The 144179-nt window shown below is 37.7% G+C and overlaps 3 protein-coding genes across 4 annotated transcripts in view; all 3 read left to right on the top strand.

Moving 5' to 3' along the window:
* Positions 1-4357, top strand: part of LOC121299274 (ceramide synthase 2-like) — a 16894-nt gene extending 12537 nt beyond the window's left edge. Inside the window, exons 10-11 of the mRNA XM_041226944.1 lie at positions 1-136; positions 3814-4357. The exon at positions 1-136 is cut by the window's left edge and continues 18 nt beyond it. Coding sequence (XP_041082878.1) covers positions 1-136; positions 3814-3948 — 271 coding nt within the window. The 3' untranslated portion in view covers positions 3949-4357. The remainder of the gene's footprint in view (positions 137-3813) is intronic.
* An 11503-nt stretch (positions 4358-15860) lies between these two features.
* On the top strand, positions 15861-100019 carry LOC121299253 (A disintegrin and metalloproteinase with thrombospondin motifs 17-like). Of its 2 annotated transcripts, XM_041226916.1 has the most exons (24): positions 15861-16057; positions 16769-17148; positions 20916-21081; positions 26468-26637; positions 28170-28253; positions 29608-29765; positions 33697-33740; positions 43624-43729; positions 47739-47879; positions 48393-48543; positions 54174-54275; positions 56112-56257; positions 58188-58354; positions 60353-60480; positions 65028-65148; positions 66637-66711; positions 70904-70984; positions 75854-76011; positions 77115-77274; positions 82262-82397; positions 88299-88503; positions 89039-89191; positions 97447-97624; positions 97994-100019. In XM_041226916.1, exons 1-24 carry the CDS (start codon positions 15985-15987, stop codon positions 98143-98145), a joined length of 3435 nt encoding a protein of 1144 aa, XP_041082850.1. In that variant the 5' UTR covers positions 15861-15984; the 3' UTR covers positions 98146-100019. The 2 variants fall into 2 exon arrangements, with proteins under 2 accessions (XP_041082850.1, XP_041082851.1); XM_041226917.1 differs by lacking the exon at positions 66637-66711.
* A 31115-nt stretch (positions 100020-131134) lies between these two features.
* LOC121299287 (major intrinsically disordered Notch2-binding receptor 1-like) lies at positions 131135-143270 on the top strand. Its single transcript, XM_041226960.1, has 4 exons — positions 131135-131458; positions 132588-134865; positions 137946-138197; positions 141769-143270. Exons 2-4 carry the CDS (start codon positions 132634-132636, stop codon positions 141964-141966), a joined length of 2682 nt encoding a protein of 893 aa, XP_041082894.1. The 5' UTR covers positions 131135-131458; positions 132588-132633; the 3' UTR covers positions 141967-143270.
* The last annotated feature ends 909 nt before the right edge of the window (positions 143271-144179 follow it).

Below are 144179 nucleotides of genomic sequence, written 5' to 3' on the forward strand. Positions count from 1 at the left end.
GTTTTACCCAATACTTTTCTTCCCTCCTTTCTTTGGATATTATTTCTTCAATGCGATGCTCATAGTTCTGCAGATGCTACACATATTCTGGACGTGTCTGATACTACGCATGGTGAAAAAATTTATCTTTGGAAATGTAAGTAGCCTAATAGTCAGTGACCTTGTGAAATGACCGGAAAGCGGATGTAATGCTTTAATTGGACTCCACAATGTACTGATAGCGTTCAATTAGGTACTGTACTGTATTACCTGCTTATCAGAATATATATGTACGTGAGAAGCACAGGGCACATGGAATGTAAAGGAGAGAACAGACCTGAGCTGTCTCCAAGTACACTTGTTTTTTTTTTTTTTTCCAGTGTTGTAGGGAATGGTAAATAAGCAGTTCATACAGTTACACTTGTGGGTTGCTCGGTGGTTGTATTTAAAGAATACACAACAAACAGTTAAATACAAACGTGTGGTACAAAAAGGGATGGGGCAGGTTGGCAACTTTGCATCAGAAAAGGGGAAGTAATTAGAACTAAATACACCCATTATAGACCCCACCCCCCCCCCCCCCCCTTCTTTTGTACTTTCCATTCACAGCCCCTCTCATATCACATTCAGTTTTAACAAGGTATAACAGAAACCAGGAAAGGTGACTGACACCTGGAAAGATTGTTCTTGTATAAAGGCCTTGTTAAAACATAATTAGCACTGTAATAGGTTAAAATTACTGAAGGTGTAAAATAGAGATTTATTAAAGCAGTACCAGCCGCTTGTCTGAAGCTTGGCATGTTTTTCAGATTTCATAGACTACAGCTTGCCTAGTCCGCATCCGAGTGTGGTTTTAGGGGTCAGTGGTGCTTCGAATCCCTTTGAGTTTGGATGACTTCAGCTGGATTGCATGTGCTGCCTGTTTTCAATAACGGTGGTAGATTTGGCAGGAAAAACAGCTGGACTGCAAAACTGGAAAACTTTTTACAACAAAATACTCTGACAGGAAAACTTAACCTTTTTCAAAAGTGCTTTGAAACTACAATTTTGGTGAACAATTCACACTTGAAAAAGGATTTAGGTCCCTAGATCAATTACCCTTCGTTCCACCCAAGTGAATTATGAATAAAGCTATTTGTGTTGGAAGTGTTGAAGCTTGGTCAACGTGATATTCCTGATATCGTCTTACATTGATATTCCTGATATTTTCTTACATTATTCATTGAACCAAAGAAGAAAATCAAGAATATACTTTTTATGTAAGAGTTTTTGCCATCCTAAATGTTTATTTCATGATCACACCTCATGAACAAGACATGGATGACATTTGAAATAAACAATGATGGAAAGCAGGTTGGAAGGCCGTAGCCAGCAACACCAGTATCTTATAGATTGAAGATGTGTTTCTACTAAATTGGCAGGACAACAGACCGCCCATGATTATAAATGGTTTAGTCCACAGGTTGGTAACCATTGTTACCTGTGAACAACTTTATTTTGAACTGGAGTTCTTGAACAGGGTGCAGTGAAACCCATATGTTCCCCAGATGCCTTTTTCTTAGGTGGTTGTTTTTTTATTTTTATTTTTTTTACACCCTAGCTTGATTAAAACAAAACAATCCAGCAGTATTTTAGCAGACAAGCAGAATGAAACAATTGATACAGGGGGGTTTCTTTCCACCCTCTTTCCATTTGGGGGCCAAAATGAGCCGATTCGCACCACACCTTTATGCCCCTGTGACGGAAAGCAGATTATTTTTTTCCACTCTGTGGGGACCGAGCAGCGAGCTGCGTTTTCAGATGTCTGCAACATGTTTGTGATATATAGACTGGAAATCATCTAATGCTCACAATAACTGCAGTTGGCCTTGGAGAGATATCAGATTTGTCTTTTTGGTAAGCTAATCTTTCAAGCCCAATTACATATGCATCCCATTCAAATAGTTATAAACCTGGAATGCATTAGAACATTAGTCTTGGATCCTTAAAAAATACAAATACAAATAGAAAAATTTTCTTATAGCTGCAGATAATATAGAAACTTTTTTTTTAATGACTTCACTTACTAGATGAGAAAAAAATAGATTTGTACTTGTAAGGCTTTACATTACTTCCTTGGCATATTAATTAAGTCAGATTTAATGTAGTCTGTAGTGGATTTGAGAAAATATTATTGTGATTTTATTAACGCATGTTCAGTGATTAATCAAAATCAAATTTTGCCTTGTGTATTGCATACATTTGTATGTCTCCTAAAACCCTGTCTCAGCGTTCATGAGCTGGGTTTGAAACCGCAGGTGTGGAGGCTCACATTCGAACAATCTGTACCTGCTTCTGATGTACTCTACATGTCTCGTTTCTTTTTTCTAATTCTTGTTCAACAGCACCATGTAAATTAACATTTTCTAATTGCGCTGGAATTGCCAAGTTGCTTGTTTCTTTAAAAAAAAGTAATTGGAAAACTGCCAAATGCAATCACTGGGCTTTAGAAGTAAATTAACTCTCTAATGTATCTAGGTACTTAATCATTGACAACTTAATACCCAATGTTACATTTCAGAGATAAATTCATCTAGGCTTAAATTCCCACAGTGATAAATTATAATTCAGATGGGATGCTGATTTAAAGATTCAGACTTATAAACGCATCATATTTTCAGAACCTAAAACCTGGAAAAAAAAAAGTGTTTTTAATAATTTATCAAGAGAACCATCAAAACCACGGTTAACATGCACTGTATATTTCAGTAAATCTGGCTAAAGGCTGCTGTTTTCAAGAAATCTGGATACAAAAATATCTTGCATGTGTATATAATAGGGCTATTTGGGACAGCTTCCAGTTTCTAATGTAATGCTTAAACACACACGCACTTCAATTGCACAGAGCTGTCATTTCTGATATGTACCATAGGTGGTGCAGTGGATATGCTTTTGACTAGAAACCTGGCTTTGGGACTCGAGTGAGTCGACAAAGTAAATAAATGTTACTGGATTTGCCCACAGCAGTCATTGCATCTTGCATTTATGTAACTGGCATGCCATATGAAACAACATGTGTTGGTAATTATGATACTGTTTTACACACAGCACAATGGAAGTGGTAAAGGTAATTCAAATATACTGCATTGCAACACTTGAGACGTCAATCATTTGTTACCGTGGGAACAGTTAGTTGGGGGCCAGCACCCATCAAAAGGGAGCATTTTATTAATGGCAGTATGTAGTTCGTGGCTCCTGCCTCTGGATGCTTGCTGATAGTCAGAAAGAACGCCTTACAGACAATAGAAAAAGCTAACCTTTACTAAAACGAGGAAACCAAAAAATCCCCAGAACAGGCTTCTCTTGAAATCACACACTAGGATGGGAAACGGCTTCAATCATTGTGCAAAACTCCATTTAAGAAAGCAGTTGAATATGGATGCGTGTAGAGTGTGAATACCCAAATTGAATGCGCTTGTGCCAATGTGTCAGCCATTAGATTTGCACAATGCTTCTATACAGTGTGCAGGGTGGAGCGGAGGGGTTAGTGAGTATGCTCAACATCCTGGATCAAGTCGTTTTCGTGATTGGGGTTGTCACCCAGTGTGTATCCAAGACGTTAGAAAGGGCTTCGTTCTAACTTGTTGCTCTGGGACACGGGGGAAAGTGTGCTTCTTTCAGGCAATTCATTTGAGAATACTGGCAGGGCCTCTTTTGGAATGAAAAACAATTATGTTCCTATTAGCAGGTTTGAATTATATTACCGTCACTATGATGACTGTGAGCCCCCTGCAGATCTTCCATTTGCATTAAATTAACATTATTAATCACGGCAATGTTTTCTGCTCAATCTAGATGGTCGGTGATGAGAGGAGTGACCATGAAGAAGAAGAGGATGAAGAAACATCACAAGAGGAAGGAGATCAGAGAATGACAAATGGATCCGCAACAGGAAGACATCCAGGTCCAAAGAGACAACATGATCATTAACGCAGACGCACACACACACACGCACACCACCGCCTCCTGCAGCCCTGCACTGGCCGTGTCCTCAAGGGAACCCACACGGCACTCTGAAGATGTGTGCAGTCTGCTGCCAGCTGGAAGTATTGATGAAAACACAATGTGCACATCTGATTTATTGCTGCAGGTCCTGGAACAGAGCACAGTCAAAAATTAGCTTTATCCAACAGAACTTATTGACATTCTTACACACACACACACACACACACACACACACAAGCTTTAACATAACTCAAAAAGCTGTCATTAAACAGAGTACTGTGCCAATGAAGGTATAGTTGTGAGGGTATACAAATCATTTTGTCATCAGTATGTAGTTAAAAATGTTGTATTATTATAAGATATTTTTTTGTATTCTGTTATGTGTGTGTGTGTGTGTGTGTATATATCTATATCTATATCTATATCTATATCTATATCTATCTATCTATCTATCTATCTATCTATCTATCTATCTATCTATCTATATATATATATATATATATATATATATATATATATTAATATCTATATATATATATCGGTATATATGGCTACCTTATCTTATTTGTTACAACAAAGCCATGTTGGCTACCTTAGTCTAAAGAAAGAAACCTTAAATTGAACACATCATTTCAATTGAAGTTCTTGGTCAGTAATCCATTACAGTGTATTTTACTGAAAAAGGGGCAGTTGCTAAAAGTCCCACTTATATGTGGCATTAGGTTACTTTAAAAGAGTTAAAAAAAAGAAAGAACATAAGCCAAAATACAGTATTCCAACTAAAACCAAAAAATAAATTCTCTGGGGTGATGTGCCTCTCTTTACAAGGTTCTTGGTATGACAACACTACATGTTCAATTGCAAGCAGTCATTACAGATTGTTTTTCATAACTTGTCTAAACTTTTCATAACTTGTTCTATCTGGCAAACATCATAGTGAGTAGAAGGGGGGTTAGTATCTTTTTACAAAATCTATCAAACATATTGTCATTCTTGTGAGTTATGAGAGAGAGAATTCTTCAGCAACATTCCAAAACTGGTTGTTATGCATTCCTCCATGTTACTGTGTTAAAGCATTTGTTTTGGAAGGGTGGAGAGAGTCCTTCTTATTTCTTAAATTATAAACAGATTCACTGAAAAGAACATGGGTTCTAGTCAATTAATTGAAACTGTCAGGTCTTAATACCACCCTTGTTCCAATCACTAGAACAAGTCTCGTCCCTGGCTTTTTCAATATTTAAAGACATAAACACTAAAGAGACTCTCAAATGACCTGTTAGACGATTTATTTGCATAACCCAGGTAGCCAAAGACCCCTGTTCTGGATTTGCTGTTGTTTATATCAACTGAAGGGACAAAATGAAGCTGATTGGAGCATTTATATGGGTGATTTCTTTAAAACCAGGTGTTTATTTCTTTTCTTCTGATAAATAGTTTTTCTAAATTCAATAAATATTTTTTAAAGTGATTGAATGGCCTCTTTATTTGGTACAGTACTTTATATAGGGCCATGAAATTTGAATTGTTGTGAATGACACCTGTAAAGCTCCCAAGAAGTTATAGTTAATACTAATGCCCAAGGTTACAACTGTTGTCTAATGGGAAGGAGACATCATTTTAGGGGTTGCCTTGGTAACATTAACCTCAGATTGTTACTTTAGTATCTTGACCTTGTGTTTCATTTGTATGCTTTTAGTATTGAAGTGGATTAGTGACAATGCTGTAATGATTTCCAGCTACTGCAAGCATGTCATGTGATCCATTAATAGCTATACAGCTAGCAGTATCTATCTCGTTAAAATGCGAGCAATTTAAAACTGGAAATTGACAGGATTGTATAGGACATCTAGACCAGTCAATCCAGATGTCTGTTTTTTTTACTCAAACCAAACTGAATGCTGAAAGACTGCATAAATCCATCCTTGTCATATCATTGCATCTTACTGTACGTGGGGGCACTTGATGATATGTTTTCAGTATTACTGTGAAAGTACTGTGTACATTTTCCTTTTAAAAGACAATGGCTCTATTCAAGTGCATAAGGTGTGGACAACAAGGTTGACACATATTGAGTAATTTGCAGGGTTTTCCAGTTAAGTCTGTTTATCTGCCTGTATGTATTGATGGACATCTTTTCCAAGCTTTTTTCAGAGATTAGTGATCAGTAATGCAAGGGTGAAGTATTTAATTTGAAAATATATTAGGCTAAACTCTTTCTGTAAATGTTGTCAGTAGCTGAATGTGGTTTTTATTTGACTAACATGCTGTAAACAATACTACAGTTTTATGAATGGGTCCAATTATATTCTTAATCACCAACCCAGTAAGGTGTGCCAAGCGCCTTAAATATTCTTTAAATATAAAATACATGCTTTGCTTACAATTCCCAAATGATTGCTACCAAGAAGGCATCAGCGTTAGGTGAAAGTGTGTCTACTTGACCAATTCTGGATTTTCTTACCTAGGGAAACATTAGGTTGTCCAGGAGTGCTAATCAGGGTCTTTGAAACCAGTCGTCGTTATTTAAAGTCCTGGTTGACATGCTTACCAATGCAGTGAGACTGGAGGCTTTGTATTCAATGTTTCAATTAAGAACAACAGATATTATATTCTGTATAGTACACATGCACTAACTTTTGGTTACCACATGTATGTAGGACAGAGATCAAACATACATGTTCAGAAAAGGCTGTTCCAGTAAAAGACCAAACACGTGTATTGTTTTCTTGACAGACATCCCCCACAGACTTCAAGCAACCAGATTGATTTAACAGTAAATTCAATTGTTAATTGACAGGTCTGTACAGTATGTGTGGTGGCCTCTCCTGAACTAGCATTCAAAGGTCCAGCTACAGCCCTGAAGAGCCTCTTCTCACCTGCATATCCATTATTCTTGTTTATATTGCTTTATCCTCAATGAACATGCTGTGCCATTGGAGACCAGAGCACTTATTTGACTTTGAAAGGGGAAGATAATAGGTGCAAATTCAACCACAGTGACTGCATTGATTAATGTGTCCATCAAGTGTTTCTGTAAAGGCAAAGCACAACTTTGTTTGCAAACAGGTCCTGACAGATCGAACCTGCAGTCATGTGCAAAGCAACAGTTGTGATACAGTGGCCCAAATCATAGTAGACCTTAAACACTGCACTGGACACACCTACACACCTGCACATTGCACTGGACACATCTGCACAATACACTGGACACACCTGCACGCTGCACCGGACACAGGTCAGTATAGTGTTGTGTTATGTGATGTACTGTAACGGAAACTGTTGACCCCTGTTGATGAGATCAGGCAATACAAGCTCTAACGCTATTCAATAAAGTAGATCTGATCCCTTTGTACAGTGATTGAGATGCTTGTTTGGGGGACTGTGGGAAGTGCTAGAATGCACCCATTCTCCAATAATCAAACTGGACCCTGCCGGGATAACAAACTGTTTTGTTTTGCAGAGTGTTTGAGGCAACACGTGCCAGGCTTAACAACTGAACTACTGCCCTGTCTTTTCTGAAAAAGTCAAGGCTCATTGTTTCTTGCAGTCCCAGTTATAGATGCACACATTCTGCTGAGAAAGGAATATTCTCTCTGACTCAATTTCACACTCAGGGCTTTACACGCAGGATCTAAGTCAAATATCACATGCATGTTTGTTGCCATTGTTGTTATCATGCAGAACATTAAATTATATGTTTATATAGCTTGGGTGGGTAACAATGGTCCGGCACCCTTGCCCTTTGTTGAGGATCTTTTGGGGGGAAAGCACTGAAGCTACACTGTTGTAAGTCAAAAAACAAATAGCGGGCTTAGTACCTTTACATCCAAAATGTCAGGCATTTGTTAAAATAACCAGGACAATACTTGATTAAATCTTGTTTGGAGTGCATTTTCTGATGACAGAGACAGGATCAAATTTTGTATTTTATTTATTTTTATTTAAAGCTTAGCTATCCCTTCAGAGGGAGATTGCAATGAAAAGCACATCTAAAAGGTGACCCAAGTTTCATGCAAAACGATTATTTGGGACAAGCAGAAAAATGAATAGCTTAACCTTTGACCCCTTAAAGTGACATCACAACCCATAATGCTGACTTTTGTCAATCTATGAATCAACCAATGATTATAAATTCTGACACGGGACGCAAAGATGGATTCTGAAATTAATATTTTTGGTGTTTGGTGCATTTTCATCATCTGCTGTTTATAACAATGCAGGAAGCGCTGTAAAAATCTGAAAGGTAAACATCTACCTCAAGACCCAAAATAGTAATAGTGTTCAGAAAATGAATTCTTGACGCCTTCTTGCAATACATCATCTGACCACCAAAGGGCTCTGTGTAAATAAAACTAAAGTGATTTAAGCCTCTTCCTCTTCTTCACAAAAGGCTAAGTTATCTACTGGTTCACTGCGGTATTCATATTTTTACTGTACAGTAGAGCAGTTCAACCACTATATTCACATTGACTGTGGGAAAATCCTATAAACTCTAGAGCCACACAACAACAAACCAGTATGAATTGACAGCACCTTGACTTCTTAAGCCCTGAATAGGAAGTAAAGGTCAAAGCAAAGCTGTGCTGTAAAAAGAGGGGTTCCTACAGTGAGAAATCAAAATGCTAAATGCACTTTTAACCTTTTCTCTGACCCATACCACAGATCTGTATGCCGAACTGAGGGCTCGCTCAATCCTCCCGGCAGATTAAAAGGAATTATTCACTTGTTGTAAAAGGAAGCTTACTTCCATTCCAACGAGGATCACACATGGCGAGACCTACGTCTCTTACAATGCTGCATCATGCCCTGTACAACCAGCGTCAAATTCCCACATCGGCTAACTGTAACGCTTTTTGATCTCTCCGTTTCATGACTCAAGGAGGATGGCATTGAAAGGCTGCGGTTCACTCAGGTGGGACCTGCCCACAACAGAACTCTGAACCACAAGCAGGTAGTCTTTTATAAGAGCCCATTAGCACTTGAGAAGCAGAAATCAGAGGGTAAGTAACTGTGGGACTAGTTGACTGAAAAGGTTCAGGAAATTGACAGGCTTGGAATTCTGATGAAGCATTCCCATCTAGAAATGTTCAACTTGCAAAAGAACACCATTAATTGATAGGCAGTACATTTCCAACCAGATTAATATTAAGACTGCCTTTCTTGCAGCTTCCCTTTGAGACAGTATTAAGAGCTACAACAATAAGCATTAATTAATGTATACTGAAATTAGTTAATGATATGATGGTACTAATTGTAATTACTCCTTTTTTTGTATTCTTTTTTGTGTTTATGTTCTGTTATATAAAGCAGCTTCATTCTTTATTTGAAGAATTTACAGCAGCTTAACTCTGCTATGTGTTTAATCTCAAGAGTGTTGGTCTTTGGGTCAAAGGAAGCTGGGTAGGCTATGTGTATTTGAGAACCATGTCTAGTCGACAATTTATATTTATAGCACAAACAATCAAACACATATTTGACAAAAGTGGTTTTTGGAGTTGATTAATTACGATGATTGATTGATATGATATGATTAATTACCTTCATTACAAATCTGTCTAACGCAAGCAATTGGAGCAGTAAATTAATTGTTTTAATGACCGCTCTATTATAAATGTGTCAGTTATTTCATTTTCAAGTTTTAAGAAGTGTGCCTATTAAAACCAACATGGTTTGCCCTTTTAGAAATGGTTGCAGATTACAAGTGATGAATTAGGTCTTTGTTAATTGTTGACCAGGATTCTTGTCTTGTGATCTGAGTACGTCTTCAGTTCTATGTTGGAATAACAATGTTTGTCAACACTTGTCGCAAGCGTTCTTGAAATAGGAAGCTTGGAATCATTTGTCTACTCTGTTTGACAGGGAGTCAGGGATTAAACGTTCACCTGTATTAACCATTTGTGTGCACAATATACAGAGCACCAGGAGGTTAGTACTGCATGTGCCAGAACAACAGAGTCTGTGCTGCAAAATACTAAAAGCATTCACTTGTGCCTTGTTTTTTAAACAAGCTGCTGAAACACCATGGTCTAACAGTCACAATAAGGGTAAAATCTTTAGTAAAACAGTTTGTAAAACTTGATATTAAAGCAAGGGCAGATTTAACTTCAATATTCACTCAATCCTGAGCAACTTGTTACCTCAGTCCTGTCAAGTAACAATTGAAATATCACATTTACTGTGATATACCAGCGCAACAGCAAAATTCTGCCATGGATTTGTTTGCCACTTATGGTCCATTGGCACCTGAAGTGGACAACATGGCACAATTTACATCCTCAGACAGCATGCCAGCCACTCTAAAGGAGCTCAGTGCTTACAATAAAGAAGCAATTCGATTGAACCATGAATACAACTGATCTTTAATAGAGAGACAATGAAGTAAGAATAGTGAAGCTTTGACTCATTAAGTCATGCCAGCTGTCTTGTCCATTTGGATCTATACCACTACTTTGAATATAACAGCAAGTACATTTTATCAATGACAGAATCGCCTGGTTTAATGAACTGCACATGAAAATAGGGATCAGTCATTAATAAAAACAGCTCTATGCACCCTCTATCTAAGACCAAAATGTTTTCCGATAGCGAGAATGTGCATATGTTATCTTATGACATCAACAGCTAGATTATTTTTTTAGATAATAGATTTTTGTTTGCTGAGATATGTTGATATACCAAAACAAAACATACTACAAATTATAAGCAATGTCTGACAGCCTTTGCATACATGCCAACAGTCCCTATATGGTCGGAACATTCCTGATTTACTAGAAAATGTCCCGCGTCCCGATGCACAGGAAGAAGTCACGATATTTACACATAGGAAAAAATTCATTTATTCTGCTCAGTATAGTGAAAACGACATTCTGCGCTCTTCGTGCGGCTGACGCATCTGCTGATCTCTTCTACGAAGGCAAGAACGCTTCATTATGTCATTACTGTCATGATGGCCGTGTGGTGTTGAGTCGACGTCCAGGCTATAGGAGCGGAGCGCCTTTATTGGATACACCACTCAGGAGCCCCTTTTTTTCTTTTATTTAAAGAAATAGGACAACGCGGTTTTCAAGACATTTATTTAACCAGGAGAGTTACCGATTGAGACAGAGGCTTCATATACAAGGTCTCCTGGAAAACAATAAAAAAAAGACAATTCCCATGTATAAAAAACAATTACAATGTACCAACAACACAATACAAACGTGTGGTTCAGTCTCTATCAGTAGCATAGATCTACGAATAAAATCCATCTAAAATATCCATTTGTTAATGTGGACTGAAGGAGAAGCACTGGCTTCTCGAGGTTCTCGCTTGGTGACACTGTCCCATCACTAAAGATTTTTTTCTTCCTTTGTGATGGCACAAAATTTCTCATAAAACTAAACCCTTATCTCAAACCATGCAAAATGCACTGTGATATTACTGCTGACTTATTGTATGTTTAATCTTCAAGCAGGAATGGTCCACCGTATTTGTAGAGTAAATGACAGGTAGGTGAAATCACTACAAGTGGCACATATTTGTAAATAGAGATGAATGGAATACCATAACTGCCTGATTTGCCTACATACCATTCAGTGACAAATAGCGTACTTTATGCTTGTGAACCCTACAGACTTCCATTCACTTGCTAGTTTTGGAAAGGCGAGTGCTGTTTTAAATCATGCTGAAGGACAGGAAGTAAAACCCAGAGAGACAGAAATTATCACAAGAAAACCTCCATTAGTGCTTGCAAGGATGTGATTTGCATTGGAGAAATGTTAACGTTGCCCCCTCAAAAGACCATTTTGTTGCACATCAGGGATGGAGATGACGCTCTTATTGCACAGCAGTTTGATTCATTCCAGGTTTTACTACTGTACGATAAGCCACAGCGTATGTGTGTCTTATTAAACTCACAGCAAAACCAGGAATGGATCAAACTGCTATGCAATAAGATTTACCATCCCTGTAAATTTTATCAAGTAGCTGGAATACTGTAAAACTATGTATTTGGGCATAGCTGTTAACCTCTGGAGTCTACCAGGGAAATGATGGTCTCTGCTTTAACCATCTCTTGTCTATGTGACAAACCCTCATGTAATTCACAGCCTCTAAAGAGAAGTCAAACATTGAGTTGGCATGACGACTGGACTGCTCCCTCACCCCCTAAAAGAAAGAACGATTCCTCTAGTTCAATCGAGTACTGCATCACAAAAATAATAAAAGCAACAGATACCAAGTTTGTACCTAAATGTGCAACTGTATAAAAGTGTATCCATACTGGACCAAAGGTTCGACTCCCATCATAAGAACGTAAAAAGATCTTGAAACACAAGGGTTGTGTGGCTCCTTTTTAAAACTACATGCATTTTAAAGTATACAAATAATGCCTCTTTGTGAAAAGCTCTAATGAATAGTTTTTTTGTTTTTTGTTTTTTGTAAAGAAAACAATAATTGCATGTTGTTACTGACAATATCCACCAGGGGGCACGTGAGTAACATTTATGCTTCAGCATTATTTGCTGAAAATCTTACACTATGACTGGTTGCAATTGTTCCCATTATGCAAGCTAATTGTATCGAATTGTATTAGGTCTTGTTCATTCGCATTTTTTCATTTCTTAAAAAATCAGCAATATTAAAATAACCATATACGGCACAGTTGCATTCCATTGTAAGACAAACAACAGGAAGCAAGAACAAAAAGTAAACCTGGTTTGAATAATATGTTAATGTTCTGCCAAGCTACTGTAGCTGAGACACAATAAGTTCAGCTATTGTTTTTGAAATCTTCTGTTTGTTGAAAGTATCTCAACCCAGAAGCCACAACACCGTAGCTGCATTTTAAAACAGGATGGCACTCATAGCAGGACCATACCCCTTGTATTTGCATATGGCAAAAACAAATGTGCCTTTCAGCAGTTCAGGAAACGATCAGAAAAGACATTTGGTGGTAGGGTGAGCCTGGGCGGTGCAGTGAAAATGTCTAAAACACTGGTCAAATACATCAGCCTTGGTGTGGTTGAACTCCAGCCAAGGAGCTACCGTACACTGTGAACCAAGTGTTTAGGAATCAAGCATACACCTTGTGCAACCTACCGCTATGACCAAACGAATGACCATCAGGCCATCAGAATTGATATCTTTTATTTAACACCATGTAATCAAAGAAACTACAAACTGATATCGCAAACGTGTACCGAAAGCCATAATAGTACTACACAGTGTTTCATATAACTAAATGGGAAACTACAAAGGGGTACGTAATTCAATATGATAACGTAACATTATCCAGCAGGTTTCATTCGACTTTCTGAAGCTAAATTAGTTAATTCTATAGGGTGATGCAAAGCGTTTAGCCAATAGCTATAGACTGAGTGCGCAGTCAGTGCTCATAGGGGGTAGGTACGTATGACATTGATGAGCCATTTACTAACTGAAGGGTTTTGAGGCACTTTTGCTATATCATATTAAAGACGAAGTAATATTGATTCCAATTAAAGTTCTTATTTGTGCATTCAAATCGATCCTGTACTACCTACCACTTGTTGTAAACATCACTTAGTCTAATCATGCACACACATTTTCAATTAAATTTTAATTAAAAGTACATTTCCTGACCTTTTGTAGTCAAACATTTAACGAAGACATTTAATAGGCCATTAGCTGGCTAGTAATAATACTTGATAGTCTGTTAATTGAATGCTGTTGGAGACCGTTCATTTAAATTGTTGCCACATGATTGTTACTCGATTTTAATTTCAAAGTGGCCGCCTTGTTCGTTTTCAGTGGCATTGCAATGCCAAGAGTACTGTTTAACTGTACGGTAAGTCCCCCCGACATAGAAACACCCGTCTAGAAGCGTTTCTGAATAAAGTAAATGAAATGTAGGGTTTCTTTCAAATGTTAATTAAGTAATTTGACAAGATTATCCAAGTTCCCTATTAACACGAGTTCCTAACCAATAACAGATAATCAAAAATGCTAACAATGGGTTTATATTGGTTTATTTCCAGGTCACTATGCGTTTATCTGCATTTTGGCAGCTCCGTCAACGCAAGGTTTGAGACTAAAATCATTAAAACTGCTTTATTTATCTTGCACCCTGCAAAGATTCAATGCCAAGATGGTAGTTTTAATATGCAAGGACTCCTGCGTTAATTAAATCCTTTAATCATTAACCTACTAGAATCAACACGCAATAACCCAGTTCTCATCCAGGGGTTCTATTCAACTAACCAATTAAGGAAATGGTGGACTAATCATCTTGACTGGAGCGGTCTAACAATATGTTGTTGTTAAAGGATGCTAAAGCCTTATTAAAACAAACTTAGACTGGTTTAACAAGTTAAACTCCTATTTGGGGCGGAGACTGCACCTTTAATTAACACTTCTTCTTTAAGATAATAAACAGTCATTTCCAGTAAAGCTACACACAGTACAAGAGAAGGGCACAAATGAGCATACTGATCTGCATACCGCTGATTTAATTAGGCTGGAGTTGGCAGGTGGCTTGCTGGTGTGCATTTACACGGTTCCAGACATACATCCATTGCCACTAAAGAATAAAGGAGGCTGCAATTAGATTTAACATTGAAAACTTAAGTATTGTTTTGCCTTAAAAACGCACCACACCGAACATACTGCGCTTGCATTTCCTTAATCCTATTGTGCAGTTCTCAATGAAATACGAGCAGAAAAAGCGGAGGTTACGTGCACACAAGAACTTGGTATTTAAATTTGCCGGTAGCTAACATAATTAAGGAAATATTATCGTTTGATCAACTGTTCTAAGTCTTGTAAAAAGTGAAAAAGTTCAGGATTTAGTGAGCTAAAAACGGGTCTTTTCAGAAAACATGTATGTAGACTCACTGAAGGGGGGGGGGGGGGGGGGGGGGGGGGGGACTAATTTGTGATGCTAATCAATAGTTCAGAAATAGTTTTTCATAACTTGCTAAAGTTTACTGCACCTGTTGATAAGCGCTTACCTCTTACAACCATCCAGTTAATGGATTTCCTTGATCAGAGGACAAACGTTATCTGGCTTTTCACCCAAACTGTAGCAGTCTCTTCTGAATCACAGCATTGGTTTTTCAGCGCTGACAAAACAATCTGATTTTTAAGCATTGATTATCATTGATTATTAATTTAAGTCCAGTTTATTCCATAGTGTGTAGCTTTTTTTTTTTTTTTTTTTTTTTTTTTTTTACAGAAGAACTTATTGTTTTATTACAAGAAGACATTCTTAATAAAAACGAGGTTATTTTGTCACAAAGCACTTCACTCGCTGTTCTGTTTTTCATTAGTTAACATCAAAGTGAAAGACAGAGCTGTAACAATGCTGCTGCTTTGGATGCATGCCTTATGAATCATAGTGTAATGGAAATCATTAATGGAAGCAACAGCAGCCTACTGCTCTTGCTAACTGCGCTGCAATTGCAAACGCATTAGATTGCTAAAATAAAGGTTACATTAACAGCAATTAAAAAAAAAAAAAAAAAAAAAAAAAAAAAAGTTTTCACTGCCCTGTGACTTGTATGACTCGGCTTATTAGTCCGACAGTACTGCCAAACCTTTCCACAAACACATGCAATTTATTAGATGATAGTAAATGCCAATATACAGTGCATGCCATAAATTGTGTATATATCGTACTGAAAAGAAACTGCAAGCCAGCATCCGACCTCAATTATGCATGCACGCAACACACTGCCTCGTGGAACGCCACCTTGCACCGGTTTCTTTAAATGACTGAAACCACGTGTACGGTTACAGCCTGCTAGTGAGACTGATAGCCACATTGTCCAATACAAATGCGTGGACCTGCTCTCGCAACACTACAGATCCAATGATGATAAAGAAAGGCTTGTCCCGAGTAGAAATAGGCGGGTCTGTTGTTTCAAGTTCAGCTTGTCGGCTTCGCTGAATGATTTCACAAAAGTTTGAAGAATTTCATTCCAGCCTCAGCTGTTCTTCCTGACGAATTCAGCTTTTCATTCTCCCTGTCTGCATCTAGACTTTTAGCAATCAGCTGTGCCTACAATGTACTACAGCTCAGCCCTGCTGCCTTTTCTGTCAACTCTTCTGCTATGCATTGGACTGAACCCCATTTCAGGTGCTGTAATAATTTTAAATGTGTATGGTTTTATTTATTTATTTTTAAAGTAAGTTATTAGTTACAAAGTACATTAAATGTTGCACTTGGTTTGCGAACACTTGTTACAAATTTAAAACGTTTCTTTTGTTGCTCATCTTTTAAGAGTATACAGTACGCGACTTGGGTCAGGAGAGGCGCTTCTACAAAGTAAAGCTTCTGTACTGTCATTTTAAATTGTATTATTTAATGTTAATATCTGTTAAACTTTATTGCAATGCGTGACACGGTTCCAGTAATCAAGTGTTTTGTGTAGCCTGCTAATTTAACAACTATACAATTGTATACTGCTTGTAATGGAAAGGTGCATTAAAAAAAAAAAAAAAAAAGGTTTTGTAACTTTTTTCTGGCAATTGTTATTGCAGCCTGTTCATAGTTTCCATTCATTAGAACTTGGCCACCGAGTGTGAAACTTGAGGCTTGAAAGAATGAGAAATGCTTAAAGCTGCAAAATGTCATTATTAGAGGACGTTTTTAGTCAAATGCCCTGATGTTAAATACCATACTTTAACTGTTATCTGTATAATAATGTGTGATATACGTATGGTTTAACTGCAGTCACATTTGATTTGAGTGTAGTAAATGTTGCATCAAGGCATATATGCAGTGTTTAATCTATACGTTTGGTTCTTGAAAATAATAGGAAGTTATTTTTCTGTCGTCTTCAAATAGCGTACTCTGGTGCAGAGAAAGATCTGGTTGTACCTTCTCAGTTGCTTGAGGACGAGATTCACCTGTTGTGGGAGGGAGACTCGCGGAAGCGAAGACGCCGTGATCAGCGCTCTGTGCTCGAAGCTGACGCTCGCAGGTCTCAATCCCAGGGAGACCATGGTGAAAACGTGTTCATCCGATTGCCTGCCTTTGGGAGAGAGTTGTATTTGCATCTCGAGAGAGACGTCAGATTCCTGTCGGAGGACTTCATTATCGAGGAGAGGGGAGATAATGGCACCGAGAGGCTGCTCCATATTCCAGGCGGTCTGCTGTGCTTCTACACGGGACACGTTCTGAATTTCAACAGCTCATTTGCGTCTGTCAGCACCTGCAGTGGCCTGGTAAATCTGCTGTTCTCTGTATCTATATAATACTACTATGCAATCCGTTTGGTACTTTATACTTTTGTCATATCAAAATTTTAACGACTTATTAACAAGGACCATATGTAAAACTTTTGATGGGAGGGGGAGTGGTATGAGGGGGAAGGGGAGGGGGGAACTTGCTACGGGCCCAGACCTGGATGAAAAAAATTGATGCACAGGTGGATTGCTTCACAGCTGAGTCTCCTCTCATAGCTGGCACTCCCCTTGGCATGTGTAACTGGCAGGCCCAGCATAAGGAGCAGCCACACACGGCGAATGCAACTGGCTGCAGATTAAATGGACTAACCTTGTCAACTACATTTCTTGTAACAGAGTTCTTTAAACTTGGCATTCTAGTTGAGTTGAGTTTGGGATAGCCTTGCACTGAACTCCTTTAAGCTGTACCCACTGGTGCTTATAGTTTTAGAACCATCGTACATTTTTCCCACTTATTATTAGATATGTAATTTCTTTTTTTTTTTTTTTTTTGAGCAAGTCCATTCTGTTACAAAGAGGAAGGTAGTTGTTGAATGGCCAATGCTTCTTTTGCATCTCTTGCAAGTCACCTACTGTACTTCAGTAGCTGACCTATTCTGACCACCTTTTAAAGGTGTTTGATAAGTTGGTGCGAGATATTGATTAACTCACCTGTGCCCTTGGTACTTTGCCCTCACAAACTTAGCCCTTTGCAAACAAAGCTCAGAGAGAGAGAGGAACAGAAGTAGTGTTCTGTTTTTCTTTTGACAAGCTTTCAAAAGGAATAGATATCTGCAGCTATGGCTTACTCTGTTGAAATGAACAATCTAAAATTAGTGTTTGATAAACTAAATATAATAGAGCTATGTGCATGTGATGTATAAAAATATGGTTTGAATTGCTGGATACCTATTTAAATAGCTTTGGTGATCTGTCAGTAAACCAGATATAGTTTAATTTTATACACAACGTCAGCAGCAATCCTGATATGTCAGTGATGCCTATTCCTATTAAGTCATAACTTTTATATTGGCTCATGAATCAGCCAGGAAACTAGGGTGCCATGTAGTTCAGACTAGACCATTGTTCTCTTTGAATAGTAAAATGCTTTGAAGAAGGCTTTACCAATTCAACGTGTGTTGGTTCCTGCTCTCACTGAACCACAACAGAGATAAGAAGCCTAATGTTGACCTCTTTGTTCTGTTCTTCTGCTAATGAAAATGTAACTCTGTGAAAGTCAGAAAGGGGGAAAAAAGCACCTAGACCTCTGCAGCTCATACAGTGGCACTTTAAGACACTTCATTTTTGCAGTAAAATCTCTCAGCTGTTCTTGGCACGCGTTCAAGTCAAATGTAAACCTCAAATCTCCACCTGGTGGAGGCACTCCGGTCTCATTGTGTCAATGTCAGCTGACTCCTTCAGCTCAGATGGATTGGTTCGAATTGCAATTCAGAGATAGCTAATGGAATTATGCTTTTTCAAAGCTGTAGAATGTGATCTTTTACATAGGCACGAATTGTAATTCTGGAGCCTGGAACACCAACAGACAAGCCTGCAATGTTGTAGAGCTCTCCTTTTACAGACACAGAGGCACTTGATGTGAACTGTATGCAAAGCAGCAGCATTCGGTTAGGACAACAAAAATAACCGTGGAGAGGAAGTTATGGTGTAACTGCACTAAAACTACATGTTCTCACTGTATTTGCTGTGCAGTCAATATAATATCCTTCTATTAAACAGTGCAGGTTAGCACAGTTTGAACACCAGTTATGTCTGCTGTGTTGCTGTTGGTTATTTGTCCCAATTGAATGTGCTTTTTCTGCAGTTTAGCTCTTGTGCACTGAAGCACCTGCCAGGGTGTTTTGAGGAACAGACTGCACACTTCCCTATTGATGGGGTTACTTTTGTATAGAATAGCCCCCAATGAACCATATATATACCTTTATATATATATATATATATATATATATATATATATATATATATATATATATATATATATATATATATAAATAGGTATATACCTTTGCCAAGCTTTATAATTGCTCCTTGTTTAATGGAAACGCGCTTAACAAAACATAGATCAAATGTGACAGCATCCACAGTGCAGGTATTATCCAGAACCTTGTCTTGAGCCATACCTGTTTGGAGAAGTGAAAAATGCTTGGCTGTATTAGCACTCTCTGTGGTAGGCATGCTGAAAAAGCCTTGGCAGAAGACATTTTGCTGACAATATATATTTTTCCTTGCCCTGGCCATTCTGTGTGTGCTGTTTGTTTAAGCTTTCTTTACAAACGTAGTGCAGCGAGCCCTGTACTGTGTATGGAGTGCGATCACGAACAGAACACTTCGGTGTGGGGGTTAGATTTGGCAGTCGAATGGGGATGGTTGAGGTGAGAAATATTAAACCCAGATCAAGTTCGCTTTTCACATGCAGCTGATATATGAAAAACAGCATGAAAGACAGCCTCGAGTGTACAAAAGAACAGCAATGTTGAAGCTTTAGTATTGATCATTAAAGCATCTATGTGAAATGTTCAGGACTCCTGCAGCCTTCATTTTCAGTCTGCCTGTCATACTCTACAATATGCAATCATGAAGACTACTGGTCGATGTGTCCGCAGTACCAGAGCCAAGCACAGTACTGATCCTTTGTCAGCAGGGTGATAGATGTCAGACCTATGACATTTAAACACAGCCATCACAACTCCCAGTAAGCAGCTGTTTTATACCGTGTGATTGCCTTTTTTTACATTCTTAGCGAGTTTGAGAAGTGTTTTAGATTTGTCAGAGTGGAGAAAGAAAACGTCTTGTCTGTATCAGTTGGCTGAATGGTTGTTTATTGTTTTTCTTTGATAAGACATTTTTTGGCCATTCCATACATTGCGTTTCCACTGGATAATCACTTTTCTCTTTGCTGATGTGAACAATACTGTAGCAGTCTGCTAATACAAAGTTACACTGTTTAGGTGGTAATCTGGCATATGCTTAACATGCATTTACCATAGTTTATCATGCCATACCATGCTGTACTTTACCATGCCTTTCTTTTCTGGTGTTTACTATATGATTTTTCCATAACTTCTATAAGAGTTAAGGCAATGTTCAGTTACTAGGCTACTTTTAAAACTGTAATAGGAACCTTCTACCGCCTATTTCACATTGATTCCCACTACATCCTACAGTAATCTCAGATAATACAGAAGACTGCCGATGCTCTGTTTGCTTGTGTTTTTATAGCCTTGTCTTTACAGACGACTGCATCAAAGAGCTTTGCTTTGTACAAATAACAATGGCATTGTGGCCAGGAGCTATCGGAGATTTTTAAAGCCTGTATTGCTTTTTATCTATCAAAAGTAATGGCAGATTCTTTTGCTTGCTACCTGCTTTGTCAGTTATATGAGTGGGGAGTGGTGGGGAGGGGAGGGAAGTTAGCATTGCCCTATGTAAAATTGATTGCTATTCGTAAAGCATTTTCAAAGAAGCGCTGTAAACACAAATGGTGAAAAGACTAGCTGGGATGCCAAGCTTGCTAAAAGCATCAATTATCATTCTCAATGTTTGTGTTTTGTTTTGGTTCTTTTGTCTCTTTCGCTCTGTTTTTTTTAAATAGCTGCAATACAGGTAGAAACACCATTGTTTTAAATTCAATTCCAATTATCAAGTGATAACACTTTAGTTTAAGCATTTCTTATTAATAAGGAATCTACAGGATTTGTATTGACAATATTAGTCAGTATTTATTTATTTATTTATTTTAATTACAGACTGGTTTTATCCAAATTGAAGATGAGAGGATGCTTATTGAACCAGTAAACAACACTCTGGTGCAATTCAATGGGATGGAGCACAATGTTTTCAGACAGAAGAGATCCCCACGATCGAACCAGCAGAATTCCAAAGCACACCAGCAGTCTTGCAAAACAGTAACAGGTAAGGGCCAGGAGCATCTCGTTACCATCGGATACAGAGCATGCAAGGAAATAAGGGAGGGAGGGATCACCAGGCCAGCCAGGGGGATTATCGATGGGCCTACCCTGAATATACATGACACTTTTATGAACATTCACAACTGGAGGAAGATGAACCGACATTAATGTTCACCTACTAATTTATTCTCTGTACCCACTCCTCCTTGGTTGGTCACTTTTAATGAAATGTTTTTATTTTATTTGACATTTTAAAGCAGTTAAAGCTGGTTTCATTAAAATGTTCTAGTCCCCTGAAACATGTTTTTTTTTTTTTTTTTTTTTTTTTTTTAAATTGAGACAAAGCCAGGTTTTGAAGGTGAAGAGGTGCCTGATTTAGTGTTGTGTAGCGAACTTAAAACAGTCGATCCCTCCACCACACTGTAGACACTTGTTAGGAATTTCCATGCATGATCTCAGTCGCTTATTGCTACTGTTCTCATTCATAACACCCCCCTCTGGATTGTCTAACAATCGCAGAGCACCACAGTCAATAAATCATCAGTGTTTCAGGGCAGCATTTATAAGTATTGCTAATCCTTTGATTTTTTAAGTGTGTGAGTCAGCTAAAAGGGTCTCGGAGGAGACGCAGCTGTTCCTCTGTTTTTATGTGCAGCTCCTGTTGGAACCTGCTGCAGCTCGGCTCTAACTTGCATTATCAGACAAAAGTACCTCTCCACTTGTGTTTTACATTAAAATGTTTTACGTATTTTCTAGCCCTGTGGCATTCTTTGCCAAGTTTCCAGAAATCTGAAACAAGAGATTTGTATTTTAAGGCAGACCTCCCATCTTTTTATAGTGGTTCAGCTTAGTCAGTCTCAGTTGCAGCTGGGGAAAGTTGCACAGGTGCCTGATGGAAGCTCTAGTTTTATCAAACAAAATTTATTTTAGGTGTGATTTTTTTTTTTTTTTTTAAGTTTACATTTTTACTTTCAAATTTTATAAGTGCAATTTGAAAGTGTTGGCATGGAGTGATAGAGGTGTGCAACATACTTAAATATCCTGACTTAAGTCACATCTGTTCAAAAGCATACAGAGAAATAACTACTTTCCAGTAACCATGGGGATTACTGCAGTGTCAGTATTTTGTGACATCAGTGATAACTGTTATGTTTACAGGTCATGAATCTGCAGGGGATCAATTCATTACTGAAAATGAATGAAAACTACAGTAATTGTGGATCTAGATGTTTCGGTTGCAGCTGGTCATAAATAATAACTTTTGAAGACGGAAAGCCAAAAAAACATTAACTTTGGGAATACTATATATATTATTATATATATATATATATATATATATATATATATATATATATATATATATATATATATATATATTTATTATTTTTATTTTTTTTACTGTACTTCCAGCTGTAAGACTGGGACCTCATTTGATTCGTAGATCAATGATGAATCGGAATAAAAATAGATCAGTCCAGGACAAGAGCACAACCTGTATAAATGAATTGACTCCATGTCATCTGGGAATAAAGCCTGAATCTGCATACCAATTGAAACTTCTTTTTATTTTTTATTTTTTTGTAAAAGGGGTGGCTCAAGACATTTAAACTCCCTTTATGGCAGTCTTATAGACTATCATAGTTATATTTGTTTAAATTCAGCCCAGCTGTACTGGTCTAAATTCTTAAAGTCTGGACAACAGAAAAACACCAGGTGTTGCCCACTTACCAGCACCTGGAGCAGGGATGGCAATACTAGGTGCCAGATATGGAAATTCTTTCCCCTGGACTCATGTCTGCTTGTGACTGAAGTTGGGCCCATCAGACCCCCCTTTCCTCTGTGACCATTAAAAGGCTTCAATAAGAGGAGAGCGTTTTAGTTTATCCCTTAACCGTGCCATCCCTCGAGGCTTAAGATACTGACTGAAACAGATTTTTTATCCATTAAGCTTCATGTCCTGAATACTTCACAGGGTTCGCTATTTTCGGTTCGGTATCCCAGCTGACTCGAAACACACTTTGTACAGCTGCAGATTCTGGATGTATACAATTATATCATGTTACATATATAAAAAATGAAAAAGTAGAACAATACCTTTTTGAAGGATGCAAAAGTGTGGGAACATTTCGTAGTTTCTCGCCACAAAAAAAAAGTGTATTTGGAGAAATTATTAGAATTTCTTTGAACTGAATAAGGCTGGGCTGTTATCAATTTATGCAGTTAAGAGACTAATTTAAAAAACAGACTGTTTCTGTCTGCATAATAGTCATGGTGGACTTAGACTAGACTCAAATTCCAGTATCCGTTATGTTTGCGATTACCTAAAGCGCACTATGGAGAGATGGATGCTGGCATCCTTGCATCTTGACAGAATAGAAGGAAAACTATAGAAATAGGAGGCCATTTACAATTGTGTACATTTTCAGGTCATACAATTATTTTACACCACCTTGGGGTCAACTTGGTTAACTTTTATGAGGGGGGGTGGTTCTGAGAATACAGAAAACTGAGCACAGGAATAGAGAAAATATTTTGATAAAATTTACACATTTTGATTTGCACATCAATGATGAATCAATATTAAAATTGGTTTAGCATTTATTGGGTTTATATATCCCTAAACCACTTATTTTTTCAGCTAAAAGTTGGACCCTGAGGGCTTTTGCATGCTGGTGAAATGTTGTTCCAGATTGCCTAGAATACTTGGTGCATGGCAGATGTGTCTATGATCTGGTATCAAAAATCTGGCAAGCAGCCCCATGGAAAAGTTATAGGGTGCAAAGAGTTAGAATCACAGAGGAAAGGAAGTGGGAGTGAACATTATTCAGTGGAAACAAATTGACATGTGGGCTCGCTCCCTGCCCCTGGACTCAGTAAATCAAAGAAGGAGCCCTCCTCATGAGGCCTGACTACGACAGCTGGGAGAGGCCTGCCAGGGACCTGCGTTCATGTGGCAGGCGTGGTGAACAGCCTTGTTTTCTTAAGCTCCAGCATTCGATCACTTTCCTCTGGAATTAAAAGATTTCAAAATATTGTTCTTTTAAAAAAAAAAAAAAAAAAAAAAAAAAGAAAAAGAGATCACTTGCAGAAAAGATTAATTCATTTTCAGCCAGACGTCCTGATTAAAAAGCAGGCTTCGTTGTGGTTTCGTACAAAATCAATGGGAATTCCAAAAATGTTGGAACTTGTTTAACTACAACAGTTCTTAACTGCTCATTCATTCGAGAGTGTCCTGCTATCCGGGCTTGTTCTTTTTACTACAGTAGCACTTTGCAGGATATGTAACCCTTTTCTTAAAGCATGTCAAATGCAGGAAGTGGAGACCTCAGTCCAAGTTAGGGTGGGGCATTCTGTGCTATCAACAGTCTCTTAGGTTTTAAATATAATACAGATTAGTTATTTAGCTGAAGGTATAGACACAATGTGCCCTGTGGAGCATAGGTGCTTACTTCTAAAATAAAAAAAAAAAAAAAAAAAAAAAGCCATCGTCCACAGGACAGGGGAAGTAAAGTTTCTTACTGAACATGCAATGGTATTGGCTTCATTACCCAGGTCACTTTTCAGCAAATCCCACATGATCGTTAAAGCATATAAAATACAAACGGACCTCAGTTATGGGTCTCGTGAGAAGGGCAGCACCAGTAACACAGTGCTGGTATGTGGGAAGATGGAGCAGGTCCATATGATCTCTTAACCGTATTTAACTTCATCCCTGAGCTCTACACTGTCGCCAGGGTGCTTACTTACTTACTCAGGATCATGTTGGTTAGTTCTGTAGTAGGGAAGTAGGAGCAATTTCACCTTGTTTAGCCTTTGGCAAAATGTAGCTTTTCATTTTTGTCCAATATGGCCAAGGGTTTATGAAAGTCAGGGAGGAAAGTAGCTTGCAGTTATTAATATCCATTGATTCTTTCATGTATAGAAAACGGGAAATGCTACCACAGCGATGACTATCTATCAAATGCTGATTAACCTGCTTGCTCAGGCTAAAGTACAGATCACTATATCTGGCTTTGTCTGGGAAGCAAATAAAAACTTAATATAATAGTAATCCTGTCCCTTAAGGGCAGCTTAATATGGCTTGTGTTGTTAAGACTTTGTTTTTAATGGCGAAGGCAGATCATGGTGTCTTTGAGTTCTTGTTGGTTTTTTTTGTTTCTTTTTTTTTTTTTTCTTTTAGTTTGTTCTTCTATAATAAAGAGCAACGCTGCTTTGATCTTTTGGAGTGCCCTTTACTAAACACTCTTATTCTGTTTGGTTTCAAGTCAGTTGTCTATGAGCCCATTTTTCAAAGTAGTTGATTGGTGGATATGGATACAGTGTTTCCCAGGCAGGAAAACCTACAGATCTAATCAAAGTCTAGTCTGTGCAGTGGGGTCACGAGATCCACATCGTCCAGCCCTGCCATTCTGGCTACTGGAGTTGTGGAGGTCGTTTCATTCTAGCAAATGTTAATGGTCTGGAATAGTCTTCATACCCAAGTGAAAGTATCTATACACGCACCTCGCACCAGGATGAAATTGCCTCAGAGTGGCAATTATACAAGGACCACGTAATGGGAAGCAGTTACTTGAAAATGGTACTCATTTTTAAATAATCATAAAACTGTGCAACCAGTTTTGCTAAAAAAAATAAAATAAAATAAAAAAAAAAAAAATACTGCTGATTTTTCAAGTAATTTAACTCTGAGAGCCCAGAGCATTAAGTTTGAAGCTGTATGGATGCTGGCACAATCTCAGTGCGACGTGCTGTTTTGCTGGTTAATGCAATGTGAATTGGTGACAGCAGGGGAGGATTTCAAGGCCTTAGTTGAGGCGAATGCTATTGGCCCAACTGCACTGCAGGGATATAAACTCATTTGTGTGTTAAGGTAATTTTAATACTTTTATGTAAAATAAACATATACCTGCACACATACACAAACGGTTATATAGTAGAAATATTAGGCTGTTCTTGGACAGTTCAAACGTCTCTGCCCGGTTGTAATATTTCCACTGGTATTTATCCAGCCTTATTTAAAACATTGTTGTGTTAAAGTGTACACAAGGACCTGTTTTATTTTATTGTGTTACGTGTTCCCATGTGTTGATACAACGGTTTACGTAAGATGTGTGTATTGTTTTCATTTAAAAATTTTTTTTTAACATTTTTATCACTTTTTTAAACTCGCATTCCCTGCCTCAAAATGGCTTCACATGTATCTGCATGGACCTCTCAGAACTACATTTCCCATCATCCTCCTGCTCACAGGTAAATCTGTCTGTTACATATGTGAGCAGGAGGATGATGGGAAATGTTCTGAGAGGTCCATACGGGTATATGTGAAGCCATCTTGAGGCAGGGAATGCAAGGCTACACGATTAACCAAAACCAAACTGCATGTATTGCAGGAAAGAAGCACAAGAAGTCCAAATCTACAGAAGAGGGGAGGGGCAGAAGGAATGCCATCCGGTTACACAGCGACTACACCGTGGAGACGCTGGTAGTGGCTGACTCGGACATGGTGCAGTACCATGGAGCGGAGGCTGCCCAGAGATTCATCCTCACTGTCATGAACATGGTGAGGAACGCTGTTAGCCCAGACCGCTAAAACAGGAGCATATCTGCATAGCTACTAGAAAAATGACTGACCCGTTTTCATGCAATGAATAAATTGGATGTTCTGATTTTTTTTTTTTTTTTTTATCATTTCTGTGTTTATGCAGTGTATAGAGTAAGGCATTAGTGCTGACCTTTCAAAATTATTAATTCAATAACCTTGACCTGTGTTGTTTTTTTGTTTTTTTTGCTAAGTTTGAAATAATGACAGGAGTTGAATCAATCATGTCTCCCCTAACCTTGATCCAGCGTTGTATTTTAATGAATTGCTTAAGCATACTGAAGAAACGTGCCTTGCTTAGTTCAGACATCATGGATAGTGTTAAATGCTGACTGCTTTATCCAAAAGGATGTAAGTCATGGTAACTTGTGCTCAGCTGATTAGGAATCCAGTGTTTCTTTTGGCCAGCTGTGGGACCTTGAGGGTTGGCTAGCATGAGAAAACATACTGATTTTTCACACCCCAGTTCCTCATTACTGTGCACTAAACGTGCAAATGATTAAAAGTATTTAGGGACATGGCTGTAAAAATGAATTTGGCTTCAGGAAAGCCTAAGGAGAGCTGAGGAGATGTTGGGGAGTAAGAAGCTGGCAAGTTAGTTTTGGCATCTAGCCCCCAATTTAATTCTGCACTGCTAGTTCTAGGGAGCATGCAATTTCAATAAAATTCAATAAAATGCAGCAACACCAGAAATAATGGGGTTTTTATTGACTAAGTCTAGTTTTTTCATTTTCACTGATGGTTCGTTGTTTGAGCTCTGTATTGTTTCAGTCTGTGTGCCATCTTAAAATAAACCAAAAATAATACAAGAAAAATAAAAGAAAACCAACTTTAAAAAAAACAGTAGCAGCAAGATTACAAAGCTGAAAGGCATTCCCAGCTAACCTGAATGTACTGACAGCGCCTCAGAATTTAAATCTCACTTTTATTTCAATAGGAAACCACGGTAGTAAGAAGACAGTTGAAGGAAACATCGGGGAGAAAGGGGTGTATTATAAAACTGTTGTGTAAGGATTTGACAGTTTAGGTGTAACACAGATAATAAATACGTTTAACATTTTTCTTGGATACAGAATGAAGTGTTATGTTTCACAAATCTTAGGTTTTCAACACTAAGTCCCCTCAGATTTGAACTGTAAATCCCATGAACAATACAAGATGTTTAAAGGGATTATGCTGTCTAACTGGTTTCTATTTTAAACTTCTTGGAATCTCGCTTATCATTTAGTACTTTCATCTATTATAGACTTCATATTTAACCAGATGCTTCTGTGGTTTCCAGTCGGGTACCAAACGACAAGATCCAAAGGCTCTTTGGGGTTTTTGTAATGCTTTGATTAGAAGTACAATACATACAATGCAGCCTTTTTAAAGATCACTTGCTTCGTTTCTCTTTCCTGGTAGTATGCATTTAAGAAAACCGTTGTGCCTCAGGGGTTGGCATTGACCTTAATGCTGTGTTTCTGTAACAGGCTTTTGGTTGGTTTCTTCAGGTGTACAACATGTTTCATCATCAGAGTCTGGGAGTCCGAGTTAACATCCGAGTGACCAAGCTGATCCTGCTTCGCAAGCGACCTGTAAGTTCAGACCTATGCCTTCAGTCCAAGCCAAAGAAACATCAGCTTGTACCAGCATCTGTTTTATATACTACAAAAATTAATTTACTAAGGATAGCTTTTAAGCTTTTAAACTTCCTCACTTAGCTAAGGTTCTGCTCCCCACTAACTGAGGTTGTAGTCTTATGGAGTGATGGGCATCTCAGGTCCCGGAGGACGATTCTATACCTAACAGGTAGAATGAAAGGTTTACATGTTTCAGGTTTGATTGATTCAAATAAACAAACAGTTTGGAACATGGTTGGAACAAGACCTGGTCTACAAGGGCCAGAGTTTTCTATACTTGGACTTGGGAGAGTCAGCACTGTTTTGTAACTGTAACTTTACTGATTTTTATTAAACTGTATCATGTATTTGGAATAGCATTGCCTGTTTGGCACACAAGCCATTTCAAACACTTCAAAAGCTTTTGCTTGATTGTTTCAAATTATAATTTATCAGCCTTGTGTTTTTCTGCTACTGCCAGGTGATGGTGATTGCATCTCAGTGGCTTAGTAAATGAGTAAAAGCCTTCCAATAAATACACACAAAATACTTGGGCATTTATAAAAAAAAAAAAAAAAAAAAAAAAAAAAAAACAGAACACTAAACACTTCATAAGCAACTGACAAAGTTTTACAGGAAAAGGCTTGATTAATGCTAACAAAATGGCTTGGGGAAACACTTTTCTTTTTCAATTTTGTTACCCACATAACTGTGTCTTACAAAATTTCTAGTCTTGCATCTGAGGCACGTCCGAACATTGTGTCTGCTTACTCTCACTCAATGTGTTTGCTGGTGTCTCTGGCACCTCACCCCTCTACATGTCCTTATGGTGATCCCCATCTAAATTGCAGAGTTCCATTTCCTTTTCTCCAATAGATAAAGTTCCTGTCCTTTCTATTCTCTATGGACCCAATTCCTTCCTGCCTCAATCTACAGCTCCTGGGGATTGCAAAGTGGTTTCTGCACAGCTGTCGCAAAACACTTTGATCTTTTTCATTCAATGTTTTGCGGCAGGACTGTTGTCCTTACAGATGCATTGTTTTTTAAATGGCATCTACATGGTGAAAGCGCATCGTTTGGGAAGATTAATATTTATTTGCACTTTAAGGTGGCTTTTAGCTTTTCATTTTCCAAAGTCAAGTCATTTATTCAGGGTTAAGCATTACATTTCTAAACAGCAAAACCTCTGCAATAATCTATATGTAATATGTTTTTAGGTAGCTTGGTCAAAAATATCATAATAACAAAGAATAATAAGTTATTTTGCATAAAACAGTTTTGAGCATTTTCCTTAAAGACTGAAGGTTGAAATTAATTGTATGTTCCACAGGAGAAGCTGAAAATTGGGCACCATGGGGAGAGGTCCTTGGAGAGCTTTTGTTACTGGCAGAACGAGGAGTATGGGGGCGCCCGTTACCTAGGTAACAACCATGTACCTGGTGGAAAGGACGACACCCCACCTGTGGACACTGCTGTGTTTGTTACCAGGTACTTCAGTGGCTTTCTCCCATTCTGTTTGCAAGCGAATGCTGCCTCAGCTAGAGTTCAGTTTGTCAGCACTCCTCGAATTCTTATCAGAAAAGGGACTTATCATCTTTCACTTGAAGGTTTTTTCTGCAAGAGGTAATACAGATTTTTTTTACTTAATACCGTCAAACCTTAATTACCTTTCCATTTCTTTATCGACGGGAGGCTTTGTATTCAATCATCTTCTCTCACTCTGAGGGATTATTACTGGCACAAAATAATGTAGTTCTAATTTTGGATTAGGTATTATTACCTGATATAATTTTCTGGAAAAAGGCATCCTTTTGTTTCAATTAATTGCCATGCAACTTGTCAGATGATATCCATTTTACAAGGTTCCAAAGAAAAAAAGATCCTGAATAACACTCGGACAAAGGAGCCTTTTGTTCAGTCATAGTTATGTTAAATATGATCTCTGAGTACCTATAAGGCCTCTGTATTACGAAGTTATATGGGTTTTGAACATCTGTCTTACACGTTTAATGCAGAGATCACTTTGAATGACAAGTGCGTATACTGTAGAATTAATATTTGGCAAGGCACACTGTGCTTTCATTTCTGAAAGAGGCACTGGGAGAAAAAGTAAAGGAAAAAAAAAAAAAAAAAAAAACTCCAGGTCATTGCAAGGGCTCACACACATTGATGGTTTATGCTCAGTAAAAATAAAGAAATGCTTATGAAGAGAAAACTTGTAATTAATTTTTTTATTTAGTTGTCACCAATTTTTTACCCTGGTTTTTCTCCCAATTTTGTATGCCCAATTATTATCTGTATCCTGGGCTCACCGCTCTCAACAACCTTTAATGATTTTATTAACCACAGTATTTAAATCTGCCATGGTTTAGACCATTTGTGTCTGTGAGGTGCTACAGGTTTATAACACAATGGCATTAGGTACAGCAATACATTTTTTTCATGCTCTGAAAATAATTCAAAACCACATTCACTCTCTATTACAAAGCCTATTTCTTTAACAGCCCTGAGTAGAGAACCTGTGTCATTTTCTTATGATAATAGAGTTCTGTCGTCTTTTAAACAAACTGTCTTCACTGGCAGTAAATATACTTCACAACGTGCTGGCAGCAGTTGGTCTTGTCTGAGATGTAATTTTTTTTTTAATGTTTGACTCGGGTCTCATGAGCCTTGTCATATGTTTTCAGATTTTAGTGCTAACCAGAATGAATTCTCCACCCCAGGCCAGGAGATTATCAGCAGTGTTTTTAGAGTGAGGCATCCGTTTTCCACACCGCCCAGCTGTGCTTCAAACTTTTATGTGAAGAGTATTTCATTCAAGAAATCAAAAACCTACATCTGGGGCGCTTTTAGGATTTCAGCTCAACCCTACGCACGCTACATTTGTAACAATGCTGTTATCGGACACCTAAATTAGTCCATCATATCCAATGCTACAATTAGAGAACATTCAAATTACAAACTAGTATACTATAATCTTATACTGAGGGAACATGAAGCCACTTTGTGGCTTGGAACTTGGTTTCAAGCCACTGCAGAGCATACTAGGGGAGATTTGATACAGCAAAGTTGCCTCAAACTAGGTCTTATCCTGGAACCAGGTTTCAAGCCACTGTTCCTGAAAAAGTGGCTTTGTGTTCCCTCGACTTTACACATCTGTTTTGTATACAATATTGTAGTTCCTATGCTAGTCCCTGTTGGTGGAAGTGGTTTCTAGTACACGTGTGAAGCAGGACTAGACTCTTCCTGTTAATCCCACCTGGCAGAGCTATTGCTGGATTCTCATGTATCAAATTGCCTTTGCAAATTAGAGGGTTTCTGGCAGGATACACATCCAGACTAAACTATCCTCTGTAATTTTCTGGATTTTTTTGGGTCTGACAAGTTCAAAGGAAGTTCTTGTGAGATCCCAAAGTGACCTTTTGGAACTGGGCCAGTCAACTGTTTCTGATGGGTAAACGGAGTGACTCTATATCCACAAGGAGAGACAAATCTCTGTAGCTAAAACACATCTCCATCACCTACTACACCTGCAAGACCATAATTAATGTTTCCTTTGCATCGGGACTTATCAATGAGAAACATTTTGTGGTCCCTTTGAGAAGGGAATCTAAAAGAGTTCAGTGCTTTTGCGTTGATACCTTTTATTTTAGCTGTTAAAGGCATAAAATAGTTCTTAGCCATGGTAAACCAACCATACATGCCTCGCTTAATGATTGATATTTGTTTAGATGGGACTGGTCCTACACTCAAAAAAAAAAACCTCTTCTATATTGTATAAGACATGACCACTGATGCTGTGCAGCAACATCTTCTTACATTTTATTTACTTTCAAAACTTTTCAAAATTTTTATTCAAACAAAAAAATGCAGAAACACCTAGTTTGTCTTTGTCAGGTGTAGCTATACAACAATTGCGTTCAGTCCCAGGAAATCTGTTGCAAACCCATTCCAGGTTGATGGGAACAAAAGTCCTTTGACTGAATAAGTTTTTGTGGCTCTGGTATAGTTGTAACAAAGGCCACTTTATGAAACTGGTACTCTTTCTTGGCATGTTGCACATTCCGTACACGCTTTTAGTTTATGTCCAGATGTTGAGAAGCAGCTGTTCACACCTTACCTACTTGGCTAGATTTTTTTTTAAATGAACCTTTCTGTCATATTGGAAATGTTTTGGTTCTCGAATTCCAAAGTACGCCCAAAACGGCAAAAAAGCAAATTAAAACAATAAAAATGAAATGAAAGTTATTGGAACTTCTAGTTCAATCTTACCTCTCATTAGCATAACAGCTTGCAGATCCTGTATCATTTCTTTTGATGGTTTGGGTTTCCAGGTATTGGTGAAGTCCATTAATCCTGCCACCGCGGTATAGATTTACTTCCAGTACAGCAGAACTATATCACAGTAGTCCTATACGGTATGCAGCAATGTAAATGCAAAAGAGTCCTAATACATTGATGCACAGAAAGTGAATGTATAGTGTGGTGGCAGCACTAACTCCACCTGCGGTAAGGTGAAAATAAAGTCTTGGCAATAAGGGGTATGCAAGAAAGATGTTAATGGGAGGCATGAAGAAAATGTTGTTTTATAAATATGTAATGTGCCGCCAAAGAAGTGAATTATGTTTGGTATAGCAGTGCATAGAATTACAGATCTATTACTGCTGTATGCATCTTATAATTATTCTTGCCTTAACGTAAGTAAGTTTTTCATGGTGTAGTGTTTTTCACATCTAGGAACACTGGATGAAATAAAAAAAAAAAAAAAAAATCCTTTGTGTACAAAGAATATTGATTGAACTCCCCTTTAGAGATGTGCTAGTGTTAGCACTCTGTATAGCATTACAAACAGATTAAGGCCCACTGGAAGACTGTATTCCAGCTTTTGGGGTGGGGTGGAGGAGATATTTTATGTACAATTAACAGAAAAACAACAAATTAACAACATTCACATTTTTCTGAGTTGAGTCCCTTGGGACCGAACCCTTCCGCACAAGGCTGACTATTGGTTTGACTCTCTGGTGTGAGGGGAAAACCAGTGGTTAATAACTGCCAGTTTATTTAGCAGAGCACCTGCCAACTTTTGATTCTTTTTAGCATAAAATCTCTTCTGAAGCCCAACTGGGAGTAAATTGCAAGTGGGCAAGCCAGTAAAGTCCCAGGGAGAGCAAGTGAATGACGGCCTAACCTTTCTTTTGAATGAAAACTTTTTCATTTTGTGTCATGTATGGTTTCAGTTAATATTACTTTACTATACTAATTAAGTATGGGTACAGTACCACTTTTTATCACTAATTATTCAGAACAGGGTAAGTAACAGATGTATCCTGATTATAATTTGAATAATAATGATTTGCTCTTTTATGTGCTTCATTCGTAGTTCTCTTTATCTAACCTGTGTGTATATTTTGATTTTTAGGACAGATTTCTGTGTGCATAAAGATGAACCCTGTGATACAGTGGGTAAGTAAATATTTCAGCATTGCTGTATGTTCAATTCAGTGGAAGGTGTCACAACTGACTGAATGTGAAAAGTTAAACACAGCTTTGTTTTGTATAAATTGAAAGCAATTACATAAACCTAAACACATGATAAAGCATTCGTATTCTGAGATCATGTGTATTACAAGTGTGCAGAGTGTGAGCTTCACTACTCAATAATGCATTAGCGTAACTGCACTAAAGTATACGACTCTGCATGTCATAAAATTTGTGTTGTACTTAACCACAGCTGAGGTTTCGTTACTATAATCCATTGCGATTCAAATCAAACCTGAACAACCATGGCATCTGTGTGGCTCTCGGTTACAGGTATAGGTATAGGGATGGGAATAGAGGACTGTTTGACATTAGGGAAAGCTCAGCTTGTTTTATAGATTTTATGGACCCTGCTGTTCTGTGGCTGAAGATTTCGTTCTGCAGCACCTGGTTGTCCGTGGGGGTCCTCATCCTACTAGCCAGGCCCAATCTTTTTTAACTTCTGAAATTTAGGTTAGACTCCCAATAATTAAGTCTGTATTTTTATCCGTGAAATGTACCCATTGCCATATAATATGTAGTTCCCCTTGAAAATTCCCTTTTCTGAAAAAAAAAAATGCATATTTATTCTATCACTTAAGTAAATACAGCATACATGTGCCTTGTTGACGCCCTGCCTTTTGGACTGCATTTAACAACCAGGCAGTTGGTTTAGTTAGCTTCTGCTAATTGAGCACACTGCATAGAACTGCGAAATTTCTTTAAAGTTCCTTCAACAAAAGACACTAGCTGCTTCAAAGATCAGAAATATTTCTGCTAAAGATTGCTCTGTCCAGTACAAGAAGGGAACATTTCATTTGACTGTTGCTATTTTGGTCATTTTATTTATGTTTTTAATTTGTTCGATTTTAATTCACTAATGGTGGAATGTCTTTAAAAGGGGGACATAAACAGCTGAATATTCTACAATTTAGCATTTACTGTTTTTCAGGTAAGCAGTTACATATTTAGTAACATTTGCTATATAATAACATTAGAGAAAATTATCAATTTTGAATATGACAACATTTTTTTTTTCTGTGCAGCGTGCACTGTGCAAAAAGGCTCTGCATTCATTTTCCCTGCAGACTTGAAAACTAAAGCCAGTGCTTCTAGTTTGAATGCAAGCCCAAACAATAGATACTAGCACAGACAGTCCCTTTCGTTTCAGAACGCAGTCTGGTTTGTACTTGAAGGAGAAAGTATTTGTTACTGGGGATTCAGTATAACTTCCAGCATTTGGTTTCATGAAGAAAAAAAAAAAAACAGCAACAAAACTGTAGACCAAAACAGTATTTTGAAAGTACTTTAGAAAGGCAAAGCAAAATGTAATCAGGGTTTTCTTCTAAATGTGCTGAAGACAGCTAGGAAGTTCAGATTTATATAACTGCTGTACACTAGCAATGTGTTGTGAACTTGTAGTGCCTGCTGTCAATACTTTAATATGATGGAACCTCAAAAAATAATAGGAGGCTGTTTCAATGTTAAAACAAATGCTGCATTCAGCTAATGAACATAAGACTACCAGCGCAATCATTGAAATATCAACATGCAAAAAAATCTTCTAATAATCTGATTTCAGTAGTATTCCCTCTAACGAAAAAATATGACTATGACAACTTTGAACCTGAAGTTCCTTTGTGATTAGACACAATCCTAATGTGGTGGTTAACCTAAAGAAATGTAAAGGGGTGAACATTGTTATATTTGTTTTAGCTGTGTTGTCAGGGTACGATAAGAATCCAGCGTGCTCTACAATAGACATATTCATAATTTGTGAATGATTACCAAATAAATGAAGTCAAGTTTAAACTACAGTAGAATTATGCTGTCAGTGTTTCTGTGGGATGTTTGGAACAATGACAAATGAGCAAGCTTAAAGTGTTACGGGCTTATTAGTTCCAGACTGACGGATTGCTTCAGACCCTTTTTAAATGTTTCACTGGAATTTAAAAAGGCTGTGATGAGGTGTTGCAAGATTTTGCTTTCACGGTTTCATTGCTCAGCATTATTACTGCCCATACTTTGGAGTATGCTTTGTTCCTATAGCTCTTTGTCTGCAGGATGCAGGCACTAGCTGTTTTGCATGTGTTTTTTTTTTTTTTTCATATGTTGTCAAGATGTTTAAACTGATGCCACATGCAAACTTGAGTGAACAAACTTACTAACATAGGATGAAATCATGAGGAAGGTTCAGAACAATGGGTGAGCGCTCAATAAACCTGTTGAGTTTAACCTCACCCAGTGTTTATATTGATACCTGTAGACTGGATTACCAGACCTAGCAACAATACAGTTTGCATTCTGTTCAATTAATATGAAGATTTCTGTGCTGTATAGATCAAAGTTTATGTTTGTTTGTTATTTAATTATAGTGGAGAGTGTTTATAGAGATCGGTTTTTGTTTTAGTAGATAAAGGTCAGCAATTTTTAAAATAGCCGAGGAGTTCATTAAATTTTAACCTCCTGAGATGCCTCTGACCTAAGGGTTAAGGGCAGTGCCAGAGTGACCTTTCACCTCATCAATCACAGGGATAAGCATGAGACGGAAAGTTCTGGTTGACAAAAATTAGAATTAGACTTTTCTATCGTACAGTTCTGACTATACATTACAAACCATATATACACCCCAAACATGGAAGCATTTGAAGGAGCTGGTTGAGAGATGTTTGATCTCACCAATCCAAGAACTGTTACAGCTTTGAAGATATTTTTTTGGGGAATACCATTTATACAAAAATACAGTATGGTTGGATAATTAGAGAAAGTTGACACATGAAGGCACTGCTATTTATAACAGCACAATACTTGATTTACAAAAGACTAACCACATTTGGTAGTTTTCAGCTGGATGAGTGATTGTTTTTTGAGTCTGAAGCAGACTGAACATTAGAAAAGGGAACATTCTTAAGACCTAGAGCACAGATAGACGTCTACTTCATCATAGGTTGACCTCCACAAGGGCTCACAAACACCATGGGCCTTGGCCCCTAGGTCTCTCCAGGCTTACTTAGTTAAAGTGGTTGAAAGCAGGAACAGATCTTCATTCCTCTTGATCAGTAAGTCGGATGTAACCGAGAGACGACATTCAAATTGACCATTTCAAATTTGCTTTTGGTGTTACTTTGTTTTCTTTAGACCAAGGATCATAAAATAAAGCTGGCTTTATAATGGGCTCAGTAACACCACTGGGAAAGCCCTTGTCTGATGTAACTGGATTGTTTAATGAAGTTTACAGTATGCATGTAAATGCTAGAATAAGGTTTTTGGAAGACTGATAAAATGGGATTAATTAAAGGATGGTTGCCGTACAATGGTGTTTTCAGCCCATTATCAAGCTGGAGCAGAGAGTCACATTACTGGAAATGTTCTGAATACATTCTGGAGATTTTATCTTTCCAAATAGTTTTTCCATTTGAGGTTATGTAATGTTGGAATATATCCATTTTAATGTGTGATTTTATTTATTTTTTTGAATCCTAAGAATAGATCTAAAGTTATTTCTGAAAACCTGAAGTACACCTTTAAGTTGCATGCAGGTTGATGGTCAGATTCTTTCTTTGTACTTATTTTTTAAAGACTTCACTGTAAACAAAGCTCTAAATATTGTGTAGGGAGATAAAGCCTAGGTGACGTTTCCCTTAAGATTTTGGGTGTGTTAAACATTGTCTCTACTTTTTGGATGACAGTAGAAGTTGTGTATGTTATAATCAACACAGAAGTGTTTAGTTTCATGCACTGCTAGAATATGATTCTGAATGTAAGGAAATGCCTTGAGAAGGACATGAGTCATGCATTGTTGTCAAATAATTTTTTTTATTTTTGCTTCCAGCGTGTCCTTCCTCCATTAATTTTAATGGAATAGTCTTCAGTCCCACTATAAAATGAGTTTTGTAAATCAGCAAGTTGACACCATCGTTTTTCTTCACATAGAAAACCCCAGAAAGGCTGTGAGATCACACAGCTGGAGAGACCTCTTTTAAAACCTGTTAAGTCTTCTGCTCTATACTGTTTCATTACTCAAAATAGAGGGGCTTTTTGCTTGGCACTCCTCCCCCCTCCGCCCCTCTCCTTGATCACACTCACACATTTCATTGTGCTGCAAAGCTTCTATTCGTGTGCATTTGATTTATTACTGATTTACTTAAGTTCAAAGATTGCTTGGATCTCAGAAACTTTTGACCACATAGTAGTAATGCAGCGTGTTTGAAATTAGGGGTTACATTGGATTGTGGGAATGCCATTACAAGTAAAGCAACTTCTATAGTAAATATCTCTGTCACTTAGGAATTTGTCCTCCTAAATTTTTTCTATCTTACTTACCCATACTTCAAATAAATAAAATGATTGTTAATTACTATTAAAATTGTCTGTCTGCATCTGTATTCATTGTCAGTGGCTCACCTAGTATCTGCTTGTGTAAGTGTGTGACAATACCAGATTCATTTGAGACATTACATGTGTATCATCTCTTCAGGGACATTTCAATAATGACTTTTCTGTGAGATATACTCAACACTTTTCACTTGACAGAGAAAAGTACATTGTCAGTTTGTTGATTTAACTGGAATAGGGTTAAGTACTGTTCCTTAAATCACCCATGAAAAAAGCTGTGTGATAAGCACAGTTCCCATCAGTTCGTATCACTGTCATTATTTCAAGGCCTACTACAGTTAATGATACTTCAGATGTACTTCAAGTGGAAAACTTTGCAGAGCGTTGCAGCACAGGCTTCAGTTACAGGCAGAATTAGCAGGCAACTGACGATGCAGTGGAGAGTTCTAATGTTATAATGAGAACTGGCATGTTAGTTGGGAACGAAGCACCACGTTCATCATATTTTCTGAGTTTGTTGAGAGGCTGCTCCTTCATGTGTCTGGTTAATCCTGAGGATTTGCTTGGAAATGTTCAGTATTTTGTCACATGAGCCTGGCTCGGACTATCAGACTTTTTGGAAGAGGGGAGAGCCTTATGTGAAAAGTCACTCTGTCGGTCACAGCTGTTAAACTTGGGCATCAGTATACCCAGCCTTCACCAAGTGACTTATTTTTAATTTGCAACTGCATATTATTTCTGTTTATTTCTATATTTCTTTATTATCGTTAACTTCTGCACAGCACACAGGACCCGAGTTCAGAGACCCTTGAGGCACATGTTATTTCTGGATAAGTTTCTTTATTTAGTGTTGAGCGATTACTTTGAGGTGAAGCCAACACAATGGAGGCATTGAAAAAGACGTTTAAACTTGTGGAGTAAATATATGCTTTCCAACATATTTCTTCTTGCATTTTACTTTCATTAACCAGTCTGTTTATTCAAGTTGATTTGCCTTGTTTCATCTTATAGTTTTCAACGTTTTATTCACATGTTCGTAATTCATGAAAACAGTGTGTAACATGTTGAATTCCCTGCTGATGAAAGTTGACCTTTACAGTTCATTTGCTGGGTGTTCATAAATAAGAATAATATATAAAATACTGACATATGCACATTTATTCCTCTTGGTTATGTTTCTCTTCTTCGTTGGTGCATTCATGATCAATGATAAAAAATTTTAAAAAAACTGAACTTCTACATAGGACATTTGCAAATTAATACAGCTATTTCCTTGAATGACTTATCTTCCTTGACCGCAGTAGAAAAACACGTATTTTGAAGCACAGATTTTGTCATCCTATCTTTGTTATCACTCAGGATGTGTGATAAGTAAGGTGCTTTGTAAATTAAGTTCAAATCCCTTTGCTTAGCTGTCATAACGCTGGCTGACAGACTGAACAGAAGGACATGATTTAGCATTTCAGAACAAGTTTATCAACAGTAGGAACGTGTTGACTGTCAGCTTGACAAAGCTTATCCATGAGTGACAGAGGAGAGCCTAATCCAAGATAGATAATCAAAACTGATCTTGAAGAATTTCAACGGCTCATTGTTTAAGTTGGTGTGGGGTACACAGGAGCAAAGAACAAGGGTAAGCAATGAGTTTTGGGGTTAACGAACACACTGTTACTATTAGTTTCTCTGCATGATGACACAGCATCTTGTGATCATGTCGGATCTGTTTTAGTGCTTGCATGTGCTATTTTCTTTGCTGGTGCATTCTTGTCTTTCATTAACAACTGTCCAAGTATTTATTGCTTTTCATGAAAGTAGGAGGCATGCTTTTGAATGTGGATACTGGCACAAGTGGGGAAAACAAAATAAACTCCCTCTGACCTCCTGGTGGCATTCCATTTCCTGTGTTTAGCTTTTTGACATACAGCAGCCGAGGAGGATACTGTGTGCCCTGGCATGCATGACTGGATTTATGAACTGGCTGTCACTGGGGTGTGTGGGTGGCGACAGTGTGATAATCAACTGAGGGACTTTTCGCTGAGGTGATTCGGAAGAGTAGATGCCATGCAGGAATAAGAGTAAATGTCAGATAAGTGGAACTGCCTTGCTTTGTCTTGTGCAGAGCTGAGCTGTTAGATTTTGGGCCGTATAGATGGGAAAAGTGGTGAGCGGATTCTAAAAGTGAGGGAAAAACTCATTACCGTTTAATGACTGAATAAAAACGACATTGATGTAATGTTTCTTTTCGTGCCTGCAGGACACTGTTGGCATATGTTAAACATTTCTGTTTGTTACAGATAGAGCATCCAGGAGATTAGCCAGGCCTAAAACACTGTCAGCCACCCACTTGTGTCATACTTTATAAACTAACACTTTTGTAATCGTGAGCAGAATCAAAATGCCAGTCTTGGACAGGTCTAACCTGATAAGTACTAGTCTTTCACAAATTTTTTTATAAATAAATAAATAACAGGATAGATTTAGCTGCAGGATTGATGACTGTTTTTCTATTAATTACTGTCCTTGAGTAAATATGCATGGTTGTAAAAAATAAAACTGCCTTGTGAAAGGTTCTAATTCTAAGAACTGGCAAAAACATCTGTTTTCTTCCATGCAAACAGTAATTGTGCAGATATTCAGAAGCTGTGTTTATTTTTGACAGCAAATTAATGCATAGATGGTAGTTTAAAGAGGACACTACAGCATGCATTCATCCAGGATATCAACATGAATAACCATAAAAAAAAAAAAATAATTAGTTTTACATGCAAAAACTATTTATGTACTTTTAAATCAGACGTGTTTCAATTGACCAGACAGACTTATAATACCTGAATGACTTTTAAAGCAAAGCAGCTCAATTAACTTGTATACATTGATTTTTGTAATTTATACAAACCGCTGTCCAGTGATATAAAGGGGACGTTGTCATGGCTCATTTTTATACTTTTGTAAGCCGACTCAAGGATTGATGTGATGAAATGTAATATTAGAATACAGCAGCGGCATAAATTTAAGAGTTGCTTTTTGGTGAGCAGCAAAAACAACGTGACCTTTATTGCATTTGATAATGATTTGGATGACAAATCTTAATTACCACTCAGTCCTGGTACTGGGTATTCAGAAGGGGCAAAAGAACAGTGGGGTTTGGACTCTGATGCATGTCGTCATGTGAGTCGACTCAGGGATGATGTGTTTACAGTAAAGAGATAGCTTTAGCTCAGCTCACAGTCGACGACTATTTGTTTTTATACTGTCTAAAAAAGCCTTCCTAAGACCTAAGCTGGCATAGTAGTTCAATATTGCATAAAGAATGCCAGAGCAAAGCTCTGGGCTGAATTGCTGATCTACAGCGTTGTGATGTCTGGGGCAGCAGACTGCCCTGTTTAAGAGGGGTGCTGGGTTTTTATGTTTTATCTTAGGATTCTCTGGTTCTGGTGTTTGATACAGTAAATATTTTACATGTCTTATAATTTTATATGAAGGTTATTGAATATTCCCAGAGAGAACTTGCTGGTCTTTATAATGCAATGCCTCATTAGCTAGTAACAAGAGCCAACATCTGCAAACTGTCTACAAGGAATTGCTTTTTGGACAGAGCTAGTTTTTGCTTTTTTTTTTTTAAGCAGATAGCATCACATGCAGAATATAATAAATATATAATGTTTTATATTTACTATTTTCTCAGCTGGGACACAGTAAACCTGCAGTGTGTTTGCGAATTAACTGAAGTACGGGGTGGGATTTTCTTTTACTTTGTTTTGGAAAACAGGAGAGAGCTTCTTAAAAAAAAATACAGAGAGAGGTATGAAGTTGTCTTTGACATTGGTTTTCTGGTAGCAGTTTTTGAACTCTGTGAAAAGCTAGGTGAGTAGCAGGTAATAGTTGGCTGCCAATAAGCTGCATATTATTCCAATTCACTTTGATACTCTAACAACAATTTATAAACCAGATAGCGACCAGTTAACCTTTAGTGTATAATGAAGAAAAGCACTAAAGCAAGTACTTCCTCCGGGCACTGACTAGAGTCAGGACACCTCCTAAAACTTAGGTAAGCTGGACATGTAAGGTGAAGACTGAGAACAATAAACTACCGAATATAGGAGATGGAGTCGAGCATCAGTGCAGCCAAGTGCGTTTTAAACCATCACATTTCAAACAAATCAAAAGAACCCATTCACAGAGATTACCTGGCAACTCGTCTTACTGTTGGCAGATAACAACCGCATTCAATCTTTTAAAAGCATTCTTGTTTTTTTTTTTTTTTTTTGTAAAGGTTCTCGGTGATTTCAGAACAAGCTCATTACAGGAATGTCATTTTCACGTACTTTCGTTTTCTTTAATATAACCCAGATAAGCACAGTAAATGTAAACGGTTTGCATTCGATTACACTTCCCCTTGTTTGTGCCGGAATTGTTCATTTCAAATTATAAAGCCGTCGACAGATATACTACAGTCTTGTAGTATATTCATTGGTGTTTTAATGGGGAGCTGAAGACGTTCTCAACTCGTCTTGCTCATACACCCTGCCGTAAATCTGCTCAACAGCTTTCAACTTCCTAGTATAATTAGAGGGGAATCTTCTCCCACACATTATAATGACAGTGTATGCCTGAGCACAAAAATATATAATCCATAACTGTAGCTGAGAATATTCTTTTAAATAGATTTACACTCTAGTACATTGACTGAGTAAAGCCATGTCTGCCAGCATTATATCATTTGACTCCTGTTTTAAGGGAGAAACTTGCCATTTTGCAGTGAAACTTTAGCATTATCTTTTCAAAAGGTAATATAGATTTTGGTCGCTGTAGTCACTCCTTGTCCAACCTACTTGATATATATAATTTCCCAGGAGCAGTATACTACCTTTCTCCAGATGTACAGTAAACCACTACAGCGTCCTCTTTTTATGGACCTCAGTAAATCAAAATGGGTGTTGTGGCTTTCTTGCTCATTAGGATTCTGTGTGCACTGTGGTTATTTGGACGACCTGCTAGTGGTGTGCAGTAAGAGTCACGTACACTGTGGCTTTGTTAATTTATTTTCTGTTGTTGTACCATTGTTCATCATTCTAAACAGAACCTTACGCTGACAAAGGTCCTTCCTGTGCACAGTGCTCACAGTTCATGGAGCTGTGTTTGTGTGAAGATTTTGAGAAGCAGATTTCAGGACCCTAAATCTAAGCGACAAATGCTTGTAGTATTTTGAGATTCGGATAGCTGCACGTGAATTTAAATATGATGTGCCGTTGCATTTAAAAAAAAAAAAGTTTGGGATAAATGTAAATTACATTATTGCTGCCTACTCCTTTTGATTCAAACAAAGCACATATGTGACTTCATATAGAAACCTGTTGTCAGAAGAGAGAAAATAAATTTGGGTTATGGCTGTACTTTCTGAAGCGAGCACAAAAACTGGAAAAGTTACAGTGTTGTGGTAGCCTAATGACAATCGCCTGTGTTCACATGGTTTCTCTGCTTGATTTGCCAATAGGGATCGCCTACCTTGGAGGAGCATGCAGTCAAAAGAGAAAGTGTGTGCTGGCGGAAGACAATGGCCTCAACCTGGCATTTACTATAGCACATGAGCTAGGCCACAAGTAAGTGTTAAATATGAAGCTCAAGCTGCTCATTTCTGTACAGCCAGTGCTGTGTTTAGGCTGCCTGTTTGTAAGATGTTGGGAGCCAAACACCTGTGATAGCTGACAGCAATGACAGGTGCACTGCAGAGCTCTGTCATCATTCAATTGATAGGACTTGGATACCAGACCAGCAAAATGGCCATTGGCTTCTCGGTAATGGATACAAGGAGTAGAGATATTAAGCCTGGCTGAAATAAGAACCGGTTTTATATCCGTCTTCAGGGCTATTTTTATGTGGATTACGGTGGTTGAGCTGGAATATGCTTGTGAGGTTTTTAGGAACCAGCTACTCAACATAGTCTAGATTACTTACACTCCACTCGAGTCACTAAGTCGATCTTTTTAACACGCAGGGGGGCTAACATAAAGCACAGGTCTGCTGTTTTAGAACATTAAAGAGGAAGAATAATAGCTTTTCCACCTGAGTCTGGAGTGCAGCGTACAGTGAAAACCTTAGAATTCGGTCCACTTGAGCTGTGTCGTGAAATGTTTTTTATTTAAATTGGTAGATATGCTGTCATTGAAAGTAAAATACTGTATAGACTTCAGCTTTAATGGCATATTCCATATTTGGAAAATGTTTAATAAAACTATGCTGGACATCTGACATGAATAATGAAAAGTTATATGGAAAAACTGCATGTTTTTTAGATTAAATTTAGTACGGCTTGCATATAATTCTGTTCTTTTCAACAGCATGTTTTAATTGGAAGTTACTGTAGAAAAAAAAAAAAAAAAAACAGTGTTTCAGTGTATGATGTAATGCATGTGTGGCAAAATATGATCCATTTTTTAATGGGACGTCTTGATTCAGTTCAAAGCCAGTGTGTCACATAAGCATGCGTGTGGTAAGCAAACCAGAGCCTGCATTGTATAAATGGGGAGATAGCTGCCTGCTAGACCATATTTGCTCCTAGCATACACCTTATATTGGGTGTGGAAAGCTGCTCTGTAAAGAAACAGTAATACATATACAGAGACCTATACTTACACACATAGATGCAAATGTGCACTGCCTCTGTATCACACTTTAGCATTTACATTTCTCTGATTCTGGCCGTGGCTGCCATACTGTGCAGTTTTATAGCTACCTTCCTGCCAAGCCCTTTTCGGAGAAAAAATAAGAGTACTGCTGTGCAGCTTGTGAAAAATAAAAGCTTGGCTTGTATAGGTGGTATTTATTGAGCAGTGCAAAACCTGAAAGAACCATACTTGATTTGTCAGATTTCTACTGTGGTTTGCTTAATTATTCTTTCAGTGTAAAGAGGTCTGTGAGAAGTGTATTTTAATGACACTGAGATGGTGCACCAATTATCCTTAAATTAAATCCCACTGTGTAATAAGATTTTGCTTTAGTGCGTGTGTGTGTGTGTCTAATATATATATATATATATATATATATATATATATATATATATATATATATATATATATAATATAGATATCTTAACAGTAGAGAATAGAAAGGAACAGTAGATTGTGTATCATTAGCTACATGAATGACATCACAAAGACATTAGATTTAAAGACAAATAAAGACATTCAATTTAAAGAGAAAGTGGTTACCATGGCATCAAAAAGCCTATAAATACCTACAATGTTTGTTGACAAAGATATGCTAAACATACTGAAACGTTTGGAAGTTGACTCTTTGATAGATCTAGGTAGATATGATATAATCTATACATATTTTTGCTCTGCTTTTACTCCTTCATCTTTAGCTTTTTTGCACTTGCAATATTTGTTTAACTATGCTGGTTGTGCAAACATATTACATGGATAGTCAACTATGTTGTTATTTCATAATTAAACAAATCATTACAAAAATAACATTTGTTTTGGAAGTAAAGAGCATGCTAAAATTGTTGGCCATTCAATGTGCAATGATCTTGTTTACTGAGTTATAACACCATTTTTTAGAGCGGCGTAAAGAAAAATGTACACCATATCAATTGCCAAAAAATATATAGGAATTGTCAACCACTTTGAGGCTTTGCCAGCTTTCTTTAGAAATATTGCACATTTCATTTGGCTCTGTTCTGCTGAGCAAGCCAAGGTTAGCTTTAATGGCCAGCGTGTAAGAAGCTGGCAGAGTGCAGCTTTCTTCCTGCTGGCTGAGCCTGCCTTTTATATATTACTGGCTTTACTGGGAATGTGATTATAGACCTAAAACCCCACATATTGGATACTATAAAAGCCCTCATTTGTATGAACTCTGTAAACAGTGACAGGCACTGTTAGGGTTACAAGTGCCATTTACTGAAAAAGCAGTTTCCTTTTTTTTTTGTGGAAAGTAGCAGTAGATTTATTTACTGTTTCGGTTTTTGTCTTTTCCAAAAAGTTGGCTGGATGTTCCTATTGAAACCTTTGAAAGAGAAAGGCATCTTTTTAATTGCTTAAATGTTCACAAGCTTGTTCCATAGATCATACCCGTTTTGGTTTCGTACTTGTATCTGGTACTTTCTAATTTTGTGGTACACAACATTGTGCAACTATAGAGCGAGAAAGTAACTTTGAGTCTGTTTGGGACACCGTGGCACTGCACAGTAGTAGCATGTACCTGGGAGATACACTCATGGGCCTGGAGGGCCATTCCACTTTAGGTTTAATCATGAACTACTTCTTCAGGTCTGGATGGAGGTTTAATTGGTTCAATTAAACAATTTAGAACAGTGTTGGAACAGAGACCGGGAGTGGAAGAGCCAGCTTTGGCCCCCGCCTGACATATACTGTACAAAGATGTGCTTTGATTGGTTAGGCAAGGTTATACTTCCATGGCACTCCATTATTTTTTAGAAACTAATTGTATTCTTGTTGGCTGTTTTCATTGGAGCAGTAAAATACCTGAAACTGGTTCAGGTTACAAATGGAAACCATTCTATTTCATTAAATTGGAGGAATAACAAAGTATTACACACTCTTATTGTTTTGTATACAGCAGCTGTATAGCATCGCACCAACAGGCACGATGAAAGCAGGAGGGTGTCTGTACTGTGAAGTGATTTACACATCCTTCCAGTTCATTTAATATTTTAATACCAAGTATGCAGAAACATGTCTGAACAAACACTGGCTATATTTATCTTGTAACCTTTACGAGTTCAGCAAATGATTTAATTAAATAAAAGTGCATATGTTGGTTTTATTAAACTTTTATTGAAACTGGATAGTGCAAAACTTCCAGTACATAATTGAAATTCACGGATTGATTTTTTTAAACCGTAGAAAGAACTCCTTTTCTACCTATTATTCATATGGGATAGTCATCTTATTGGTTTCTCAGATGCTTGATGTTATAGATGTTGCACGTCTAGTTTATTACTGTAGGTGTGAAAACTATGTCCTCCCACCAGATTGCTTACACATGGAATAACTACCATGTACTGTTGGCAGCAAAGGAAAAGCTATCGTGGTTCATTCTAGGGTATAATTTTACCACTCAAGTGAAAATAAATTCAATGTGTAACATAAGTATTTAAGTATCCATGGCTATAATGTCTCAAGTCGTTGTTATTCTGCAAATGAAAGCAAAGTCTTCGGCTATAAATGTGGACCATTTTTGCCTCCTTTCTTTAGTATAAAGGCCTTTTATTGATAGGGTAGAGAAGATCAGTCTTCACGCTGACATTTTTTTGACAAAGACCAGAGCCTTTTTCCTTGGGTACTGTTGCAATAAATGTTTAATAAGCGAGAAAACCCCATGCTTTTACATTTCAGCCTTTGAACTTTGAGAACACTCTAATTAATTTTCAACTTTTAATCCTTTGCCTTTGAAATTGGTCTGTTAATTCCAGGAGTGATTTTCCTGTGTTAATTAAGAAAATATAAGGGATGCCTTCCTGGCAGTTTGATCAGGAGCCTTTTAATATTCATCTAATTTTATTTGTGCATTGTGCTGCATGATATCGCCAAGTATCATGTGGCTTTGGAAAGTCAATGATGTGTCTGTACTCTTTGGTTTGAACAGCATGGGGATCAGCCATGACGACGACCACCCTTCCTGTGCTGGCCGCTCCCACATCATGTCGGGGGAGTGGGTGAAGGGCAGGAATCCCAGCGACCTGTCCTGGTCCTCCTGCAGCCGGGATGATCTGGAAAGCTTCCTGAGGTAAGACGAGAAAACTGTGAAACCATCTGCTGGGGCAAACTCGGAATCCGTCATAAAATACACATACTGGGAAAATGAAGAAATTGCTGTGGGATTTCAGGGTAGGAACCCTGCTGATTTTGTAAGAGATCTGTAGGTGGGAAGCAACTCAATGCCAGATATTGTGGAGGGCATGTTTGAAGCTGCAAAAAAGCTTCAGGGTAACTATGCATCATCCTGGTTCGCCAGAGAGGTTATACACAACTGACATGGTTTGTTTTTTTTTAAAACAATTTATGGCTTTGTATTCTCTTGCCTCGATTTAGGACTTAAAAGGAAACAGTGATTTAAAAATAAAGAAATGTGAAAGCCTTAGCAGTGCTTGTTGTCATAGCTCTAGAAGGGGTCAAGTGATGTTTTTTCCTGTGTTAAGATTCAGTGTGCAAGATTGGTTTATTTTTCCTGTAACATTTGTGTGAATTTCATTCCCGTCGTCCCTTCTTCTTAATGTTGTGTAATTCCTGTGGCTTGCAGGTCGAAGGTCAGTGCCTGCCTGTTGGAAACGGATCCTCGCAGTCACCATGTGGTGAGGCTGCCTTCCAAGCTGCCAGGCATGCACTACAGCGCAGACGAGCAGTGCCAGATTTTGTTTGGCACCAACGCCACGTTCTGCAATAATATGGAGGTACGCTGTTCCTTTTTGAGCTGCAATTTCCAGGATTAAAAGACCCGACCCGAAACAGATTCACTTTCAAAAGGCGTGTGTTCTGTGCTCTTTTAGTCTCTGTGTATTTGTACAGCGTGCATTTGTAACAGCTTTTGGGAAGAGTTCCAGTTTGAATAACACACAGAGGGTTTGAATGAGCTCAGACTTTATTCTTTGATCAAATGCTTGGAGATTCACATGCAGTAAAACTATGACTTCGGAGTTCCAGTATATTGTATAGTAATGATCATCATCTCTCTTATGTAAAAATATATATTAGAACATTTTTGTTAAGTGTTGGAATGAAATGTGCATTGCCATTCACTAGTATTATTTTTCATCATTGTCTTTAACAGTTGATACCATAATAAATACAATATTTTAAAGATGGTTTACTTAAAACATTTTCCAACACTAAAGTAGCTGGCATATTCACTTCAATGCCCAAGTCTTTGAGAAATGGAAAAGTGGCAAACAATGACAATTATATTCGCTTTTTAATAAATATAGCAGGGCTATTTTGTTTAGTTTTTTTGAAAATGGCTGGCACAATCAGCTTGGAATGCTTTGGGAAACAGACCACAGAGCTAAAAGTCATATTTGAAATTGTAAAATAAAGTGTGGTTCAAAATGTATATCATTAATTTAAAGGATCCAATATAATATCATGATAAAAATGTTCCAGAAGTGTATGTAATGCTGAAAATTGCTCCTGACGTGTGACTGACAAATCTAAAAGGATAACTGGAAAAAAACAAAACCACAGGAATAAGATTACCAATGTACTGCACACAAGTAAATATAATTGAATAACCATTAACAATTTTATGAGCTGTTTCTTTCCATGCAGCTGTTTGTATTATTTCAGTTAAACTTGGCTAGAGTGTGTATTACATATTGGACATGATGTGCTATGTCTGTGTAACTACCATCAACACCAACATATACTAAGACTTGGTACAGGATGGAAAGCAGGTCCCACGGTTCTCCTCTAGGGGCACATTCTGGATATTATACTATTGACAAGCAGAGGCATTGCGCTCTTCACACTATCCCTTCCAGCTCATTAGAAATGAGGTCCTGAACCCCATCATTTGCTGACACACTTTTAGAGAAGCCAAGAACCTGGGGGTGACCAGTTTCACACCTTGAGGCATTTTATGGCAAAATCGATGCCAAAATCAACACTCTTGTTCTGCAACACCCAATAGTGACATATGAGTAAAATCTTCTGTTTCTGCAATTCACAGCTTGCATAATCTGTGTTAATAAATTATTATTAACAAGCAATACCCATTTTTATTACAAAACATTTAATGGCACATTACTGGTGCAAAGCCTCTTATTCTGTTATAAAGTAATTGTAGGGTTTCTTCCACAAACCCTGTTATTATTAATAAATTATATTTGTAACTGTATTATTCTTTATAACACCCTTTTATAATACATTTGCTTTTTTTCTGGTTCAAGTTTGAATTAAAGCCTGATAACTGTTTTTTTTTGTTTTTTTTAATTTGACAAATACAGGCAGAGAAAGTGGAAACTGGTTAAAATGGGCACTCGTTGGCCATTTCCTTAACAAATAAAACATACAAAATATTCTACATCACACTGACTCGTAGAACTGATTGTAGCATTATGCTTCCTTCTGAACATGGTATAGTTTTAAACATGTTCAATAAACAAGAAAAGTTTATGAACCAAATGCACATTGGATGTAGTATTTATAATAGAGCAATGTGCAAAAAGACTGGAGGGGTAATATCCAAGTATGAATGCACTACTGCATTAATACTTCAGAACACAATACTGTAAATTATAAAGGGGGGAGGGGAGTCATATTGCTATTATACTGTCTTTATAAAGAAAGCTATATAGTATATTTACAGCCATGGATTTTGCAGTTCGTGAAAGACCTATACCACAACTTGAGCGGTAATCTAGTGCTTAATGCCACAAGGTTGCTTTACATTAAAGAAAATATTTGGCAAACACCTAAGGATTGTCTGGGCAAAATGAAGGGTTGGACCTAAAGGAAGCTGTGTGCACTCCTACTGTTACAAGGCATGACAAAGATATATCGTGCAGCAACAGAGGTCAAAAGCATGAAGACGATAAAATTGCCAGTGTATGACTTTTTAATAATTGTCTTGCAGCCTGGGGGGGGTGGGTTAACTGTATAAATGGAAAATATTATTGTAAGATTTACGTCTAACTACAGGTAAGAAAGAAAACCAGGAATAGAGCGAGAGAGAGAATGGAAACACATGTAGTAAAGTGGGTTTGTGTGGAAGCAGCAGCTTTGTGCTGTGCGAGCAAGGCTTCCTATACCTCAGTAGCCCGTCCTTGTGAACACATGGGGATGATTAGCAGATGTAGAGTAAATGGAGAGAGTCCAGAAGGTCTGTACACTGTGGGTCTTTCCATAGGTGTCTTGTGTGCTGCCTTCCCAGCTCAGCTCGCTCGCTAGTGACAAGTTCAAAATTAGGTTCTGTAACGCCATGTTATATTTGTTGAATAGTCACGCTTTTTAGTAGGTTTCCAAAAACAATTGCCAGCAGCGTTGTCAGTGGGTTTTTTTTAGACTCTACTTACCTGAAATGTAATAATGTTTTGAAAACATTATCATTTGTTTATGTAAGTACGGTATCCCTTAATAATTTAGATATCATTTAGATTGCATAGACTGGGCCCACCCTGGTGTTTTTTTACTTTGACAAAAACAGACAGAGTAGACTCGCATGTACAGTTAGAGATATTGGCTTTCATAACTTCTCTACTCAAAGGATTTACTGTGTGTTAATCGAAACAGTCGGACTGTAATTTATATCACTAGCTCATTTATACTTCATCTACATTTTCTCCAGGACCAATACCGCATAGAGGTCACAGAATAGATCTGTGGACACAGAGCTATATATTGTGTCATGTTCAAAAATACCTTTACGTGATTTATGCGGTGCAAATGGAATTCTAGATATGTTACAAGTCATAAAGAAACATATAGAGGTGTAATCTGTCTATTAGGAGTCTGAAGGAGTGATCTAGTGTAACACTGCCTGCAGTCATGGCCTAGGAAAAGATTTCCTGTGCGGCGTGCGGGGCACTAACTGATATGGACAAACAAGTGGGCATAATCAAAGGGCGTACAGGAATGCAATTGTTAATGACGGATCAAAGTTTAAAATGTTGGCAATCTAATGCATTCTCTGGTTACAGTGCTCCCCCATTATTTCAGTGTATTGTATGTGTCACTTTCATTTATTTTGCAAATTGATGGTAGTCCCAAGTTCCCAACTTGTGTTTTTTTTTTTTTTTTTTTTTTTTTTTTTAACAAATTGGAAATATTCTAGGTTTTAGATAACAGGCACTTCAGATTGAGAGACACTTCAACTCAAGGAAACAGAAAAAGATGTAGACCAGTTAACTTGTTAAATAGTCATTTAGGATTTAAAAAAAAAAAAAAAAAAAAAAAAATCTCTTTCACTTTTACAAGTCCATAAACTTTTTAAACAGACTATTTGGAAACACATAACATAGAAGAATCTACTTCTGCATAACCTGCTACATGCATTTAGAGCCTGGAGTTACGACCGGCACTGTGTACAATTACACGCGAATAAGCAGTACATGCTCTGGTGTATGGAACATGAGACCCTAGGTATCCATGTCAGGTTGTCTGACCTGTGGAGGGATGCACATTAAATACTTTAAGGCTTGTCCTGATGACAGCTTTATAGGGTTTGGATAAATATCACAGCCAGTGACACATGTCCTGTTGATGGCTACATTTTCAGCCATCTGTAATAGTATTCCCATCGGATCTTTGTCTTTACTGTAAAAGGGCCATATCTCCTGTTTCGGCAGTACAAGTATAATTATCTGGAGATTTTCTTTTCCATATAGACCAGGTCAGTCAGTGTTGTGAGTCTGTGTTGGATAATCCAAGTTCATATTACTTAATAATGTCTCTGTGAACTAGTTTAATACTCTTCAAACAAGCTCAGATTTCGCCTTTTTGTCCTATCGTTGCTTTTTCTTTTTGTGGTGTTTTTCTAATCAATCTTCAGTTGGCACAAAATCCAGTATACCAATATGTAATGCAAACGTGTGCTGTGGACACTGTTGACAATCAATTCTGTATTTTTTTCCATAAGGGATACGAGGACCATTACTAAACAATTACAATCTAGTGTAACAGTTACAAATGTGAATCTTGATGCATTTGATCAAAGAATCAAGTGTGAGCTCATTCAAACCCTCTGTGTGCCATCCAGCAATGCCCTGGCTGATTTCCTCAATATATTAACTAAAACATCTTTCTCTATTTGCTCAGAGGTATTTTATAGTTTCTTATACCTCACTGATTTACAATGGTTATAGTCTGCCTTGTATTTCTTGTGAAGAGCATAGTTTCATTGCTTAACTTTTAGTTAAAGATGGGGGCTGTGGTGGGGGGGGATCGGGACTCCTTGCTTATCCTCAGGCTTACTGTGCATCTTGGGTAGTTGGAAAGATGTATTTAATTTTTGATGTAGTTTGTTTTTAATGCTTTTTCCAATTGGTGGGGTGTTGTCTTAAGAAAAAAAAAAAAAAAAATATATATATATATATATATATATATATATATATATATATATATATATATATATATATATATATATATATATTAAGATAAAATTTATGATATCCAGCAAACCCCACCCCAAAGCACGACCCTTTTGCCCTTGACTCTCAACTGGCAGTTGCAATGTATGACTGTGCATTCCGTCTGCATTATAATATCATCGCTGAGCCACAGTAATGGTTTGGGATCATTAAAGGCATTCCAAATGCAACCCCCTTCCAGAAATCTGGGACCTTGTGGATAAAAAGTATGTTTGTGGAGGTTTCTGGGTAGAGAATAGCATAGAAACTGTTATACAGTAATACTTTGATTATCTGAACAAATAGATTTTACAGATTTTAATGTGCAAAGTAGAATAATAGAGGTTTCACGATACGTTTTTCAAGCAATAATTGGAGAAATCAAACCCTGTCTCTTTGTAGTGGTATGGCAACTGAACACAGGGAGTTGAGATCCAGTTCTTTTGTAGTTTCTTTCTTAAATTAGCTGTTGAATTTATTGTCACACATGCTGTGAGCTCGCACATGCTCCACAGTGCATTTCCTATTAGGACTAATTTCACCACCCTTACGAAAAAACTAGCAGTGCTTTACTAATGAGAAACATCATCAGATCATTACCAGCAATGGCAATACAGTGATTTTAAGTATTGCAATGGTCGCAGTACGCAATGTACTAACACCCTAAATCAGTTTAAGTAACAACTGTTTTAGCATCATTTTTTAGATTAGGGTTATGTTTTTGGGTAGTCTATTATAATATGGTTCCTTATTGATTAATAAACCATTGGGATACAACTCATCCCATTACCTTGTTTTTTGTATTGTTATTGTAGAATAACGATATTTAGTCTTCAAATTGCGAAAAGAAGCTAACAAGGAATCAATGTATCATTATGGAGATGGAAATGATATAGTTACCGATGTGCAGCTGGTAACTGGGAAAAGGAAGGCTGTAACTTGTGCTTGTTTGCTTGTTCTAGCATCTGATGTGTGCTGGTTTGTGGTGTTTGGTCGAAGGAGACACATCCTGCAAAACCAAACTGGATCCCCCACTGGACGGCACAGAATGTGGGGCAGACAAGGTGAGCTGACCCGGTTCATAAGAGGATTTGATAAGAACATACATAGAAAACTAGTGTCATTTAAAAAGGTTATTGTTACCCACTACCATTCTAAAAGCATGCAGAATAGAAGATCAGACACCATTATAGTCAGGAATAGGTATCATTATAAAATATAAGTTCCTAGATCTTTTTCTTAACACAGAATTTCTAGTTGTTTTTTTTTTATTTCACCATAAAATCGCCCCAATAAAATTCCTGCCTTCTGCTATTCTCTAGAGCAGTGGTTTTCAAACTGGGGTACACAAGCTCTCGTCAGGGGGTACACGAGAAAATTCCTATAATGGTGGATAACATTTTTTTTTTAACCACGTATTTTGCCACTTAGCAATCGAATCAACAAGGTTGGATCTCTTCAAATAAAACCACAGCTGTTTCATTGCGTGCACACTTGGCTAATTTACCTATCTAAATAGCAGGCCGTTAGTTACTGCAGTCTGGGCTAAAAAATAAACAAAAAATAAAACCTCAAAGATTGTCATTGTATGATGTTGCATCTTTTAAAAATGTGGAGTATTTACTAGGTTAGTTTACTTTCTGGAGTTTAAATGTTAAGTGTTAATAGTTTAATTAGTTCAGTGTTTGATCTACATTTACCTTTTTAAATAACAGCAGACACTTTTATCCAAAGCAACATACAGAGACTTGCGTGTGAACTATGCATCACAAATTTTGCTGCAGAGTCACTTACAATAGGACCTCAGTTTTATGTCTTATCTGAAGGACAGAGCACAAGGAGCTTAGTAACTTGCTTGGGTCACACATAGTGAGACAGTGGCTGGGACTGAACCTGGAACCTCCTGGTCACAATCCCCTTTCTTTATTGAGTTGAGCTGGCAGCTGAGCTTTAGACAGTGAAATCACTCACTTGTTCCCTAAATTCTAGGATTGGGAAAATGTCTGGAATTGGATTCCCTACTCCAGACCTATTGAGTGTGTTCATATCATACAGCGAGTGCCCAGCAACAAGCTTTAATTGGCTTTTTAGCTGATTAACATGAACTGACTACTGCACTAAACACTTTAACATGGAAGCATTTTGCTAAAAGTCATTTTTGACTGCCCGATATAAATATCCACGTTCTACGTTCAACAAATTTAAGTTTTGGAAATATTCTCTTCAGAACAATGTGCTTATTCTGGCTGGATTTGCACAAGACACACATAGCATTTTGCATTGTGTCAGCTCAAGCGTTCAACGATAAAGTTTGAGTTTAATGCAAAAAAAGCCTATATTTGTAACTTAAAAAATCTGTTTTCCTCTACAGTTCTGCATTTGTTGGAAGAAACTTGGAACTTTAGTTTTGTTTTTCAGAAGCATAACCTGTTTTTGGACTCTTCATTTGGACTAATAATTTTACATAGCATTTTGAATTGGTGCATTTGCACTGTGGTTAACTAATTGCATTTTATTTTGTTCGTTTTTATCAACAGTTTTTCATTTACAGTACTTACTCTAGTAATACAAAAGACCACATTTGTTCATGTTTTCATAGGTATATTATGACCTTATCTCGGATGGGGGTACACGGTAGACTAGATTATTTGAAAAGGGGTACAGGGCCTAAAAGATTTGAAAACCACTGCTGTAGAGTATAAAGCAATACAGGAATGCAGTTGAATGTACAGTGTTGGTAACATTTAAGTGTTCAGATATTTGTTTACTAATGAATGAATAAATCTAAAACTGCATATAGTGGAAAATGTATAAAAATAGTACAAGAGCCGCTAGTGAGCCATGAACGCTGGATTCCACAGTGGTGTGTTGCATTGCGTTCTCTCCTGGGTATCTTTCAGTGGTGCAGGGCTGGAGAGTGCGTCAGTAAGACCCCGATCCCACAGCATGTGGACGGAGACTGGAGCTCCTGGAGTCAGTGGAGTGTGTGCAGCAGGACCTGTGGCACTGGAGCCAGATTCAGGCAGCGGAAGTGTGACAACCCACCGTAAGTGAATAAGGAAAGAGAGCTGTGGAAGAACCGATACTATACACTGTGTCTGACAGTTGCAATTTGTAAACTCTTTTATGCGTCCTCCTACCTGTCTGTTGTCTGTGCTAAGCTCCAGGTAGGAGCTTAAGGGCATCTATTCACAAAGCCTGTGAATAACAAAGGATGTTTTATTCCCTTTTTATGAATAAACTAAAGTTTGGTATTCAACTGCTGTTGGATTCTTTAACAATAGTTTCTTGGATATTAAACTTTTGTTTTTAAGAGACTTTCTGTAAGTAAATGAACACTAGCTTTGTGAATAGGGCACTGACACACACGTGCCTTTTCATTTCTTAGTCTGATGTTGGTACCCAACCACAGGACTCAAACCGCAATATCTCTACCCCTTTCATCTTTCCTGGATATAGAACATCTTCCACAATGAGGTGTTGAATCTTCCATCCTGCCAACGAGGGGTTGTTTAAAAGTTGTGCCACATATCTGTATGCATGCATATTTCCACTGCAGTAAACCAGTAATAGACCAGCACAATCTTAATGTTGCAATAATTGTTTGTCAAATAAGGCTAAAAACTAGAGTAAGTCCCAAGACCATGTGCATCACTGAACTTGGATCGCCATCAGACAAGCATACTCTTTTGACTATTGAAAGTGGCCTTGATATAATTCTAAAGAAGACAACGCAGCAATCAAAGTGCAGTCTGAAGAGCTGCATTAAAAGGCAATTAGCTTTCCAGAAAGTGAAAGCACGTTTGCTTATTGGAGCTGTGCTTAATGATTTCAGCAGTTGTCTTCAAAATGTCATTAGAACCCGAACAGATATATTGGTAGCTTTTTATTAACCCGTTTCAAGCTGGATCAGAGCTTAACTTTAAGCTCCCATGCCCATTTGCAATATACCCTCTCTGAATGTCAAGTGAAAATGTATTTTAATGGCGTACCAGAAGGATTTACGAGGCTCTTGGTCCCCACGTTCTTTATTGTATCCAGCATATTTCCAGCTGTTCCAGATTGTCAAATATTGCTTTTGGGGCTCATTTCTTTGCATAATCCTGGCTTTCCTTCTACCTAGACACTCGTAATACTCTATTGTGAACGATACATCACGTCTGGCATCAAGTCACCTCATCTGCTGGGGCTGTTCTGATGGTTACATCTTATTTCAAATATAAAAATGTTTGAATAAAAAAATCTGTTTAAACATTTAAATACATAGAGACAAGCTGACTGGATTCTAATATGTATCTGTGAATGTACTGTATGTGCAATATTTCTTTATTTATTTGGTATTTTATACACCAAGCACAAAGTACTGCTACAGATGTTTAAATATTTAGCATTAATGAACAAATTACCATATGTGTGTATGCATTCTTTATCACAAAGCTTTAGACTGTTTTAAGGAATTTGTCGTAACCTTTATAAAAGTTTACAGCAGTATTTTTTACTGTATAGTTACTTTGTATAGTTACTTTTTGCTGCTGTACCATGCTTTTCCCAAGATTATACTATGCATTTTTCATCTATGGTTTTCCATCATTATTAAAATACTTTATCGTACTTTGCCGGTCTTTTATAATGCTTACCGATGATTTACCATGCTTTCACTATGCACTTTTTTTCAATTTTACAGTCCATTTTAACTACAGTATTTGCTAACTGTTTTAGGGTTTATTAGTATATTGATATTCCTTTTATTATTTTCATTACCTCAGGCCTACTTTTTTTTTGTATACACTGAGCCAGATGGAAGGAGGTTGGTACTAGCATTGCCTTGCGGTATTCCAGGCAAGAATGAAATGCACCTGGGTGGTTAGACTTGTCCTAGCAAATTGACAGCCTTCGGGACAGACAGTAGCACTGGCATTAAAGGTGTGAATGATCGAACAGGTTATCGTTAAGCAGCTGTTTCCTGTCCTTTGCAGCCCGGGGCCAGGTGGGATGCACTGCCAGAAAGCCAGTGTTGAGCATAAAGCCTGCGAGGGCCCTCCCTGCTCAAAGGGGTTTCCTACCTTCCGGGACCAGCAGTGCCAGTCACATGACAGGCAAGCCAGTAAGAAGAAAAACCACTGGACTGCCGTCATTAACGATGGTGAGAGTCACACCCTTTTCTTTACTTATTATGATATGCTTTGTTACCAGCGTGGGAGTGACTGGTACAGTAAAACAGTACACACACCAAAGTACCTGCTTCAAGGGAGTTTTTATATCTTTACATCTAAAATGTTTCAGTATGTTTTAACATACCTTCTGTCAAGGGAAAGTGTGTTTGAAAACAAACAGTGGAGGTACTTTATAGGCTTTTAATGCCATGGCAACTACACTTGTGTCTTTCTTTTTAAATTAATGTGCTTGTGATGTGATTTACTACACAGCTTCTGTACCATACAGTATATAATCAGTTTCTTACCTGTTTGATATCCTAGTATTTTATATGTTTCTTTATTCTTGTCTTTGCGATATTTTGTTGCTGGAATATATAGTAATCATGGTACTATGAGCAGAAATAACAATTGTGAATCCTTCAGAACACATGTAACATGATATTAAACAGGTAAGAAATAAAATATTAGGACAATGCAGATCATATGGGATTGTGTTCTCCCCTATTGTCATAATGGAACCAGGCCCATAATGTGGCAATGGATCATTTGTTGTTAATGAGCTGAAAATTCCAGGAGGACAAAGGTCTGCAGTAACTAATAGGTGCTGTGTCCGGTTTGGACCTTCTGTCCTGTAACTGTTGGAGAAATTATATGAAGAAGTTTGGGAATACCAAGCTAATGTTATCTATCGTTCATACTGTAACTGTTCAGTTGTTATAAAGCTCACACTAGTTGGCCTCAGAATATACTGACGTGGATGGTGTCATGTATACATGATTATAAAGCAAGACAATTCATGAGCTCCTGAAGTGTTCAAGGGTAGTGTATGCGTGCAATCCTAGATAGTATGTGCTGGGATTAACAGCCTGTTTATAACCATGAGCATTTACTTTAGACCTCTCTCTTGTGCAATGTGCCAGACCTGTTTCTATGCAGAAAAAGCTAATGAAAAAGAATTCTTATTCAGCAAAATTTGTCTTTTCAGTTATCAGATGTGTTGTGTGTGTGTGTGTGTGTGTGTGTGTGTGTGTGTGTACATACAAGAAAGCCTTTAATCAGAGTCCAATTCATTAAATGCCAGTCTGACAGATATAACAGCTGTTAGCCAAATGTATGCTATTTTAACTTCCATAACAGGATGTGGAGCGGTTTATCTGAGGGCTATGGGAATCACAGTACACCCTCCTTATTTACCTTTCAAAAGCAGTCATAATTAAGCTGTTGCTGTATTTAACTCAATCTAGGGTGGTTTCTAAGATGAATCTAATGAAAAGAAAATGTCAGACACTACGTAGTTGAGCTGCATTTGTTAAGTATTGTTGAAGTTGACATGTACCAGTTTTTGTAAAATTAAAATTGCATTGAGTAATCGGCTGCAAATCATTGAAATGTTGCTTTCATTTAAATAGCATTGTATTACAGCGCTGATAAAGCAGTACTGTGACTAGTGTGCTCTAGCTTACTTGCAGTTGACATGAGTAAATATGCAACAAACCAATGAGAGGAGATGTTCCCATACGACAATGTACAGAATAATTGTATTCAATTCAGGGAGTGGAGTCACTTTGTCCATTCACTGCTATCTCTTGTGTTAAGAACTTGTCTATCATAGTTTATTAAGCTATTAAAAATCAACCCTGATGATAGGTTAAGAACACTTTTGGTTCACACTGTGGCCTACAGATCTATCCTGTATCTCTTTATATGCTTGAGCAATCTTGTTATTTGCATGGATTCAATGCTCACAGCGTTTCTGAATCGTTCAGACAGAACCCAATCGGCTGTAAATAGAAAGTCAGAAAAGCAATTTTTTTTTGCAGCAAGCTTTTGTTTTAATGGACGCTATTTCAGGTCCAGCCTGTACCCTGCATTCTAAAATAACCCCCCCTCCCCCAACAGTTTGATGAAATCTGGTCATTTGTTTTTAGTAGCGATAACATTCATATAAGCTTATAAAATTATTATTATTATTTTTTTTTTCCCAGAAATGCCGTGTGCCTTGTTCTGTAATCCACTGGGAAAGGACTCTCCTGAGCTGGTGGCTGAGAGAGTGCTTGACGGCACGCCATGTGGACCGTATGAGACTGATCTGTGTGTGAATGGAAAGTGCCAGGTATGTTGACACTTTCTTTATCAGGTTGTACCAAAAATAACGGCATTACTCATTTTCATTTTACAGTCCAATTCAATCTGTTTACCGTCTCTAAATTAAGGCATTGCCTAGTACTGCATGCCTCGGTAGTAAACATGAAAACTACAGTTACATCTGCCGGCTGAATTGATTTGTTGCTACATCTCGGTTTGCCTCAGTCTGAATGTCAAACCCCCCACTTGTGCATGGCAGGTATGGAAGTGTGCAGACTTAATTGGCCCGATTGTTCCTTCAGTCTTGACCTCGCAGCTGAGGTCAAGACTGAAGGGAAAGCTTCCACAATCTGGTCTTATTGCTTGGGTTTGTTTATAGTTGCTGCTTGCCCTTGATTTTTGGATAGACATGTAATGCATATTATTATTTAGTAGCTTTCAGCCTTGTGACATGAGACGTACACTCCTTTAGGGAGACTTGGGACTCAATGATCAGAGTCTTCCCTGCAATTAAGTGCTCTGTATCAGCAGCACACTGTGCAAATATAAGCTACAGGATTTAAACCGGGCTTCCATCTCCAAACGCCAAGCGCCCATCATCCAAACCAATCAAGGAGAGAAGTTTGCGATACATGAGTGTAGGTCTAGCTCACCTTAGTGTACTACAGTATTAAAACACTATACCCAGGTATAACACCAAAGAAGACCCCACTTACTTATTACCTGGTATACTGCTCACCTCGTATATAATGCACAATCCATGTATATTACGCAGAAATTCTCTCAATAATAGTTAAGACCAAAAGGTGTGTGTGTGTTATAGTCCGAAACATTACGGTATAGGCTTTTACAGCCATGCCTTCTGTACTGTATATAATGTAATACCAGTGGTATATACAGTGAAGCCCAGCATATATAACATATTTTTGCAGAAGGTTCAGCCCACTTGGGCCTAATCCTTTATATCCATCTGCTTGTTGTAATGTATTTATGCTGTCATGTGATGACTGAATCAGCTGATCTCTTGTTTAGAACATGCGTCTGATACCTTGAAACTATACTATGTAGACACTTGGCACTGGTTATTTTTTAAACCCACAGAGGGGTGGGCTGGTCATATATCTAGGTACTGTAATATCTAGTTCAGTACTGCTAAACTTCTGAAGCAAACCAAAAACAATGTGTTTACAATTAAATCGCAACTAACCCAAGCTGAGGGAAGCTCACAAGTGACATGGGCATCCTTGCTGGCCTGGCTAAGCCCGAGGAAGCTTCCGGCACTTTAAGCCATGTGGGACAGCAATGCGTTCAGCATCACCTGTATAAACATTCACAGACACTGCCATGTTTAATGGGAACATTTAGTAATCTTTTATTGGTTTACAAAGACACATTTTAACACTACTGCACTGAAATAATGCAGAAAATTGAAATTAGATTGAAATAATGATGTAATGGTTTAAAAAAAAAAAAAAATTAAAAAAAATCATCTTAGGTATTTGGTTTCCCAACGTGGTCAGGGTGAATACCACAATTAGGACCGAATGAGTTACTTCAGGGTGTTGCATAGCTGTCCTATCCAATGCAATACATGTACACATGCAATGAAACAAATATAGATTTTCCATTTCCAAACTTACAATGCACATGTGCTGTTATGTTACCAGACACTGGCTTACTTTGTCCTTCATTAAAAATCTTATACATAACTGGAGACCCCTGAGATCAAACATCTCATTTGTCTCAGAAACTTTTAAAATAATTCATGGATAGGATCAGAACTAACCAGACATACCCTTATTACCAAACAGTTTGAAAACACTATTCGCTGAGGTCCTGTTAAGGTCATTTTAGTTCAGTCTTGAAAGTGCATAAGCCGAGGAAAGCTGAGATGTTGGCAGTGAGGGACTCACTTCCACATATTGTACAGGGATGAAAATAAAAACTCCCATTGTATAGCGGTTTGATTCATGCCAGGTTTTATTATGAGCCATAGGTGCAGGTGATCTCTATAAAAGACACAGTGTTTGTCTGATTAGGCCCAGGGGCAGGGAATGGAAAAAAATGTCTATATGACTCTGCTTCATGTGGACATTAGGAAAAAAGTTATTAAAACCTAATCAGGGTAGGATTTTCTGCTTAGTCTCCTGTGATACTTTTACTTGCAGGGAGTCTTGTGGATGAAAAAGACCATATCTGTATTCCACTGGCATCAATAAAACCTTTACAACAGTAGTTAATACTCTCCATACACCCTGCATGTTAATATCCCCCATGTGCAAAACTGAAGCTAACTTATCTGTAGATCATACACAGATATGCCCCCCAAATCGTCCAAATGAATATCAGAACGCTAAAAATCATAGTCGTATTGGATCACTGCACATTAAAACGGGGTATTTAGCTCTCTTATGCATACTTCTTTGTTTATTATCATCTGTATGCATAACAGATGAGATTAAGTCAGTCTCTAAACACTTTAATTGGTCTCAAATGCCTGCTTGTTTGACTCATTTGGGAGCAGATCATTAGAGGCACAGATTAAAGTAAAATAAATACCCTCCTTGAATGTGATACTTTTCACCTGAGGGAATAAAAAGAGCTGTGTTATGTTAGGCCAACTGCATGTAAACTGAAAAAGGCTGTGAAAATAAAAGGCAACTGGCTTAAAAATCATTAACAATGGTGAGGACCCCAATAGCACAGATCAGCCTGGCAGTGTAACTGGGAACCCGCATAGGTTCATTTCAATCAGAAGGAATTTCCAAGTAGGATTTTCATTACTTTTAATTGCCAAGAATTTCTTTTTTTTTTTTTTTGCAGGCAATAATGCAAGTAAAATGTTCCATACATATTAGAAACATCTGTCAACTGAAAAACACACTGGAGGTTTCTCCTCCTGTATTGTATAAAATATGCATCTCCCTACGGGGTATTCTGGAGAATACACGGTACTGCAGATTTCAACCATCAACTTCTTTTGAAGGAATCCAAGGTGGTTATCATTGAGTAATTCAGTGAGCATCTTCTGTGTATACTTGCAGCATGAACATATAAAACTACAGGGAGTAGGTTGTTTGAGTGTTTAACTAACACTGTTTAATCAATTCAATAGATCCCTACTGTGTCTAAAGAAGCCCCATAAAATATGCAACTATCATATTGTGAAATTGAGCTTTGGCTCTGAGGCAGGGTTTCATTAATCTTGAGAGTGATATTGTGAACCTGTGTAAGGAGGCACAGGTAGCATGTTTGCATGTGAGGATTGGAACTTTGCTGGGGTTCCAACACACACAACAGAATTGAAGCCGCTTCTAATTTGAATTCAAAATGTTGCATTTCATTTCTGACAGATGATCACATTACAAAATACAGCTCTAATTACCCCTGATAAATGACTTGTCTTGTAATTCTTGCTCTCTTTGGATTTTCTTTCTTCTTAAATTGTTAAGCCCTCAATCTAAAGTTCTTTGCTTTCATTTGGCAAGCCTTAAGTGAGCTTTCTGCAAAGCGAATTCTATTTTTTGTGTTTGCTTTAAGTGACTTCTTATAGGACACTGTAGATTAAATCACAGCATGATGTATTAAGCAAAGGCGAGACTGTTTATAACCTGTATTTAACCCAGGGTTCAGCCCCTAACACCTTCAATGTTCAAGTAGGTACGGTACAGTATCATTCGCCTCAATGCAATAACTCCAGAACACACCAAGCTGGGGGAGATGAAAGTGAAGGGGCTCCCATCTAAGTATCTACTGTAGTCCCAGCTCTGCTTTTTTAAAACACTTTTCATATAGAAGTTTATTCATTTAAAAATGTTTATATCTCTTCGAAGTACTACAGTACAAAGGTTTGGCTTAAAAGAAATACAAATTCCAGTAATTTACTGTTAATTTACAGTTTCTAACAGTATAGACACCAAATACATGTACTATACATGAGTCATAATCCCCAAGTAATTTAGATTTTATTTTTTGTTATTATTTCTTAACCGTTACCATATGCCTCCCAATATGGGATAATATTAAGCAGAATTGCACATAAGGTATTCAATATCAATATGCAGTACTGATCTCAATTATTTGCAGGTACAGTAACATACCCATGACCTCATGGCTCTGCTGCCTCATAATTAGCTCCATACTTCCCATTGCTTTTCTGTACAAATTCCACGTGCCGCTGCTTCAGCTGTTCTTGTATCATGCCCTGCGTTACAGAATCATATCTATTCTCTGTTGCTCAAGTAATAAAGTCCAGCAAATTAAACAAATATGTCCTGTAAAAAGAGAATTATCAAATATTCTGGGAGGAAAATAATTGGTGGTTTTAAGTTATTTTTTTTTTTTGGCACGAGTGACCGCAAAATTTAGAGTATTAATATAATATAATGCTTAATTTTAATCCGTATAACTTTTAGCATGGTAGATGATGATGGGCTAGATTCTCAAACAGTCATACGCACTCTAAAAGGAACATGCATCCAATAATATAATGAAACCAGATATAAAGAACTCATTTCAGTTACGGGCGTGATGCTCCTACATTAATGGGTTCCTGTTTTTGTTTGTGTTTACTAGAAAGTTGGCTGTGATGGGGTCATTGGCTCCTCGGCGAAGGAGGACAGGTGCAGCGTGTGTAATGGAGACGGCAAGTCCTGCAAGATAGTGAAGGGAGATTTCAACCACACCAGAGGAACAGGTCAGTGCAATGTCTTTCCAGGTCTGTACATATTCATAGTGAGGGAGGTTCAAACAAGGACACACTCCACCACTAAACCAGGAGGTTACAGGTTCCAGTCAAGCAGTAATGATCTGCAGCACAATAGGAGACTGGGCAGTGTCTCTAATGCCAAAAAGAGGAAAGATTTTAAAGCCTTGGTTATCGTTCCTTTTAAGTAAACCAGGTCAGACTCTCATACAGGACTTCAATTCAACACACTAGTCTGGAGACAGGGAATCTCTGGAAAAGAAAATATGATACTCATAGAGCAATGCTTTGGACATATTTTTGTTATAAATGAACCGATTCACATTTCCACCCACTTGTGCCTAGTGTATTGGACCTCCCTATTTATTCACAATTTATTCAGCATGCAGATGGAGGGGGGGGGGGGGGGGGTCTACAGTATTTGATCACGAACTGCAAAAATAAAGATGGTGTGAGTCACTAATCAAGATCATTCAAACTTAAATGTCTTTAGTGCTTTATAAGGCTATTCCCTGAACAGGCAGGGGGGTAGTCTGTGCAGTAGATTTGAAGACATGCTTAACCGTACACCCAGAAAGAAAGATGATAAAATAACATATTATAGGACCCCTTTTCAATGGCCAAAAAATAAGCAATACACGATGCATGCAGTATAACTGTAAAGTGAGTATAAATCCTTATGCGGAGCACACCATAGTGACAGGTGACTTAGGCTGCCACCTACTGTGGACCGCTAGTGCTGAAGCAGCTCCACAAATACAAATGCCCTCTACCAAGTGTGTCAGAGGAGATGCCCCTCAAGCTGCTCCATGGAGAATCTTAGTGACCAGCTACAGCGGCTGACTCCTACACACACTATACTTGTGCCAGAAACACAGGCAGTCTGGGATTCAAATTAATTATTCTTCTGGTTTTAAGGTGCCCTGCTAAAGATACCACACTTGCAGCCCCCTAAAAATATATATTGGAAGGTGTAAAATCATAAAAAAAAAACGAGGTATTACAATAATTTGGATTTAATTAATTTACCTTATTGCAGTAAAGAATCGGATCTTTTCAATTGATCGAAACAGCAGTGGATCTAAATACTGCTGCTATTTTAATCATTAAGTTATAAACCTTCTTGAGTGTTTTTTTTTTTTTTTTTTTTTAACTTTTGTATTGCTTCATATTTTATGTAACAGTCCTAGGACAGTCTGAATGCCCTGTCTCTGACCTGGGGTGGGGGATCTGTAAACCAAAATATATATATTAGAATAACTGATTTTTGTACAGTAAGTACTATCTTGAGTAGTTCTTGATTTATATATTTCAGATATATACTGTGTTTTTTGAACAAAAGCTTTTTATGCAATTTGCTTATGATGACAAGGTATGTTATGTGTATGTCTATGTGTGTGTTTGCAGTCTAAGTAATTCCAGAACCAGTTTCCCTATTAACATGACTAAACCCTTCACAACCCCTTTTCTGTTTCCCAGTCACCACTACCCATTGTAAGAAGGTTTCTACGTGTGTGATGTCAAAGCCCAGGGCTGTTCCCAGGTGTTATTCGTGTAAGATACCTGGCTGTGAATGTGTGCCTTCTGTCCTGGTTAGAAACTCCATCTAAATGGTGTTTGATAAATACCTGGAGTGTGTTTCTCATTGGGTTCTCCTGGAAAATACTGTCTTGCTCAAGAGTCATGAGTGAACAGGGCCATAATTGGAGGTAATTAGACACAACGACATGTGATTTGATCCAATAATGCGGGGTCTCCTTTCTTTCCTGAACAGAACAACACAATCAACTTTTAAAAGGATGTTTTTTGCAAAAAAAAAAAAAAAAAGGTCAACTTGAGGATCCAGGAGTGTTAACAGACATGCATCGGTAATAATAATAATAATAATAATAATAATATTAATAATAATAACAACTTGACAAACCTGTGCCCTTGTAAGATCAAGTGCATTACACCATTCAACCTTGCTGTCCTCTTGGTTGTGAGAAGAGGTCAAAATATGAATTGGTTTAAATCCATATTTAGATCCTACGTATCTGTAACTAAGGCCAGATAAGTCACACCAATAAACTTTATAACCTTATTAATAGCTCAATAATCTTACAAGCATCTCTATCCATAATGTGTGAATTGAAGAAATGTAACAACTGTAGGTTACTGTAAATCTTTGTTTTTTTTATAATCATGTAAAAATAGTACTCCACACTTGAGTTATTTATTTCAGTTCCTGCTGCTTCTGTAAGCAGAAATGAACACTGACACCATGGTTTGAGGAGTGGTTGCACACATATCCGAGGAGCTGCTAGCATGAAACCGGTCATCAGTGAGCTTTAAAAATGGAGGATTAAAAAACAAATATATATTTTATTAAAGATCACTTTAGTGCAAGTAAAATTCCATACCCACATTCTCATTAAAACGCTCCTCTTATAAAACTTGTGACATAGCGTGATGTTCAATGTTATGTATAGTCTGCCAGATTTGTTCCATTTTATTGTCCATTCCATTGTTATTTTTGTTAGCAACAATATGTTTTGCCCATTAGCTGAGGGATATGGATGTCTTGGAAAAGTAGCAATTAAGAAAAACACTACCATTTGTTTCAAAGTACAGATGCTGCAGAATAGGCAGGCTAAAAGAAGCACAAAAATAAAGTTCTGAGTTATTGGGGGGGGGTTTTGTTAGAGATACATATAAGAGAAACATTCTGGAACCTGGTTGATGGCAAAGCTTATTTCCAATGATAACTGTTCTGTCTGGGAGAGGCCTGTGGTTTGGAGACAACCCAAATATATTACAGCAGGAATCAAAATAACTGACACGATTACCAGATTTGAAGTGTTTTGTAGTTTTCTTATAATCTGGCCAACTTGCTGGATGGTTTGATAGAATTCACCCGGGTTTAAGAAAAAAATCTGATGTCCAGTAGGCAAAGAACCACTCGTTACCCAAGAAAGGCCATTTCAGTGAACGCTCTGATATGATCTTAATAGCCAGGTCATCATTGAGAACCTCCTCATCCTCTGATTGATTGATTGATCCAGGACAGCTCAAATGAGAGGCAGCCTCTCGTGTTCAGTTGGGTCTTCCTTCACCCTTTTTTGCAGTTGGGTGGGACTGAGACACAAGGAGATCAGGTGGCCTGCCCGAGGTCACAAACTGTGAGAGTCAGTGGCTGGGATGGGGTTGAATCCCTGGGTCTCCTGGCGAATCGTCCCTCTAAAATAATCATTCAAGATTCCCTTTGAACTAGGAAACACTAAAGAAGGGAAGAGATAAAAAGCAAATTAAAAACAAAGCCTTTGGATGTACATACTGTTTTAAAAACTGATGACATTTGGTACAATATGTTGATTAAAAATGTAATATATAAATATTGGAGTTCAAGTTAGTTAAAGGGGCCCTATGAAGCAAGGGCAAAGGAATAAAATAAATGTTTGATGGTATAAAATTAGCAAGTGGCAGCCAGGAGCAGCTATATTATGTTTTGTTCTGTGCAATTGCTTGGTACTGTAGTTTTATACTGTTAAATTGTTTTATTCCTTTTAAGAAAATGTCCCTTTGCCCCTGCACTTCTTAATTATAAGTGTGTAATTGTCCCTAACGAGTATTTATTGTTATATAAATCTGACCAAATTTAAAGTTGTTTTTTTTTGTTTGTTTTTTTTAGTATAGTCTGTATAAGTGTATGCTTCTTAGATAATATAGTAAACAAGAAATCTATTGGATGTACAGAAATCAACAAACACAAGGCACAGGACTTCTTTGAAATCAGAAATCCCACTCATCTGAAATTTATTTAATTGATTTGAAGGTAACCCTTCCCACTCTGTGGATTAACACCTCACTAACAGTCTACTTGTGTATCATTAGTACAGTAATAATGGTGGTGGGTGGTGGTTAACCGAATTTGTGGTGTTTTTTCATGGTCTTCGTTGCTTACTGATAGCAGCATGGTAGCAGTGTTTAGGACGGGGGTACTGCTTCCAAAGTGTATGTCATTCAGAGTCTGGAGAATAAACTTAAACAGCTCTTTACATATCACAAATTCAGGCTATGTGTATACTATACTAGTAACTATAACAAATACCAGTTTTCTGCTTCAGTTTCCAATTTTAGGATCAGATTAATTTATTAGATTGGACGCTTTGCGAAGAACCACTGTTTTTGGGTGCAGTTAATTTCGGCTTGCGGCTGCTCATGACTGGAATGAATTTCAAATCGCATTAAAACTACAGAGTTTTGTTTCGGTGGATGTTTTTAATCAGAATCTGAATTCACTGTTATCTGATGAATGTGTTTGTATTTGATAATGTGTTTATTCATTTGTTTATTTTTTTCTACGTTGTATTTGTTTGCTCTGTTCTGCTGTGATGTTTGCCTCTTGACCAGATCGTCGTTGTAAATGAGAATGCAAAGAATGAGCTTTACCATTCTGTCGTTAGAGCAGTCTCTACAAGGAAAACACACAGCTCGACATGCCAAGAGGATTGTCTCCTGTAAAATCGCAACATGAATGCTAGTCTTGGACTGCACGGAAGCGCGTTTATCTGAAGGAGAGGCGCTTCTATCTCAAGAAGATGCCTTTTGATTGGTTCAGTTTCTCTCAAGTAGCACCTCCACATTAAGAACCCTTAAAACTCTGAGGTGTTTTACTGTTGAGTATTCAGCTTGTGTTTACAGTGTGTTTGCTGGCATGTGCTTTTGCTCTGCTACCTTTTTAACAGTAGTTTTAGTGTGTAGTGGCAGTGGTATGGCTTTCTTAATGCGTGAAGCCATGTCCTTCTGTACTGTGTTTTCTAACACTGTTTACTAGGTGGCTTTAAACAAAGCTAAACAACATTGTAGATCTGGTTTTATTTCAGGTTATCATTTCTGACATTTATAAAAGTTCAAACCGCACAACTTGAGAACTTCTCAGACTGTGCAGCTTCTTTATGTGGAAATACCATAAACCCACATTATGATTTTAAAGACTGGTGTCTTATAAACAAAACAGCCATTTTATATGCAGTTTATTTCTGAGATAAAAAAAAAAAGAAACTTAGTTAAAAAATGAATGCAAGGTTTAGAACAGGTTTCATTTTTCCATCTTGAGAAAATCTTCAACCCTTGTGTTGTTGAGTTGGTTTTTGTTTATTGCCTGGACTCTGAATTGACATTGAGATGGGGGCCTGAATTTTATCATAGCTCTTTTTGTCTCAAATCGTATTTCTCTTGCAGAAAGCTCAGTTCTAGTATAAAGTGGTTGCACTTCGCTTCCTGTTCATGTCATTAATCTTATAGAAATGTGTATAATTGGGATGTAAGCTGTGTTACAGTAGAAGGTGTACCCACCAACAAAATAAATCAGTATGTTTTACTGGATTAGAAAACCTTTATAAATGTGTCTGTTGTTTGCTAATTATGACCCTGTAGCTAACCACTGGTTGATCATTCTTGCAGATCACTGTGCTTAAAGATTTAGATAGTGAAGCAATAAACTAGACACATCACCTCAAGCACCCAAGACAAGGTTATAGTTTTAGCTTTTGGCACTCTTCTTTATTCTAATGTGGGTTGCAAACCATTTGAATTGTCCTGGGATAAATACCCAGGCTGGATCTAAATTTAGAAATAAGCTTTCTTCAAGTCAGTGATAGAGATCTGAGATGAAACAGCAGCTGAGCTTCCCGAGCCCCCTGTCTCTCCACAGTTGTCTGTTGCGCCGCAATGTTGTCGTTCACACATGCTTGTGTTGCTACAGGTTACATCGAAGCAACTGTGATCCCTGCAGGCGCCCGGAGAATCAAAGTGGTGGAGGATAAACCAGCGCACAGCTTTCTCGGTAATTGGTCTCCTTTCTGTTAAACACTTTCCACTGGTCCATGAAACAGTATATTCTGTAATGATAGCCAAAAAGCATAAAGATGGCTATACAGAACTGCATTATTACAATTAACAGTAACATTATAGAGTGATTAGGATCTTTCAGCCAATCGGTGCATGATTCGCCTTCTGCATTGCATGACACATCACAGAGAAACCCTATTCGTGACATCAGCCGGCCACTTTCAGTTTCTACCATGCTGTCTGTATTATTCATATCAGTATGGTTGATGTCATCTGTCCATTTGACAATAGACTAAATAAAGTTTAGTAACCATTAGAAAACAAATCTAGGTAGATTTTTTTTTACTTGTGTATTTTTAATAAAGCTGTATATAATAGTTATAGGAAGGTGAACTTCTGTGTTTGGCGGAGTAACGGCCTGAGATCAAATGAATGAACAAAGCAAGCCGTGTTCATGTTTGTATCAATTTAGACGTTATCAATGACCGCTCCTGAAATATCTGTTTCTCCCTGGCGGGCTCTTCTGATGTTTCTGTTACTAAGGGCGGGAAGGGGTTGACCAGACCGAACTCGCCCAAAATACACGTTCAGCTTTATTAATCGCAAGCGAAAGGAAAACTAATTTGGGAAATATTTAAACAGGAGAGAATGCAGAATGAGGGTGTGGGTGACTTTTGGTTTGGCATCAGAAACTGCTGCAGTCAGTCACCCACTGCTATGTAGTTAACTGTCTGGGTGGGAAATTTCCAGTACAACTGAATTACATTATCATGCAGTCCAATGTTGGGTAATGTGATCCCATCATATAAAATAAATGCTTGTTGGAGCTTCCCTATTGTAGAGATCGGTGATATGGAGGTGAAGGGAGACCCCCGGAAAGGGGCAATTGCAAAGGAGATGGTTAATGGAATCTCAGGGGAGGATGGAAAGGAGAAAATTCTATTATTTTAAGATAATGTTTTAATATGATAATTTAGGAAGGTTGATTGATTTGAGTTGTTTGATTTTGCTTTTAGAGTATAAAGTGTATAAAATGTCAAAGCTCAGTTTAGAGGAAAAATTAAATGCTATGCAGAAAGCACAGTACTAAAATATCTCCTGCAATAATATATCTGGCATATTTTGATTGTATTCCTTTAGGCTTGAACAATATAATAACTTAATGTTGACAGAGGAAGCATTTCTAAGTGAAGTTGAAAAGACTTGGTTACGCTTCAAATCTAAATGAGTGGGATTATAAGACCAACGCTGCAAATCTGCTTTGAACATTTCTGCCTCAGGATGAGATATAATGCTTCCTTCTGTCATTCAGGTGAAAGCAGCTTAACCAATTATAAGAATTGTTTGTGTAAATACCTGTTGATTTATTTTTAATATATATTATAATATATAATTAGTAGTATGTAAAAGGACCTTTTGAAATACCTGCATTTTCTAATTTCCCTTCACTTTGAAACATTTATTTTCACTCTTTCTCCCTTACAACAGTTGTAAGTCAGTTCCAGCAGAGATAGGTAGGGCCCTGGGATAAATTGGAATAGCCAAATTCAGGGCACAAAAAAAGCAAAACAAACAAACAAACAAACAAAAAAAAAAAAAAATGAAATTAGCATTAAATAGCATCCCACCCCTGGAGGCAGTAAATCTGTTACAGAGGCCAAGAGTGAGCGTGGACTTCTAAAGGGGGATCCATTCGTTGGCAGACTCCTACTGCCGAAGTTTTGTGGATGAACCCAGGCAAGATCCGGTACATTTGACGTGCGTGTAAATGCACGTTGCCAAGCAGCAAGCCAGAATAGCATTTATGGCCACATTGGAGTCAACCACGATTACAATTTGCCAAGGCTGTGCACAGCATCCCCAGAACAGTTCTAAACACAGCAGCAGGCGTGTTTCTCTATTGCATTTCAAGGTGCACTGACCCTGGCTTTTGCTTCTCAGCATGAAAACCACAATCCGTGTTGAACTCACTCTTACATGCATAATAAGCAACAGCAACCAAGACTAAGGGGAAGCAAGGGCTGATTTAAAGATTCAGCTAGGCTACTGCAAGGTCCTTTGAGTACCATAAAGATGGACTGGAGTTTTGGTTCTTCCCGTTTTTTCCAAGAAAACCGGTAATGCAGGTGTTTGTTTTTTTTTAAGATTATTTTCTTTTTTAGTGTTGGAGAGTATCATGTTATTGTGTAAAATAATTTCATGAGTTTAAATCTTTTTTTTTTTCAACATCAAGTAATCAAAGAAGCTACCAAATGATATCACAAAAGTCTACCACAGCGCTACTCAACCCTGGTCCGGGAGAGCTGCTGCCCCTCCTGGATTTTGTTCTAACTGTACACTAAATTGATTATTCGGACCAATTAAGCTTCTAATAAGCATTTAATTTGTCTAAATAATTTAGGGTACAGTTGGAACAAAAACCAGGAGGGATAGTGGTGCTCCAGGACCAGGGTTGAGTAGCCCTGGTCTACCAGAAGCCGTAATAGTTAGTAGTACAGTATTTCATGTTAGATTTTGAAATGTTACATATTTCTATTCAGTTTTTCGTTAAGTATATGGAAAACTACAAAGCAGTACGTAGTTCAATATGTTAACGTGACAATATTAAGCAGCATTCATTCGAATTTATGACTAAAAAGGTGTTTATTCTATAAGGCAATGGAAAACGTTTGGCCAGAGCTGTAGGTAGGCAGGATTAAAACAAGTTTGCATCTTCTAGCTTTGGTAGAGTTTAGGAGACGGTGCTCCACCCTACTAAACTGATTGAATCCCCTGTTTAACCCTTGGTGGAGCATTTCCCCAGTGTTCATTGTTGCTTCATCATCCACCTGTACAACAACATCTCCGTCTGGCTTTCCATGCTGTGTTAGACAAATGGGGACCCCTGGTCCAAACAGATACAGAATGCAGTTTCTGACATGACTCCTCCCAGAGTCACCAATGAATAAGACAGTCAAACTAATACCAGAACAGTGCCAGACGGGCTGCATGCAACAGCAGATAGACTGCAGGACACAGCATTCAATATGTACAGTGATTTTAACACGGTACTTAAAATATAACTGGAAACCTGGCAGAAGGGAGGAAAATACTGGCCTGCCATTCCTAAGCAGAAAATGTGGCATGTGGCATTCTGTTCTGTGGTATAAACTGGAGGCCTCCCATGAGTTAAGACTGGGATTGTCCAGAATCAGCCTCATAACCTGAGCCCAGCCCTTTCACTACTGTTCCAGAAATCCTTGCCCAAGCAGTTTTAAGCACTTTAAACTGAATAAATATACAGTGGCTTTTTTGGCAGCTATCAGATGTGTTCGGCCCTACCCAAAGCTTATTTTCAAGTATCTTAAAAAAGTTAAAAAACTGCTCTTCTCACGAATGGCCTGATCCTTTAGTAAGAGGGACTTGTAGGAGAGAAAAACTTGATTTATTTCTTCGAGGGGGGGGGGGGGGGGACATTTATTTTACAGGGGAAAAAAAATAGGTGTGCCTTTTATTTTTTTCTAGTGTGTTGATTTATTGTGAGAATGTATCTGATTTAATGAACAGAGCCCATTTATCTTGCAAAATGCAGTATTATCGCAAAACAAGTGTGTTGGCCCCAGAGTATTCTTGTTGAAAAGGCTGTGGGAGTCTGGGTTTGGTGCAGTACAGTGGAAAGAATCTTAAAAGGAACGTTCCCATTCCTTTGATTCTAGAACATCTGTTCAGAGTGGATAAACACTAGATCCCATTGTTGTTATTATTTTCTTCACACACATCTGTTATCTCTAGCTTGCATTAATAGCAAAGAGCTTTTTAAAAATCCAAGCTGCTTGTCCTGAAGTAGTAAGCGTGGAAAAGCCTTGATCTCTACGTTGGCCTGTGTTTTCACCTCCAAATGCATATCTGTAAAGCATGCAGTAGTCCTATAAAGTAGGGTTAATAGCTGGGTGCGTGTGAGACTGGGATTGTATTGTTTAATAATGTTGTGTATAATTAAGATATAGCTAACTTGCAAGCCTAGTCTCTCGCATGCTTCAGGTACCACATTTTAGCGTAGCATTTTGTGCTCTGATAGAAAAGTATTCTGAAAGTAATTACAATTTTATTTCAACCCCAGAAATTCAAAATAAGTAGTCTGGCTTTAAGCCATTTATTAAATAGGTAATTGTTGATGGTGCAATTGACTATGACAACATTGATTTTGTTTTTAACCTGCAGCAATATTACAAAAAAAATACATGCTTGCACACATTACGAACTTGGTATGTTTGGGACAAAGACGCAAAGAGAAGTGTGCTAAAACGTTGTACATTCTTTGAAGAAGTCATTTGGCTTTGGTACAAAACCACCAGATGTAGGACTCTGGAGCAACTTGGAGCTTTTCTTTTCAGCTTCTGTGTGGTTAACCCATTATAAGATATGTATAGTCCTTTATTACTTCTCCAGCAGCCCTAGAAAACAGGTATGACTTTATTACTAGTACTGTATTACTAAACTTGGACTGTGCTTAGCGTAACATTTCAAATTAGCCTGAATTACCAAATGTAATTGAACGTAATATCGATGTAGCCCACACCACATATACCACTGATTGCACCACTTATTATACCTACCAGTCTACCAAGGCTAGAGTATTATTCTCCATAAGGCCTGTTGTCAACAAAAGTATATTGGAGTTCTGGAAATTCCTACAACCATACTGTACTGCGCGGATAGATCTAGTATAACATACAGGTCGATTTAAAACGCACTGTTTCTACAATAAATGAAATAGATGCAGTGCTATTTGCTGCTGTGCTTGTTGATGGGTGTTTTGAAGTGTTTCTGGGATGTTGTGGTAAGTGTACTGTATTGATATTTCAATTGGTTTTGAATACCTCAGCTTTAAAGGACTCCAGCAAGAGATCCATCAACAGTGACTGGAAGATTGAGCTGCCCGGGGAGTTCCAGATTGCTGGCACCACCGTCCGCTACGTCAGGAGGGGGCTCTGGGAGAAAATGTCTGCCAAGGGACCCACTAAAACACCCCTGCAGCTGCTGGTAAAGCCATTAGCCTTGGTTTGAGTCTCAGTGGAGGAACACTGTTTTAAAATTCTATTTTCAGCATCAGTTAACAAATTGATTTCCGTTATGTTTTTATGAACTATGGAGAGTTGTAAAGTGTTTTTTTGTTTTTTGTTTTTTGGCAAACTGCAACAAGTCAAAGGTTCTTGTCTTATGTTATATCTGTCCAAAAGCATTTCAAGTGTACAAGGACAGCCAACAGCCCCTTTTTAAGATGCTGGCCCCTTAGGTTTGCCATGATTTGCCTCACTTTTTATAGGGGAAGATTAAAAAGAAAATGGGTTTGTAGATATACTGTACTGTATGTAGATAAATCATCTTAGCTTGCTGCAGATTGATAGAACCTTCTGTGAAAAAAAAAAAAAAAAAACTGGATTAGGGTTATATACCACAGACTTCAAAAAATTTACATCACTTAGGATTACATTTAGTTGTCTAATAGCCCCTCAAAAAAAAAAAAAAAGCACAGCAAAATCAATTGACTTCAAAGGGAACATACTTGGCAGCGTTACGAGCTGTTCTAGAGAACCATGACGTTGATGCCTGATCTTGAATAAACGTTCTGCTGAATTGCTGATTTTCCTTGTACGATCTCCCCTATCCACTGTTTGCTTGTAACTGAGGATATTTTGAGCCCTTTAAGGGGGTAGTTTGCCTATGTAAACAGCATGAAGGAGCACGCATGCACAAAAAAATAAACATTGCTCGAAAATTGAAGAGAATTCATGTGTTTTCTCTTATTTTGTTTGTTGATACACAATCACTTGTGCCACCATGTAACTGATACGTAACACAGTGGTTTGGATAATTGACACTTAAATCGCTCCTATTTGTGACGTGGTAATTATTATTTTGGTTTGTTGATTTGTCTTTTTTTTAATCCCCCTGAATATCATTGATTCCTGTGTTTCCTGCACAAATGGTTTTGTCTGCGCTGGTTGACGTTGACAGTAGCGTGTTTCAAAGCGTTGAACTCAGACAGTCCACAGGAAACAAAGATAGGAAAAAAAAGCATAAAAGTAAAGACACGCAGAAGTCTCACCAACTCTGTATGCTGCTTTTTTAAAATTTCAAATAAGGTGCTGCTGTTCCACGACCAAAACTATGGGATCCATTACGAATACACCATCTCAATAAACCAGACTGAGAGAAACGAGATCGAACAAGCGAAGCAGCCAGAGCCACTCTACATCTGGAGCCACAGCAGCTGGGAGGACTGCAGTGTCCAGTGTGGTGGAGGTCTGTTATTATTATTATTATTATTATTATTATTATTATTATTATTATTTAAAAAAAAAAAAAAAAAATTGCTGCAATTGACTTTGAATACTCTGGCTGATAAAATCTTCATGTGACTGGTCAATATTTTGTAAAAGCTACAGTAAGGAAGTCAAAGTTTTTGTCTATTATGCGCTCAGTCCATATACAGTTTATCATCGTCAGTTTTCATGTTTATTTTACAGTTTGCCTTGCTTGAAAGAGACAGTTGCCTCAGCTGTATATGGGGTAGAAATTAGTTGCAATCCCCTTCTGAAAAATGAGCTTTTAGTTTCTTCAGAAAGTTCAATTCATGGGACGTGAGCTGGAGCTATCACGAAAGAGCAGAGGAAGCAGAAACAAACTGTTAGTGGGACAGTAGAGGGTAGAGAGAGCCCGGGCTTTGGATAGAGGAGCGAGCTGCTAGCCAGGACTTAGAAATAGGCTGAGATGGCCCGGACTTAGAAATTCAGATAGGAAGAGATCCCTGACCGTGGAGCCCTCCTGCTTTGAGGATAGGGCTCGGTCTCAAGGGGTCCCGAGGATCTGAAAACACATGAAAGGGCTCTGACTCGACAGAGGCGTCTCTCAGGACGATAGGAACAGTCCTGGTTCAGTTAGGACCTGAAAGGAAATGGCAGTAAATGGTTGCCTGACTCATCTGGTGCTGCCCTCGAATGAGGTGAGGCACAGATCTCTGAAGCCGGGAGCAGAGAGGCGTCCCGCAGGGAACCTGTAAAACAGAGTAGATGGGTTAGTCTGGGACTTGAGCACAGAGCCCGTAAAGTGGGCCACGTCCCTAAAGAAAATAGAACAGGACCTCACGTGGTGAGGTAAGATGAGCGCATGAGCTGAGAAAGGATAGCGTGGCCGCAGGTCCCCTCTGACTCATGTGATGAGTACTCCCCTATGTGAAGGAAGGTAGCATATCTGAAGCGAGACTTGCATGCCCGCCAGAGGAGACCGATGCAAAGGTGCAGTAAAAGGAGGAGGAGGAGAAAGCAAAAAACACTAGACGGAAAAGGTGTGTGTGATTGAGGTTTAAATAGGGAATTAATAATAGACTAATAATAGTTAATTAAGTGGCCCCAGCTCCTGCCCCCCGAATCTCACTGAAGGCTAACGTAAGTATAAACAGACAGAATTACACAAAACACACATAATAGGGTATCAGTAGGAAAGAGATATAAAATGTTCATATAAAAAATCTCTTTCAACTATGCATTTGCCATGCTTTACTAAACTTTGCCATTGCTTTACCAAGCTTTGTTTTTTACCATGCTTTCTTTATGTCATGTCAAACTTTCGTCATACTGTTACTGCACTTTGCTATACTGTGTTTACCACGGTTAATATTTCTAACCCAGCTTTCCCATACTGTGTCTGACTTGCACAGGTCTGGTCTTTTGCATGTCCAAACTGTACATACAGAGCATTGCATTCCTCACAAAGACTAGGAATATCCATGCCCCAGAAATTGTTAATTGGCATTTTGATGGATTGTATTGGTGTTCTTATCGGTAAAGCTGTATTTTCATTGAAAAAAAAATAAAATGATATATATATATATATATATATATATAAAAATAATGTGTGTGTGTGTATATATATGTGTGTGTGTGTGTTTTTTTATATATATATATGTGTGTGTGTGTGTGTGTGTGTGCATGTTATATGTTATATATATATATATATATATATATATACTGTATATATATCTATAATATATAGATATATATATATATATATAAGAATGAAACAACTGCTTGCATATTGTTTTGATTAGATCAAGCTGCTCCTGATTTAAATTTGGGTTTCTAGTGTTGGCAGAGTATGGGTATTTGCAGACTAGTTTTATATTGGTGTGACTGACCTCCTAAATGTGCAAGTTTAAGTTGAGGACATCATGCTTTTCTAATACCACAGATGTACTGGTCTTCAGAAGCAGGGGTTCATGCCTGTATGCGTCTCCCCAGTTTGAAGATCAGGTAGCCAAGATTTAAAATGGGTATATAGAATCATGTCATGGTTAGAAGCACATCTGCTCTCATTCAGTTTGTTTGTGATTTCCATATGGTAATAATTTATACAACATATCTTTCTGATAGATGAATATCGGAGAAGCAAAATGTGGGGCATGTTCTAAGATCGGGGCCCCATGCGAGAGCCAACCATCTTGAGAGCATGCATGCGGTTACTTATTGAATTATAACTTTAGCTGAAACATTTGTTCTGCTTGAGTTTGGATTATTAATAATACACCCATTATTAGGTATGGCTATAGCATCACCATAGACACCCTGGCAATCTGGTGCCTCTCAAAAGCACTAACTTCATTACATGTGATAACACTGAATGAGTTCAGGCTGCTGTTGGTGTTTGTTTTACTGGAGATGAGGATTACATTTCAAAGCTTTAAGTGGAAAATAATGCAAAGTCTTCCTTCTGTGGGTTTTGTTTTCGGATTGCATGGCATTATTGTGAAGCTGATGTAAATGCATTTTTTATTGGCTTTCGTACAAACCTCTGCCCCCCAGTAAAATCAAGGGAATGCCTCTTTGCAGAGCGACGTTCTTCAAATTGCTTTCCATTTTAACGTTGGCAGTTGAAACCAAATCCTGAACGCAGTACCACTGCAGCACACGTGTCCCCCGTGCACAGCAGAAGTAATTTGCAGTTGGCTTTGCAGAAAGAAAATCCATCCAAAATAAGCACATCAAACAGCATTAAACATGGGGTGATTTGGGAGTGTCCTGTAGATATGACTTCATCCTCTGAGCAGAGTCCAGTCAGGTCAAGACATCGGGTTACCATTGAAGCTTCACAGGCTACACTTTTATAAAATCCTTTGACAGTTTTTACAAACCACAGTAGTTTTCGAAGGACTGCCATCTTTGTTTTTAGGACTGGTTTATTTGAGAAACACATTTATATCGTAAAGTAAATTTACAAAAGCACGAAGAAGGTGAAATAAACATTTTCAAAAGTTAGAGCATTGCAGGCTTAAGTGACTTCCAAGCACCTGTACTGCCAGTTGGTACTGCCTTCATGAAAAGCTGTATGAATCCAATCGGCAGCCATAACAATAGTTAGTGTAAGAACATTAAAATAACTGCAGGTGTGTTTTTTTTATTAAACGTATTATTGTTTATTGGGCTTCTGTTTATAATTGGTATTTAGTATGACCCATTAATGAAATTGTACATTTGCAAGTGTAACATTTTTAAAATTGTATTTCTGTCATCCGTATTTCAACTAGACATAGCTAGCTTGACTAGTCAGCAAATTGTTACGTGTGTTGACTTAGTGGCCAGCAGAATTCTGCAAGGATTTGGCTCACTCTGTACTGACCCTGGTCTTTCACAATGCTCATGTTTTATATAATGTGTGTAATAAAAGCTGACGTGTAGGAGGATGCATGTAGGCACACTGTAGGCACATGTTTCTCATGTGTTGTCTCTTGGCTTAATCATGTTAATATCATCTGACTTTTCATTAAATTGTTCTTTGTCCACCTGCAGCCCCATACGAGACCTCAGTAGTGTGGAATTTCTTGCTTCCAAGAATCTGTCCATTTGGCAGAGCTGTGCTTCTCATTGTATCTGCTAACTGTAGGTTCAGTGTATATACAGTACAATACCCCCGGGTGCTGTTAGATATTTTGCTATCTCTTCCAACCCTGCACACCTTATTGTCGGGTCTGTATCACTGAGCACTGCTTTAGTCGTGTTTGAAAAGAGCTGTCATTTCACTTCATCATAGGGCTCCGCTCTCCGGAGCAGTGCAGTGGTTTTAACATTTGATTTACACCCTATAATACGGTTCTGCAAATTTTAATGACAAAAAAATAAGTGCGGTAATCATAAAAGTTGGTTAGGCGCCACCTTTTTATTTATTTTTTTAAAGCAAGAACGTATCTAAAGCTGACTCTCTTTTTTTTTTTTTTAACACTTTGGAGATCTGCCATGCTCAGCTGAGCGCTAAATTGGTAAAGTCAGGTTCGCAACCAAAAGTAACATTTGTAATTGCCTTGTTAATGCAGGGCACCAAGAAAGAGGGTATTGGGAAAGCATTACAATGACATAGATCACTGGATTGTTTCCAGTTTAAAATAAATCAGTAACAGGGCTTTCTGTTAGGTCGCCTTATTTATTTATATTATAGCTATAATTAATGCAGGACTGTTCATCTTTGTCTTCAACTTGAGCTGATGCAATACTGTGAATTCAATCACAGAATCAGACAACGCTGCGTTACTCCTAAAAACTGTATTGCATGATTAAGTGTGAAAATGTGGTTTTCTATAGTTTTTATATATCTAATTTGTGCATCTTTTGAAAATGAGAAAGGAATCTTCAATACAGCCTTACCTCATTTTGTATGGCAGACTGATTCCAGGTTCATCCCTATTACTGTAGTTCGAATTTTGTTTTATGTCTGGTCGCTTAGCAACCTTCTTGAACCTCTTATCAAATGTGAACGTAAACAGTTCTGTATGAGATGTCATTTAGAGTTATTTAGAGGACAGAATAAATAAACTGATTGATTCACATCTGAAAAGGTTGACACCACAAAATGTGTTCTGTTCGGTTTGATTTAATTACCACTCTCTTTGATTGAGAAGTAATTCTCATTAAGATTTACGACCTGTTTTACCAAGGCCAGCTACAGAATACAGATAAGTAATTCACCTTTTAAACTGCCGTGTAAACTTGAAACAGTATACTGTCTATCCTACAGTATTTTAAGCCATAAGTGAAAGAACAGAAAGCATCATACTGTACTTATTTTCACTGAGAGAAATACACTATTGGTACTTGATTTCCAATATATTGACCTGACCATCTGTTTTTATCAATCAGATAGTTTTATTTATTTATTTATTTATTAATTACATTTTTGGTACAGTTTTTTTTTTTAAAGAAATGTAACCTTAAAAATGTATGTGTTTCGTTTTGCTTTTATTTAGGCGAACGCAAAACTACCGTCTCCTGTATGCAGATGATCAACAAGACGATGACCCTGGCCAATGAGAGCAGCTGTCAGATAGAGAATCGACCAGCCGCCCACGTCAGGAGGTGCAATACACACCCCTGCCAGTCACGGTGAGTCTCTTCATCTAGAATCATAGCCGGAAGTAATTGGACAGTAACGTCTAATTGAGTTTAAGTAAGGGATGAACAATAAGTGTTGATTCGGTCAAAATAATTCAACTGTGGATTATTTTCTTACTGATTTCAACACTTTGAGTTGTTTATGCCACTTAAATATGTCTTTCCAATTTGAGTCTTGTTTGTTTGTTTTTGTTTTTTTTAATGAGATTCACTTTATTGTTAATTTGGTAATTGGGTTTGGTTTTTGCTCCTTTGTTACGCCTAGTTCAATGAAATCTGTTACTTCTCACAAATCTCAGATAAACTCCAATGAAAATACCCATCGTCCACCAACACTAAAAATCCAAATTTAAATCTGGAGCCGCTTGACCTAACTAATTTTGAAACAATTGCTGGAATCCTATTGTATCCTCAGCTCAACACAGCAAGCTAACGTTTGTATAAGTATTTGTGAAACGTACATGCAATGTGTTATAGAAACTGAAAATTGATGTGTTTTTGAGTTGTTTATTTTTAAAAAACGTTTTTTAATAATAAAAACTGTGTTTATTTTTAAAAAACAATTTTGCCAAATAATAATACAAACTGATTCCCCCAACCCCCCAACCCCCACCCCCACCCCCACCCCCCCCCCCACCCCCCGAACTAAACAAAAAATAAAACCAGAAAAATTCAAGCCCTAATCATGATTAATCCATTTTACCTTGTGACCTTGAACAACTTGCAGTTTTTCATGGGTTATCCATTTAAAATGATTAATTGCGATAATGAATTATTTAATTCTGGAAATGAGTTTGTACCATAGTGTTTCTAACATTAACTGCAGCAATCCCTTTTCCAGTGAGATTGTGGATGCTTCACTCATGTGTTATTGCGGGCTGCTATTTTGTGTTGCGTCATTAAAACAAGTTTCAATTTAAAGATCAGTACTTTGCAAGGGTACTGTTTCAATAAACATTTCATCCAGCTGAACCATTTATTCATATTGGACTCTCTGCAGTGGTTTTTGATTAGAGCACTGTTTGATCAGCGATTGCAGTGCTTTGGGGCTATGTATAATGAAAACAAGAAAAGGATCTGGCTTGCTTTGTTTCTCTGGGTTTTTGCAAAGCGCATTCTCAAATGAGTTTGGCCCTTTCAGGAATTGAGTGTGAAGTGGCATCAGGCCCTGATTGAATGTTAATAACATTTCTGGCATTTCTTTTTTTGATCTGTGTTTCTGTAACTTTTATATGAAATAAATTTGCAAGTCCTCTAGGTTTGAAGCATTCCTTCCTCATGATGTTTTGATTTACTTGATAAAATTTTTTTAATATTCCCGTCTGGTACACTACATGTGTGAAGGGAGATGTCGTTTTAGCTATCGGTGTACATAACAGAAGTATAATAATGTTGTATTCCGAGCCCTGCTGCGGCTCAGCATGTTTGTGCATTTATGTCCAGTTGACTCCTCGTCTCAGGTGGTGTTCGGGAGTTCCCTGGAACTAGCACTGTCATGTGATGCATGGTTCATAGCAGTGTGGTATTTTGCTATTTTTCAATTCCTGTACTTTCTAGCAGCTTAGTGGCTTATTTGTTACAGGCATGCTGAGACTCTGTGGGATTACACCAATAGTGGTATCCTGTCTTTTACAGCTGGAGCTACAGGAATACAAGGCAAACTGGGGCCCCCATTGTGAGCTTATCTCACCTAGTAGGATGTATCTTGACTGTAAGCCAGCCTGCCATTTACGGTTCCGTTACTCATTTTCCACACCCCATGTGTGAATGAAGCTGAAATCCGAGTCACAAACCCTACCGAATTGGTGTGCAGTGGAATTGGGTATTTATTTTGGGTTTGGTGGTGATAGAGACTTGTTGCAGCCTGAGCTATAGTGGAAAATGATGCCCTGGCATGAATAACAATGAGTTATCAGGTGAGTTCTTTAGATAAGCGCATGTGCTGTGCAATCCATACTGTGAAAGGTAATGGCAATGCGCTCCTGATCATTGTCATCAATTCAGACGTCGAAAGGGAGAATCATTTTTCACATGTCTTCCCGTTAAAGATTTCTATTCCGTTAACACAAAATCCTGTATTGTCTGTAGAATTTGATTTACTGAAATGAAGTATGGATCCTTTATGACTTTTAATTTAGATCGCAGTTCATACATTTTGACTTGTAGCTCACCGATACATGTTTGTAGCACAGGCAATACAGTTTTACAAGGTCGTATTATATTTCATAAGCGCTTGCGTGAAGCTTTAACAAATTTCAAATCATTTTCCAGTCCATGGAGTTCGAGTTCAAACAGGTTCTAAAGGAGTTCAATTACATTCTGCAACAGGAAGTGTTCGCAGTCACATTTTATGGATCTTAAACTGCAGATTTATTTCCAGACTACCACAGATAGCCTTATTGAATCTAAGTAAATTTGATTAAAATAATGCTGTTTGTTGACTTGGTCATGCCGAATAGGTTGGCCTTATTGATATGCCTTACAGAAAACAAAAAACATACCTGGCAGCACCACGAAGCAGCCTATAGTAATGACTCGTGACAGCCATATAATGTGTCACAGATCCCAATATCTGCAGTTTCCAAGACACTGATCTAAACATGGCATATATGTGTGTGTTTACTGTTGCTCCTACAACTTTACGGTGGTCCCTTCAAGTTCCACAAACGGAACTGTGTAACCAAAATGATACAGATTTAGTTTTTTGGCTTAGTGTGAAGTTTAACAGTCATAGTCTGTGGGTTTTAAATGAGAAGATTTTTGTGAGAACATCCGACTTTGGAAGACATACAGCTGCACAAGTTGACAGCTGTTTTACTGTTGTGCTTGTTGGCTCTGTTTAAGTGGTTAAGCTGTAGCCTTGGTAGTTATGCAAACTTTTTTGTATGCATTTTGTCTGCAAATAACTTTTAAAGGTACAACATTGATATATTCACATAGGCCACTCTAACACAAATATAGCAGTGAAGAATAAGCATATACAGTACACCCGCGCTATAACGGCCTTCATTATGAGTTTGGACCCCAAATAAAAAAATTATCATGTAAACACACACTGTCAACATTCCGGTCTGTACACACAGGATGCCACCTCCGCAGTGAAGTCAGCGCTTTTGTTCAATAAAAAGGAAGCGCTGTGTAAGTATGCCTCTGAAACGAAAATCCTATTGCAACAAAGCTGGAAAAACGTTTGAAAAAAGGAGTAACCATGGCATATCTCTGTCATGATTATAGGTTGTCAAAGAGCACTCTGTTTTTCTGGCCTGTTCAGCAACCACGTGGCAAAGCAAAATTGATTTAAAGAAAAAACAACAACAAAAAAAGGATCTGATGAACTTTTCATGTCGGGTTGATTTGGAATAAAAGCTCAGTTTGGGATTCTTGCTTGTTTGATTAAGATTTGGTGCACTTTGAAACGATTCATGTCAGATTGATTTTGAATAAAAGTTCAGCTTCAATTCAGGATTTTTGCTTTTTGTCCTGCATTTTAATTCTTTAACGAATAGGATAAAGCAAAGGCAGAATACTGCATACATGAGACGAATAGGTACATGTAATTCTACTTGTATTCACAATCTTATTTCATTAACTTACTCCAACAGTTTATCGTACATTCTGATTGTCCTTTCACTATAACGAACCCCTCGATATAACGAACAAAAGGCTTGGACCCCACAGGTTAGTTATAGCGAGGGTGTAGTGTATACAGCTATTTCAGTGTCTCTCTCTATGATCTAACATGGCTGTCGTATTGTGGCCATGTGACTTTTTGTTTCCTGGCCGATTGATGAATGAACACTTTGGTTTCGCAGTCGGTACACATCTGTATTCTATGATTCTCTATCTTGGTAAAGTTTTCTTATGGAGATCTTCCAATAAAAACAAACCATTTAACCTTTTTTTTATTATTCATTATTGTTTTACAATCTCTCTTGTAGTATCCCGAACGAGCTTTCATTATTACTGCCATTCTTTTTCAATCTTGAGATTTTGTTTTTATGATTTTGAGAGAGCGGCAGATGTAACCACTCAAACAAGCTGTGCTAAACTTCTCTGCAGCTGAGGAACCCAGCGTGAACTCCCCTGATTGAGGCACACTAATCCACGCTGCCTCCCTATTTTTACAGCGTTCCTGCCAGTGTCAACAAACCGTTCAAGGTGCTTAACATGTTGTATCATTTTGTGCGCATTACCTTACACAAGGCAGTGTCTACTGGAGCTTCAGTTGAGAAATGTGAGATTTCAGTAAAAGAACGGCTGAAAGGGTGCCTTTCCCATTGCAGAGCTAGGGAGGCCAAGTTCCCATGTAGTGATACACAAGTATTTGCTGTGTGTTTCAATGGAGTGTTACTGAACTGAAAATGCATTTATTATTTGTTTGCGGGGGACGTATTTTATCCTTATAATACATGTAGCACATACTCAGTGAGCAGCAAATGGGTCTTACGTTTTTACTGGGTGTTCCTTTTATCGTTCATTGATGTTGCTAAAATTTTCTATTACCAAATAGGTTCTGGTATCATAAGCAAGGCAGGTACAATGAAAATAAGTGAAATGCCTCCTTAATATTCAACACCAGGGTTTTGATATATTTAATAGTGCTGTATGCTTCAGCACTCTGGTTGGGGTGGGAGTGTGGTGGTGGTGGTTGGGGGGGGGGGGGGTTTGGATAAGTCTCGCTAGTGTTGGCTTGATCTTCCCCATGTAAGCTGCTAATAGGATGTACAGGTGTGTGATAACCTACAAGCAGGGTTAAATTCATGTGAACAATGGAATGCATTTGTGTTAGTCTCAGAGAAAGAGTCCTCAGAGAAGGTAATAAGGCATGTTTTCATATTTATATTGATGCATTGGTCTGTATATAATCGGAGGTACTTTTGGAAATGCTCAGCATGTTCATGTTATTGCCTTTAGATTGTGTTTCATATCTGATCTCCAACCCTGACTGGTTTTGGTTTAAACACCAGGTACTGCAGTTACAGTGTGGGTTCAGATTTTAATATGGAGCAGCACTGTGAAGTATTTCCTATTGTATCAGAGGCTGTATTTAAACTTTCATATTGTGTTTCTTACTGCTGCTCTCCTATTAATTACTCAGAGGGATTGTGACCTTCCTCTTCACGATTCCCCATCCAATCTTCAGACCGGCAGTAAGATTCAATATGAGTTTACCCTCCTGCTGCCACCGCCATCAATCCCACACAGAGCACACCAGACACAAACAGGCTGTCAGGATTGCTAAGCACAGCCCTGCCTGACCGAACAACAAGCCAGGCCAGCTGTGTTCCCCTTAGCAAACAGGAAGGAAACTTCTAAAACACAGGGCAAAAGTGAATGTATCAATGCTTGCTGAAAACGAAGCCTTGGGAGCTAGATTCTAATCCCACAGCAATATTTAAGGACTTCTTGGGATTGTTTTAACCCAATTTCCCTTTGTAAAACAAACATACAAAATCCCCTTGTTTTATTCCTTTGGCCACACACCATGTAATATCATTCATATGCTGTGATAAATACATGTCAAACAATGCAACTGAAACTAAACAATTAGTATCCTAATTTTTCTTACAAATCCTTGATAGTGGCATTAAAATTCCTTGAATGGACACGGAGATTAGTTTATTTGATTTGAAGAAATACAGTATGCCTGAAAATGGAGGGGAGGGGAGCTTTTATGCAGCTAGAATCACCACCCTTTGAATCCAATTAGATTTAAATTGGGCTTTAAAGAACAACAGGTGCTGTGTTTGTATTGTAGTTGTGCATATAATATTTCTATGACAAAATCTGACCTACAAAGTCGAACTTGAATTTTGTGCACCTCCCCAACACTTCATATCTTTTGAGGCTCATCAAGCTTGTCGATGATCCCAACTTCCCCCTCCTTTGCAGGTGGGTGACGGCTGAATGGGGTCCCTGTTCCATCACCTGTGCGAAAGGCATCCAGCTTCGGGAAGTGACCTGCATTTATCAGCTCCAGAACGGCTCTTATGTCAACACCCGCGATATCTACTGCCTGGGTCCCAAGCCATCCACGGTGCAGGGCTGTGAAGGTCGCGATTGTCTTACAGTCTGGGAAGCTTCTGAATGGTCAAAGGTAGGGCTTCCTGATTTACAGATAGTCATGCACTTGAAAATGACTGTCACCTCAAAAGGGGCCTTGATGGACAAAGTATGCTCCCCTGTAAAAAAATAAAATAAAAATAAAAATAAAAAAATGAACACAACATAATTTTTATAGTAGACAATGAAGTACAATAACTGAAAACTGAGAAGTCTCATACTTATGTATGTGTATAGATAAAGAATTGTTATTATACACTATGCAATGTGAGCCAGAATGACTGACATAATGGTTATCATGACTTGAAGGTGCTATACCCTACCTACCTCATTCTTTTCAATTGATTTGGAGTGATGATTCACAGACTGGAGAATTTTAATGTGGAAATTTAATGTTCTTTTATCTGTTAAAAAGTTTTTCAGTAGAATACTAATGTGAGTCACAGGCTGCTTTTAAAGATGATATGGGAACATGGTGCAGAAGCAGGATGAGAAGGTCTTGATGTTGTACCAGTGCGGCTGCTGAAAGTAATTAGTTACAGCACACCGACTTCATGTTGCCCTCTTAGTGTTCTGCAGACTGTGGCAAAGGCACCCACCGGCGCACGGTGACTTGCACCAATTCTCAGGGGAAATGTGACCCAGCAACCCGGCCCAGAGAGGAGGAGGCGTGTGAAGATCACTCCAACTGTTACGAGTGGAAGACCGGAGACTGGTCCAAGGTAAAGCTGCACTTAGTCTTTGCAAGCTGAACATATGGGGAGAAATGATAGACAAAATCAAAGTGGAATAAACATGGCCATGAAATAGGCAAGCAGAGCAGTGGATAAAAAAATGATGGTAAATGTGCAGTGTAAACATGACAAACTGCAAATTTAGTGGGGATCAACTCGCAATAGATTGGAATATTTAAATGTCAAATCGCTGTGAACAGCTGCTCTTCCGTTTGCTTGATAGCGAATACATGTCAGCAACATGAATTACGGCATCATTAACAACACAGTTTTAGATCATTGGTTTTACCATATTTTATTTCTGCTGTACGCATTTCAATTGTGTCATCTTTATTTTGTAAGCCTCTATTGCAGCATGGACTGATGTTTTTAATACAGTATTGGATTTTTTAATAGACTGAGGGGTAGGTGTACTAAAGTGTTGTGCCAGACGCAAACCAGTTGCAAACAAGTCGGAAGTCTTGGGTGAAACAAACTAAACACGCGCGATGCTATTTGCTATTTTTTTAGGGAATGCTTTGCGGCAGAAGTTTCTGTTTGTGGTTCAAGCGTAGATGAATATGTAATTGTGGGCGCTCCTGCATAAATTAGCAAAAAGGCAGCGGAGATCATGCAAATGAGGGTTCTCAAATACTATAATGAGATGTACGAAAGCTGCAGTCAACTGCAACACTTACAATTGAACTTTAAAAGCATGTTTTAAAACAGTCACAATTGTTGCTGGCATTTCCCATTCGTGCTCCATGCATTTTCGAGGCGAACAGGCAAATACCTATTTTTTTTTTCCTAAAAGCAGGGTGTGCTTACAAGCCTTGAATTTCTGTGACCTTTTCTGGTTTCTCCAACATGTTGGGAGCAATAAACTGCACACATGTGCCACTAACCCCTTCAGCTCATTCTAAACATCTGTATAGGAATAGGAGACACACTTATTCTAAATGTGCAGGTGGTTTGCAATTGTGCACAATTTAGCAATGCACCCTAGACTAACCCTTAAATAAAAACAGACAGTATACATTTGGCTTATAGGCTACTAATGATGATACGAATTAGTGGTATAATGCAAAGTTTGTTGCTGGTCCTTTTGAAATTCATAACTTGTCAATGCGGCACCATGATCTATTTTGTGTTAATTGTCTAAGCTGCCAAGTTAACAATAATAATAATAATAATGAAATCATGCTTCAAAACCTTCAATCAAGCAATGATATCCTAAACTTTTATTATTTAGACTTGGGCAAAAATGAGGATATAGTGAGATCCTATGAGAGGATAGTGATGTCTAACCAGCCCATATACATCCCATTGGGGGTGCGAAAGGAACCGTTCTCAGTAATGAAGAACGTTGTACTCGGTCTCTTTGGTGGTTGTAATTGAGGGATTCCACTGTTCTGAACACATTCCTATCACTGCTGCTGTGTAACACGCATGTAATCTTCTTCTTGTGAGGAGCTGTTACCCAAAAGGACCATCATAAAGAGGCATTTCATAATACTCCAGTAGTGTTAGAATGATTCCCAGCACTTTTATAGAGCTTTTGTGGAAATCAAAAATCACTTTGAGGCTTTACTACTATTTTGGCAAGTCAAGTGTTGGCAGTTTCCATATCACTCCAAATATTCATATCATAACATAATATAAACCATTTTCTTTATCCAAATGTCTTTTAAAAATAGATTTAATGATTACATAAAACTGAAACTCAAGTAACTCAGGTTTTATTTTCCTCCATGATTTACTCTCCTCAAAAACAATACCGCTGTGGAAGCCAAGGTAATGTCATGCCAGGTACACACGCGATACACTGCCGTGCCAACTCCCTCACGATCCCTTCTCCTTCAAACACAGCCAGCTCTCCGGTCCACACATTCTGGTGGGGAGATTAAAGTAGAATTGTCTTTACAAAGACAGCCAAGGCGCAGAACTACTTTTGTCAACTGGTTGAAGTAGTTGTTTATCACTTTAACAAAATGTTGAATTCCTCTGTCTTTTGAATGCTTTAAATATTTCTGGACTTTTACAAAGTGTCATTTTTTATTACTGACTAAACTATTAATTCCCAGTTACTTTTTATATAATATTTTATAAATAAAATCATAAGCATCTGGTTTCACAGACCCCTATTACTCTAATGTTGGACCTTCTTAAGGTAACATAAGGTATTATTAGCCATTGTAACAAGAATGGCTTTAAACAATAGTGTGTATGTGTGTGTATATATAAAACACGATGTGGATATAATCATTTTTGCAGCACAGAAATAAAAAATTGCAGGGTTATTTCTCCCCTTGTGCCTCTCCAGAAGGTGGGATTGTCATGTTTCACTTTGATCTTTTCTTATTGCATCTGTTTTTACCATTGCACATGCAAGCGAACTCTGTCTCTGGAAATAGAAATGAACGACCCCAAAGGGTTCTCACAGCGAATTCATGGTTGACATTGAGAGTTAGCCCTTTGGGCCTCAAAAATACATTGAATAGACTAGGATTCAAGCTCAGACAAGAGTTTGTTTTTTGCCTTTGGCTAAGATTTAAACTTCTGAGGTCTTTTTGCTTTCATAGGGTAACAATGGCGCCATTATCCAGACAAAATCTTTTAACTCAAGCTATTAAAAGGTTATTTTTTACAAGCTATTTTGAATAATAAAGGTCCGATATTCTTGAAATGGCTGTGTCTCCAGTTTCCAAGCTTTATTTAAGACAGGAAAAAATTATTTGCAATCATGGCCAAGCTTCATAAGGTATAAATGAACTTCATGGGTACAGATTCAACATTTCGCCACCTGAGATAGCCAACAGTGAAGTATGTGACTTCTTGGTGCATAAAATTCATTCATAATACTCTCTACCCTCAAACCCTCTAATCAAGTCTGCAAATGTTTCAGCAAGTGTCTTCAATGGTGTAGTGTTATAACTGGGCTTCGTAAGCCACACAGTAGTAGTCTTAGGAGAAGCAAAATAACTGAATTCATTCCACTCTTTAGCACCACAGATCTTTACTAGAATGTGTTCCAAGTTGGAAAACCATCACAACCTGTTAGTAAACGACGCACCGGTGCTCAAAGATTGCTGATGCTGTGGTATGAATGGTTTTCTGTAAAAGTGCTCCAAGGATAATTTTATATGCGATTACTGTTCCTTGAATAAGTGCACGCTGGGGATACATCATTTTAACTAGTTAGATTAGTTGGTGAGAATTGCAGCATGTTGAACATTCTGTCTGCATGCTATAGCTAGCCAAAACATAGACTTCTCACTAACAATGAGTAATAAACTGGGCAAAAAAAACTGAATCGAAGTTCATAGCAGTGTACTTTTAAAGTGTTCTGCATAGTCATAAACTTGTTGTAAGATTTAAATTCTCCTTCCTAAAGCAATCTACACTGAAGTATGTATATATTTAAAATGATGACAAGGGAGCAGGTTATCAAAGTGCTTTACTCCAAATCAGCATTAGAATATTGTTTTTCAGATAGGAGTAATCCCAAATAAACTTGCCAAACCTGACTCAAACAACTCAAGATATTTAATCTAGGAGGCTGGTAGTAAGTCAAGTTTTTTCTTTTTCTTTTTTGCTCCAATAATTATATCCCATGTCAAAATGTGTTGATGACAATTTGGAGTAAGAAGTCTCAGAATCTGGTCCAGTATTTTGCACATGTGGAAATCCTGTTGCGCAATTAAAATAGTTTTAAATGTATCAGTGGCATCATTCGAATGTGTGTATTATGTATTTTAGATGCACATTCATTCAGTTAACCCTCAAAAGCTTAGGCTGTAGGAATTTAGGAAGCATTGAAAGTCTTAATAATTCTTGGCAATGTCAGAAAGGCAAATAATAGAATACAATTTTCCCTTCTTAGGCATTGGATTTAGATGGACTTCAATGTGTTAAAAGAATGGATAATGTATTTCTTCATAATTTCTGGCCTTTTTGCACAATACTTACTGTGTATATGTCTTCTCTTGATGTAGAAATAGCTTTCATCTGTTGATCAGACATTTTTAGAGCTGCTTATAAACTCAAAAAAACAAGTGTGGAATCTCTAGTGCTTATCTTTGCTTTTCATAAACAATTCAATTCAATGCTAAATCATTCTGTTTACATTTTTCAAGACTGAATGAAACATTACTCTTTTTTTAAAATTGCTTTAACTTTAAAATGTCATGCCTGGCTGTCAGTTGCTGGTTTCTGTGATGGACAGCGTTCTTCAGCCCTGTTCTAGAAATCCCTTGCTCATTGCAAAGGAAGACATCTTATTCAGATTTTATAAAAAGGCTTTTAGGCACAACATGCTTTGCTATTACTACACTAATGCAATGGTGCTGTTATTAAGTTAATATAAACATAGTTTCCATTAGAAATAATAATAATAATAATAATAATAATAATAATAATAATAATAATAATAATAATAATAAGGCATCCAAGCTTCTTATGTCTTCCCAAAACTTTAAACTGCTGCTGCTTTGAGGCTGTGTGCCTGATCAGGTTCTGACTTGGCAGGTAAAAAGCTGGATACATTGGCTGAAACAATTTTGCTGCTGCGTCCGTGCAATTGGCGCCATGACGCATTTTTCGATAAAACCTTTCGAAATCATCTTCTTGAGAACTAGTGAAACAATTGATCTGAAACTTGGCATACTTCCTCAGCATCCAATCAAGTTTGTGAAGCAGAAGTTGCTGTGATAAATTTTAATATCAAAATGTCTGCCACAAATCTTATCGAAACCCGTCCCTAACAAACTGCTGCTGTTTAAAAACCGTTTGTCCAACAAATTCAAAATTTGGTAGTTATCGTCCCAGTAATAATGGAATACAAATATGTGAAAATAGTGATGTTTTATAAAACAAGATGGCCGCCACTTATGTGTTTAGATTTGAAGTTTAAACCTGCATCAGTTGACAAGCGATTTACTTGACTAATTCGAAACTTCACAAGCATCTTCCCTGATACTGTGTCAATACAACTGACTTTTAAAAAATTGTGTTGACCGGAAACAAAAATAGCTGTTTGATGCATTTTTTTTAGAAACCTTTCAAAATCTTCTTCTTGGGAACTGGTGAAGCGATTGATCTGACACTAGGCGTATATCATCAGCATCCAAACCCGCATCAAGTTTGCGAAGCAGAAGTTTCTGCGATAAATTTTAATGTCAAAATGTCTGCCACAAATCTTATCGAAACGCGCCCTTAACAGCAAACTGTTACTATTTGAACACCATTTGACCAACAAACTCCAAGCATGGTAGTTATTGTCCCAGTAACAATGGAATAAAAATGTCAAAATGGTTATGGTTTATAAAACAAGATGGCCGCCAAGTGTATGTTTACGTCTGAAATTTAAAACTGCCTCAGTTGACAAACTGTTTACTTGACTAACTTGAAACTTCACAAGCATCATCCTTGACACTGTAGCAATACAACTGACTTTTAAGAAACTCACATTAAAACGATGGCTGCCTGACGGATTTTTGAAAAAAAAAACTTTCAAAATCTTCTGTGGAACAGTTGAAGTTACTGATTTTAAACTTGGCACATTGAGAACTAAATACGCTTAGACGGGTACCGATACTGGGGCTTGGGAGTCGTAAAACTGTCTGGTAGTTCTAGTTATTATTATTATTATTATTATTATTATTATTATTATTATCAATTAGTAATTTAGCATATGCTTTTATCCAAAGCAACTTAGAGTCTAGCGCTACGCATAACAACTGCTGCTGTACAGTCATTTGCAATAGGACCTTGGTTTTAATCTCATCTGTAGGATGGAGCACAAGGAGGTTAAGTGACTTGCTCAGGGTCACACACAGTGAGTCAGGGGCTGGGCTGGAGTTAACATACTTTTAAGTTATTTTCATTGCTGTTCTTTTTTATGAAAGAAAGTGGGTTGTTGATAGTTACAGGGTTCCACCTTTTTAAAAATCTCAGTTTGACCTCTGGATCTCAGCCACGTACATTATTCATGAGGCCCGATCAGGCTGATATGACAACAGGGTCACGTTTTTGATCTGTTTTGTTTTACTGCACAAACTAAAACTTACACTTCACAGATCAAAAATGAAATTCCCAGCTTTTCTTTTTTTTAATTTATTGATTTGCATTAGATATTGATATGCATCAATATTATCTTTAGAAATCTGTGTTTATTTGTTTAATAGCATAACAAAGTTTAATAACTTTTTTTTTTTTTTTTTTAATTCATTTGGGGGGGTCCAATGCAATATAACACTGAAGCAAGATTACTACCTGGTTTAATGCACCCCACAATTTTGAATGATGCTTGTTTTTAAATGTATTCAAAAATTGAGATGTGCATACATATCCACTTCAATACATATGCAGTTAAAGTTTATTCATATTCTGCTGTTTTGACGGATTGTCACCCTTGCGCACCCGTGAATCTCTATTATTCTGTGTCAAACACATGAATCTTATCTGTATCCTACATTTTTACTTCATGTCAGTTTGTCTGGATAACAGATTGCAGAATAATAAAATCGATTATTATAGAATATATATAATTTACAAGAACGCTCATTTGTAAAAAAAAAAATAGACTGCATATGCACATGAACATACCAAAGATTACCTGTCCATGTCAGTATGGACATATTTCATTAATATAACTGACAGTCCAGTTGTGTTTTATGTACTGTATTATTAAATATGAATAATCAATTCTCATGAAACTTCATGAAACTCTCAAGATATTATAATAATGCACGGCAGTTCCGCCCCATATAAAATGCTGCAAATAATAATAACCAAATAACTTCTGTGTCTCAGGAAAGTCAAATGTCAATTTGAAAATAACCTAATAAAAGAGAAGAGACAGCATATTTTATTATTGAGAGTAAATATGTGATAACACTGCCAGTGACTCCACAAGGGCCTGTTATCACAAAGCAGAGATTCCGCTGTATTCGATACATTTGATCACTCGTGTGCTGCCCCAGTGATGCAGGTGACTACCCACAAACCCATGTGGAATGGGCACATGTATGGGGGTTAGGTGAAGCTTCCTACAACTACTGGAGGCCAGGGTTCAAATCTGACTTGGGTCACAGGTGTATGTTAACAATAATAATTGTAACGTTTAGCATTATAATACATTATTACTGGCCGAGACCATTGAATAACGCTAATGAGCTCTTGACAAATGGTCACAATATTGATAAAAGGTTAAGAAAACTCCAACCGATTCAGAAACACACATGATTACTGTGCCCAGCCTTCACTGGTGGAATTTCTGAAAAAAGCAGCATTCTTTTACATTTGTAAAAAAAAAAGATTGTGTACAGCACAGTCCAACACTGCCGTCTCTTGCAACAAAATGACTCGATATACAGTGTGTGCTGCAAAACATCACATGGAGCCATTGGTTTTTCCCAGAGTGCTGGAGATTACCTTGTTTTGAGATGAAAACAGAAGAATAGGCTGTAGGAATGGTGTTGTAATTGAATCCTGTGTGCAAACTGAACCCTCTCATTTTTCATCGTGATACATGCTTTCACAAGGAGACAAGGTGGTTAAAGTGACGAGGACAATGGCCCGCTTATAGGAAAGAACAGCACTCAATCTGACTTTTTTATTACCTTTAGGGGGGAAATCGAGAGACTTAAACCTGAGCTTTTAGCTAGTTTGGGGATTTTAAAGAAAATTACGGGGAAATGTCAAGGCTTTGTGTGTACACTGACTGTGAAGACATAATTACACAAAGTGCTGACTTTAATTATAGTGGATTTCAAAGCAATGGCTTAAAAAAATAGCTTAATCGTTTGGAATTTTTTTTGAATAGTGTTATTGCTTTCTTGGTAATGCAGTTATGCCCTGTAGGGCACCAGTGTTGAGGATATGGATTTTACCTGTTTGAAATCACTGTGACCTGGGATTTGAGGTGGTTTATTAAACTTTGGATTATTTATTTATTTTTTTCGTCGTTGTTGTGGGTTACCTACAATTCGGAGCCCCCGGGGTCTTTCTGTAATATAATAAAAATGCTGACAACGACAATGAAGCAAAGACAAAGATGGATATCAATAAATATATTTAGTGGATAAATGTTCCGCTTCTCGAAGCTTAAAATGTGTTTTTTCTCAAATGTGCCCTGCTTGCACAAACTGCATTGTTTCACTTTGACTTTTTCAGCAATATGTACTATTCTCCTGTAAGTGTTTAATTCTAAACATGAGCATGGCTGAACTGAATGAAACAGACATTTTCATTGTGAATTTCAGTGCTCCTCTACTTGCGGAAAGGGCCTTCAGTCCAGGGTGGTCCAGTGCATGCACAAAGTGACTGGTCGCCATGGCAACGAGTGCCCCTCTGTGACAAAGCCACCAGCTTACAGGCAGTGCCACCAGGCAGCTTGCAACGAGAAAGTGAATGTGAACACGATTACATCACCAAGGCTCGGTAAGCAAGCCACATGCCATTGATCTTATTGAAAATTGAAACTACTACAAGTAGTTGTAATCGCATTGCTTTTAAGCAGTTACAAGCATTGCTTTTTATAGGATGTGCTTCTAATGACTTGTAAAGACTTGAAGGCCCTCTGACCAGAATTGTTTAAATGTTTTAAAAATCTACTGTTGCAAATGCACCCTTGAAGATGAACTTGCATTTGCTTGTTATTTAGTATACTGTATTACATAATTGAATCTGTCCAATCAACAGCAGATATGTCATGCATTACAACCTAATTGCAGACTGTAGAATGAACCATACTGGATAACATTACATATTGGAATGCGTGTTTTTCTAACTCTTTCTTCCCCTCTCAAGTTGCTCTCACGTACAAATGCACGGGGGACCAGTGGACAGTCTACTGCCGAGTAATACGAGAGAAGAACCTGTGCCAGGATATGAGGTGGTACCAGCGCTGCTGTGAAACCTGTAGAGACTTTTATGAAAACAAGATGCACCAGAAGAGTTAATCACACTTTTTTTCTTCTTCTTGTGCCTCTTATATATTTTAAGTGTTATGAAGCATAGGGGACATGTGGGTAGGGGGGGGGGGAGAAAACACCAAAAGAAAAAACCACAACATGAACTGGGATGCCAAGCATTAATAAGTGGGTGGATTGCAAAGCTTACCTTATTATCACTTGAAAAGCTTATGCTGTAACACCAAAGTACAGTAGTAACTTGCATCTCAAGGAGCTGGTCGTCTGGAGTGTTATGATTTTGTGAAGGCTTTCAGCACGCGCTGTCTACTGCAAGCCACTGGCAGGCCAGTTATCAAAGATTGGGGGGGGGGGTTATTTGCTTTCCTTATTTAATTCTGTAGCTTCAAGCTTTTTAATAGATGCAAAGATAAAGCTAAACAAAGGTTTTCCCACAAATAGTAATTCATGATAAACCCAGTAATATGGATTAGTGGGGTTAGCAGGATTAAAATGTAGCATGCCTTCCTTGGGAGTCTTATGAAAATGACATGTACATCTCAATGCTTTAAACGCTTATTGTGTATGAAACGAATTCAGCAGAAAAGCACAACATATCCTTCAGCGTGGCCAGGTATGGTTCTCCGATGAGCTGACTAATCAGCAAGGCAGGGAACACTTCCAGTCCGGCGAGAGGATTTTCAGTTCCAAATCCACTTGGTCTTTTATGGTACGTTTGTGGTTCAGAGACTTCTAATGAATGCTGTGTACTGTAATAATATCCATGCCTAGAGATTCTCTTAACCACAGCCACTCTCACTGTTAAAGCGTGCAGTGCTTGATGACAGCTTTCATTTACGGTCATCATAATATTTACAGTCCGTGCAGTAATGAAGTGTTCAGTCTCTCCTGTCCCGTTAATCCTTTGAACCGTGGTTACTCTGTGGCACATACCAAAAAAAAAAAAAAAGCATTATGTACTGTACATGGTGGTGCTGGCATATGTTTAAAGCATGATGTATTGCACACAGCGGTGCTAGCATATGTTTTTTCTCAAGTACTTTCTTACAATAATACCATTCAATAATACCATTCTTCAGGTTCAGAATAAGAGTTTCTGGATTATGGCTTTCAAGCCAATGTTGGCCATTCACCAAACCTGAAGTGAAATGATTCTCACTACTCAATGTGTTTGGAATAGTTTTAGGAGATTTTTCACTACTGCAGAAGAGTATATGATTTATTTGTGTTGTTTGTTAGTAGCTGAAATTATTTCATTTCCAAATGATTGTGGTGCTGTTTGCTTCATTGTACTGGTGTTATTCCCTATATGCATAACTACATACTCCTGTACTGTAACTGTAGTACTGTAAGATATTAGCCTCACAGGTTCTGGTACAAAGACTGCCAACATGTTCTTAAGGGTGCTATTTTTGGTTAAAAAAAAAAACCCATCATGTCAATTGTTTTTACAGAGTAAAATGTAAAGATGTTAAAGTTAGTAATTTACTTATAGGTATGTACTGTTAGTACAGTATAATAGTCATTTTGTTATGGCCAAAAACTAAATGGAGAACGCTTGTGAATAGATCTTTCATGGACATGAAAGATTTATTCACTCCAGGGGGAATGTAGGTTGATAATGTACTTTATTATTATTATTATTATTATTATTATTTATTTGTCCAAATCTTTTCTTGAGATGATGAAATGTATCAAATATAATACTTGAAGATATCTTAGTAATGTTTCTTATATATATATATAGATATATATATATAAGAGATGATAAAGGATGTTTGCAAACCCATTGCTAACTTGTTAAACTACCTGAACTTAAGTAAGATGCCTCCATTTTACTATAAACCTGTTACAACACCACTTTTCTTTTCAGAACTGTGTTGCGAGTACAATAAAATGGAGAATACTGGTCTTCTGTTTTGACATTTTTTTTTTATTGTGGTTTTACAAGTTTGAAAATAGTCACAAGCATGTTTGACACACTGACTGCTGCTTCCAGGTATTTTCATTTTTGACGTGGTGGTGGTATTTATTAAAGCAGACCTGTCTGGTATGTTATTCATTTGCCAGATACTTGAGAGAAGATAAAAGCAGACATTGCAAAGCAGCTTGTGCTGGAATTACGGCACACCTAGAAACTGTGAGCTGACTTCTAGTTCTCTATGTTAAGACAAAACATTAGCTATAAAATACACGTTTTTGAACGTTAAAACCTTTCATGCACGGTAACCTCATAGGGAGATGGATACAACAATATGGAAGCTGCAAATGCATGATAGCCTTCCATTTTTTTCCGCCTATAAAGCAATGACTTTTTTTTTTACACATTCTAAGAAAAATATATTTGTGTTCAAACCTACATTTTTTCAACTATTTTTAAATATTGAATGCATGAAAGGGTTCATGTTTCCCATGGTCATACTGCACATATCCCATTTCATAAAACAACATTCACCTTTATCAGATCTGAATAAGTACCACAACACATCTTATTATTCAGTGAAATACCACAAAACACATTACTGCAACATTTGCACCCACATTGCTTATTTTGTGATTCATAGGCTTGAGACTATCATATGCAATTGTGGCAGTGCGATTGCCCTGCACACTGGTAAATTAGTGTTGGTGTGATTTATGTGGGAATGGGTTTATTGTGTATTGTTTTGGAGTTGATTAGTTTGATTGTATTATTGTTTACAGACGGGCGCTCGATTGAGACTTGCTGCCTGCTATGCTTGGTTGAGGGAAGGGCAGCAAGTGATTGGCTGTGCTGGTCCTCAATCAGCACGTGGGCGGGTCTCGACCGAGTGTCCGTCAGTTTAAAAACATCTGCGGGAGATTGCTCGGGGCTGCTGCAAGGCCTGCCGTTTTCACGGCACCTTTTGAGTTATAGTTTGGGGTATTGTGTTTTATTTTGCACTTTTTGTACAGTTTGCTGTATTTGTCCTCTGTGCGTTACCATCGCTGGTAACGTCACATGACCGCCTTTATTTTACTTTCATTTTCTCCTGGCTGATTCCCGGTTCTGAATCAAAGCTTCCGCACTCTTGGTGCGTCTAAGTGGGCAGACCTGAGGAAACAGCAGAGCGTTATTTTATAGGACCAACAATCACCCAAGACCCGCCTCTCAGCCATTCAGAGAGGGGGAAAGTCCACACACCCACTTTCCCACCTCCCCGTGTCACTGCCATGACTCACAGGCGGTTGTTGGGCGACTGCCGCCCTCTTCCTGCAGCCCGTGAACACGCCAGCAGAGTCAGTACAGATCTCTCCCTGTTACATATCCTTCCCCTCAGAATGACACCACCGGTTCATTCGAAAATCTTACACCCCCATGCCTTCCCGACAGAAAAAGTCTGCGTTTTGATGCAGCTTTCCTGCTTGGTGGACTACCCTGAAGGCATAGGGCTGCAAGGCCAAGTACCACCGTGTGATTCTGGCGTTGCTATCTTTCATCCGGTGAAGCCATGCTAAGGGGGCATGATCTGTAACCAACGTGAAGTGTTGCCCCAGGAGGTAGTACCGGAGTGACTCGACTGCCCATTTTACCGCGAGACACTCCTTCTCGATGGTGCTATAATTTGTCTTGCGGGGAAGGAGCTTCCTGCTGATATAGGGCAGACCGCAGGTAACCCTGGGAGCCCAGCCAGCCTCAACTAACCACCAGACAGCTAACTGGCTCCAATGTTATCACCACAGTATCATCAATATAATTTATAACCATTATTATCTCGATAATTTATCATTACCATCACTATTATTTCCCATCACCATCATTTATACAATAATCTACTAACAATCTACTAACATGCAACCATTAACACACCAACAATTATTAACCCCCAGGGCTTCTATAAGGGGGCGCCCATTCAACCCCGCTTACCCCCTAAACCCAGTGTCCCTTCACGGGGCTCCTCTCCAGAGGATTGACCCGCCTCCTTCTGAGACGATCCCCCACAAATGACAGGTCCTCCTTCGCTGACGCTCGGCAGGCAGTTCCTCCTGCTGTCGTCCGGGCAGGCAGTCTCTCCTCCTCCCTCGCCAGCTTCCAGGACCGGAACTCCTCCTTCTGCAGCTCTCGGGAACGGACCCTCCTCGGCCTCTCTGGCGTTCGGGCAGGATGTCTCGGCTCCTTCGCAGTGCCTTTAAGGACAGCGGTTCCATCCCTCTCCTTCAGCAGCCCCTCGGGGTTACCTGCGGTCTGCCCTTGTCCCCCCCAAAAAAATTTCAGGGGTTTGCTCCTCCTGTCTCTCTGTAGCCATCTAGCCTTGCTTCGGCAGGATGCAGCGGAATCCACTTCCGACACCATATGTGACAGGGTCTTCCTTGAGTCACACGTGTGGGTCGCCGCTGTTCAAGCATACAGAGAGACTGAAGTGGGTGTTGAAACGCCGGCACAGGAGCGCAGGATTTATTAACAAAAACAGAAAATGAAAGTAAAATAAAGGCGGTCATGTGACATTACCAGCGACGGTAACGCACAGAGGACAAATACAGCAAACTGTACAAAAAGTGCAAAATAAAACACAATACCCCAAACTATAACTCAAAAGGTGCCGTGAAAACGGCAGGCCTTGCAGCAGCCCCGAGCAATCTCCCGCAGATGTTTTTAAACTGACGGACACTCGGTCGAGAACCGCCCACGTGCTGATTGAGGACCAGCACAGCCTCACTTGCTTTCAAATCAAATCAAATCCTTCCCTCAACCAAGCATAGCAGGCAGCAAGTCTCAATCGAGCGCCCGTCTGTAAACAATAATACAACCAAACTAATCAACTCCAAAACAATACACAATAAACCCATTCCCACATAAATCACACCAACACTAATTTACCACTGTGCAGGGCAATCGCACTGCCACAGCAATACTTGCCCTAGCATATTATTTAAGCTTTGATTACATGCAATTTTATACATTAATGTAATCGTAATGTCTTTTTAGTGACTGCATACACAATGGAGAGGGAAGACATCACAAGAGAGGAACTCTCAGATTGGTTATTTCTGCATTAAGGATGAAGACCCATCATGCTTACAGTTTATCTTCCTTGAAAAGCAATACCTCTATTTTAAAAGTGAACCAGTCGAACACTGGCATACTCACCTAGAGCTTCACAGCATCCTGGAAAGCAAATGAAATATCTTTGCAATAAGCAGTAAAACTACATCGCCAGTGCCTTGGAGAATGATTGCTAGGATCAAAAGAAGCCCTGCAGAGATATCGCTGTTCACATTTTCAAACAACTGCTGCAGGGATATGCAGACTTATTTTGTATTTCACTGCAATCTAGCTTTGGCACATTGGAGTCGCATACAAAATGACAGGCAGGATCACACAACTGGAGTACTTTCCCTGTATAGTTAGATCAAAGATACTCAGATTTACAGCAGAAACTGTGTGGAGAAAGAAACTATCCATTAGAACTAAGTGCTGTTTAAGGACGGAGAGATTCATCTGACGTTAATTTCACTTGACCTTTTAAAGGAAAGCATTTGTTCATTGTACCAAAGCCAGCAGTATTGACAGTGCCAGGATTTACTATTTCCTTATTGATAAGCAAATGGATTCACTTCCATTCTGATAAATGTAGTAAAATGGTTATTGACCTACATGCCCTGTCACTCAAACTCATTGTGATTGAGTGCTGAAAGTCTCAAGACTTTTCCCTGGGAACAGTTACACTGTGTCAGTGCATTAGCCAGTCAAGATAATTCCACTTTGCATACCAGATAAAGCACCTGGTGGTTTCTGATAGAAAATAAAAATAAAGATTCTGATGTAGAAACCCAAAAGCAAACAAAATAGGAAGAGGAAATAATATTGAATAAATAACAAAAAAGTTGTGTTACCTCAAGCCTTCTCTTTACAACCTTGTTTTGGTGATGCAGTATGGTGGCTAAAATCAACCGAACATGGGTCATTCTATTCTATTCTTATGTTCTTATCATTTTTTTACTCATCCGTTGGCACCACCTGGTGGTCAAATATTATAAATCACATTCTATTTTGCCTTCAAAGAAACAGATGTTCCATCTTGCATGTTAAGAACAGTTATTACACAGCTCAGGTGCAGGGGAGTATAAACACAGTTTAAACTGGGACTCTGACTGTACGAGTTTGAAATACTGACAGAGAGAATGTGCTCTTCCCCACTCCGAAGTGCTCCGGTGGAGGAACCTTGTGAAAATCCAGTCCAGTTTTTAAAAAGCACATTGATAAACAGTATATCTACACATTGACAGGTTTTATGTGTGAATGGTGACATTATTCCTGGTGCTGCTGTAGTCAGCAAGCCCCATCCTTGATTACCTTGTCTTCCACAGTGTGCAATTGGGAAAAAAGAAAATTGACAGAGCAATAAAACAAAAGCTGCATGAAACATCACCCAAGATAAGAAATCTTAGACTTTTCAAAACCTGGTTCACTAAAATATAAGATAGCAGAGGATATTAATCTGTTGTCAGAACTAAGCTGTATACATATATATATATATATATATATATATATATATATATATATATATATATATATATATATATATATATATATAAAAGAGCCAAAAAAATGGGGGGACATAACTATTCAAAATATAGTAATAATATGGATTTTTTTTTATTTTTTACTGCTTCCACTTTGTAGGACTGACTATCTTCCTACTTATTTAATGTTATACCCATTTGCTTTTCAACTGAACAATTACTTTGTATATTTAATTAACTTTCACATGTTAAAATCTCAGGGGCACGCATTACAAAAACAGCAACACTGTTATTTGCTCTGTACAGTGTCCTTGACACAGAGTAATGTTGCAAGACGTTTGAAAACAGCATGCTAATTACAATATTATTGGAAACAGGTTAAGCTTCTATACATAGCTGTGGCTAGAGGATGCTTTGGCTAAACCATTACACATAATAAACCAATCAATCAATCTTTGTTTATTTTATATAGCGCCTTTCATAAATAAATACTTCATCATAAACACATCTAGAATCTGCTATCCACAGAGTAATTATCCTGCTGTATATACTGTACCATTGACTCTCACTCTAACATCAATGGTATTAAGCAAAAATCCAGTCAACATTCCTACCTGATAATCTTTCAAGGGCAGGAATACAAATAGCAATGTTTCAGTAACAATAACAATCTCTTTTTATGACTTAACAAATGTAATTTTGGGACGCTATGGCTCCTAACGTGTATTAAAAGCACACAAATTAGTGAAGACGTTTTTCCACCTGCCAGTATTTAAGTTTCCTTAGATAGCTTATAATGGATAACGACCTTTACATAATAGTAAACTTTCCAAAATAAACATAGCCCAGTTTGGAATAAGATTAATCTTTTGAACATACTTAGAGAGCTGGCACTCTTCTCATGACATCATTCTCCACCGGGTCTTCCAAAAGTTTGGCTTTCAGCGTTGGCCATGGCACCTGACAGAAGCTATTACAGTCTGAAATGAGTCACTGCTTGATTTTCAAGCTCAATCTTTATGGAATTTGTAAAAATGATGGTGATAGAGATCTCCTTATTGTTTTTAAAAAGCATACAGCTGTTAATTAGATCTCAACTCCAGTGAGACGCTAGCTGCTCCAGCCAGCGGCATTTCATTTCAGCTTAGTTTAACAAATGAGGTAATCCTAAGGTTAAGTTTTTGGACTGTAGGCCTGTTGTTAAAAAAAAAAAAAAAAAAAAAAAAAAAAAAATCTAGAAGCATTTTTAATTGAAAGATTATACTGCTGTGCTACAGTGCAAATATTATTACTGCACATTGTTAAACGCTTTGTGATGGTGGTCCACTATGAAAGGCTCTATTAAATTAAAAAAAAAAATAAGATTGATTGAATGATAGATGTGTAGCGGATCCTGAGTAGCCAGAGTGATGTAATTGCCAGCATACTCCACTTTTGATTGTTCGGTGAGCAGTACATTGTTGTCAGTCTTTTTATAAACATTTTTCATTATACTTAATTAATTTTAATGTACAATGTACATTGGTTTCCAAGAATATATTTTTATTATTATTATTTTTGGCAATTGTATTGATATATATCATATATATTATAATATATATATATGGTAAATAGTGTACATTGAGGATTTTGGCTCCGCTGTATGGCGAGCCTGTGTGTATTATATATATATATATATATATATATATCTATATATATATATATATATATATATATATATATATATATATATATAATATATATATATATTAGTGTTTTAAATGGGTTTAAAACCTGGATGGACAAGTAATTGAAGGTGGTGTTCTTGGTGAGGCTGCAACTGTTTATACATTACAACCTATGACTAATAATAAAATCATTGCAAATCCAAGGATAAACCCCAGGTGAATCAAGTTGAAGTCTTGGCATACCCTACTATTTTTGAAGCCTAACAGGTGTGTAGTACAGTAAATATTGCAGGCAAACCCTGCTCGCTGCCTTGCCAGAGCTTTACAAGCAACAGATTCAAAAAAGCGGGCCGTTTGTAGATATTAGTAGTAGGCTGTCTTAAATAATTCTGAAATATTGTCAATATAAAATAAATATATAAGATCATCACATAAGTTAAGTGCAGAAGCTTGCATTTATAGTTATACTTTTAGATCACAGCCTGATTTAATGCTACAGTGTTCATTAACCTGAGATAATGACGTAAACATTTGGAGCAATTCAACTTTTATGGAACCATATGACAGACAACAAGATTGAAGAAGCACTCTGGATCATAAAAGATATTAGGGACTGCAGAATACATTCTCACTGGGATACACCCCTTGACTAATGACATCCTTCCAATTCATTACAAAGGTATGAATAGTCCTTAGTGTGCATTGTATTGAAAGAAGGAAAAAGAAATAACACACGCAGTATTGGATGGCTGGACTTCCGCTGAGAAATAAGATTGCATCCCTCAAAACGGAGCCTGAATCTGACCTTTTCGTTTTAGTCCTTTTTAAAAAGTAATAAATAAAGCAAGCAGGAGAAAACACGGTATTGATGTTACAACACAGGGGAAGAGTGGGAGCTGGCTTGAAAAGGGTCAAATAAGCCAGCTCAGCTTGATAGGATCCTCGTAAAGGGTAAATATACAGTATAGTATACATTAGCCCTGGTGGTGATTTCTTAAGAGATCTACAATAGATTTGTCCTAAATACTTTGTTGAAATAAGGAGCTGCTCTTGTGTGCATAATTTTATCTTGCAAAGTTCCCATTTCAGACTCTTGCATCCAATTAAACTGAACACAATTTACAGTACTACATTCATAAAGAATAAAACAAAGACCATTTTCCACTGCTGAGGCCAGTCATGCAGCTTGAAAAGCACTAAATGACGTCGACGAATAGGCTTTCTCATTCAGTACTGGTTTGCAGCCACACTGTCTTCAGTAGTGAATGTGATTCGCTTGCGAGCTCACTTTTTGGGACTTCCTTTCCCCCCAACTGACAGGGGAACTTTACAGCAGTCTGTTTAATCAGCGAGTGCGGCGAGTGCTGGACAAAGACAGCCATCGGCAAAATTACTGCCTTCCCGCTTCTCTTTTAAATCCCAAGCTAGATAGCAAGTCTGAACCAATTTCAGTCTGTGTCAAATTTTGCGCTGTAATACTCGGCCCCTTGAAAATACTAAAAGCCGGGTATTCCAGATTTTACAGCTGTGGTACAAAAAGTCAACATGCCGGGTTTCCATCTGGGAATAGGGGTATTCTGTGTGCTGCTGTGTTTTCAAAACAGACATTTCACAGCGAGGGGAGAGAGAAGGGCTGCGCCTCCTACTGTAGGTGACCATTGCGAGGGCAATCGCATGTCTCCAGGATGTTAAGTGAGGAAATCGCTATTAGATTAGAAACAGAAGTTGAAGAGTTGTATTGCAGGAAAGGCAACGGTGACAGGTGGTTTTTAGAACGGTTACTGGAGCTGAGTGAACTATAAAAGCTGTGGGCTCAATCTGGAACTGTCTTCATTCAACACTGGATCAGGCTAAGCTCACCTCTGAGTCTGCTTTCTCCATGTGTCGCCCATATTAATCCACTGGAACACAAGTGGATTTGCAGCTGAAGACTGGGGGTCACTGGGGTGTAGGGTTTGGGATTCAATAGGGCAGAGTGGAAATTGAACTAAGATTACATGTTATACGACTAGAAGAAAGCACAGTCAGAGTAAGGTATTGCTATGGAAAGCATTATATGCACACATTTACTGGCTCAGCAGACTTACTTGGTTCCTCTAATACAGTGCTGCAGAACAAAACACATGTTATCAACCCAACAGTACCATGCCTAACAAATGAGTGTGCAAATTTCCACTTAGCATCTCAAGAGAAATCTGTGAAGGGGGTGTCCTTTCATGATAGCTGCCCAGGATGTAGGCTGTATATGAGAAATTAGTTCAAACACCAGATGGAGGACCTTTTCTCAGCCAAGAAATTGCAGTGCTTAATGAACATACAGTGGCCAGGCCTGACTCTCTGAAAAACAGCTGTCAGTAAAGGTTATATTTACCAACTTGTTCATATTTGAATCTTATACTTACTGCCATCCTCTCCAAATGAAGCCTTCTTCACTAGCTCTTCCTTTATAATAAACTCTTGGCCTGAATTGCTATGCTAATGTCACAGGGCAGAGGCTGGGATCAAACCGGCGACCTATGAGCCCTCTTTATATGTAAAAAATAATCGTAAAAGATATTCAAAGGTTTTTAATTGCATGTGCAACTGTCTAAAAGATGCGAAATATTCCCATTCAATTGCTGGAGTAAACGCTTGGTAAATAGTGAATGTTCTGGTCTTCAGAGATGTGTGGGCAGTCATTGCATATTGGCAAACAAGGTCTTGGGCAGAACAGCAAAATCTGGATTATGTTTTTTACATGAGTAAACTAATTATAAGAAACAGACATTTTTGGCATGCTGGCTCTATTTAATTTGGATTAATAGATGACTCGTGGGGTAGGTGTATGGGGGGGTAGGTTTTCTGTTGAACATACTTGCCACCTTGTCGTTACTGCTTGTAAAACTGCCTGCATGTCATCTGTTTTGTGGAGCAGACCGTTTTAAATGCATGCTGAGGTGTGTGTAGGGGTTTAGTTTATAAAATTGTTGCCGAGTTGTCAAACATTATCTGCACTACTTTGCCTTGGAATAGATGAGGGAAGCAGGTAGGAGGAGGAGGAATGCTGCTCTCTGGACTAATACAATTCTTATAGTATCTTAAAGCAAATCCTTTGGTATTAAATCAATACTAAAACTAAAATGCCTTTACTTGTTTGCTTTTTAGCTCATCTGTATGGATTCTTACGTTCTGTTTTACCAAACTGAAATAGATCATTTGGTTCCATGTAATTTTGCAGCTCAGTCCTGCACAGGATCAAATAAAATAATCATACATTTATTTAGTGCTTGACAATTTTGCTAAGTACTTAATAGTCAATGAGAGACCAGTCAATGTGAGGGGGAACGGCAGCAACCCCCTTTCTCTGGTTACAACTAAAACTGGAGGAACCTGCATGCAAGGAATAGCAAAGGCAGCTTGATTGCTTTTCAACATGCAAGTTCTCCCAGGGTTTTTTTTTTTTTCAGATTAGCCCTCACTTGCTTCCTTTATTAGTCACCTTTTGGGAGGCCTTGGTTTTCTCTATTTATTTATTTATTTATTAATAAAAAAAAATCTGCCCAGTTATGTTGTCATGATCTTACAGGCCTGCCACATTAAGTCATGTTTTCTCTCAATGGCAATTACCTTATCCCCACTTTGCCATAAAGGAAGCTTGAGACTGGGTTTCTAAGTAAACGGGAAAATAAGATGACATAGGTATCTCCAGTTCATGTATGATTCCACTGGGCAAATCAAGTTCTGCAAATCATATCATGGCAATCACATCACTGCAATCCTGACTTTTCTTAAGAATAAAAATCATTGAGCTTAACCATCACAGCACTGAGCAGGGGAACATAACTGTGCTTTGGTCCCCAACCAACCAACCTGCCCACTTATCATTCCAAGCTGAGCGTCTCTCGCGTCACGCAGCTTGTCATGCTTGTCTGCTTCATACTAGGGAATAATGATGAGGCACCTTGATGAGGCACCTTCCAAAACACAGCCTTTTGTGAATGTCTCTGGGTGAGACCTGTTGTATAAAAAACATTCATTTTGAATTGGAAAACATTTCTGTATTTAAAAAGAAAACACTGTGGGTACATAAGAAATTGAGATTTTGAGATTGATATCGAGTCATATTCATGGAACGATCATGTTTGCTGCTTGTATGACTGTCATTTGCGTAGGACGGTGGGTTTTAGAGCCAAAGTATTTGCTCCTGCACTTGAAACAGCAGCTGCCCTGCTTGTATGGGTGAGGCCAATGTCAACTCATTAGCAACAGCTCCTTTCATCTATGAAAACGTTGCTTCCTGGGTGAACAGGTACAAAACAAGTCAAGTCTAAAGGTCTAAAGGTCTGGGTGTATACAACTTTTTTCACTTTTTAAGATCGAGAGTAGAAGTGGCAGAATCTCACTAAATGTTAATTCTCCTCACCTTCATGATTTCTGGCAATTCTAATAGTCTGCATAATGTGCTGAGCATAGTTATTCTTTCCCGTAAATTCCAGGTTTGTTAAAGGCTTCTGTCGAAGGTTTTAATCATATTCCTCTTGCCCTGCGTCCTTCATGAAATCCAATCTAGATTTCACGCATTGTTTAACCCTTGCAATGTTAACCACCACAGTTTCTAATTTAGATGGCAATCAAATCCACATTGCATTTCCTGCTGCACTTTCTCAATTACAAAAGTTCCAGGATTTCTGATTATGTGCTTTACAAATTATGCATAATTGCGTTTGGTAGCATTTAGACTTCAGAATGTGTATAAACACCCCTTTGTGCCAAGATCATCTTTGTTGTCTATTATACAGGAAATATAGCATTTTCCTCTATAATAAAAAGCTATTTATCCAGGCAATCAGGAACATGCTTGTTCATTCAGTATGTTTGCATTCCTCATTAGGCATAATGGAAAATCTAACCTGACACTTGTGGCATGATTTATTAACACCCAGTTCTCTTTATCTCTCTAGAGACGGCTGTTTTATATGCTAGCAAAGAAAGCCACAATGAAACATGATTTAAAAAAGCCAAATATGGCAGGCTTATTTAATTACTGTTTTTATTATTTTTTTATTTTTTACACAGAGCTAACAAAATAATTCCAATGCTGCACATATGAGTCACATGGTTTGGAAAGGCAACAGTTGGTTACTGTGAAGTTTCCTCTGGGAGATTTTTTAAGAACTCAAACTCTCAGAAGCTTCATGCTTTGGTTCTCCTTATCAGTAACCAGTCGCTGCTTTTTCTATGAATTAAATGTTTCTGTGTTCCTTCGTCTCTTATAGTGATATACAGCAGGAGGTTGAATTGCAGGATTGAAACATATGCAAGAAGGTAATGGCAGTTTGCAGGTCAAGACATGTATGGCCACCTAGTGGTGATCTCAGCTAAGCACAACAATAGCACTGTACATGCAGTTATAGAATTGAGAGAATTAACTAATAGAATTAACTAATTTTGAGTCAGAAAGTCAAGCAAAACCTGCTGAATACCATCATGTTAACAAACCACTTTGTAGTTTTCAATATATTTAATGAAAAATCTAACATGCAATAATGTACTACTGTACTAGTATATCTTCCAGTAGCCTGTTGCTATATCATTTTGTAGTTTCTTTGACTACACAGCACAAACTTCCAGACTCACATTCTCTTTGTAAAGGCTTTGTAATCATTATTAAATCAGCCAGTTTTTTTTTTTTTTTTTTAATTTACCTAGAATATCTTGGATACAAAATAACCTGCTGTAAAATGATTTAAAAATTGTTCTTATTATAAACATCTGCAAGATTAGGCCTTTCTTCAAAAACAAACTGCCTTGTCAACAGTGCATGCACTGGAAAGGAATTTTTAGTTTAGATAATTGCCCTCCAATGGTTTTCAGCTATAAATAGAAACACTGGCCTGTCTATAAAGTGCAATGTGGTGTTTTCTGCTAAGTCAGTCAGGACGTAGTGAACCTCTGTCCTAACAACATGAACAGCTCCTCAGTAATGCAATTCCCTAATTGGTGTCAGTTACCCCTGTGTTACAAATGCATCATGTGCTTTCTTGTAATTACAGGATTAGAGTTTCTTTCTAAACAAAACAAGCACAGGGAAACCTGTACCAGCAGTCTTTTGACCAGTATTTAGTTGCTTTTCAAAACAAATCAATACTAAAGGAGCCCTGAATAATATAATTGTCTAAAACCAAATGACCATTGCCATTGGTGTCCTGTTTATTTCACTTACTATACTGTATGTGTGCATGTGGTAACAGAAACATTAGGGGCAATATGTCCCCTTCAGTAATTGGCATGTCATGACGAATAGCCAAGGCTTCAGTAAATTCTTGCTGGCATTGGTTTGGTGGTTTCCTGTTTTTGATCCAATAATGTAAAGCACAACTGATTTATCAGTGAGTGCCTTTGATTAACAAGTTTACAGGTCATATAATTCTGAGTATCTGAAAATGTGATTTGTAGTTCGTTTTGAGTCTTCTTCTTGATTTATGAGGCGTATTATATGAAGTGACAGCACTGACATTTTTGTCTGTAATTGCTAAACGTTATCAATTGCTTTGAGACCTTACACACCCATTCTGGAAAAGATAAGGTGGAAATTGACTCTGCTTAAGGTTCCTATGTGCATTTCAGAAAAAAAACATGAGAAGAATCTGCAAGGATTTTAAGTATCGCATCTGGTACACAGAAGCAATGGTAAAACAACCCTTTGAAAATCCACGCATTTCTGGCTGCAGCAATATAAACACTATCTTTCTTTGAAAGTGCAAATCTCAAAAGGATTGGATTTCATGATAAAAAGAAACTGCCCGATAGAGGATCGGAGACTTTTCGGAACATTTTGTAGAGATTGTGTGTGTCTCCTGAATGCACTGAAGATAATTGGATGATCGTTTTAAAAAATCCACATGTTAATTACTTTTTGTGTAACCAACAAAACTATCATTAACATGTTTAATATGCAAAATACATAAACATAGCTTTTTTATAACGTTAAAAATCTTTTAGATTTGGATGAGGAATAGAGGGGCTAAGGTTGAATAGAAGGTATTCAGAAATATTGCGATCCATTTAGGATTCTTGCTGCAATTACAACCTTTGAGCAACGGGTGGCACTGTGTGACAAGATAATCTGCCAATAGAAGTGAAAAAAAATATGTATTAATGGATAAATATCAAGCCATAAGGAAAGGGGTGGGGTAGTGTGATACAAATGACCATTAAACAGATGTTATAACAGCTATTTTTTTTGGATCGATTACACTTCTCTTCCTATAATTCTATGCTCTCACTCATTCACTCCACTTCTCCCTGCTTTATCACCTTTGTCACGTTTTCTTGATCGGATCTCTTGGTAAAACAGTTGACCCATTTTTCAGGTAAAGCTGAAAGTGGTAGCAATGGTGTGAGATGTGCACTACAAACAAACAGCAGCACTGGGTCATTCAAAGTTCATTCACAGATTTCACAGAAATGCAAAGTGACATAAAAAGATTGATTTTGGTTTGTGGTTGTCATAAGATCTCATAAGTAAGCAAGCCCCCCCCCCCCCCCATTAATAAAACTGTTTATTTCTGCCTCAGTCTTTTCTACAAAAGCCCAGAGGCATCATCTCAGAATAACTTGGACATTTATAAATAAACAGCATTATCTATTCTGCTGACCAAGGATTCCATGAAGGCCATTACAGCCTGAAGCCACATTTGTCTTGTGATAATTCATACCAGGATTTGTGTCCCTCCCTCATCACAAATCCCAGTCATAATTATAACAAACTAAATTATTCAATGGAAGCAAAGTCTGGCAGTAGAATACTCTTATCGTGTAATGCTCCAGGCTCTTTGAAAAACAATGTGTTTCTGAAATCCAATTTTTGCAAACCCTTCAACTTTATTTTTACAGATATAATTTGGATAGCTGACAAATGATAAAAAAAAAAGAATGAATCCCTCCTGATGGAAACAGAGCCTGTTCACTGACTCAGGTTACACAGTCATGCATGGCTATTCTTTCTAATCCTTGTAGGGTAAGCTATACCCTCTGTGATATTTACTGAGGGGAAAAAAAAAGTTATAATCAAGTACAGTAGAAGTAGCTGTTATATATTTTATATAATAATTATAAAACTGTGTTGTGGTTTATTAAACGGCACAAGAGTAAATATTTATTTTAGTGTTTTGCAGCTAGGCATGTGAAGAAAAAAAATTCAACTACTTTCCCCTTTAAGGTGTCTTTCTTTACCTTTAATTTCAATTACATTTGTGTAGCCAGTTCTAACTACAACCAGAATTGCATCTGCAAATGCATAAGCATGCTTTTAGTTTGCTGTTGTCGCTACTAACACCTTGAAGACAATGGCTACTTTGTTCAGCTCTACGTACTGCAAGTCCTTTACTATCTGAAAACAAAGGGAGAAGAGCATCTGCAGCTTTTATTAATGAGAGAATGCTCTGCCTCCTGTAACAAAAAGCTTTGACAGATAACTGGGCCTGAACCCAAATGACAGCAGTCTGTCATTATTCCTGGTAGAGTTACTACCTGCCATGAGTAAATGGCCCACCTTCTGCTCAACAGATTTATATCAACAAGAGAAGCCATCCTTCACTGGTTTATAATACCCTGCAATATTAAAGCACTTCTCTCTTTCAGCAGTGTATTGGGCTGCAGCAGAATGGCTTGTTTTTCTATTTCTTATCAGAGCAATGGCATGTCAAAGGATGATTTATTAAAATCTAACAGCATCCAGTGGAGCCTGCTTAAAGATATAAAGCATAGACAAAAAGGCTATGAAGTGTTTAAACAATATGAGTAAGGAGTTGGAGGATAATATATTTTCATTGTAAGAGCTGCATAATAAACCTTTTTTTTAAGGTACCAATATTTTGCACTCTAGAACCCTTTTCTGATACAATTGTGTACTTACATATATCGTGTACACATTAAGTACATTGTAACTATGCATAATAACATTGTAAGTGTGTATGTATGCATGTATTTACTAAGTAACTACTATTTAAATACAGCTTAATTAGAAACACGTTGTTAAGTGTTCCCGACATTTCTTTTTAGTAGAGATGAGCGAGAGAGGAAGAGTACAGAGAAAGGTGGTTTGACAATAGTTCTTTGTACCACTGTTGGAATAACGTTACTAATACAAACACTGTTCAAAATCCACAGTGTGCGCTCAGTTAGTTGACGTGAATGAAGTAAGACAGAATTCACAAGGGTGACTCCCATTGGCTGTCTGCTCTGCTCAAAGTAAGTGTGGCTACAAACACAACCAGCCAACTGTATGCATTTGTTGTAATCAACATGCTGCTGGCAATGAAAAAATAATACCATTGGGCTGGAAATCCTTTGATTTGGGTAGCTGGACACATTGTGAGCTGTGTACTCCATCACCCGTAATTAGTACCATATGATACAGGTTTTATGCAGGTTATTTTCTTCTAAATTGAGGACACAAGTTATCTAATCCAGGAGGTCACATTGTGGAGCGAGGTCGTATCAGTCTGAACTTCATAGCCTTTAATTACATTTGCAGCATTGATGTACAAAGGGCATCTTAGGAATCAACGCTGACTCAGCTAACCATACACTACATGGATGTGCAGTTAGTGGCTAATTCTGTTATTGGTTAGGGTTAAAATGAAGGTAAACTCTAGTTACAGGGAAAAGCCTTATCAGAATAAACCAAGAATGATGCCCACACAGAGTACTGATCACATCTGTGTGTGTTAATTAACTTTGCTATTCTTACTTGAAAACAGTAGCCTACAGTAAATCATTAATAAAACATTCTTCATCAAAAGCAGCAATGAACTATGCTGTAGCATTGCAGCCGGTTTCAGGTAATCATTATATTTTCAATTGAAACACACACTGTTCTTGGGAGCCAACCATGTTATAATGAGGTAGCGGTAAATTTGGTATATGCTATTGAAATAGCCCATACTGATATAATGTGAGAGTCGCTCAGGTGCAGTCTGCTTTCAGGGGGTAGGTGCATTAAAGATATGCCTGATAGTGAGGCTTCACAGGCTCTCGGGACGATTTTTTAATAATCTAATCACCCGAGACTTACAACTTAAGGTTGAATCATAATGGTGGCTTTTATAGCTTGAAACATGGAGCAGAGGCAATGACATGCAGAATAATGAATTACAGCGTATTTGATGCCCTTTACTGAACATGTAATAGACACAAAACCTGTAAACAGAAATACAGGGTGAATCCTAAACAACCCACCACATGGAAACAAACAATATCACAAAACAGATTCACAGTGAGCATGAAACTTCCTAACTGAACAGGAAGGAAATGAAAAAGTTTCAGTGTGTATTAAATCGCTCAGTATGTAGAGAATGTGTGGATGCCAAATGTGACCCATTGCATGATACTTCAAAAGGGGAAGAAAAAATGCCAGTTAGGCTGTTTTCTTCAAAACTCAATTAACAGAACATAAAAGACATTCGAAAGTTGCAATTTTAAGCAGTTTCATTCGCATTTCAATGAACCAACAACTGTGAGCAGGCTCTGAGTAAATATCTCCTACAGCTTTATACATAATTACAGAAGCATTAAAGCCTGCTGCAGATCCGTTCACATATTTATGAGATCCATTACTTTTAATGCATTAGGTAATGGCTATTTGGACAATATTGCTTCTTAATAGTGTCAGTAATGCAACCATTTTTTCCCAACAGCCTTTTACTGTGCCAGTAGAGCTTGCAGGTAGATTGTAGTTTTCGTGGGTTTCAAATATTTCAGATTTACATTACGTTATGCTTTCGCTGCTAGACTGTATATTTCCATAACTCTGAAAAGGAGCAGACTAATAAAACATAACAGCCACAATTGTCATATTACAAAGCATGATGTCAAGCTTTGAATATTCTTAGATGCACTTTTTTTCTATTATCATTTGTTTTATTTTGTTTATTTTTTTTCCACGTCAGATTGTTGTTGTTTTTTGGGTTTTTTTGCAAACCCTCATGAAATATTTGTACTAGGTAATCTGTGTATTACTACAACTCTTTCCAGGCCAGTGTTTTATAGTTTTGGATGAAAACAACAACCAAAGAGCCACCTAGTGCAATCATCTGCATTTCCTTTTACATAAAGGATGGCTGAGATAACACCAATTGAATCCCACTAGGGTCTAATGCAGTTTACTTCTTGGGAAAAGCTCAATAGACAGCAAGAGGTCTCTCAGATCAGAATTATTTATAATATTCCTGAATACAGAGCTAATCACATGATTTACTGAGTCCTTGACTGATGGATTAACAGGGCACTACTCCAATTCAACAGTCTGAAGCCGAGTTCAACCCCTTCCACTGTGATGGTGTGTTCTGTTAACCCACTATACCCTTCTGTATGGCTTAGATTCACAATGAATCAGATTTAACATGAACAAGCACTTGTTTCTGAGTAGAAAGTTAATGAATGATACACCATACAGCAGGTTATCATGTTTAATACCTAGCTTTAACTGTCAACGTGAAAAGAAAACTAAGCACCTGCAGAATGTGGATTGCCAAAATAAATATTTAAATACAGGGCTTTGCGATGTCAAATTCTTCTAAAGTCATGTGTTTGTGTTTGTAATTTAAATCATTCACTCCAATAGATAAGGGTTAAAGAAATTCACTGACCTCATTAGAAAGGATTAGCGTTTACAGGGGGACAGGCTGTAATTTCGCTTAATTGCTATGCAGTTGAGCAAAAGGTAATCTATCCTGGTACTGGTAGATGGTACTGACATTGTATAGCTGGCCTACTGAGGACCACTGAGGTAATTTCATGTGTGACCAAAGCTGGATTCAAACTCAGATCACATAATGAAACACTGTCCTCAGTCAAGATAGAACTCAATTTTCTATTTTTTACTAAAAAACTTTGGGGCAACCTAGTGTATTCTTTCGAATTTGAAAACACATACTGTATTTAATATCCTTTAACTTTACAGAGATGCAGGAAGACTTTAAATATAAAAGTGCAATCAAGCGCATTGTTAACAGCTAGCACTGTTCAGCCTGACCTCTTACCATTTCACAAGTGCAGCTCTATGTTCAGTAATTTGCAGCATTCAGCTACCATGAGAGAAGCAGTAGCACACGGCCATTTGTTACATGGCTAGGGCTGAGCTGGTTAGATATAGCAAATCAATAGATCAATAGAGACTTGGATTATAGTGCCAATTCATTACAACTGGACGTTTCTAACACACTGTCAATAAGATTGATTAAAGCACACTGATTAAAGCAGGCTATTTGAACATTCATTCTTGGTTTCTGAAGTATTGTTTTTATTGAAGTTTCAACTGAAGCACGTCACTGGAGCATAACATTAATTTTGGAACAACAGATTTATCACCTTCATGAATTCATCATGTTTATAAATCTGACACGACAAGCAAATATATCTCACCTGTATCTACAGTAAAGGCAAATCTAATATTATGGGTGATGCAGATTATGGATGATTTTAATGCATTCTATATCAAGGATGGAAATAAGACTCCTATTGCATAGCAGTTTCACCCATTCCAGGTTTTACTACAAGCTTAATTAGCTTGTAGTATAAATACGGTAACAAGCTCAGGTGCATCTTATTAAACTAGTAGTAAAATCAGGAATGGATCAAATTGCTATGCAGTGGGAGTCTTATTTCCATCCCTGAATATGCATTGGGGTCTAATTGTAATTTGGACCAATCAGGGGGTACTTTATGAAGCCTGCAATGGGACGTACATGCCTGCATGTAACTGCAGTATCAAAGCCACCTGATTAGGGTAATATTAAATCATTTACTGCCACGCTATCAAGCACTGTACTGCTGAGAATTCCTTTACGATACTGACTTTGGTTAACATTTTCATTGAGGAGCATGATCTTACTGCAGCTTTTAAATGGGATGCCCGAGGGTTTACTAATAACACCTATCATCATCTTTGAACAAAACTATTAACGCTGTACAGCAGAAGGGAACAGGCGTGCATGCATGTCAATAACTTTTCAAGGTTACTTTTTAAAAATGGAAATATTAAGTCAAAGCAGTTGATCTATTTCAGAAATTTGCAAGTCGAAAAAAAATAACTTATTTAAGTATTTCAAAAATTGGCATTGTTGGAAAAGCAAAGTGTAAGGAGGATTACACCACACACAGTGGTAAGAATATCATGGTAAAAAAGGTTTAGAAGCAGTGTAATGATATTTCATATGCTATATACCTGATGTAGTCTGATCATATTGCATTATATAATGTTTTAGCTCATGCAAACAAAAACATAATGACCATGGCATATGGATGTTATTGACTTGCAGCTATATATTGCAATAAAGTATGCCATCATCATCCCATCCCTTACTGTACTTATGGGTGGATTATATATATATATCCACTAGTTAGTAAGTATTCAGTGGATGGTAATTCTTTGAAATTCCCCATTAGACACGTCCAATTTTATTGCAATATAATGTAAGTAGCATCCTGATGCAGATCCGGAGAATATAGGTTCCTAATGAGCTTCTTTTCAGCTATTGCCTGTTAATGGCCCCTTACTTGTCAAAAGTTATCATATGTCCTAATGCTTCTGGTATTCTTGTGGCGAAAGGTCCAGTCATTTGTGCATGCCCTTATTCTTTGGGTTCTGGCGTCCCTCCTAACTAGGTAGCTAGGAAGCCTGGTGGACATGGAGTGGAATCAGCTGTATCTAGGACTGTTGTTGAGCAACTATGCTGTCACTTTGTCTTCCTGCCTCTCAGTGCATGATTACGATATATAAATGCTTACAAACAACTGCTTACACATTTCACGTCAAGAGCACAAGATAAATGATCTCAAGATCTCGAGATTTTAAATACTCTAGATAGCCTAATATAATTATCTTGTGATCTAAACATAATAAACTGTTTTTCAAAGAGCCACTATACCATCTTGTAGTAAGTGAGGAAAAAAAAACCTGAATATGACTATTTGCAAACCATTGTGCATTTCTTCCAAAAAACAGACTCATTCAAACCAAATGCAGAGCAGAAGCTGGAACTGTGATACATTTCTTCAGTTTGAAATGTGCTGCTTTTTTCTGGAGATCTTAAGGTCAGGTTAAAGTGTTCTGAAAGTGATGAAGTACTTCATATTTTTAATGGAATGAAAGAGTTCAGAAAGATTTAAACCAACATGAAAGTCAATCATCCTTTTAATTTAGCAGCCAAAAATGAATACGTCTTTGTGATATTTATATCCAGTTTGCAAAATGCGATAATTAAAATAAATGGAAGCTAAGACCCTTTATTAAAACTGATTGCACATCATTGATCAAAAACTCAGAATGTATTTCTCTTGAGCATAGCGTACGCAGGTTTAATAGAAACACATTTAATCATGCAGCCTGCCAGGAACATAATTGTTTTCAATTTTGCAAGGTTTACATGAAGATGCTAATGTTAAACCATGCATCTTATGTCTGTTTCTATCAAATTAACAATAAGCTGACACTAAGTGAGGGTAGTTCAATCTATTTCTGACTTCCTGTGAATAAATAAAAAATGTGACACTTTCTGGAGGTAACCACAGTAATAAAATGAAAATCCTTTGTACTAGAGTAGCTTAAATTACATTTGTAAAATGTTTTGATTATACTGTATTGTTCTATACCTGGTTATTACAGTACATTCATGGTCCAGCAGGGGGCGACTGTGTATATACAACAAATGTTTTCACAAATCATCTGTAAACCAGTGAAATCATCTGTGCTAACTGAATACATGTCTAAAAAGATATAGTTTTAGTTGATGTGAGTTGCATAATAAATGTATAAAACATTTAAAAAATCTAGTGTTTTATATGAAAAGACAGTAATTCACTGTAACGCATTAAATAAAATCAGGGACATCCATTCTTTACCCTGCAGAGAACTCGTGATTTTGTAATAAAATGTTGAAGTGTCTGTTGTGAAAGGCACAGGAAAATATGTGATATGCATTCTTCATACGTCGACATCAAATAAAGTCCTGCTAAACAGCTGTCAAAAGCCAGCCCTGGTAGAGCATGCAAAACAGGAATTACAGGATGATTTGTTGAGTGCCAGTCATTCCGGTGATGTCATTAATACTTCTTGATGAATTTATTTATTTATTTATTTTTTAATTGCTATAAACATTTTTCACTTTTGTAACACCCTCTACTGCCAAGCAAAGGACTAATTACAATATTATGTCCTAGGAATACAACAAAAAATTCAACAGTTTCCCTTATTTGAATATTTATGTGCCAAAAATCTAGTCGTTGATCTGAGCTGGAAAAAGCGCAGACACAAAGCAGCTTTTTGGTTCCCATTTCTTTGAATTCTCAACTGTACGGCCGTGTGCAAAGTGTAGCGCTCTGTGCTGCTCTGTAATGTTGTTCAACATCACCCCTGCCTCCTGGCATCAACGCTGTCCTTTATGTTAACCGAAATCAGTCACTAGAATCTCTTTCTGTTGCAGGCGGAAACAGCTAATAACCTAATGTACTGCAGTATAAGAAGCAATTGAAAGAAGTCTGGCCAATAAATCTGAAAGAAGCATTGCTTCTAAGCATTGTTACAATTCAGATCACCCAAGAGTGAATTAATTTCCAGTTTGCATTTAAATTAAGGTCACATCTTGGTTCTTTTTCAGACAAAAGAAAGTAGGAGCAAACAAGGGAAAATAAATTGCCAGAAATAAATAAAAATGGGCTAAGGTTTGTGCTATGGGCTAAGGTCCTTTGAAATGCCTCACAAGAAGGAAAACATGTATCTAATTGGGAAGTACACATTAATCCACTACTGGTTAACTGTTAAGGAAAACTTTCAGAGTAGGCTACTCTGTGGATATAGTATATAAAACTTGCCAAAAAAGTACTACTACATGGATGGACAGTTACTACTGTAAATGATTGTACAAATGATTGGTCACTGTTGTACTGTTTTTTACAGTTTGGTTTTAATAAAATAATACAAAGTTTGTGAATGAGAAAAGGCCATTCATCCCATCAATGTTCGTCCCTTCATACCACACCATGATAGCACATGTAACAGGGCGGAGGCTAGACGTGAACCAGAGACCCCACACACCTCAAGTAAGCAGCTTAACCTCATCTCACCGACAGGGGGCAGTACAGCATCCGTAGCAGCAGCGCATCACATAACGCCGTCCGTTAAACACAATCATATTCAAAATCCTTCTAGTGTTTTGGACGTTACTGCAGCACTTCACCTAGGAACTCATTTTTGACCTTTTGTAGTGCAGTGGAAATATAAAAGCAAAAACTTATAACGTGGTAGCAAGTTGTACCTCTTTGTAATAGAAGCCCACTGCCTGGTCACTTTAAAAGAAAGAGCTGGTACATCTATCCCATTTCCACAACCTAGAGGGCGTTTATGCAGAGGAGGGATAATTACATTACATGTGAGGGAGTCCGACATGCACAAACATTGGAGAAATTATACTTCAATACAGTGCCAAGATGGAAAATTAGAATGGCATAAGGGAAACTTCAAGGGGAATCACAATTAGATCCCATTGCTTAAAAGACAGCCTTTGATTTGTAAACATGCATGTCCAATATTTATACGTTGTACAGCATTAAATGCCTGTATCAATGATTTGTCTAAACAGAGCATCCCCGTCTGTTGTTAGCAAAAGACTCAAGAAATGTCATGTACTCTATCAAAGAAAAAACAGCAAACACCATTTCTGAAAGCAGCAATGAAATCAAGGGCTGAACATGCTTTAAAGCAGACATACTCTTGCATCTTTAAAGCAGACATCTTTCTGCCCAAACCAACTTGCTCAGCAGTTCTGAAAGCCTTAGTAAATAGAGCAATTTTTCAATTATACAATTTTCTTTCCACTTTGCAACGCGTTGCCATGCTAATGAATAGTGATGTGCAGTTTTGCACAGCTGCTGCTCTGGGTTAACTGCATACTGCTGAAGACAGCTTCGTCACAGATAAGAAAGGATATGAGCAGGCTGGGAATACATTTGAACACACTTTTTTATTTCATGATAGCATTACTGCTAACAGATTGTGTTTTTGCAAACACTTCCTGCTTTAAATGTGCAATAAGAAAATAATTCTTATTTATATTCCTGTAGAAATGGATAGATACCGGTGCATAATGTAGGAGCTATTATAAATAACCCCATTTCGCTTTGCAGAATGGCATGGATATTCACTTTAGACTGCATCTATCAAAAAGAAAATAAATTGTAATGGAAAAAAGAGTAGCAAATGTAAAGTTTATAATAAACTCTTCAATGGATTATTGTTTTATAAGCACACATTTTAAAGTGTGAGGTAAACAACTTTCTAAAACTTCAGGGTCAAGCGATCCTGAAGGTTTCTGCTTTTTTCCCTCAAGATCATTAGCCTGCTATTAAATCTGAAGATGAAACACACAGTTCATCTTTGAACTGAGCTGCCACTGAGCATGGTGGCTTTACAACAGGATGATTTGTGGACATTATTTTTTCATACCGTACGCTATTATGATTAGCCATCCAGTTGAAAAATTGAATATTTTATACACCATAGAAAGGCAGCACACTAAATGTGATGTCGTGTCAGAGAACTGTATCTATAATTCATGGAAAGGAAGCAATAAACCTGATGATTGCACCACAGATTCCAAAAAAAAAAAAAGGAGAGAAAAACTGTATGTGATTGCTTTGGTTTGTACTGAATGACTTGTGGATGTACATGGATTATATACAGTATATATATATATATATATATATATATATATATATATATATATATATATGTGTGTGTGTGTGTGTGTCACACACACACATAAATATATATATATATATATTAATATATATATATATATTATAGTAATATAGATATATATATATATATATATATATATATACTATATATAAGGTGTAATCCACATTATTTCTATTAAAGGTAATTTCTGTTAATGTTTTCCTTGCACTACAGCTGCCAGTAGCAGTAACCTCCTTGAAAGAATTTAAAACGGAGACATTTAAAGTTATGTGTGTGATCAAGTGTGATTTGCAAACATCACAGTCCGTTTTTACATGCTGAAATATGATCACTCGGCATTTACATTATTACTAATTGCTTTAGAAAGCACAAGCAACATGTTGATCGCCTAAAGCAAGCAAAGTACAGTACCCTGTTTCTCTTACCTCTCATAAGGCAGACGTGAAAAAGTACAGTACCCTGTTTCTCTTTCCTTTCATAGTGCAGATGTGAGAATGTGCTGCCTGTTACCTCTTCTCAGTGTTTCCCGTCAATGCCGTTGTTTTAGGTGGAAAGAGTGATTAATAAAAGAACAATTTACACAAATCACCATTGCATGGATCAACTGGGCGTTAATTAAAATATACTGTTGTGCACTTCATTCACCTACAATCCTTAGTTAAAACAACCAGTCAATGTGGACTTAATGACTGCTTGATTTTTATTGTCAGTGCTGTAAAATAGACAAATAGTCTATTATAGAAATGTGTCTTTTTTATTTGGAGTAATTTATTGTTGCCGAAAATAACCTTGGCTTCGATTGTGCGGTTAAAAATTAAAGAGTGTGATCTAAAATACAACTTTCTTGTTTGTCTAGGCTTAATAATATGACAAGCATGGCAGCACTCACCAATTGAAAAAATCCTGGTGTTTCACTTAAAGGTGTTTCAATTTACATTGTTCAGATTTACAATAACCTTCCAATCCTCTCCCTGACAAAGCAACAACATTGCAACAGAATTAATCTCCAAGTACTGCTGCATTATCACACAATATCACAGTATGCACAAGTTACAATGGTCTACAAGGGTTTCATGCATCAGAAGTAGGCAATTCATGGAGTGGGAAATACATGAGATAACTAAAATTGTAAATTGATACAAAAAAAAATCTCAGTTATCAAATCTAATAGTACAAGCCAATAGTCAAGGAAATATAAAAATGTCATGAAGAACTGAAAGCCACCTGCAAATCATTGTTGGTCAATGCAGAGAGCATTTAGGTCAGAACAATCCAGACATTTTGACAGTAATGTAAATCTAAAAACCAACCTGACCCACCTCTTTCATTAAAACAACTTGAAATGTCAAAGGATCCCCTTACGAATAATTATCAACTGCTATCCTGAGAGAGTAAGATCCTAGTATGACCCTGCTGCCTGGGGTTTCCCTGTTTAATTATTAATTTCTAAAACAAAACAGTATGTAAAATATCCAGAAGCATGACCCTGGAAATACAGTGTTCAATATTACCGAAATTATATTTTCAGTTCCCCAGAACAGTTGGCACCCTTAAAGGATGTAATGCTGCAATGCATATCAAGCCACTAAGACAGCCCCTTTCAGTTGGTGTTATTTAGCACAAGAATCCCCATGATTTGTAATGGCTAAATGCACTTAAGGAATGTACTGTACACTCTTAACTCATAGGCAGATTCATGTTTTTACATACAGCTCCATTCCTTATGACCAGTGCGTGATGAATCTGTGTCGTCGTAGGAATTGAGTGGGCCATGAAAACCAAAGGGCCTATTGAGGTGCTAGACTTGAAATCGACTGAAGCCTACCGCAAACTTGGCATCCTGTGGAGATGCTTCTGAAAATGCTCATTATTGCATACAAATTACATTAAAAAAACATGACCAATTAAAATCACGTTGCCATGGATATTGAGATAAAACCCAATAAAAAAAGTTTTGAAGAAAACGCTACAAAATGAATACTCAGTGAAGCTCTCACCTTTTTAAACACCTCTTGTGAACACGCCTTTTAATCTGCGCCAATCAAATGAGAAAAGTCATACCCCTGTGGGCATTTAACCTTATTAAGGGGGGTTATAATTTTCGAGAGGCGCAAAAGGCATTGCAAGAGCAGCGAGAGCAGGTGTTATATGTATATGTCGTTGTTTTTGTATTGATCTTTTGGTGCAACTGTAACTGTTTTGTATTGATCTTTTCGTGCTACTGTAAAACAGACTGGACAAAAAAGATACATCAATTATAATCTAATTGCTTTTCATAATCATTGCTTTGGATAGGATGTGCTTCTAGTAACTTGTAAAGTCTTGAAGGTCCACTGACAGAATTCTTTTAGGTAATGAGTCATCTCTTAACAGGTGTCTGGGGTTGCTTCAGTGTTGTTCATCCCTGACAGGAGTTACTGTGTGGTTTTCTAGCCCTGAAAGACACTTAAAAGAAGAGACCTTAAAAGGCCCTTACCATAGTATAACGATATGAAGATATTATTTGAATGTTACAGTATTTTTCTTTTACTCTTAAAATTACATTTATGTTCCTATTGTATTATAAAATGTTTGTTTTTTTGGATGAAGGAAAACTACCATATTTCTGTAACTAGACCATGTTGTTTGTACCAACCATAAAATCACTGTATTGTATTGCACATGGAGATGATGGCATTGGAGAGGTATTATATCATTGATACTTACACAATTTCTGCATTTTGTGAATACCATCCTGTCAGGAATAACATGTTTTTTTTTTTATTTTTTATGTAAGAGCTGATCTGCCTTGGCTTGATCCAAATTCCTAATAGATGTAACCTGGCCAACTGAAGACAAAGAGTCTAACTCTCAGCTAATCATTTACCTCGCTACCCTTCATGGGTCAAAATAATTAACAACCCGTTTCTACAGCATGGCCCCTCATTTACATGCCTGTGGCAGTTTGATTGACTCTGCCCTCTAGAACAAGACGATTTCCTCCAACTTTGGCTTCAGTGAAATCCTGCGTAGTCATCTGGAAAATGAAGAGCTCTGTCCAGGATTTACTGCAGCCAATGAAATGCCATTAAGCCAGTGCCTAGGAGAATGCATTTGTAAACCAAACACCAAACAAAGAAGAGAAGAACGGCAGTCGTTTAGCCAGTGATTATTTAATAGACCGTGCAAGGATAGTTCATGTACCTCTGTGTCTTGTCTCTTAAGTAGAGTCTTATTCAGATAACTGTGCTTGTATGAATGATAAGACAGCTAATCCACAGGGGAGGTCACGGTCAAGTATCCCACTGAAAATAATTCTTTGAGTCGAAATGTTTGCCATTGAATTTAACAAAGTTTCTTTTAATATTTCTAAATTGCGTGTTTTTTACCATTCAAAATGAATCCTATTGTTCCAGATGCTGAAGGTTTATAAAGAGCAAACTTCAATATTTTAAATGCCTGTATCTCTAGCACTAATGCCAATATTCTGCCTGTATTAGTGCATTTTTTCAGTAACTTTGAAAATGTCAAAAACTATGTTGCTTCACTGAAAGCTGTTCCTCGGGGTATAATTACATTGTTTGCTCCACTGCCACTTTGATAATCTCCTTCATAATGTATCACAGATCAATAGATACAAAGTCGATCAGAGGTCTACCTCAAGTGAAAACTTTCTTTTGTTTTACTTCCATGTTGCAGTTGGGGTTATGGCCATTTTCTTACAATCATACTGTTGCAATGCCCAGGTGAATCCCAGTGAACTAAATCAGCTCACTATAAAACATGCAATTAGACTCAAATGCATCAGTTTCTAATATTGCCTTACCTTCCACTTTTAAGCTCCATCAGATTGTATAAACTGTAACCATTTTTGGAATCATTTATTAGAAAGGAAACATTTTCCAAACCACCAATTCAAATTATTCTTCAATGACCCACCCCGTGATAAAAACTATAGGTTAAAGTTTGGAAGGAAAACAGGCCAATCCACTCATTAAAGGTTTAATCTATCCCCAAGCCCAAATCAAAGCTGGTATTGTTAATTATTTCTGCTGGGAACAGAGTCAATAGAATTGAAAATCATTTTTTTCTAGTTTCACACGTCCAGATCCAGCTTACAGTGTCTATAAAAACAAGCCCCTGCTGGCTGCAGATTGATCCTCATAAAGCATTCCATTCAGTAGTCATGAGATGCAGAATGCATGTCTTTTTTAAGTTCAGGAAAAGCTGATTCCGATTTTTTGATCCTGTCATCTAATTCCATCTCTTTCATCATCGAACAACATTAGAACAGCATTGAGAAACGTTTCCAGAACAAGAAGTTTGTTCTTTCAAGGGAAAAACATTTTCTTTCTTTACATGCACTAACCATTTAGCCTGAAGTAACCATTTCGATTATCCTGAATATGCATGTGGTATTTCCTAAATATTCATCTAGTTTCCATCTTTATAGATTTTTCAATGTAATAACACACAGTCCAGACATTTTGTTGCAAATCAATCAAATTAAAATACAGAGAATCCCTGGTTGGTTTACAAGCAGCACATTTTAATAATGCTTTATTAGCCACCAGAGGATTACAGATAGTTAAGAACTTGCTTTCTTAAGCCCATGTACCTCAACACATTGCTGATCAGCTCTTTAATTGTTTTCGGCTGATCCCTTTTGTTAATTTTAGATTGATCTTACCCAGCTGAGTCCTGGCTCATATTCTTTCTGGAATTGGCTTGTCAATAAATCATTAGATGAATGTTTTCTGTTAACTAGTTTTGGTCAATGCAATACTCATTTTGCAAACAGGAACTAGTACTGGAAGCTCAGACTTAGCACAGACAGGATGCACAGACAATAACTTGTGTAATATAAAGCAACCACCGCCAATGGAAATATACATAATAAATGACCCAACCATTTTTTTACAGTATTTTGAGAATGCGTTTGATACCAGATGGTTCTCAAAATTGAAAGAGCAAGCTCCATTGTTCACATTAGGAGATGGGTGATGTATAATAATTCTCACTGTCAAATTCCTGATGATCCACATCGTAACTCTTGGATGAAAAAAAAGGTTTGTATTAGGAGACTATTAGAAAAATTAATTACATAATGTAGCTCTTGAAGGACATAACTCTATTAGTCTGGTAGTAGCCACCAAGGTTGTAACAGCTATTTTCTTATCTCATTAGCAGCATTACCACTGCCCCTCTCTTCTGGTTTTTTACTATCAATACATTCATTTACATTAAGTGTCTTTAATTACACATTAAGTACATTGTAACTATGCATGATAATATTTCTTCCAAGATAATAGTTTATTTAGTATAGTTTGTTTAATAATAGAACTACAGTGCACACTCACGTTTTCTGCACCCACACAATACCTCATTTTCAACACCACATCTGGCTTGTAACACAACAGAACCCCTTCATCGCAATTACTGATATACAACATATGGCCTTTTTGTCTACAAGAGGTAGAAGAAACATTTGCATAAACTGAAATAACATTGGAAAAGCAGAGAAGCAAACGATCCTCCAGTACAATAGAAGTGGGCACTGCAACAAGGAAGGAGTTTGATTTGCATAGATTGGTTGACCTTCCTTGGGAGTTCATTTAGAGCCCATCTACATGCTGTCCTATTACATAGTTATGTTTCCCTTTCACAAAAATGGAGCAAGTTGCATCTCAGAACATCGCTTTAGTGACTGATTTTGAAGTTACATAATACCACTGGAATATTCAAAACACAAACTTAGTTCTAACTTTTAAATCTAAGAGTTGACGACGTGCTCTTAGATTGTGACTAGGAAAGTCACTTTATTGCTTTACATGTTCAGGATTTTTAAAAGTTTTTTTTATTATTCTTCTATCATATGTTGTTCTGCTCTCCCGGGTATAAGCTCCTGGAAAAGATGTAACCAAAAAACAAATTGGACTAAAACATATCTACCAAACAGATGGCAGTTGAGTGATATTTTCAGCATACAAATTTTTTAATTTGTCAAGGCTGAATAACTCAGCCTTGACAGCTACAGAAGCAGTTCACTTTTAAAACACCCTACACTGGTATATTCTGTAGTTTGTCATGATATCATATTAATATATTCTCCAATGGTTAAAGTCCAGGGCTTGTAATCAGAAAACTACTGGTTCAAATCCCACCTCTGCCATTGACTGCCTCATTGTGTGACCCTGAGCAAGTCACCTAACCTCCTTCTGCTCCATCCTACAGATGAGATGTTAAATCAATGTCCTATTGTAAGTGACTCTGCATATAATGCACAGTTCACAGCCTACCTCTGTAAAGAGCTTTGTGATGGTGGTCCATTATGAAAGGAACTATATAAAAATAAAGATATTATTATTATTATTATATATTATTATTATTATTATTATTATTATTATTATTATTATTATTATTATGTGTGGCAGCTACCATTGATACGTAAGTAAGATAACAGGTAGAAAGACGTGATGCAACTAAAAAGATGCCATGTGATATGTATGTATCTATACGCTGAGTCAACGGGTGCTCTAATGTAATCGCTAGCATGTAAATAGTGCCGCCACGGCGTTTACTTTCAAATCAAAGAGCTTCAGTTTTCTGTCTGTCACACTGCCTGTACGGACATTTACAACAAACTTCATTCATGATAATTTCAAAGAATGCCGCGCAAAAGGATTTCACCGGAAAGGTATTTTTTTTTGCAAGAAGTAAATCTCAGGCGGTTGCTTTGTTTTGTGCGAAACCTGTAAATTATGTAAACTATAGCAATAGTGTGTGGCCAAAACCATATAGATACATGATCCACTATTGAAAGGGGCTGGCGGCAGTACGTGCATGCAAACCAGTCGATAACAAAAGGAGTCTGCCAAATAACTAAAAGACAGTATTTGGCTTACAATGTTGGCAATCATATAATAGCACAAGAAGGCGAGATAGCCCAGTCCAGCACAGAAAGAGTGCAGTGGCAAACCCCACCTTACATTATTATTATATATTAACCATTTGCGGTTACATGCAGTGCACAATTATTGCGAGCTTAAGATATAGAGACGACTGTGCACTTGGTGTGATGACGTCATTGTGAGTCGAAACAAAGCGCCTCCGCGCTTTCAGCACCACACACTCTCACTCAGTCAGTGGACAGCTCCTTCCTCAAAACTAAAGGATTGATTGAGGATCACAGTCGGTGGAAAAAAGAGCACGAACGAGAGACTAAAGGAGATAAAGCAAAAGCATTATTTAAGAGACGAAGGTGTTGAAAAACGAAGCGTGAATTTCGGGTTTTAAAATGTAATCCGTATCGAAATTAACAGAAGTGTAAAAAACTGGATTTTTATTTTTATTTTGTAAGTATCGATACAATAAATATTTTAAATGCTAACTTTGCTGTTAATTGACATACTGCTACAGTTTGTAGACTGGTGTTCCAGTTCCAGCATGGATGGCTTTAAATGGGACCGTGCATAAGGTATTGCTTTTACATCTGCTGTGTTGCATATTAGCATGTATTTCTGTATGTATTTATATTAATTATCACCTACTTCATGCATTTTACAAGAGTGCTCTGCATTTTATAAATACAATAGTGCTCTTGTTTGTGCAAAACTGTGTGTGTGTGTGTGTGTGTGTGTGTGTGTGTGTGTGTGTGTGTGTATATATATATATATATATATTATTTTTGCTGGTTTTATTTAGCAATTTTTATATAGCTTTTCAAATACAGTATTTTGTCAACTCAATGTACCGTCTAACAGATCAATCAAATTGTTTAAGGCATACATGAAAGGTTGAAACATCGGCTATGTTCTTTTATTCCTGGATTCTTATATTGCTCACATCATTTGAAACTCAGGACACCTATTTCTATTAGACAATAATATACAATATAAAGACAAGACAAAAAGATGCAAGAATATATTAAAAGAAAACATTAAAAATCCTTTCAAGTCAAGTACCTTGATCAATTTCAAAATGCACTTGAGCATTCAGGAGCTAGCTGCAAATTGTAGAATTTTGCTCTGTTTCAGAAAGACTTTCAATGGTGTGCACAATATGAAGCGTGGTCTTATTTTTAATATTATGCAACATACATTTATAAATCCTCCTGCCACGCCTATCTACACCCAAGATCTCTCCACACAGCTATAATGAGCAGAAATATTTATTCTTCCAAGCTCTTTATAAATTATTTATATGCATATAAATTCAGCATAATATATGAATAAATAAATACTTTCAAATCCAACTGATGTGCCGAAGAACGAAACACTCGTCTGCTGGTCTAGACGATGCCATGACTTCCCTTCTCTAATTCCCTTCACAGACAACAAAAACGAGAACAATAAGACCAGTGAAGTGGAGTGTATTGATTATTGAATTGGAGGGGTGGTTGTCCCTTGAAGTCTTGACACAGTCTAGTGGTCGGTACAGGATGAATTGATTGCTACAGTTTACATCCTTACTGCTTCAATCCCTCGTTCAAGAACCCACAAAATACCTTTATTCGTGCATGAGATAATGGTAGCTAATACCAAGAAACAGAATATATTATTATTATTATTATTATTATTAAAAATGTTTGATTACTTTTGCTACAGGAATACAGCTTTCTTTTGAAATAAAGGATCAGAACCACCACCCAGAATGGATCCAACACCTGAATATTCCCTCTTCCTGGAAAGGATCTTGGAAGAGCTAGACACAAAGCACAGCAGCATTTCTTATCAGGATCTGTGTAAATCCCTGTGTGCCAGGTTTGACTTGACTCACCTGGCCAAACTAAGGAGCCTTCTGTTTTATACAGCTTGCTTGGACCCCAGTTTCCCTGCAACCTTGTTTAAAGATAAGATGAGGTGCTCAATGGACAACCAGCAATCCAAGAAGATAATGGTCGCAGCAGACATTGTCACCATGTTTAACTTGATCCGAATGAATGACCAGGAAGCCAAGGAAAAATTACCCCATGCACAGCGGCCCAAATTCCATAAACATCAATCTATCGAATCATGTCGGTCAGACTCTGAAATATGCAAATATTCTGACTGCGTAACGAGCAGCAATTTGTTAGATGCCAGGGAGCACTCAAGCTCCCGCACGTCACCATGTCCCAAATCAAACTGCAGCAACTCAAAGCAGTTCATTCCAACCTCTGATCCAAACTTCTTGCTGGGAGTTAATAAGGAAATTAAATGCAGGGCTGCTTCACTTGACCAGCTTCAGATGCTGCATCAGTTTTCAAACATCAGTCCTCCACCTTGTGAAATGCAAAGCACCTACTTTCCAATGGACATCGACAGCGAATCCACAGATCAGGACTCTTTGCATATGAATTTGGGGATTAAGGAGACTTTTATTTCAAATGCAGAGCCTTTTACAGTACACTCCTGTGTGCAGAAGAGAACTATATTCAAGGAAGACTTCCACAATCTTGCTGCATTTACACCACAGGTCCTCACTACAGATTCGCAGCCAAGTGATAAAGGGGTGGGAGGGCACAACAGGAGGGAGACCCATAAGCCAGCTACTTTTTTTAATCACAGTTTTGAACTGCCATATAGCAATCCCTACTTTGAGCCCATAAGCTCCCCTGTACAAGAGAAAAGACGAGCAAAACATGAAAGTTTGGATGATCTGCAAACATCCACTTACTTTGGACCCACCACTGTGATGGAAGCCCCAAACCTAAGACCATCAACAAGGCAGAGCAAGCAAACAGCCTGGCCCGTCAAAAGTTTGAGTCTGAACACAGAAGAAGGACCCAATTTTGAAGCATCTTTTTTTACCGGAAAGCAGTCAGAAGACAACCATCGTCTGAATGTCAGCAATGTGGAAAAGGGCCAGCATTACCAGTGCTCCAAAGAGCAAACAGCAATTTCTCCATCAGGGTTTGGTATCAAATCCAATGGTCAAAAAATAAAAGAATTGAGTTCCAAGTCTAGCGGTCCATCTGTGGAAAAGAGAGACGGCATGAAAAGGTTTAAAGACAAAAGTATGAATTGTACATCTTCGCAGGCAGTAGATATAGACAACACTTCAAGTGTAGGGACACAAACCGATCAACCTGACCAGAGAAAGAGGAAGGAGTTTTCTAACACAAATCACATGAAGTATGGAGAAAGGCACACATTCATGAATTCTGAGGAGGATTCAGAAATGGTCAGTGATGATATCAGTGATATTTTTCGATTCCTGGATGACATGAGTGTTTCTGGCTCTACTGTTATCCAGTCATCCCGTTACAATAGCAATGGGTCCCTCTCTCAAGTGACAAGATCAGAAGGAGATAGCTCACCTGAGCACAACATGGTCACAAAATACAGCAAAAAGTTTGACAAATTATTTTATTCACAAGAAAGTGCAGATGATGATCTGAAGGCCAGTGTGTGCAAACTGGTCCTCAGAATAGGTGAGATAGAGAAGAAACTTGAGACTCTTTCTGGGGTTCGAGATGAGATCTCTCAGGTTCTTTCCAAGCTGAATAAGCTGGATGAAAAGATCCAAGAGCCAGAAACAAACAACAACCAAATGGAACTGGACCTGGCCAGTGAAGATCATTCAGATAATAATGTCTCACCAAGAATCTTCCAGTGCCATACCACTGGCCACACCATCAAACAGGACAACAACCCAGAATGGTGTTCAGATGTCAATGGGAGTAATAGTGAAAGTTTAAGGGTTAAAGCTTTGAAAAAGAGTTTATTTACCAGAAGGTCGTCCAGATCCTTAACGGAGGAGAACAGTGCTACAGAGTCTAAAATTGCGAGCATCTCCAATTCTCAGAGAGACTGGAGAGCTACCTCTTATTCCATCTCAGCCAGCGAGGAGATGAAGGAAAAGGAAAGAGAAAGCAAGGAGCGGCACAGGAAGTCCAAAGAGGTAATTTCTATTTTTTGTTTTCATGTTAAAACACGCAATGCATACCAGACACCATGAATAAGAGATTACTTTTAGATGTACTAATCCTATTAGTAATAAACCTATTTTTTTTCACAACCTCATTGCAGTTTAAACAAAAATCTATATGGAGCCTAATGTTTTCAATTTTGGGTTGTGAAACTCCAGTCTTTGGAAGTACCTTGCATTTCACAAACAGTGATTACAGGCACTACTTGTTCCATGTAGTGTTCCCCAATCACTGTCCAAAAATGTGATCAGAGCTCAAGAATAGCTTCTATATTTGGTCTTCCATCCCTTTACATTGTTCAAAATCTTAGAATAAAAGTCTGGCTTGACATCCAGACCTGGAACCTGGGACACCGACATATAAAAATATACCAAGCCAGAGTTAATAAAATGAGAGTCTATTTTAATGATCTAAACATAATCTGATAAAAACAAAACAAAACAAAAAAACTGTCACTCTTTAAAGTTAATAATCCCTCAATTGTGATAAATTGGTGTAAAAATGCCTGAAATGTATTTCATTTAGATAGTCATAGGCAGCAACTACATTACAGGGCTTAAATCTTAAAGACAACCCCCCCCCCAAATTTTTTTTTTTTACATTAACCAGCTGTCTGGTGCTAGCATGATAACATTAGGACCATCTGAAAATTAACGAGCGCAGCAGTCAGCGGATGTGTTTTTTTCTTTGCCATGTGCTGCGGTGCCCTTTAAGATACAGACTGCAGTGTTTTCACAGACTGCACTACCAGTTATCAAGCACCCCCAGGATAAACACAGAGTGAGGAAATGTCAGCTCACTTTGGAAGTAGCAGCACTGATAAGCCCAACAGAGCCAATGTCAATTTGAGCGTTCTGACCTGTACAGAGATACAAACCTCTTTTAAACAAGGGTTCAGCATAGCATTGAGTAATTCTGAAAGAATGTGCACATTAAGGACTACAGCATTATCCCAGGGGATATTTTTGTTTTGTCCTCCTAATACCACTGCATCTACAGTATAACACCTTATTGCAATCTTGTGTTGTCTTCATATAGATCTTTTTATTTTCCAGCGCTGGATTACTGAGAACTTTACACTTGTTTTTCGCACGGCTTACAGATGGATTTTCTTACAAAATGTTTTCATTTAATTTCATTTTCAAAAGGTTTTCAGATTGTTCCCCCTTCAAATCGCTCTCTCCATAAGTAACACGCCTACCGTGCTTCATATGTGTGTCTCTGATGGCACTCCTCTGCACCCATTATGCCATTTGTATCAGTCACAGTCAATCTATCCGTACACATATCTTTGAAAACAGTTTTTCATTGCAGGCTATTTAATATCAATTTGCCCTGGTCAATGAATCAGCAGCCCCTGAAACTATTTTTCCAGCTTAGATTTCTCCAGCTATTATGGATTGCAATGCAAGATATTCCCTGACGGTTTCACTTTTGGCGCCCTGCCCAGGTGGCATACGGCCAACCAGCAGTGTATGCCAGCCTGCCTGCTGCTCCGCTCCCAGCTTGCCTTCAGCATCCAGGGGACCAAGTGCTCTACATACCACCTCTACAGAACACCACCACAACCTTCAACCTTCATTACTGTATTACATTTCCTGTACAGAAATCTCTGCTCTGATCTTCAGAGAAATTATACAGTACATTTGACTTTATTCACCTATTTATAGAAACATAGGGCCCAATTCACAGAGCTTTACCTCCGCCTTAAATGATTAAGTGCAGCTTTCTGATCGTGAAGCATTTCCATTGTTGGTTTATTCAACAACAACCACGACTTTTTTTTAAAAAAAAACAAGTCTAACTAATAGAAATCCACCAAAACACCCAATACTTTGTAAAGCATTATTTATTGAGTTCAAGTTTTGTAGGGGGCGTACGTTGTTTCTTCCTTTCTCACTCTCTCAATAGAGCTTTCCCTTGATTTATCCAACACCTGATTATCTCAACACATTCCAGTCACCACATACAGAATAAGCATATGCAATCTCACCATGATTATCAGAACATAAACAGGCTTTTAACTTTGGTATTGAAAGTTAACACTCTTCAAAAGGTGAGTTGTACAGGTGGGACTATGAGATTTTGTGAGTCAGTTATGTAGAGTTGTGTGGTGGATTGGTGATGTGTGTACCATCAACATTGTTTCACATGAAATTAAATACAGACTTCCATGACATCCAGCAAGCAACGAAGCAGCTCTCTTCATGTTGGCAATAATCAGTACTGACCCTGGTCAAGTCTGCAGCCTCACCAGATCCATTGCACTGGGGCATCATCCAGCATAGGGCTACTTCCACAGCCTTCACTCACCGCAAAAGCCAAAATGTGAAAGACTACCCAATCTCACCTCCTTGTTTCTTCTGTAAGCTAGAGTACAGCCTTGAGGCAATACATTATTAATGACGTGCGCTTCATACGTTCACTTTACACTACAAAGATGCTGATCTTTCGTTGGGCATTCACTGCTCCTGTGTAGCATCTCCTGGTTCAGGCCTTCGACTACAGTGCCTGCAATGGAATAGCTTCTACACAGCTGCTGCTGTACAACAGAGGGCTGTCCTGGAAAATCCTGATAACCCGTAATTTAATTTTCTTTCCATAACCTACCTATGCTTCATATTACCAACCAAACATGATTTTATGATAACTAAACTGGTTGTGGGTTACCAGGTCTTTGCAGGACACCCCTCAGTTTAAAACTCTTCATATGGATAATAATCAGGGAATGTGTATCTTCCACCTCAAACTAACATCTTGGGGGTTCATTTTGTCTCCTATCAGTACATTGGGGTATCAAAAAAATAGGAAAATCTTGCACAGAAATTTTGCGGCAAATCATCTAGCAACACCTTGCTTTTTATAATGCATCTGAGCAAAGCACATTGTCAACTGGTGTTGTTTTTGCACAGGTAACAGGAGCTGTTTTTGACTTTGCCCAAACAGAAAACTAAGTTAAGTAAATAATTCTGTTTCCCATTGCTTCTCTTGTAAATGACTATCCCTGAGGAGCTCCTTTTCTCACGCTCTCAAACCTTTTCTGTATTTGCAGACAGACAGGCAGTGCGAAATCTCCCAGGCACACAGGTCCTCGAAGCAGCCGAAAGATTCCTACTTGATAGAGCAGGTCTTCAGCCCTCACCCCTTCTCCACATCTGTCAAATCGCACAAGAGCAACCCCCTCTACACGGATATGAGGCTGACAGAGATGTCAGAGTCCAAGCGACCCCATCCTTCGTGGACAATCGAGGAATACAAACGAAACTCAGGGGAGAAGGGGAAGCTAGCAGTGCTGGATCTGCAAGTGAGTCCCGACACTTATTCTTTTACTTTATACTTTCAAGTGTGCCGCGTTACGATCATGTCATTAATTAAGACTGTTTGCAGGATGTCTAGATGCAGCACAGCATACTGTTGCATGTCAGGCTGCAAGTCAAAGTGTCAAGAGAAATTAACATTTGCTGCCTGCTCTCTTTTGGCAGCGGGAGTTGTTCCATCTTATTTGATCTCTACCTGTACATGACTGTTTTCTGACTAACTTGGTTGATACTTGACAGCTATTCATTTACTCACATAAAAGCTTTGCAGAGTGAAAAACAATAGGGCTTGGATCAATAACTCATTAGGACCGATTGCTTTTAGCCCTTCCTCCTCTAACTAATCAAACGCATTGGTGTTTTTTTTTTTTACTCAGGTATTACATTCAGGGATAGATCTTTTTGACTACTGTAACGTTGCAAAGGCAGTAACCAATAAGTTTGAAAACAATTAGACTTAATTAAAATCTGTTTAAAAAAAAAGCATTCCTGTGACAGCATTTAACAGGATTAGTCTAAAGAAACTTCATTCTTTTTCCCTCAAAATCTGATTTTAGACAAAGAACACAAAGCACCTGGTATAATTTAATCTGCGGAAATGAAAATGAAATGTGAAATGAATAAATGCTAGCCAATTTGCAAAATAGCGTCTGTAGAATATATTTCACCTGTAAGATTGTTGGCTTTTTAACAGCTGCAATAGAAAATTGCATAAATAGCACCTATTTACAGCTACTGAACATCCTAAACACCTGTGACCTGTTGTTCACTGGAGTTCTGACTAGACCCCTTTTTGAACCTTCATGAAAACATTATTGGAATTATATTAGGCTAACATCGTTTGTAATTGGGGTTAGGTTTAAGTGTATCTAGAGTGTTAATTTCACAGTGACTCCCTGAGTGGGTCCCCAAGGTCTCTCTCTCTCTCTGTATATATATATATATATATATATATATAGATATTATATATATATCTATATATCTAATATATATATATATTCGTAGCATACCGTATTTCATATATAAGCATACCCATACAGCCATTATATGCCAGTATTATGTATTTTATTAGCACATTATATTCTCCTCACTTTTAATGTTATCAGGCATGACTATCCATAAAGGTCATCTTCAGAAACATAGCTTTCTAATGTATACATGATAGGCTTTGAGGGATCTTAACAGACATCAGTAAAATTAGCCTTCACACCTCAGGACAAGAGACTGCAATAATCATCCACAAGGCTCTATCTGTTAAAGCCATTTAGTTCTCAACCAGCAGAGGAGCTCCACTGAAATTGTGTAGCCATTATTCCCAGGAAGCTGCTGTTCTACCCTAGCATGCAATATAGCTAAGCGATCCAGACGGTAAATTGAAAGTGCCAAAATGACCAGTGTCTGAAGATTACAGAGCCTGGCCCTTTGCCATCGTCGCTATTATACAGCACTGTCATCAAAATTAAGTATTTGAAATGGTCAAATTCTCTTTTAACCTCTCAAGTGCTGTAACAGGTTTCCAGGTTTAGTAATGTAAATTACCTGAGCCACGGGAAAAGGGATTTACCTGAAAATGAGTTGTTTATGAACACAATAGATTAATTCTACTGTAAGCAAGACAGGGACATGGCAAAGTTTGCTTTAACAAAATACACAGTTACTGCACAAAATTCTGGATACTGACTTTCCTCAGCAAAGCCGCTGGCCAGTGTAAGATTTATAGCCCTATCACTGAGGCACGGATGAATTCGAATGGGGCTATTCTTCTATTTACCAAGGAACAATGTGGATTAATTGTTCTGCTTCAAAACAAAAATAAAATTAAAAAGTGTTTTAAAAACAGAACCAGTAATGCATAAGCTCTCTGTCTGTCACGAATCAGAAACTTCCAAGGACTTTTTTTTTCATTGCAGATGGTGAGAATATATGTTGGACGTGGTACAAGTTTGAGAACAGGACCAAATGGCAATCTTACAAAGCAGATCATCTGTGTCAGGCATTGCTTTTTTATAAGACAGCTGCAGAAAGTATACTGTAAATTGCACTTTTAGGTTAGATGTGGGAGATTCATTAGCACACTACCTGTGAATGACCTGCTCATAGCCCATCTACCAAATCCTGAAGGAATTAAAGGTTCAAAGGCATTCATCAAATAAGATCAGTACTCACACCTTGCATGAGTTATCACCTTTCAGTCTGGGTTTTCCCATATTTTATTTCCATAATTCCCATATATCTGGTCTTCCATCCCTTTACATTGTTCAAAGGCTTGACATCCAGACCTGGAACCTGGCACACCGACATATAAAAATATACCAGCCAGAGTTAATAAAATTTGAGTCTATTTTAATGATCTAAACATAATCTGATAAAAAAAAAAAAAAAAAAAAGAAAAAAAAAAAAAGTCACTCTTTAACGCTAATAATCCCTCAATTGTGATAAATTGGTGTAAAAATGCCTGAAATGTATTTCATTTAGATAGTCATAGGCAGCAACTACATTACACTAATCTTAAAGACAACCCCCCCCCCATAATTTTTATTTCTATTTTTTTTTTTTTTTTTACATTAACCAGCTGTCTGGTGCTAGCATGATAACATTAGGACCATCTGAAAATTAACGAGCGCAGCAGTCAGCGGATGTGTTTTTTTCTTTGCCATGTGCTGCGGTGCCCTTTAAGATACAGACTGCAGTGTTTTCATAGAATGCACCACCAGTTATCAAGCACCCCCAGGATAAACACAGAGTGAGGAAATGTCAGCTCACTGTGGAAGTAGCAGCACTGATAAGCCCAACAGAGCCAATGTCAATTTAAACGTTCTGACCTGTACTGAGATACAAACCTTTTTTAAACAAGGGTTCAGCATAGCATTGAGTAATTCTGACAGAATGCAAAAATGAAGGACTACAGCACGATCCATATCCCTATCAGAAATAACTTTCATCCTCATAAATCTGTTCTCGAACAAAAAGAAAAGCTTACTTGTATTACTTATTGATTGCTAGAAAGGTCTCCAGTTGATCTCAGTGCTGTAACAGCTAATAACGCTGGAATACTGATTCATGATTTAGCTGCTTTGCTGGAGTAGAACTTGATGAATTATCATTCAGACAGGGATAGAGACCTTCAGTAATAATGCACCATGAAGTTGTAAGCTACCAGGAGTTGGAAAGCCCTGTGGAAATACAAACAACTCAGTATGGTTCTGCTTACAGGTTTATTATTTAGAGCTAGGGCTTGAGACTTGGACTACACTACTGCAATTGGTTCGACCTTGTTGGTAATTTCGCTTTCAGAAGAAATAGCTGCACTTGATGTCTCTCTCTTTTTTGCATGTCATATTTTATTGATGAAAATCAATTTAAAAAGCTATCAGAAGCGCTTGCAAGAACCGTCCAGGATTCAGTCTCAACAGGCAGCATCCTTCAGTTGACTGAATAAGGACTGGAGTGTAAATCATTGACGGTGAAGCATCTACAACCCATTTTCCACGTCCATTGTGCAGCGGTCTATTCTTCTTCCACTCACTCACTCAGCGTTTTCTTCCTTTTCCATTTCAGACTCAAGAATCTTTAAATCCAAACAATTTAGAGTTCTGGATGGAGGACATTTACACGCCAGGCTACGATTCATTACTCAAGCACAAGGAGGCTGAGTTCAGGAGAGCGAAGGTTTGTAAGATTGGAGCTCTGATCGCAGCGGCAGTCTGTACTGTTATCTTGGTCATAGTGGTCCCAATTTGCACTATGAAATCATAACATGTAAAAGTTGTTGTATTATATACAGCTGAAATGTTATTCTTAAAACCAATTTAACAAAAAATATATAAATATATGTAGCAGTGGGTTGACAAGAAAACTGTGTCAAGATTTTTGTAAACAGTGCTCACAGAGGATATGTACATTTCATTGTCAAATTTTGAGAATACTTTTGAGGTTTATTTTCTATTATAATTTTTCTATTATATTACTTTAGCTAAAGAATATCAAACGTTCGAAACATGGTCAGGATTTGTTCTTTAAATCTAGTTCATTCATGTTTAAGTGCAGAAAACAGAAGGATTGCATTGTAGCAGAGAACAGATATGTCAGGGGACTGTCATTAAGGCAGGGAATAAATCAGAATGATAGCACTGCTATTGCAATATCTGTTGATTGACCACTGAGTAACAGAGTCTTGTCTGTAAAGCAATAAAAGCACTCATGTCTAATTTACCAGTGTGCTAATTATTGATAAATAGGACTTGTATTATATAGTGTCACTATAGTGTATAATTCCTATTTATTTCAGGCTTCATTTGAAACATTAAGAGATGCCATGTAGAGCAATGAGGTTAGAAATGTTTTGTCGGTAAACCAGTACTATGTATAAAGAATGGAAAACACAGTTATGCATTGATTAATTGATTTATGATCCATTAAAATAATAATAACCATAAAAAAATAAACCACAAGGTCTATTTTAATGAAGTAATCTGTGGCAGAACTAAATCCTGCCACCTCTTGATTCTATATAAACCCCACAGGTGTTTTCAGGTTGATACATTGCCCCCACATAATATCCTTGAATATAATAAAAGGACAGTGCAAACGGGTCTGCAAAAGTTTGGAAGTTTTAAGCTGGTTATATTCAGAGCTGCGATTGTGTAGATTTTTGAAGAGTTGGGTACTTACCGGCTGTTGTAGAGCTATCTCCGTTACTTATTACTTTGTTATCCACTTCTTGTCTGCTAACAACGTTCCTGCCCTGATGCTCAGTAGAATCCTACTTCCAGTCAACCAGGCAGTGAAAGTGTCACCACATAGCTGTCCAGCCCCTTGAGTAACGTGGTATTAAGCGCTTCAAACTCAGCCTGCCGATATGTAATCTCTTCAAGGGCCTAAGAAACAATAATTGCTGCCAATCTAAAACGTCCCCTTCAATGTCAGTGTTCCGATGACATCTTCATTAGCATCTCTCTACACAGCGGTGCATGTAGCTGAACTGACTGACCTTGGATACAGGCATCAATTACTGATTGCTTTTGATTGTAATAAGTTTACAAAAACCTTGTGATCAGTCTTGTGACCATGCCTTTAATATATAAACTGTGATCCATTGCATACTGTAGTCTTTTATAAATAATTTCAGAGTTAATACAAATGCATTATGTAAGCACTGGTGTAACGATATTATAGTATTAAAACATTACTGTTCTGACTGTTTGTCTGTGTATTTCTCTTTGTCTTTTTTTGTTGCACAGAGTCAGGTTCACAAACATATGTTGGAGAGCAAATGTTCACTGTTTTTTATTCTTGGGGTGTTTGGTGGAAAATTGCAGCACAGAGTTTTGATCTCTATTCCAGTCCACATTCACATAAATCTTCTAGTTTATTATATTCTAAATCTCCCACGTTTTAAAACTGCTGTTGCCCCTCCATCAAAAGTTTATATAGGATCCAGAACTTGGAATCTTACTTTCTATCAATCATGATCTGAAATTTCTAAAGTAAGCTGTAAAGAATTACTTCCACTAGTTCTGGAAGTCAGCTACAGCTGTATGTGGAAATGTTGGTCAAGAAATGTTAATCATTTAGAAAGTAATGGAATGTAGAACTAAAATCAATAGATTGTTACATAACTGAAATCAGGCTTACTACATTAGATATAATTTTCCTGCAAATTGATCTGTTAATGAATCAGAATAATATTATAAAAGAAAGCAATGCGTTAACATACAATGCATCTATTAATATTAAAAAGTAGGTAACAATTTCAGGACATTAACAAATATCAATTCTGCCTTTAACGTTTATATAAATGTATTGAAATGGAAATGTATGCAGTGAGAATAATGCTCTCTGCAGGTTATTGGTTTTTACCTGCTGTGGGGAAAACCTGTCTAGAATAATGAAAGGCAAGACAGGACTGCAGTTGTCTTCATGCTATGCAGAACTATAAACTCACCACAGGGTTTATAGCATTAGGGCTC

The sequence above is a fragment of the Polyodon spathula genome, chromosome 24, assembly GCF_017654505.1.
Source record: "Polyodon spathula isolate WHYD16114869_AA chromosome 24, ASM1765450v1, whole genome shotgun sequence".
NCBI lineage: Eukaryota > Metazoa > Chordata > Actinopteri > Acipenseriformes > Polyodontidae > Polyodon > Polyodon spathula.

Excerpts from the sequence above, each read along its gene's own strand:
- LOC121299287 (XM_041226960.1), top strand. The coding sequence starts at position 132,634 with ATGGATCCAACACCTGAATATTCCCTCTTCCTGGAAAGGATCTTGGAA. Across the intron at positions 134,866-137,945 it reads GGCACAGGAAGTCCAAAGAG|ACAGACAGGCAGTGCGAAAT; the intron begins GTAATTTCTATT and ends CTGTATTTGCAG. Across the intron at positions 138,198-141,768 it reads TAGCAGTGCTGGATCTGCAA|ACTCAAGAATCTTTAAATCC; the intron begins GTGAGTCCCGAC and ends TTTCCATTTCAG.
- LOC121299253 (XM_041226916.1), top strand. The coding sequence starts at position 15,985 with ATGTACTACAGCTCAGCCCTGCTGCCTTTTCTGTCAACTCTTCTGCTA. Across the intron at positions 76,012-77,114 it reads AAACACCCCTGCAGCTGCTG|GTGCTGCTGTTCCACGACCA; the intron begins GTAAAGCCATTA and ends ATTTCAAATAAG. Across the intron at positions 88,504-89,038 it reads AAGCTTCTGAATGGTCAAAG|TGTTCTGCAGACTGTGGCAA; the intron begins GTAGGGCTTCCT and ends TTGCCCTCTTAG.